This window comes from Aquila chrysaetos, chromosome 3 (assembly GCF_900496995.4).
Source record: "Aquila chrysaetos chrysaetos chromosome 3, bAquChr1.4, whole genome shotgun sequence".
NCBI lineage: Eukaryota > Metazoa > Chordata > Aves > Accipitriformes > Accipitridae > Aquila > Aquila chrysaetos.
This window is the reverse complement of record NC_044006.1, coordinates 6,637,852-6,782,030: the sequence shown is the minus strand read 5'-3', so window position 1 is coordinate 6,782,030 and position 144,179 is coordinate 6,637,852. Positions and strand designations below refer to the sequence as shown.

The 144,179-nt window shown below is 43.7% G+C and overlaps 1 protein-coding gene across 1 annotated transcript; it reads right to left on the bottom strand.

The window, feature by feature from the left end:
* Positions 1-91,744: 91,744 nt before the first annotated feature.
* Positions 91,745-140,352, bottom strand: BMP7 (bone morphogenetic protein 7). Its single transcript, XM_030008266.2, has 7 exons — positions 139,235-140,352; positions 114,794-114,986; positions 103,669-103,817; positions 98,639-98,836; positions 96,696-96,772; positions 95,922-96,032; positions 91,745-94,598 (listed from the first exon to the last, which is right to left on the bottom strand). Exons 1-7 carry the CDS (start codon positions 139,821-139,823, stop codon positions 94,449-94,451), a joined length of 1,467 nt encoding a protein of 488 aa, XP_029864126.1. The 5' UTR covers positions 139,824-140,352; the 3' UTR covers positions 91,745-94,448.
* Positions 140,353-144,179: the final 3,827 nt, after the last annotated feature.

The window sequence follows — 144,179 nt, the reverse complement described above, 5'->3', positions numbered from 1 at the left end:
GGCATCATGAACCTCCCCAGTTATTCCAGGGCCCTGATGAGAACGGTCCCCATCCAAATTTGCCATTGCTCCTCACACCAGCCGTGCATAATTCCATTAGTGCAATGGATGCAAAAAGGGGTGACCCTCTTTTCTGGAGTCTGTTCTCCATCTTGTGTTGGTTTTGCAGCGTGGTCTCCTACCCTCTCCCCACAATGTCTCTCTGCTCTTCGGCAAGAAATTGCTCTCTGCAGATGTTTTCCAAGAGCAGCTCATTTCTATTCCATCCTCTCTCCACCTGATCAGGACAGAAGAAATGTGTGCTCTTTTTTGCCCCTGTTTGTACTTTGATAAATATTTGTTTGGTAGCAAGTGAAGGGTGTCAACCACATGGGTAATCTGCAGTCTTTAAATCTGTAACTGTTTAAATCTGTCTTTAAAATTTTATGGGATGTTGCCTGCAAGAAAAATGGTAATAGCTCTATTTTGTACTTCAGTCACAAGTGGTTTGACTGTGGGGTAAAAAAAAAACCAAAACTAAGAGAAAAATATAGATTTATACAAGAACAGATAACATAAATACAAAGTCATCAAAGTGGTCATAAAAGACTCCCCAAAATACATCTTTCCAAGGATTTCTAGCATGTTTTTAGGGCAGTTTAAGTGGCTGCTGCCAAATTAGGCTAGAGTGCATTCACAAGGCAGAACAATCCCAACTGTAACAAGCTACAACCCCAAATGATTAGAATGTGAAACCTTTATCCAGTGGCAATCCTAAGGATTGACAAAACCCGGGTACTTGTGGTAGGTGACCTCCCAGCAAAGCTGCAAGTAGGCACGTGCTCAGTACAGCTGGGGACACGATGCTGGGGACTTACACAGAGGTGACTAACTCAAGGATGCTAGAAACAAACAGCACTGCCTTGCTGGCAGCAAGAGCTGCCTGTTGTAAGGGGAGGTATAAACCTTGTGCTTGGGATATGCTTTCAGCTGTTGCTCCATTTTACAAATCAATATGCAGCTAGAAAAGTTAGTACTGCAAATACTTTAGCAAAACTTTCAAAATATTTAATCCCTATTTTTTTTTTTTGCGTTCTTTGTCTGTGTTGCATTGGGTGAGGGTATGCATCTGTGTGTCTTCCACCATCGGTATTCACATTTCCATTTCCAAGATTTATTTGTAAAAGATACCTCTTTAACCCATTGGAGGGAATAAGGAGGTGTCGGAGGGTTTCCCCTACCAGGAGGTCGGCAGTCCCTAGTTGCTGTGCAGAAAAAGCCTCTTTGTATCCACGGAGCAGCTCCATTTCTCCCGGGGAGTGGTGAGTGCAAATGCAGGGCAGCTCCCTGCCTGTCAGCTAGCACCTGAGATGCAAAGGGAGAGCAGTAACTCGATAAATCAATTCAACATACAGCAATAAATCAAACATAGTTGGAAATCAATTTTAACAATTAACAATGATTCTTTTGAAGTTGACAGTAGAGGCCCCAAAAGACAGAAGCACAAGAATAGCAAACTGTTCCTCTCAAGACCGTGACTCCTGGGAAATACATTTTCTGTCCAAAATGTGCATGCATTTGTGAAATGAGTTTCATGAAACATGGAAGAAACTTAATATTTTTAAATTTGTTAAGTGCTTGGCTTTACATTAGTCCTAAGTGTAACAAACACCACGGTTTAAATCTGCAGCGACCTACAGATCCTGAAGCGTTGGGTGCACGCAGCAGTTCTCACACACGCAGGGTCTCTGGGCGGTGGGGTATTCTCCCTGTGGATGTACATAGGAGCATCAGGGGTGAGCTGTTTGCAAAGTCTGGAGAGTGCGAATTGGATGTTTCTGAGAAATTTGAAAACATTAGAGAAGTAAATGTAAGTGAAAATGAAACAAGCTCGGTCTAAACTTCCAACGTTTCAGTTTGAAATACACACTGCAGGGTTCGGATGGTACAAGAAGGCTGTACTGTACATGATAATCCTCAGGGCACGGGAATGGATTAGGTGACCTCTGAAGAGTCATTCCAGCCCAGTGATTCTTTGAGAAGACAAATACACTGGAAGATGCAAATCTTATCTGAAAAGTGTAACATGAAGCCCACTTGTGGCATCCCATAAATAATTTGGGTTTTGTACAGTTGTGGAAGAAAGTTCGGTGAATAACTGCCAATTGTTCTGGTATTTAGAAGATGGGTTGGAAAGACAAAGGAATGGTGTGAATGCAAAATGAGGTGGTTACATTTCAATATTTCCTACCTGAGCTGCAAGGCGCTCTATAAAATGGATATTTTTTCAATTGCTGCCATCTCAGAGCAAATAAGACAATGCTTGGATGTCTCTCCTCAAAAAATCCTTCTGGACATGGCTGTGCAAAACATTGTAGGAGATTAAAGCGTAGCATTCCAGTGACTTGTTTAAACATATCTTATTATATCTCTTTGCAGCAATCCTTAAGCCCCAACCACCGAAGACTATGTCCTCACAGCAGTGACAAATTCCAATCCCAAACAAACCACCTGGGGCATGCTGAATCGCTAAACACAAATGTCAGAGGTCTATATTATTTCCAATATTCTTTGACATTGCTTATGATGTGGCCTCTGGCACATTCCCAACAGAAGAAAGTTCAGTTATATTTCTTTCAATTAAAGAATCTGATTTAGCCACTAATCATGTCAAAGAATGTCTGGGGGAGGGAAAGGATGAGGAGGACGTGAGCAAGTAGTGGGGCGTTCAAACGGGATGGCTTGTACGATGGCTCGTGCTATCTGCAGGGAGGCACAGGCCCTACGGGATCTGGCTGGGACAAAGGTTGGCACAAATAGAAAATTGCTACATGTGTCAAAAATATTATTGGGTTGATAAAATCATGCAAATCCTATTAATGCACAGACTCAAACATGCTACCACAGTGAAAATCATGCTCCCGGAACTCAGTTTTCAGTAAGAATGATAGGAAAGTCTTTGGGACGGAGAGAATCAGGGTATCAGTGAATGGGAGTGGTTTAATAAGCTTCATCCAGCATCTGCAGCATCTCACCCAAGCATGTGCTTATCTGTCTGCACTAGAGGGTCCTAGTGCTGGGCATCGGGGTATGGCAGGCAAGTAGCACGCTGCTAGTTCGGAGGCAAGTCGGACACTGCCACACCTGTCTGTATAAACCCACTTTAGGGAAAGGTATAGTTTGAAAAACTAACCACGCTGAGCCATGTATTTTGGTCGCTCAGGACAACTAGGATTGCTTCACCTGTTTGAATGTGTTGCTGATCTTCAGGGAACGGAGGAAAACACAGACAGTTCCTAAACCTCAAAAAGAGTCCGAGGCTGTTGTTAAGAGGATTTGCATTTGGAAAACTTTGCCAGGTTACACAAGCAGATGCAATACTTGGGATATTTCTGCTTAGGTTTTCCAAACCTTCCTTCTCCAACATCCTCGTGGTAAGTAACATTGCTTAAGATGGGAGCAGATGGAACTTGGTACATAACTTTGGGTGAGTCTCAGGGATTTCTGATACTGGGGTCTTTTTAGGCATTGCGGCATCCAGCGAGGCAATAGCCAGATTTCCGTGTGCAGAATAGATGCTGTAAGGCAGAGAACAGCTGTGGCATTTCTTATTTCTTCTCCATAGCAGTGTGGTAACGTGTCTTAAAACCCACTCACAAAACACTTACACAGCCATAAGAGTGACTATATAATTTCTTAATGTTGCCCGCATATTTTTTAATGGTATAAAGTCATAACATTTTTCAGTGGGGTTTCTTTGTGTTTGTTTTTTTTTTTTAAGTAGTTTTACACACAATGCTTTTGCACATTAATATTGATGTTTTCACAGACGTTCAGCCCTGGCCTAGCAGTGTCTCTACTGGCAATTTGAGCACTGACCAACATCAGGGGAGAAGTCTGAGCTGGCACTGGGACTCACCAAAATCTCATCAGAGACGTCCCGATGCACCTTCTTCAGGGCTGCACGGATGCCCTCTGTTGGGTGCACACAGGCAGATGCATAACTGGGCAGCCTGGCTCCTCTCACGCATGACTCCATAGCCTCATACCTAGAAATATTTTCTTTACAAAAGGATTCTGGCACATATTACTCATTAAGTCAAGCAGCGTTGATATGAGGAGTCTGCATGACTATACAGATGTGTGAGATACCAAGATTTTACAATATTTGCATGTTTTTGGAACATCTGTTTTAAAAGCAAGAGCATTGATTTCATTTTTCTCAGTGACAGACATAGTCTCAACTGCTAGGGAGAAGTCCTCGGTGTAAGTACTAAGGTTTCTTTAGTGCTTAGACCTTAAGGTAATATATTGGTCAGGGATCAGTCCTGTTGGTAACATTGCACTTGAAAAGCTGACATCTCTAGGGAATGAAATATTGAGGACAGATGTATAAGCTATCGGACCCTGTCTGTTTGTTGCAAATTCTGTGTTATGCTGCACATCTTACATACATTAAGGAGCAAATGGGCTCATTCCCGTGGCAGCAAACTTCACAAATCAGAACAAAAATTATTTATTGTGACAGGCAGGTGGTACTGCAGACAGAAATGGCTCTTGACCTTGTGGAAATATGGTTGCAATGGTCTCACGAAGGCTGATTTTTTTTCTTTCTGCTGGCTTGAGAGAAATCTTCTGGTTTCAGTCAGGGAAAAATATTTTTTAAATGGTGGTATGTCTCAGGCATGTAGACTTTATAACGTATTTGCTTCTTTGCATCCACTTGAAGCTCTGAACTTGAGGTGTTACACATGTTGTTTAAAACATACTTTTCTTTTTATCAGAAAAACTACATCTGCCTGTGTTTGCACTAAATCTACAACACCAGCTATTATCCCAGTGCAGCACACACCAGTTTGACTAGAACAAGGTGCAATGATCCTGTTCCCAGAACCTCTGTGAAATCGGAGATAATTCTGTGCAGCACAGATTTTCAAAGGCCATGTTTAACATCTCTAAAGATGCAGCTGAGGGACTGGGGAAATTTTCAGCAGTGCCCTGCTGCCTGGCGCCTGTCTGCATTCTTCCCGGGGAAATCCTGTAGCCGGTGGTGTCGAGTTGAGGAGCAGAGGCAGAGGCTGAGCTCTGAGTCCTGGGGTGTGCATGATGGAGAGGTGGAGGTTGTCACCTATTCGGGTCAGTTGTGAGTGCTGTGTACCTTTCTGATGTCCTGGATTTAAGGAAGATTAATTCACATTGGATCAGGGCTACTCGTAGGACATGAGAACCTTTATTTGCAGGACAGAACTGAGAAGCTTGGCGTGTTTGTCTTAGCAATATGAATGCAAAAGGGAGATGGGTTTGTTCTCTCTCAGTTTGAGGGGGAAGATAAAAGGGGGAGGGAACATATTTAAGCTAAATGACAAATGTTGGTGCAAGAACTACTGAGCAGGAACTAGTCAGGACGCTTCTGGGCTGGAAATGAAGAGATTTATAGCCATCAAGGCAGGGAAGTTTACTTCCAAGAGAATTGATTGGAGCGGGAGCAACACCTACCCCAGGGCACTGTTAGGATGCGCTGGATGAATTTGTGGGATGTGTTAGGACATTGAGACAGGGAGGGGCAGACCAGTGGGTCAGGATGTCATTTATATCACAGGACAAAGTCTTAGAAGGAATGCGTATAATACATTCACTGCTATGCACATATAATGGCTTTAACAGATAGAGAAAAGTATCTCTTTCCAAGGAATACATCATTCAGTGCTGCAGTGCCTCTCAGGCACCCTGAGAGCACACACTGATCTTCCAGCAGGCTGATTCAGCTGTAGTCCTTTGCTAGCGACCTGCATACAGGCCCCGACCGATGCGTTACAGCAGCGCAAATCAGAAGCGCGCTGGTTGTCTCTGCTCTTCACTCACATTCCTTCTCTGCTCCTGCAGTCGGAGGAACAGTCTCTAACCCACCTTTTCCAGCATCACCTCGCTCCTCTGAGACACAGTGACTTCACTGCAATTTCTGAAGAGCACATGTTCTGTATAAATACAGGATATCACAGGGGAGGGGGGGGGGGGGGGAAGCAAAAATGAAGATTTAGGCGTGTTGATGTGCAATTCCAGATTTTTTTGCTTGTGGATGACATATTTGCAAACCAGGGGTGCTGCAGGGGAGGAGGGAGGGGTTCGTCAACTCTTCTGTTGTGGAATGAATACACCGCTGAACTAATGAATAGAAACAAGATGTTTTAACCACCACCTAGAGAGGTTGCTGAGTGGCCATAATCAGTGCTCCCTAGGAGGTGGCCAAAATGTCTCCTTGCTATTCATTAGGTCAGAATAGCTTTCGTTTTATAATGTGATCCTTCTTCCTGACCTCCTTTCTGTTCTTAAATGACTTCAGGACTATAAATTCCCTCCTAGAAATGGCATTATTTATTTTACTGTCTTGTGTTTGTTATGGTCAGTTGTGATCTTTGTTTAGGAGATGTCATTTTGAGTCAAAATGGAATTTAGTGGCGACAGAGTTTGGTGCCCCCCAGTTTTTATAATGAAACACGCTTTGTATGCGCTAAGATTAGTTCGTTTGCAAAAAGTTCCTGCTCCTTACAACCTGTCTATGAGAAACGTTTCTGATGTATCAGAGCTAGTCGTACCAACATTTCAGGGCTAGTTTGCTGCTGCTTTAAATATCAAGGAAGCTTTTCAGATGGATCCCTAAGGCCTTGGCTACAAAACTGAGCAATACACAGCTCTGCGGGCACAGGCGTGCTGTAGCACTCTTGGGACTGCTTTCTCCTTTTGGGCACACCAAGTCTCTGTTCCCAGAGATAGAGCAGGTGATTTCTAGTGCAATTCTGCTCCTTGCTGAAATCCCCGGCATTGTAAGGAGCTCAGCCAGCCGCTGGGGAGCAAGGAAAAACCTCCGCGGTTATTACGCTTCATCAGCTTCTCTAAATACTTCAGGCAATTCCTTTTGGGACGTTTAAAATTTGCATAATAGGTATCTTTACATCCTTGTGAAAAGCACTCGCTATTTTAAATTATATTTCATCCTTAGAAAGTGCTGGAGACTTCCAGCTAAACTTCAACAGGCAGCTGGGGATTTTTACCAGGGCATCAAGCTCTGTGTTTCCTGCAAGTCCGTTGTGAATGTGCATGTCCTTGTACTGAGAGTGAATGCCAAACTGCTGTTTGGATTGAGAGCCCTTTTGGGCCTGCCCATGGGAAGAAAGTGTGGGAAGTGCAGAGCCGTTGCCTTGCAGTTTTACATTCCACTTTGTATAGACAGAGAAGAAAAAACGAATTCTCTGTAGAGAGGTAGAGTGGGTTTCTGTGCAAAAACAAACGACATGAATGAATGAAAACTATATACCAGAAGAAACTGCGCGTGTAAAAGTCAGACTTTAAAAGGTTAATGGTAAGGTGAGGGACGGGGAGTTTAGAAAAAAAGGACAAAACATTTGGGGGACGCCTGATCCAGAACGCATTGAAATCATAGCAGAGTGGTTAACACCAAATCTGTACATTTGTAAATTCAGGAGCTTTGGCTCCGTGTGTTGGTTCTGAGCAGCTGGCAACGCTGGGTCATTCGGGGCTGAGTATCTTCCAGAACCAATGGGTATTGACAGAGCTGTACGAAACCTCAGGATCTGGAGACAACAGTTATATCGGCAGAGATAGATTTTAGGAGAAGAAAGTACAGTATCTGCTGCACTTTGAAAGACTTTATTGTAGAAAGGCTTAAAATATTTGTATGTGGACAATTGTTCATATCTGCCTACTAGTGGGGGAGCTGAAGTGGAAGCCATATGTACAGCTTGTCATAGTACGTAGGTACCATTTACAAATACGATAGATATTTGCAGTTGTCTAGAGACCACTATGAGACCCTAAAAATCCATTGTTTTCTCCATGGTACTGAGTTCCGACAGAGAATTTGCCTGCATTATAATTCTAATAATTTACAGGAACCCTGCCAAAGGCAGAGGAAAACCAGCTTTTTGAAAAATACAGGAATCTGGCTTAACTGAGCAATATTGATAACGTCTGCAATGCTGTGTCCTGGATATCAAGAATTAAATGGCAGGTTCAAACCCAAACCAGTGGTTTCCATATTTCTCAGGAAGTTACTGAACTTAAAATCATTTTTGTTGTTTTAATGCAAGGGTAATGAATGAATGAATAAATAAATAAAAGAACCAGGCCAATCTGCAAACCAACAGAGATTTTGTTTTATTTTATTCTTTGTTTATGGGGTTCATAAAAGTTCAGTTTATGTTTTACTGGGTCTGAGCCTCACACACTTCCAGCTTCAGGGCCAGATGTGGAAAGTACCTAAGCGCTGTAAAAAGCAGTTTGAAAGATTGCCTGAGTCAGATGGAGCTTGAAAACCACAGAGATCTCAGAGAGACCCTTGGGAAACCTCCAGCTGAGATTCCCAGATAAACTGGGATTAACTTAGAGATGGTGTGACCCAAAAGTCGGGCACTTGGATTAGTAAGGTCTCCAACAAAATGTCCAAAGCTCTCAGAAGTTCTCCCAAGGTTAAGTGTGGGGGAAGAGGAATTGTGATTGTCAAATAAATTGTATAATACAATGCTTTGTAGCTTTTGAGTTCAACAAGCATGTCCGCTTTGAAGATCAGTGTTGTTCTGTCCAATCACTTAAGACTTGGTTCAGAGCCCATTTATATTAACGGAGTGACTCCCTTTGACTTAGTACTTAGATACTTCCTATCAGTTTTGAGAGACTTGCCAGCCAGCCTTTTCCTGCAGATGGAATAACTGGGAACCAAATCTAGAAAACGCATTTGGTGTTGGTTCCTGCAGATGGGCTTTAAGCTCTACTGCAATCACCGGAGATGTTCTCAGTGCAATGTAGGGAGCTATTCAGCTTGCCCAAGACCAACATTTGCACTTGGTCAGCTGAATGACTTGCTAGACTTCATTGGCTGTATAGGGGTGTGTATGTATATGTACATAACCAAGATTATACTTCCATTTCAGCTAGTGCTTAGCCCTGAAAGCTCCTAGAGTCCTGAGTAGCCTTGCTTTGCTCTGGGTTGCCCAGGTGTCTTAGGTATCCTGCCAGGGTGTGTGAAAATGTCTGTCTCGGGGCTCAGCATCTTTTTTGCACCATGGGTGTGAAACCCACATTCAGGGTTCAGAAATTGTTTTCCTCCCTCTGTTCCCAGAGAGGCATTCAGGAGCATTCTCAGAGCACAAAATACACTCCGACTACAAAACACAGCCATCGTTTTCTTTTCCAGCACAAGCGGAGGAGTCAGTGGTGATGCAACAGCGGGGTGAGGCCAGGCAGATAGGTTAAGGACAGATTTTGAAAGCTAAACCGAGTCAGCCAGCAGATTTTGCAGAAGTATGTAAGTGGTGTGTATGCCAGATTCTGGCTGATTACGACAAACTAGGTGAAACTGTCCTTTAATCCCTCTGAACTCAAATTCAGGAGAGAGTTACCCTCCTCACTCTCACTGCATTGGATTTACGTGTGCAAATACCTTTTCAAACCTGACCTCGCATCTTCTGCCCTCCAAATTAGTGCATTTCTTCCATCTTTTTTTCTAACTTATTTTTATGGTTTTTAAAAACTGAAAATGCAGAAAGGGCAGCAATCAAAATTACTTGGTAGAGCACAACTGTTGATAACCACTTAACAAAAAATGTCCCTGGCAGATATATTTAGTTTACCTAAGAGTTAATGGAAAGCAGTGTCCAATTCCAAGTGTTGACATGATTTGTCAAGTTTGCCATTCTATATGTTTGAAGTTTCCTTTGAGAGGAACTGACCCAAAACTGTAACACTAAATAAACACCCTCTTCAAATAACCAATGGCAGTTTCCTAAATTGCCAATCAAATCCATAAATAAAGACACAAACTCTGAGTGTATTTAAGTCATGTTTAGCAGAACAGAACTAAACAATAACATTCTTGTTAAAATGTATTTTCATTTCAAAGCCATTTTCCCATGAACATTCCAAATGTAAACAGTGCTAAAGATTTCTAAATTATCTTTGCCTTTGCTTCTTGGGTGGGTGGGGGGAAAAAATGAATCCGAAGCTACATTAGAAACACTGAAGTTGGATATGAAAGTCACAGAGACACAATACTGCATATTGTCATAATTATCACTTCTTTCTTAAAGAAAAGAAAGAAAAGACCAGTTGACTTGGGTTATGAAGAGTCTAGAGTCTAAGCAGCATTTGAAGCGGTCTTATGTTGCAATAGAAAAGGAAATGTGTCTCAGTGTTTTGTTCACAGAAAACACTACATCATTGTGGGCAATGTTCACACCCCCCATTTTTAGCATGGACATCCAGGCCTGGCATCTACCTTTCCTAAGTCCTTGGGGTTAAATCAAGGGAAAGAGAAATTCTGCTCCAAATTGCTCTCTGCAGTCAGGGCTAAGCAGGAAACAAAGAGTGTGAAAGCAAGCAGGAGAGGGAACAATTTTAAGTTAAATTTGGATTCAAGGTCTGCCTTTCTGCCATGTCAGCCTGGTTGGGCTTCCCACTCCAGCCAACTTTTCTCTCATGTTGCTCTCAACCCCTTCACTGGTGTGTGAAATTAAGCCTGTCTTTCACTTGCCATGATATTGCACTGTTCTTAATGTCTTTTTGAATTAGGCCACCGAGGAAAATGGAGAAATATCTTAAGGAAGCCAACTGCTTCTGAAATCCCCCTTCTCCTGTTGGATTTGGTATTTTCATGGGGTCCCTGGCTTCAGAGCTCTTTTCACAAGGAGGTGATTCAAGGCCTGATGGAGTTAACAGACTTTAACTAACTTCAGTGAGCTTTGGATTGAGATCTTATCTTTCACAGACATTTAATTCTTACTTCAAATAGTCTTTCTCATTCAGATCATGTTCAGATGGTTGCTGGAAGATCTTGGAAATCCTAGCACATCAGTGTCCCTAAAAAAGGGAGTGATTCTGTGCAAAAGGGTGCCCTGTAACACATGCAACCCCATCTCTGAATTAGCTGCTGGTCCCATTTTCATTACAGCCAGTGGGGTACATTTTGGTAGTTGAAACAAAAGGAGGCTAAAAGCCAACAGAAATCTCTCTTGTATTGCAGTAGTCTTACACAGCTCCCAAAGATTATCTCCATCAGGTGCTTCCAGAGTTGCAGCAAGGGAACTGGAGCAGAAGCACTGGTTTGGAGTGTAGGTTTTGCCCACAACTCTCATTATTATCCTTTCACAATTTTCAATCCACGCAGATTTATTTTTTTTTTCAGAGCTAAACCAAACCTGTGTCAGGAGCCTCTGCAGTAAGGGGGGACTTTCTCCCGGTGCAGCCGAGGGCACAGGGCTGGGAAAAACCTGCCAACTGTGCTTTTTTTCTCAGAATAGCCGCATTCACACCAGCAGTTTTGCCACCACAGCAATGCCTGCCAAAGGCTATGCATTCCTCGGTCTCTAACCGCTGGCCGAGCGCTGAGCCTGCTTGCACCGTGACACCGACAGAGCCCACCTAAATGTAGGACAAGGTCCAGATGCAAATTCAACAGTGTGTCAGGCTCTCTCCCAGATGAGAGTTAAGCACTATCTCCAAAGGTGTGCAAAAGAGGCCCTCTCTCACTTTCCAGACTGCTGGTGGCCAGGAGACGAGCTCGGGAGGCTGTTTGTCCACTCCCTCCATCCATTTCTGTTCCTAAACCCAGGATTAGAGTCACGATGCTCAGGGAGATGTACTTCTGGAGTTTAGAGAGTTAATTTGCCCTTTGCATGAATCAATAGCTATCATCACATGATGTGGAGAGTCTGAAACCTCAAATCCGTGCCAAAGTGCTCTGCATTACGCACACACCTCTGTTTTGCCCTCAGGTGTAATACGCAGTTGTGTGAGAGCAAAGGTGCCAGTTTCTGCGCAGGTATTTCACATTATCACTTAGATTTGCCCCAGGGTAAAAAGGAGGAGGGAATCCTTCATTTCAAAGGATATTTTAGTCTATGGGGCCACTGAGAATGTGTTTTCCTAAGTGCTATCTACAAGCAACAAGTAACAAAAGAGTGGAGAAAGACTCAAACCAGTCTTTGTCACACACAAGGAGCGCCACAAAGAGCACATTTATTTTTAATCTGGTATTAAACCACAAATCCACAATATTCAAACACTTAAGCATTTAAGTCAAATTAAACTCACTTTTTTTTCAGAGTGCCTCACACAAAAAAATAATGGGTGCTAGTGAAAACAGTAGCTGGGAAAAAGCTGCCTTTTGGTCTTCCTTCAGGAGAAATCAGGGGGCTGATAACTTCTGCTGCAGTTTGGTTCGGCTATTAAGAATTCATCAAATTTTAAATTCCCTGAAAAGTATGTTTCTGCCTCTCCCCAGAACCCCTGAAAAGCTCTGAATTTAGTCAGGATGGGAAGACTGTATGACAAGGAATCAGTAGTTGTGAAAAAAGCAGGAAAAAACGTGAGTTTACTGTTTATTTTACTCTTGCTTTCACAATGAGCCTTCCTTTGAGGTTGTAAAGCATTTAAAACCTTTGTGCCTGGGCACACGAGATACTAAAGAAAGCCAAACTAAGTTAGGATGTTCCCGTGTGAAAGGTAGGCAACAGTAAGGGTGGGAGATACAACCACCCCAAGTTGCCCGGTTTTTACCATGGGGCAGGAGCAGGCACACAGGCACTACTACAGAGCAGCTGATGGGTGCTGATGGGTGCTGATGGGTCCCCTTGTGTTCCAGCAGGAAAATCCCAGTGATGGGTAAAATGGCTTCAAGATTGGGATAAAACTAACTTTATACACATATCTTCAAGTTTTAACTAAAATAGTGAATATTTTCAAGGAAAGAGACTTCTTTCAGGATGATCTTTTGCTTAGATCGAAAGGAAAGTTCTGTCAGCTGAGAAGAAAGAGTTGGCAGAAAATTATGTATCACAGCAGTGAATCTTCTAAAATGTATTTTTATAGCACCTTTTATCTGATACGTAAACTCTGTGAGGCAGAAGAACGACATTATTCCACAAAAGCACTCAGAGGTGAAATGATTAGCCACAAATCACATTGTTTCTAATTTTATATTCAGGATTGTAAATCCGGAGTATGGTCTCTGAAGTAGTGAAGACATGCTGAATTTACACCAGGGCAGCATTTGGCCACTGGCCTAAAATGAAACTTGGGCCCTCCTTCCCTATTCAGATAAATATTCTTCATTCAAAAGTAAAATATCCTTATAATGGTGTTTCTAAAAGCAGATTCTTGGGTCTAGTACATAGTACCACTTGGTTTTGTAGTACTTGTGAGGAGTTTAATTCTGGTTGATAATTTGTATGCTGCAAGCCAAGATGAAGAGTCTGGATGTGAGGTTGGGGAGCTGTGTCACAATATAGATTTTCTCCAACATATAGATAAGTTTGACTGTACATTTTGGTCTGAGATGCCCTCTAATACCATAGCCTTATGCTAAGTAGTTTAGCTGTTGTTAAAATGTAGTTTAGCTGGTAGAAGTCTGGGCTCTGACTCAGGCATCCCATTTAGGAAAATGCCTGGATTTCTATTTTTAAAAAAGTACTTTCAGTGGTTTCCTTCCTTCCTTGGAACATAGACTTTGTCCTAAAATCCTTGTGTGATTTAGTCCAGTTTCTATATACCCCATGTCTGTGCTGCTGTGCTTGGAAAATCGCACCAAATTCATTGATGTAACTTCACGGGAAACTGGGAATTACTTCATTTGCATTTTGGTTTGGAAGAGGCAACAGGCATAGTGTGATTTCCAGGCAGGACCAGGGGGACCGTTTGTCAATTATATCATTTTCTAGATAGTTTCACAAAGTGTGTAGTGAATGCTAAAGAGCCAGTGAGAAGCTTGGATACTGCAGAGGTGGTAAATCATCATGTGAAACTCAATAGGAATTGTTTCTTTAGCTGTGTGATATGTGAAAACTGTGCTAGAGGCTACATCTCTCAGAGCTGCCCATTACCTAAATTCCCTTCAGCTCAAATGTAAATCCTTTTAAGAGACTAAAGACGCTTTGAAGTTGAAGAGTAGCTCCTAATGACAAATATATATTTTCTCTAAATGTTGTTAGTCCTTTTCTTCTTCCAACAAATCCCCTCTCCCAGATTCCCTAAGATACAGCCTAACTATAATAAAACAAGCCTGGAGTTATTAATATTTTTGAAACTGTCGCCTCCTGATCTTTCACAAGTTTGATTGCTATTGTTATTCTTACTTTGTTTTTCTTATGTCTTGTCATCTTTAATGTTGTTGGAGTGTGTGAAAAATGAAATTTGGGGAGAACACATAGAGGCTGCTGAGCAGCGCTGGGTGCCAGCGCACTGCCAGGCAATCAGGACCAGATGAGGAGCTCGGCTCCCTCCTACGCTTCTGTCCCCAGAAAGTTTGCAGTAGTAAGAGCTGAGGTGGAAACGTTTTACACACAAAGGCTGTACACTCTGTGGAAGAAAGCCTATTCCAGGTGAAAACAGAAAGTCAGTTGGCTCTTGCAAAGCACCAGAAATTAGGCATATGGAAGACTGGAGCTAGCGCATGCAGGTTATTATAGAAATTTCTTGTTGGCAGAAATCTGTACTTTCAGCTAACAATGAATTCTTCTAAGAATTTTCTTTCACAATTTTTCTTAAGGAAATATGGGGTTTTTTTTCCATGGAGAAATGTACAATTCTTATAAAGGTTTAGCTGCATACTTGGGTGAAAAATGTTGACTTTGTTAAAAAGCAATTTTATGAAGTAGATGGTTTGGGTTGAAAAAATCCAGAGAGGAACAGTTTTGAAACTGCTACTATGTTCCATGGGATTCCTCAAAACACCCATGAACGCAAACACACCCTTGCATTCCCTGTGTGACAAAATGTGGACAAACAGTTCCCACTTGCATTAATAGGAGCTATATGTCTAAAACTTCTGTGTTGCTAGGCCTTTCTTTCTCTGTATAGGGATAAACTTCCTCGAAGGAAAATAATACTTGGACTCTTGAGAAACCCATAGAAGCTGCCTCTGAGCGTGAAGGCAAAATCACAGACTTGGTAGAAAGCAACATGAATGTCGTAGTATTAATCTTTGTAAGTGGAAAACCTTATCTGAATGAGTTTTTGATGAGAGAACACTTTGCTTTCTTTCAATGCAATTACCGCTAGGGTCTCTTTATTTTGGGAATTGAGGGTGAAGCTCTCCGGGAGAGGAGAACACATGAGCTTGGAGAGCCCCAGCCTCAGTAGCAGGGAGTTTGGATGACACTACTTGTGCTCTGCATGGTTTTGCTGTGCAGGGTTAAGGGTGAGACTAGGTGGGTTGCAAACTTCAGATTTGAGCCTACCCAAATTTCAGAACTCTTTGAATTTTGCTAATTATTTTCCTCTGAAAAGCCAGCCTGCTCAGATTCCGTTCTGGGCTTTTTCAGTTTCAATACCTCAGTTCATGTAAGCCATGAAAGTTAGTGCTTGGACACCATTTTGCCTTAAAGGGGTATTTAAAAAATCTCAGGTCATTTTTCCTTTGTGAGATGAGTTGCTAAAGACAGAAATTACAGATTTTAGGATGGTTTTTTTTGTTGTTTTTTTTTTTTTTTTTCTTCACAGGGGTGGAGGTCACCATGACTAACCAAAAAGGTATTCCCAGGTCCTGATACTGTTTTGCAAACTGTTCTATATTAAATATCATCCCTCTAGTGAAAGCTGTCAAAACACTTTCATCTAACCTTCACCAGTAGAAAAATCTTAGTGATGCCACATAACAAACATTATACAAATAACTGTCAGGGATCATTAAATCTCCTTTGAAAAAAACATTTTCTCCTGTGCTTTGAGTATATTAATTTTTTAAGGTGTCATTTCTAAGCACTCTACTCCTGATTTGCTTCTGCTCATTTTCTTTATTTTAATGGAAGCTTTAAAATGCAGAATACTAGAGAGTATTTTCCTATCCCGGTTTGTATTGTCTTTATGCCTTTTCAGTAACACAAAAAGGACTGGCTATTGCTTCAGATGAAGCAGCTGCAGCTGCTTCCTTGCATGTCCGTTTAAAAAAGCATTGTGTCCATGCTTGGGGCAGAAGTGGATGGAAACTGAGTATAGAGGCTTTAGGCAGCCCTAAATTATACCAAGGCTGCTTCAGTGCCAGCAGACTATAACAGCGTCTGAAGCAACTTGCCCATCTGTATCATTCATCAGCAACAGAAAATCAGCCCAGCTCGGGGATGCTCTGCTCATGAAAGGATCTAGATTCCAAATTAATGAATCTGGATCATTTATTTATTGTAGCCCTTAGAAATCCTACTTTGAGAGGGCTGGACAACACATACAACCAAAAGGCTGTCCTATCCCAGAGGCAGGTCCCAGACAGCAGGTGAATAAAGAGAGAAAAGTGCTAGGAAAAGTTGAGACCGTATTGGTCTGCAGCATCAACAAGTAGCAATTTCTTCTTTTCTATTATATTTTCTGTAAGGGTAGGGCAATAAATTGCTATTTCACACACATTTGCACATCTAAGTATTGAAACTATGTAGGGGAAAACCTCCTGCTCTCAACTCAAGTCTTGTCTAGATGCTCAGTGTGCTACTGTAGCAAATGAAGGTGTGATTACAGAACTGCTAAACAGGGTTTCAGGATGGGGAACGCCTGCAACGAAGTTTGGGGTAGAGATTTCGCTGCTGGTTTGCTGGCACATGCCAAGGCTGCAGGTATCCCTTTTCATCCTCACAGAGGCAACTACTTGGCACAGTCCTCCCATCATTGCCTGGGTAGTTACTACCTTTCCCTAAAATTTCTATCGTGCTAGTAAAGCTAGGAACAAAGCCAGCAACACTCCAGATGTAATTAACCCCGGCCCTGCAGGAGCGGGAGCAGTCCTGCACAGCCACCCGCTCCGAGCACTGCGGGCTCTCTTCCACTAACGTGCAGGTCCGGGCTTTCTTTTTGGCGATAAGATAAAGACCTCGCTGGACTTTGAATGCACTGACATTTGCTCTGAGAACAGATTAAAAAAATGACACAGAAAGTTCCCAGAGATCTAAAAGCAGAACCATGTGTTGGAATACGAGTACATTTTTTCTTCTTAACTAAATTGAGCAGTAGGAGATAGGAGTTTGGGTGACCCCTTCCTCACAGTGGGTGTTACGCAGACTCAGGCTTTAAGCACTTCCTTAAGGACTGTCAGGAGACTGGGATATAATTCAGTCAAAGAGGGCAGCACAAGCAACAATGTCAAGGGAAGGATTTTATGTTTCAATTTAAGTGAATCCATTTGTTTTCTTTTTAATGGGAACAGCACTGTGACTCTGCAAGAGTTAGAAATGAGCTCAGCAACTGGAAACTGAAAAGCAGAAACCCTATTGCTCCTCGGGCTGAAGTTTGTGCGTCGCTGTTGTAATGGTTATTTTGGTGATCCGAGGGATGGCTCCGATTAGCCCTGCCTTGCCGTCACTGTACCTGTGCAGGTCACGTTAAATCCATCATCCATAGGTTGCCCATCCCTAAAAAAGGGTATGATACCGCTTGCCTTCACGCTTGAGATTTCCTGAAAAAAATCGGCACATAAAGATCTACGCGTATTGTTAGCCAGAAGGCAATGTAAAGACACTTCTAAGCTATACGCTTTCTACAGTAAACTTCCTAAAGGTGGCAAGTGAAGTATGCTGAGAGGCAAGTGCTGAGAGAGCTGGAGGGAGCCACATCTTTATTTAGTGCTCCTGTCATTGCCTCTGCAGCCAGCCAAAGCTGCGCTGGTTCGTAGCTCTTTCGCCTCTCCTGGCAGGTGTTTACAGGCTTGGTACCAACCGGAGCTTTAACAGCTACTCACTTCCACCTAGAAATTTTACAACTAAACCTCATGGACAAAGGGGTCTCCACTGACAAAGGGATCTCCAAAGCTCCAGGTTTAATCTGGAGTAATTCAAGGAGCCCTGGTTTCACATGATAGTTTATATGCTATTAGATTTTTCTCTTTTCCTCTCTACAAATTTCTGGAGTTTCGCATTTTAGAAAAAGTGATGCTCCTTTTATTCTAAGACATATACAGTTTCATTGTTTTCCTGTTCAGTCTCTGTATCCTGTGGTGGCAAAACTTGGAGAGCCAGCTAACCAAGCTGGGAGAGTTTTCCAGAGTACTGTCGAGTGGATTATTTATGTCCATTACAAAAATAACTGGGTTTCTAAGTATCCATCTTGTGGGGCACTCTTAGCTCAGTGTAACATTTTCATCATGAGTAACCAATTAAAAAACTCATCTTGCAAAGCTGTGTTAAAATGCCCATTTGGGGAAACTGCAGGCACTAGCACTGTAAGGAATCTGCTGGCAAAATAAACCCCAAAAATGAACTTTACAATACGTTTCAGAAGGTCATATATTTTTACACATTCTAAAAGTTATATCATTTATTATCTGGACCTGTTTCAATGTTTGATTTGACTCCAAACTCCTAGCAGCGGTGCCAGTGCAAATGCTATTTCACGTTTGTCCTGGCTGTCTCAAAATAAAGCTGTCTGGAGTTGGGTCTGGGGCCCCAGATCTGTCCGCCCTGCTGCAGCCTTCTGACCACGTGAGGACGGAGCGAATGTGACCTTTCTCAAGTGCTTCGATGTGAATCTGCGGGACAGGAAAGTCCCTCCCTGTAGAAGTGAAGGGATTGGATTCGACAACTGCCCACTGAAGTACAGGCTTTTGTGAACCGGCGGAGAGCATTTCCAGTTTGCTTTGAAGAGGCTAATGTACTTCAGCTGTTCAACGCCTATAAAAGTCAGGCCATTTATTTTGGTGCTTGAATAGATGTAGGTTTTTAAGGTCAAAAACCAGCATGGATTTCAGTAAGGAAGACCTTCCTTAAAAACTATATAGCTGTGAACGTATGATTTAATTCAAAACTCAAAGACTGGAAGTTCAAGACATTGGACCAGTTTCTCTTTTGACAAGATATTTGTCCTTTACTGATCCTTCTGCCAGTCCAACCCACGATGTGAAGGCAAGAGGTGTACCAGCAGGGATTTTGGAAGCGTAGCACTGACTGCCCCATGACAGCACGTGGGCTGGGGCTGGGGGGCAGGTCAGCCCCTTCCCTGGCACCTCACGGGGACTTGCTCACGCGCCTCTCCGCACAGAGTCTGCTGGGCAAAGCCTTGCTTCCAAAAAGCCCTGAAAAGCCTGAGTAAATTTGTAATTCCTGTTATTGAGAGACTCAGGAGTTTAAATCAAGCCCAGAATCACATGGAGTGTTCCAGTCAATGCATTTTTGTTTTTCCTTTTTAAAACATTCTTGAAAACATTCTGCAGTCAGCTGTGCGGCAGCCAACAGCCGTTGCTTCCTTCCACATCAGAACATGTAGGAGCATCTATTTTGGTTGGGAGAAAACAAAAAATCACACTAACTTGATATTCCCTTTGATCCCTCATATTTCCTACATGCTTTCCTCTCTGTTTATAGCATCTGACATAATTCCCTTGGTCAGATTTTATGCCTGAAGTCATTTAGGCCAATTTTAGCTTCTTTTTTTTTCAGGGCTTTGACGTCTCAAGCAACTTAATCTAGGTCAGTAAAGTACCTGCTGTTGAAAGGAATTTTCTTGAGTAATGTTTTGATGTCAGAAGGGCCTTCCTCGGCATGTGCAGATCGGAGGTCACCAAGCGCGTACAGTACGGAAAGGGCAAGCCACTACCTGTTAAATATTGGTCAAAAAGCAGTCTGCAATGATATAGATACATATTTTAAACCCTTTTAAACGTAGGGCTTTGTGATTTTTAAATGGCTGAAGTGATGTAGTATAAAAATTCCAGCAATGATTTCTTTGGGGAAGCATGTGCAGATGAAATGCTTGGGTTCAGGATCACACCGCAGAAGTAGCAATTACACCGGTTTCAAATAATTCTCAGACCAAATCTAATTGCTGAGTTTACAACTGTGCGAGCCCAGTGAGCTTATTCGTGAGAACCACCACGGGATTTGGCCCATCGGTAGCTCATAGCAGGAACAAACCTGATGTAGTTAATATTGACACTGCTGACTTTTGCATCAAGTTCATAGTATCCGGCTTCTGCTTTTTTACTACTTTAAGGTGCATTTTTGAGCACCCTTATCACAGCCCTCAAAAGCTAGACCGTTCCCAGCCAGCGAACGCCACAGAGCAGTTCTCTGTTTCAGCCTTTCACGGCGGTGTCTCTTGCAAATGCCTAACGAAGGCACTGGGGCCAGGTAATTAGCTCTGTAGCCAACGCAGAAATACCGGCTGCTGTGACTGGGAGAAAACTGAAGAAAAATACAAGATGTTGCATGAGCACCAGCACTAACAGAGATTTTTTTTTTTTTTCTGGGTTCATATTTCATGGTTAATTTGATTTTGTATTTGAAAAGGGGAAGCTACAGATGAAGCTTTCCTGTTGTTAAGTTCAGCCGTTTGCAGGGACCTCTCTCCTGTACCTACCCAACTGTTTTCACAAAAAGTGAAGGAATTTAAATGACTATTTATCTGACCTTCTGTCAGATTTGATTAAGAAGGGTTCAAACATAACTGAGGTGGGTCACAGGTATAAAGGCAAAAACTCAGCCAAATGCGTAATTGTTCTTTGTTTCCAAATGACAAAAAAAGGGGGTTGCCCAGTCTTTTCCCTAGATTTTTAGAAAAAATATTATGAATTAGTTTTATCTGTTTCTTCAGTCATTTCAAAAGAAGCAGCACAAGGCAATATTTCAGCACTGGTTTAGAACGTCCCCTGAAAAATCTAATTTGAATGACATTACTGGAAACTAAAGTGATTGTGTATATGCTTATTTAGCTCATCACTGAGTAGTCTATCAGTAATACACTAACAAGTAGTGATATTTTTGCCCTTTTAAATTGACTTGCCTTAATTTGTTACATTTGGTTAGCTGGTTTCTAGTGGATTAAAGTATGACACAATGGTTCTCAAATTATGCTCTGCAGAGCATTTTTTGGTGGGCTTGATCGAACCCATGGTCATGAGATGCTGTTTTCCCTCATTTCCAGTTGAGAAGTTGTATTATGAGACTCTAAAAATATATTCACATGTTTTCATTAAATTGTTTCTCCATGGTAGCAATTGTTATAGTTGCTGTGTTCATGTCTTTGATCGTTATTGGGAGGAGTGGTGGCTTTTGTGATTGGAAATGGATGAAGAACGGAGCCAATCCAAATATGTGTTTGCATGAGGGATGTATTTTTTGTGGGGGAGAGAGAAACCTATTTACATGTGTATTAAGGGGAACATGCCTCACAAATTGTTTTTGCCTTTTCTTCCTTCTGTGAACTTTTAAAGTAGAAAGATTTACTTAATTCATTTATTTTTAAACTTATGAAAATGAAAGGTGTGGGATTTATCTCTGGGAAGGTCTTACATGTCTGCATAAAATGTTTTGGTAGGCAAAGAATAACTTATATTGTAACTGTGGCATTTTAGCAAAGATCTCTCTTATTCAAACATTTCTTCAGGCATCTGAGATATGTAGGAGGTTGCCAAAACAAAGCTTTGAAAACCCAGAGTAAAACACCTTTCCCTCTGCTTGCTCAGCTTTCCTCTTTTAAGAAGTGCGATTATGAGAGGTAACCGTTCAGTGAGTTTCTCAGTTACCATTGTCTTTCAAGCTGGGCAGGATCAAAAAATCTAATAAAAGACACTAAGGAAAATGTACATTAAATAAATATGTACATATGTAAATACAGAAATGTTTTGTATCACAATTTTAATAAATGAAAAAGAATAAAATGGATTATTTTCTTCTTTCCCACTGCCTCCTTCAGAGTTCAATTTTAAGATATAAATCCGATCCTGCAGATGTCTCGGAAGTGCTTTTTTAACTAGGACTGGTCGAAAACTCATTTCCCTACCCTGAAACCTTTCTGAGATATTAAAAAAAAAATCCCACTCCAAATAGCTTGAAAAATTCAAGCTCTATCCCCCAAAGTTATGTATCTGAGAGCAGAACATAAACCTGTAAAATGGAAGTAAATTGAAATATCTTCATACATAAATGTTTTAAATTGAGTAATTTTTAATAGTAAAGTTCAATTAAATACCTAAATAAGAAGAATTTAATTTCAAATTTGAAACAGATTTTTTTTTTTTTCATTTTACACTAAGTGCAAGAACTCCCCACTTATGGCTTCACAGTGGATTTTTAAGGTTAGTTGGTGTTTCCTGGAGATGGTCACCTGAGCTGAAATCTTTGCTAATCAAAGAAGCAGAATTCTCTAGGATTTATTTCTTAGCCTTGCTCTTTTCTGGGGGTTAAAAGTGAACCTTTCTGCTCCTTACAGCTATAAACATTGCAGTCCACACGAAGAGAAATCTATTTGAAAGTGGCTGAATGAAGTCAAGAAGGTAAATTAAAATCATCTGCTTTCCAAAGCCTTTCTTGTCTCCATAAAACAATGCCCTCTCCTGCCTCCCAGGCTGTGACTAATTCTCTAACAGTCCTTTCGTTCCAAATAAAATTCTCATGTAGGCTGACCGTATTTTAATGAACAAACGCAGTGAAGATTGACTTTACAGGATTTTTTTCCCGTCTTTACTTCAGTGGCGGTAAGTGCATAAGGGACAGAAAGTGGAGAATACGAGTCTCAGTGTAGATGTCGAAGGATGGTCAGGGTGTTTTTTTACTGCTGTGTGATTTTGACATAGCTGTGGGTCATGGCATGTGTACAGTTAATTGGGGTTCATAATGAGGAATGTTTAGTACCAGCATGTATGTCGGGGCCTCTGTGAGGAAGCATATGCTGAGGGCTGAGGACTTTCCTTAGAAAACTATCATGTCCCTATTTCAGGGAGAAGCAAGGTGATGGGACTAGCTCCAGAAGGGTGTAAACAGAGGGCTGGGGGTCTGTCACAGCCCTCCCTTTGGAGGCCACGGGACCAGGAGTGTCCCCAGAGGGCTGCAGATCTGCCCTGGGAGGGATGCAGAAAAACAACAGGTTTTTGAGCTGCCTGCAGCTCAAAATCAGATGGATTTCTACCTGGTTGGGATAGCCTGGTCAGAGGAAAGGGTTAAAAGGAGGACAGTGCCATTTAAATCCTTGTCATGAAAAGTTTGATATCCTTGCATAGTTTAACAGTGAGTTCTACCTTGACTTCTGAAAGCGCTAATCTCCCTTTGGAAGTGCACATCAGGCACTGTCAGACCTTCTCTTGGACACTTTTTAGAGGGAAACCAGCTCTTATGACACTCACACTGGTTGGTGAAAGGGAAGTAACGTTTATTTGAAAGAATTGAGGCATGTTGGCCACCTCAAATTCTCACAGATTTGACACCTTTTTAGGTTGATCTAGGCCAAAGTAACTGAACCTGCTTTTCTAGAGACTCTGCTTGTGGCCCCAAGACCTCTTCTTCCAATTTGCCTTTCTGAAAATTAAGGAATCCCTTGAATCATTGGTGGTCATGAAGACTATGTCTTCCATATGACCTCCTTTACCATTAAAAATCCCAAGCCAACTGTAAATTGAGCTACAGGAATAAATCCAGAATAGCTCTTTTGATTTCTGTAGTTACCTAAAATTGTGTCAGAATGAGAAGGACCAAAAAAAAGGCCACCTCCATCTTTTTCTTTTTTTTGTAACCTTTTTTTTTTTGTTGATAGGAGATCTTGCTAATTACAGACCCCTTTGGCCAACCCAAGTGCCAGAGGGTCATGCAGTGGTGGTAGCTTTATTGCCGGGGCACTTTATGGGGAACTAGAAGGAAAACCCTAGTTTTTTCCTTTTTTTCGGACACCAGTGGCTGGTGTGACACTGAGCAGACGTAGTAAGAAATCTGTATTTGGCCAAGGTTTTGGAGGTTTCCTTGCCGCAGGGGGACCTGGCTGGGGATCCACCATCCCAACCACTGCTGCAAGCAACAAACCCATCAGCGTGGCGGTTATCATGGCAAAGGATGGAGCCGGGAGGCTGCGCACCATGCGCCGGGATGACTATGGGCGCCTGTGTCACGCTCGGTGTGTTCACAACGTTTTAGCAATGGCGCGAAACAATGGGAATCTGCTGACCTGATGTGTCAGTAACGCAAAATTTGTGTTGCTAAATGCTGCCTAATAGCTGGGGTAATAAAAACTGAAGCGCGGATCGCATGGGGAGTTCCCTGCCGACAGGCGCCTCTTGAAGCCAGCAGTGCCTCGGAGCGGGCAAAGCGAGCAGCCGGGCTGGGCATTTGGTTGCCTCTCAGAGCTGGTTGTTTTCTGCTGTTTCTTGACCAGCAATCCTCTGACCAACACCTGAAGCTGTGTCCGTGTGCTTGGAGTCACTGCGGCCAGCCCAGTCTTCTTTCTCCCACTCCCTTTAAAAAATCTGTGACTTTCCTTTAACTGGTGGTTCCTGGGCTGTGAGACTCCACGCACTTTTGTAAGGACAAAGAGCTGCTTCTGCAGCCACATCTGGTCTCTGAAACCAGGCTCCTTTGCAGTAACTCTCGCATTGTTTCCCTGTCAGCTGTCGGTGACAGAGCTGGGAACAATGGGTGCGATGGAGCAGCGTTTTAGGAAAACATAGATCCTGTTTATGAGGGCAAAAAGCACAATTTTTCTGCCTGAAAAACTTAGATGGTTGAAGCTGCAACCTGAATTCAAGTGATTTTAAAGGACTATGGAAATTTAAAAGGGATTTCAATCAACTCAGGCTAATTCCTCTGATCTTCTTCAATTGAAAGTGCCTGGTTTAGTTCCTGTGAACAGGATCCAAGATCTCTTGTATGAAGAAAGGGTCTTAGGGGGGATGAAAGGGAAGTAAAATCTGAAATTTTCATATAGTCTTATATCACTAGAAATCCCCATGAAGGCAATTATTCCAGTAGTAATGACATTTGCATGTAAGCAATGATCCTACAGTACTTTTCTCATAGTTCCTTCTTGATTCTGCTTGGGCTGATTCTTGTTTGTTAGCTCAAGAAAGCCAAAGATGAGAGAAGAAACCTGCGTATGTCTTCCACTCTCCCATACACGTGGTTTTCTTGTTCGCAAACCTCTCAAGCTTTGTGTTAATTTGTTTGTTTTTATTAGCTATTTGCTCTTGTATACCTTAGTGCCTTAAAACTATGCAGGCGAAAGGTCTAAACACCCAGAATGGTTTAAGCATCCTTAATTTGCTGGTTCTTTTAGTGCAGCTTCAGTTGTGAGAGCATTAGAGGAATAAACGTGTTGGCAGCCCATCGAACTTGTGAGGCAGTACTTGTAATGTCAGCACAGCTATTGGCTGTGCAAACCCAAATGGCTTCTTCAATAACATTTCTGACAAGAAAAATCACTGACACAAACATAGTTGATATGCTTCGAATTTAACATCTTGTCCCTTGGACATAGTGCCTGAGGCTTAAAACACAAACAAATCAGCCCTTCATAAGGAGATGCTTATGTGCTAAATCCTTCTTTTCCTTGGCTTTGACAAACATCAACAAACATCTTGGCAATAAAGTACAAGAGATTACATGTTATATATGGGCGGCAAGCATCTAATGCAGAGGAGGGAGGGACCATGTCTGTTCCTGACAAAAGCAGAACGCTAAGTACACCATTAGTCCTGTGAAATGCACCCAGTACCAGCCTAATCGTCAAAACCAATGCTGATGCTCAGGGGTGTCTTGTCAGGGCTTGGAAAGCTCAAACCTCAGTGGGAGCGTAAATTGGTGGGCAGATGTCATACCTTGACTAGGCCACCTTCTAAGAGATGATCTGCTTATTTCAGTACTCCTTTGCTCCCCCTTCCCTTGTTCCCAGCCGTTCATGACTCAGACAGATAAAATATTGGTTGAAAAGGGCAAATGCTTAACTGAAAAAAATAGTTAATTGAAAATAACGTCACATTTTTACATTCTGCAATTGTCTCTGTAGGGACAGTAGTTGCTGTTTATTTTAGTGGCTAATGTATATGTTTAGAGTGGTATTTTTTTTTCACAATACAAGTAGGACATCGCTTACACTTAAGTTGCTTGTCTTACTTTTCAGACCAATAAAACTCCCACAGATGAAAGCTTGTCTCACGTAAAAGAACTGTTGAAAAAGTGTTTCTATGGACATAAAATCTGACACGATGATAATCTGAAACTGCTCACTCCCCAAGGATGACAAAACTCCAGCAACATCAAAGCAAAGAAAGAATTGCCAGAGGGGAAATTGTAATTAAAATTAGATAACCTGTATGAAAAGCATCCAATTTGTAGTCTATAAAAGCGTTTTAGAACTACAGTTCTTCAGCCCCAGGACCATAGCTGTAATAATTATCTCAAGACTTTCACAGTGGAATCAAAACATGTTAATTTGTTAATGAGTCAGTATGTAGCAGTAAGGAAAAGACTCTAACAAGGGAATACAAACATAAAGACTGCATTTCTATTTTTAAGCAAATGTACTGTTTAAGTCAAGTCAAAGCTTTGGTTCCTGTGAAAGTTCCCCATCCCTTCCTGAGAAAGTGGTTTTGAACTGAGTGAATTGGCCTCTTCCACACTTGATCTTAGCCAAAAGGCCAAGAAGTGCGTCACTGAGCCTTTCAGATGGTGTGGTTTCATCTCAAGCCCTTTCTGCAGGAATACGGGGCTTCTGTAATACCTGTGCCTGGCTGGGAGCAGTGATCGCCCCACACACCTCCCCTCCCAGCTGGGATCCCTTGAGCCACCTCTGAGCCCCTCCACCACACAATTTTCAAGTGATAAAGTATGTGAAATAAGCAAAGCAACCTCTTTTGGCTGTCCTCCGTGGTGAGTAATGGCCTTGCTTGTCTTTTACTACCTGCCTGGAGCGGGGAGGCAGTTGCTGGACTAAGAATTATATTGAGCAGTTCTGGCCTGAGAATCTGAGATCTTAAAAAGCAAAGACGAACCCGGGACCCAGCTGAGACTGTAGATTTCTTCTTGTTTCCCCACTTCCCAGCAGAGTTTTTCATCCATCTCTGGTGTGCAGCGGCTAATCCATGAATCTGGCGCTTCCCCAAAGTGACTGTACTGCTAGTGGCTGCACTCCCATCAGGGCAGAGATGGAGGCTTACCTATTACTGTGCCAACACAGAGCGGCAAAAATATTATTTCCAGATAATTATTGTACGCCTCAGATTAGAAAGGATTAAGGACTTCTCTGAGAGTTTGGGTGGTTGTGGGGTTGGAGGGCAGAAGTGCAATGGGGAGACATAGGCAATGGAAAGAAAAGCCCAAAGAGAAATATGAAAAGGAAGGAGAAAGGGGGCAAGAGGGATGGGAAGTTGAAGAGGTGAAAGTGAGGAAAGGAAAAACTGCTTATGAAGAGGAAAAGTAAGGTAGTGGAGAAGTCAGAAAACCCATGGTATTAACATGGATTGGGACTTCTTAATACAAAAGAACTTCAGCCTCAGGTCAAATAAATCTTCTTTCTTTCTTCCTCCATTGTGCTACGGCAGTCAATCTTAAAGTAAGAAGAGTTTAAGGCCTGATGATATCAATACTATCAAGTAGTGCAGAACTCAGTGACGTTTTAAGGCCAAAATAGCCCTTTCCATCACCTGGCTGCTGCGTGCACCATCACTAGAGCTGGGAAAACCCTGCTAGAATTTCCATAAGGAGAATGCCTCCTCAGCTGGCATGTTACCTACAGCGTTGGTAGCTCCAAGGAAACCCCGTGGTGTGATGGCAGGGTGGCTTACCTGGAAATTAGGGACTCTGGGAGAACAAACATATCTATCAATGCCCAAAAGCATCTGAGTCCTTTTCGTACTATTTATTGCCAAGCCCTACTTCTTTTCTATGGTCAGTAAAATTTGGGCTGCAATGGTGCATCCAAAGTACCTGCATCTCACTCATCTTTGCTCTTTCCAGGTCCATCTTTTACATCAAATCCTGTTTGCTGCTCTGTCGTCTCTCAGCAGCTTGTAATTTTCATTTCTGAATGAACCACAGAGAACAATATATAGTGTTCACACATAAAAGGGTGTACTACACCATTGCAAGTGAAAGCAGTATAGGTACCCACCATAATCACCTCCTTTCACTAAGGAGCTGACAGACCAGAGAGGATAAGAGATGAAGGGCTGGAGGGAAAAGTAAGAATAGCAAGGGTGTAACTAGTGATCTTCTGGGTCTGAATCTCATAATTAGCCAGGGCAGACTTCTCTTTGACCTAGCATTAAAATAAATTAAAAAAAAAAGGCTAATGTACAAGGTTATTTCCCAAGTGAGCCATTTCATTACCTTTGGTAACTTCACAATATGATAATAATCAGGAGGACTAGATTCAATCTTTGCCAGTTAAGAAAACAGGGAGGAGGTAAGTGCTTATCTCTGCCTTCCTCCACGTGACACGGTAATCCAATGTCTTGTACCTGACAGTGGGGAAAAGCTGCACATCTTCCTAAACGCTCTTACGCATGGCCTATGCTTGCAAGCATTTATAATGATAAAATATTCATTATATCATTTTTGCTTCAGGGAAAAATATTCTGGTGATCTGATTTACATGCATGGAGTTATCTCATGCTGGTCTCTATTTATGGGAGCAATAACTCCAGGTACTGCTATTATTAGCACTGTTACGAATGCTGTTTGTGCTTTGTTGCAACACTTCATTTAATCTAACATCCCAAGGCACTTTATGAAAAAAAGTTATTCCATATCAGTAGTGCCAGATGTAAGTAAATATTCTTCCAGCCAGGCTGGCTACTGCATGGGCCCAGAATTCAGCAGATCTGGATCCCATTTTTAGTTTTTGTAAAGGCTTTCTGTGTTGCAAGAAAGGTTGTCCAAGGGTTAAAACCTCTGGGAGAAGAGAGAGATGGTGAAGCAAAGGAGTCAACTCCCAGGTTCTTTACTTTTCTGAATCTTTTTATATAAGGAAGGTGCTTCGTGCCTTCCATAAGCTTCCCCCACATTGTCTGCTTGTGAGTGATTCAAGCCAGAGTCAGGGGACTCAGGTGGAACAGAAGAGCTTTTTGAACTCACTGCTGGAGACACAGCACCAGCACTGCAACTGTTGGTTATCAGACAGCCCAAAACAGGTCAGTAGAATTGCTGAAGCCCCATGAGTCACGGCCAGGCAAAGGTTGGTGAATTCCTGTTCTCTCTGGTCTAACTGGGACAGGATGGATGGCTGGATCCCAGCTCCACACCAGACCTTCACCTGAACGTCCATGCATCCAAATAAAGGAAATACAGACATGCGCTCTAGATGGGAGGTCAGGGTCAGGGACCTAGCTCATTTTAAATGGAAACAACAGAATCATACCTGTGTGTCTAGTTGTTACGGATTTACTCACACAGTGGGATGGGAGATAGAAATAGGGACTTTTCAAGGATTCTGCCTTCTGGAAGATTTTCATCTATCAAGCCCCCCCTCAATGATGCACACTGGCTGGCATGACCTTGATGCACAAGGAAAAGGCCATGCAGCACCACCGTCAGTGCATAAATTGCTGAGGAGCTATGAGAACAGAGGCCATCAAACGGGCCTCCCACACAGTAAATGCCATGGATAAATATCATCAATTATAACAGTGTGTGCCAGAAGTTTAAATATCCCGGTGAAGACTTTTATTCAGGAAATACGGACAGCAATGCACACCTGCTTCAAAGAGGGTGATTTTAATTATGCCTAACCAGGGACAAATATGTCTCCTTTGTTTGTTATTTGTCATTCTGCTCTGGCCTGGAAAGAGGTATTCCACTGGGCTTTATTATCAGCCTTCCCACTGCTCCACATAAAATGTGGAGGGTCGTACCAATCCCCTGAATCATTCACTCAGCAGCATTATTTGGGTTTGGTTTAGGATGTTTCTCAAATTCAAGTTGAGGCTGGTTTGATGTTTTGCTCTTCAAAGTTATTCACCACCCAGCCCTTTTGTGGCTCCATTGAGTTCAGAAGTTGGCGCTGGAGCCATGTGCTGTATCTGAGCTTTCACAATAACAGCCAAACAGATTAATCTTTTCCAAAGATGCAACGTGGAACACTATTGCGCCTTCTATTTTTATGGCAGTGTTTTTGCTTTATTTCACACTCAGATTCTAGGCTTCATTCTGTGCCATTTCCTTGCCTTGAATACTGAGTAACTCCTTACATGCTGAAGCTATAATACCTCCTAATCATAGTCCTATAAACCAGGGCAATATGCCAGTCTAGGATTTTCTATGAACAAATCTAAACTGACCTGCCACCTTACCAGCATTCTCGTTTCATGGTACCTTTCATTTGAGGGTCAGACTGTAGGTTCCTAACCTTTTAATTAAAACAACAGAAATAGAAACATGGAGCTGTTTCATGTCCCAGACCATCAGCGTCAGCTGATCTGTGTTACATGGCATAAATGATTGGACTGCTGGAATTAGAGAGCAGCGATAAATAGCATTGAGCTCTTTTACGGTGTTGTCCATTTGCGAATAATCATTAACCACACAAACTTTCCCAGACGAACAAAAAGGTAAATGACATTATATCTTCTTTACACCTAGTTATATAGCTGAACTACATGCAAATCCAAGGAATACTTCCTCTGGGCTCTCCCCATCATAATTGTAGCAGACTCTCCCTGTTACATCTAAGAACAAAACACAAGACCCAGAATCCATTCCTACCTGACAGTAACGTTTCCTCCCTCACAAGCTGGAGTTAGCTCTGGCCCCAAACAATTGCTGCACAAGTATTTACACAAGTACCACAAGTAATTACACACGTACTTACATTTGTATTTGCAGTGGGTGTGCAGGAAAGCGCAAGTATTGGGTGAATCTTTCTCATTCCACTAAGCAAGAACAAAAAACTTTCCCCCTTTCCTTAGCCATGATAGGAATCCTAATTTAAAATTAGATGCTAGCCATATTCTGTAACATGCGATAGAGCTCAAGTCCACTGTCAGCTGAAGGCAAGATACTGCTGCAGTGGACTCCAAAGCCTTTTGTGTTGCCGGTGGGCCACAACATTACCTTGGGATGAGCTAAAATAAGAAAGTCACTTTAATAGCGAGTTTGCTCGTGGCCTGCACAATGTGGAGCACCACTGGTGGGAAGTTTGGCTCCCCGCTCCACAGCAGGTCATCCCTGCAACAGGGCTGTGTAATGCCAGAAAAGGTCTAGCAGTACCCAGGGCTGCCCAGTGGGAGGGCTGCAGGCAATCCTCGCAGCTCTCCAGGGGGGCATCCCCCCTAAAACAGCCCCAGAGGTCACCTGAACACTTCCACTCCCGACCCACCGCCTCCCGGCGGTCTCAAGGGGCAGCTGGAATCGCTCTTCCTGATGACTTGAGCAGTACAAAGTGGGGGAATCTCGCCCCTTGTGAATCACCGAAAATGGAAAATAATCGTCTTAAATTAAAGACATAATCTGTCTGCAACTAGCAAAACTTTGTCAGCACAAGAATAAGACATTCTCCTTAATCCTGTCCTTGCTGAAAGAAGTTTATTCAAGTATTTATCTAACCTTGTATTTAACCAGGAAATCCAGCTGAGCTAATCACTTTCTGCCAAAGAAGTATTTGGGCGCTCGTCTGCCATGACATTTTTGAGTGATTCTGTACACTGTGGCCATTCTTTTAATGGTTTAATCACACGCAGAAAGAGCCACACATTTTTCAATGATGTTTCCTTCAGAAAATCAAAGAGTGTTGTCATCAGAGAAGACATAAGAAAATGTTGTGTATTATTTGTAGAGGTGACGCCTCAAGATGAGAGGCCAAGGGGTTCTGCCTCACATGCTTTGTATGGACCTTTTCTTCTCCTGTCCAAGTTCACGCTATTTCATTCTGCACTTTGTATCTTTAACCTGCACTAATGCTCTCTTCTACTAAGATTTCAAACAAGAGGCTCCTTTTTGTGCCATAACACCTAAGAGTTTGATGGCTTGGTTACCTCTAGCAATATCCCGCCCCAGGAATAATACAGCAATGTGCTTTGCTGTGTATCTTCTCATAAATAGCAAGATACTCCCTGTACACAGACACACATGTGCTTCCACACTCAGCTTGTGATGAGCTTACGGGTAGAAAGACATACGAGAAAACGAAGAAGTCATACTTTTCACGGAGAGGAAATTGTATGGATAACAGTGATACTGGGAACGCTAGATTTGTCATTATTCTGGGTAGGGACTCGCACACAAAAAGTCTCAAGGACAGTTGCTTAGGGAACTGCCACCCCCAGGTCTGTAACACCAGAGAGGGCATTGCATGCCTCAGTTTCCCTGCAGGTAAAATGGTGGCGATTGAACCGGCCTCACTCGAGGCCCCTGGAAGAACAGTGCTATGTACATCTGCTCCTAATGCTGGTGCCCTCTCCTACCACTGCAGTTGCAATGGGAGCAAAACCAACCCCAAGTGGCCTTTGGATTTCACCACCTCATCCCACCTCTGCCTGTGCAAGACTCACGCGTTAAGTTCATCAAAAAAGAAGGAAAAAAAAAAAAAAAGAAAAAGAAAAAGGCAGACACTTGAGACTCATCCCCCTCCTTATCCCTTGGAATAATTATTCAACAATAATAATTGTCAAATAATTAGCTGCCACCACCCCCTCCATTGTCCCCTTCAAATCACCGCCATGCTGAGTCACGCTGCGGCGAGGGCCTCGCAAGCTCCGGGTGTCCCCGACGTCCCAAAGCTCTCTGCAAGGCGGCCTCAGAGCGGGTCCGCGTGGACCTCCCCGACCCACCCGCGCGCGGGTACACCCATCCCGAGCGGCACAAAGCTGCCTCGGTTTCCCCTTCGCCATCAGCGGGAACCGAAAGGCTCGCAGCAAGCCCTCTGCGCTCTCAGCACCTTCCAGGATCAGACCTCGAGTTAGAAAGTCATGCGGACGTGGCCACAGTCAAATACAAACCAGCTGAATATGCTGCAGCTGGGCACATTGTCTTCAGATCAGGCCCTGGAAGAATTAAAACCAAGTGTGTGATCTGAGCATGCTGAAATGAACTCCAAATGAAATTAGAGTTAGCTCTCTCCTTAGCAGGGAGCATAGGATCAGATTGTTAGGTTTTAATAAAGTGTGGCTAGTATATTACCCAACATGCTTTTACAATTACTGCAGAAACAAGGACAGGAACTTCATTAACACTTTACAGGGGAAAGAAAGCTGTGCTACAGGCAAATGATATATTGCTATTGTGACTGTAGGTGTCCTGCATTTAAAAAAAACAAGGAAAAATTCTGGGGAAGGGAGTAATTACACTGTCAGCAAATGTGTTTGTGTTAGCAATGAACTATTCCCTTCCAAGTCCCACAGCTGCCGGGAGCCTGCATGGCAACACGGCAAATTTCTAGGACAGAAGGTGACTCCATAAACACAGCAAGAGCTGTAATGTGAGAGACAAAACTCCTGAAGGAAAAAAAAAACCACGTGCACAATCATTTACAAAATGTGTTTTCCAGGCAACTGCAACAACCATTGGCAGGATTACACTTACCGCTTTTAAAGCGGAGGTTAACTGCTTTGATAAAGCACAGGTGAGGTGTATCTTGCAAGTTGCATGTCAGGCAGGATTAGCTCCTTGGCAAATTATCAAAGCCAACTGATAGCAAAACAAGTTTGGACTCTCCTACAGTGGCAGTTTAAAACTAGGTGTAACTTCACCTAAAACAAATGAATACAGCGGGGGTGTGAGGGGACTACCTAACTAATTAACCCCTTCATTAACTCCCCGGCAGATTACAGTGTTCTGTAGAAATCAAGGAGGTCTCAAGAAACTTAAGATGGTGTTGGGTAAGTTAGACTCAAGTTCAATTACTGGGAGACTTCTTTCTGTGTAGTTTGGGGATTCAGTTCAGGCTGTTAGGAGGAAGGGATGAGGAGACCATGAGGTGAAATGCTTCGTTGGGTGTTCTAGTGCCTGTTGCTGCTCAGCTCTGCATGGATTCTCACGTTGCAGGAGCAAGCTCACGCTAAAACATGCACCGTGCTCCTCAGAGTAGGGAAAGGCTGCTCTGCAGTTTGGAAAGAGTAGTTCTAAGTATCTGCTGAGAATGTAAAACCACCCATTGAATCGCTGCACAGGGTTTTGAGACAGACTGTTATACTGTTTTGAATTAGAACAGCTGAGGCACTACAGGAATTATTAGTGCCTCCGAGTAGTCAATACAGTAGATATCTATAATGCCTGTAATAGCACAGATAATCATGCACAGGCTCAGAAATACTGCCCTTTATGTCTTCAAACAATTTTCTAATTTTGCTTTTTTTGTCTCGCTGTAGCAGGAAATACAAACAATTGTATATGCTCACAGTGAGCGCATGTCTTCATCTGGCATCCCAGCTACCCCAACGAGATCATGCAGTTTGTGGAAACTCAGAGAGTAACCAGTTTTGTAGCACTGCATATGGGAAAACCAGGCATGCAAAACTGGATGTTGGGCTGAAAATGCGGCTTGTCAGGGATAATGAAAGAGACGGGAGGCAATTAAAAAGGAGAAAAGTGACAATCTGACAACGTGCTCAATTAATGTAATCAGATTTCACGTTCACTTCATGAGTAGTAAATCAAAGCATAAGTAGGAATGATATGAACTTTTTAATATTAAAAACTATTCCCATAATTTGCAAAGTCAGGGAATACTAGTAAATTTCTATCTGTCTGTTGCTGATCATTAACTGATTTAGGATAGACCTTGTTGAGTAATTACATTTAATAAAAGCTTGTCCATACAAGCTGCTATCAGATGTCATTTTACACAGTTTCAAGCCAGATATAATGGGTTAGATGCACATATTAACTTTCTGTAATACTGTACTAGCTTTTTATGGGAGAGGGGTGGGAAAATTCAAAACTGATTATTGTGTGGCTTCCTTTCAGACAGTTGTATTTGATCTAATTTGATTTGTAGCTGCACATTTTGAATGAGCAGAAATGTCTGGAGGGGAAGAAAGAGACTTGTTACAGTAAATGTTCACATTAATATATTTTCACCTGCTTGCTTGGTGGGCTCCATAGTTGGCTGTATTCATTACTGTTTGGGAGTCTTTTGTATTAAAAAAAAGCTACTCTTTATTCTTTTTGCTGTCTCTCGTAGGGATGTAATGAGCTTCCCACACCCTCCACAAGAGGTGATTGTGTAACTAATCCATGCTGGCATAACAGCATGGTCTTCACCTAGATTACTAATATTGCTAAACATAAATGCAGGACAAAGGCAGATTCTATTTTTGTGAGTAAAGCACAGCTGTAACTCATAGGCAATTTTTTCCAGGTGGTCCTAGAGGAAAAATGTCTTGAACCTTAAAGAGAAGGGAGTACGGAGGTTAGAAGTTCCGCTTCTTTTTAGAGAAGTCTATAAAAGTTTGGGTTCTAATATTACTTGGAGGCACAAAACCACAGTTTTCCTGCTTGCTCAAGGGCTTCTGGGTCCCCAGTGTAACTCATCTTAGTCTTTAACGTACTGCCACTGTTTTTCTTCAGCAGTGAGACATGGGGAGATGAACCAGTGCCTTTTCTATCACGTTCTTTGTAAGAAAGGCATACACACGTAAAAAGTCATAAGAAAATGTATAAATGTCAGTGCATCTGAACTACCTACTCTGCAGGGTGAGGACTCAAGGTTCTTCTGCAGTTTAAGCACAGAATTAGAAAATTAGTATTCTTTGGGCTGACTGTGGTCACTGACTTTCTGTAGGATGGTTGGAAAGGGCCATATCTTTGCAGTGAATTGTTCCATAAATCCTTGCTCCAGGAACAGCAAGGATTTTAGGAATTTATTAGCATCTGCACTTCACAGACTGCTGGATCCTGTGAGCCAGGCCAATATAGAGCAGCACCACAATTTCAGGTGACTTGTCTCTGCATCTGCACCTGTGTGTTATGTGTCTGTAGGGCCACGTACTGTTTCTGATACCAGCTGGACAGCGGGTTGTTTGTACCAGCTCACCAGTGATTCACACTGTTTACTAAGCTGGGTATTGATTGGCTCCTGCTCAATCTCCCCTTTAAACAGCATTGCTGGTGGGCACCAGAGAGTCTCGGCACTGCCTGGGAAACAGGGAACAGAACTCAGCTGAGTTCTCCTGAATGCATGGAGAGGGAGAGGACATAAATCTCTGCACCGAAAAACAATAATCAAAACACCCAGTACAAATCTGTCCCTTTTGTAGGTGGGTTTTAAGTTCAAAATGAGGCTTTCCTGCCTTATCTAGCTTAGGTAAGTCTTATTGACTAGCATTGAAAAATTTGTTATGGTTTTATTTGGCACTGTCTCTTCATGTGTTTCTGTATGTGTACTGTCTCACTGGTGCCATATGATTGCAGTGGTATGTGTTTGCCTTGCGGAGGGAGATCTCAGGCAGGAACGCTTTCCGCTTCATAGTATGACTTTATCTTTGTCTTACAAACATTTTCTGGGCTCATTCTGATGCTGATCTTCATCGGGTCAGCCCTGCTTTTGCTCTGTAGATTATGTGCATGGGAATCCCTCTCTCAAACAATGATGCAGCATCTGTGCCTGCAACACACAAACAGCTCCACTGTGTTTGTTGCTGATGGTGTGAAGAAATACCTCCTAAATTAAGTCTTGACATGTTAGGTTTTGGTCAGGGAGGAAATTTGTTCTGCTGACAGTGGTTTGGATATTTTAGTTGTGCTTGCTATTCACTGTGAAATCTTTATGAGAAAAAAAGCAGAATTTACATAAAACTAGAGGAATAGGCATTTATTTCAACATAAAAGGAGGAGGGGCTGAGAAAAGAAGATAATGTATTCTCACATTCTCTTGACCTGTTTGGTAAGGTTTCTGTTGAAATTTCTCCTGTTACAGCATAAGTTTATGGTGTATTTCAGTACGGCTTGTGTATATCTCCGGAATGGTCTGCACGAGAACGCCTCTAAATCTGTGGGAACTTCAGATTTCAATCTCCATCTAGATGTGAAGTTTAATTTTCTCAACTGTATTTGCATCCTGAGATATACAGAAAACACAAACATTTGGTATTCAGAGAAGTGTATGTTATTTGCATTCGCATCTCCAGCGAGTGCACGTACCGTCTGCCGGTGTGCAGCCGACGTTGCACACGCAGGCTCGGCTGCCCACATCGTTAGGGTGACAGTGCTCCCAAATCAAATATCCTGTGGAGCGACTCTGCCTTTTCTCACATGCATACTCGTCAGGGAATTTCTCTTATTACCTGGGCTATAATCCCTCCCTGGGGGGGGATGCCTTGTGCACAAAATTAATTTCATTTGGCCACAGAAACTCCCTGTGCCTTTGGCATATTAGTCTTTATACATAGAGGAAAAACCATCTAAGGCAAAGCTACTTCATTTATAAGACCCAGTAGAAAATCTCACACCAAGTTTGACTGGAGGTCATTATTGAGCTAAACTCAGTCAATACTTGTTTTAGAGGAAAACTGCTTCCCTCCCCCCCCCCCCCCCCCCCCCCCCCCCCCTTTGAAAAGCTATTTGAGTCTTGATCTGCCTTTATTGTCTGAGTGGAGACGAACTAAAGGCAAGTCTACACGTGGCATCTCCTCTGCTTCATACTTTATAGCTCAAATGGGATGAAAATTTTCCACGTTTCCCATATTTTTTTACTCTTTCCTTCCTTTCTTCTCCCTCTTCCTCTCCTCTCTTTCCCTTCAGACAGGTAATTATATCTGGCATTTTGAGAGATCAATGTCTTTTCAGCAACAAAAGTAATTTTGCAGAAAGTGCCTGCTTTTTTCAGAAAGTATTGTTTTTCATTGGAAAAGTGAAAATTAAAACAATTCAGTAGAAAATAAAAATAAGATTTAGTCCAAAAGCCTCTGAGCTTTCAGTGTAACTGAAAATGTTTGAATGGTTGAAATTCCTGCAGAGGATGGAGGGAAAAAACAAACGTGTTTTCACTATTTCTAGTAATTCCAGTATTTCACCTCAAGGGGGAAGTTGGGTTTATCGAAGTTGGTTTTTCCTCAGCAGTTGCTATTCGAGTCCTCTCATTCCCTCTTTTTCTCTTTTTATTACTTTTCCCACAGTTTAAACCAGCTTCTAGTACTTCTTATCTTCCTCCCCTCTTTCTCAGTTCTAAAACACCCAAGCCTTGCTGTCATTTTGCTATTCATGAAAGGAGGGGGGGGGGAGGGAAGGAGACACACAGCTGAAAATTATCACTTTTAGCAATGATAATAGAAATTAGAAATGTTATATTGATTTTTTTTTTTTTTTTTTTTGGTAACACTTTTAAAAAAAATTTTGTTTCCCCTCTCTTCCAAAACTTAATAGGCTCTACTTGAGCATTTCTTAGATGGCATGTGGATTCAAGGCCTTCACATTTCATCAGCATCCTTAATGAGCTTGAGGTGCCTCTAATAAATCTCAGCCCTTTTAATGAATTCTTTATAGCTCTTAACTGCTTCAGATAGAGATTGACGAGTGTAACCGGTAGCACAAAATCTTGGCATGTAATAAGACGAACAGCCCCATCCTTTCCCTCTGGCATCCCATCTGAATTTCTGCAGCGGAGATAACCAAGAATCTGTCACTGCTATGAAGTTTGTGAAATTTAATTAGGAAACTAATAAAACAGCTCTCATATAGTACTACAGTTACCTAGGAGATATTATGTATTGTTTAAGAGCTTCTACAAATGGAGCAGGATTGCATGTGTTAGAGACCTGTTATTTGAGCAAAGAGAGTTTAAGATTGACCACTTCTCTTTTGTAAGCCATTTTCTAGTAGGGTTAATACTTTACTAGAAAGATATGTTCGCACTCCTTGAATGAGCCATTTATACACCATTGATGAGCAGAGGCTGGCATATGAGATTTAAACACCACTTGCTTTGGAGAGAGGTGTGGAGTTTTTTTTTCTTTTTTCCTAGCGTCCGTTCTTGGTCACATTCTCAAGCTAAAAGGGCCCATTTTCCAGTTCTAACTCCAACGCTCTGGAAATCATCCTAGCACAATTACAGATTTTCTCTTTGGGCTCTTCAGAGGCAAAGACTGGGACAAGTTGTCTCAGCTGTAGTGGAGGACCCATAAATGACCGTAAGAGTAGAATCAGATTAGATTCATCACAGTGGATCTTTCTGCAAGATCTGCTCCTGAGCAGATGCTGGGTGTGATATGTCCAGAGCTACTCTGTTCAACTCGGTGGACGTTTTGGCACTAATTTCAATCAAGGGAGTTTCACTTTTATGTAATTACTTTCAATATAGCTCATAGTTAGTAGATTAGATTTTATTCTGGTGGTATACTCTATAAAACATAGTCCTGTCAACTAAACTGTAAGCATATACAGTATACAGCTAGTCTTAGAACGCACCAGAAAAGGGGTTAATTGTACCTTGAGAACTTTTAAGATTTCAAATATTTTTCCCATACCACATCAGAAAACCACTCATCTTTGTGTTTAGAATTTTTTTGTGATAAGTCAACTTATATTTGAAAATGAAAAGCTGCTTCAAATAAAGAACATTTTTTTTCAGTCCTGAAAATGTCAAAGAAAGCTTCTTTGACCATTTCAAAACCATTGTTTTTAGAAGAATAATTGAAATGAAAAAAATCTACTGAAGCCGTCCCACCCCTCCTAACTATATCTGTTTGGGCAAAGCAGCATATTCCAGCAATAAAAAGAAACCACATTAAAAAGTATTGACCAAGTCTACTTAGTATTTATTGCTCTTTGATAACTGAAGAGAATAGGAAAATCTTCTCAGCAAGGCGCCATGAGAAGGATTTTCTTGGAGAGCAGTTTTACTGAGAAAATCATGGCTCCGTTACGACTTTCTCAGCTGAAGACCTGGCCTTTTGGCCCCTCAGTAAATGAACATCGAGGACTTTTATGCACTTCCTGGAAGCTCATGGTAAGGGGATTTTATTGTTCAAGGCTGTAGATAGCACACTAAGCTGAAAGGGAGGCAGTTGTTTTCCCCAAACGCTTGGATTGCAGTAGGCTGCTGAGAGGGTGGTATATGTGTTTGTGCAATAGCATGATTGTTGGAGCCTTCCAGTGGCAGATGTCGTTAAACTGATTTATTATCAACATAAAGGATGTTCAATAATAATAAAACAATGTTGAATCCTCACTTTCTGCTAAAAGGCAGCAGCCCATGTCCTGTGGCAGGCAGATGACTGAACTTGTAAGATGAATTCTACGGACTTCAGCTCAACAAATTCAAAATGTTTGTCCTTTAAAAATAATAAGAGAGATCTTTAGCATACTTCTAGTCCTCCAGAAGAAAATACTCCAAAATGAATTGTATTTTCACAACAGCTCATAGTATTGTCCTAATGACTGATAATAGGTTTCTCAGCTGTAGTGTGTCGTGCAGAAAGGATCTTTATCTGGTTGCGACAAGGGAGTCGGGACTCAGCTCTATTGTTAGATCTCTTGTTGTCTTGCAGAAGTGTCAAGTGAGTCATTTTACCTTGATGAACAATAGTGACCTCATGAAGGTGCTGTGAGCAGCAACTGACTAATGAACGTGGCACTGAGCTCCTTCTGCAAGGTAACAAGTACCCTTGAGCCAAGAAATGTATGAAATTATATCTGTGAGCATCTCACCTATCAGACAAACCTTGTGCTGAACTGATGACAGCGTTTGACCAACACGTCATGAAGACTTTCTCATGGTTAGGAAGGAATTGCACGGACTTAAATGGATTTCCTGCAGGCTGAAAGGCTCTTGGGAATGTTATTTGATTATGGAGCTTGCTACCTCTCAGTTATGGATTCAAATCCAGCCTTATTAACTCTTACTGAAAAATTACTTCTCTGAGTTATACCTTGTCCCTACTGATGGGACTCTGCTCCAAACGGGATGTCCATAACACGACTTAAACTCATCTTTCTTGTAAGGAGTATTGGGTGCTGCCATAAAGAACCAGGAATGAATATGAATGTGCCACAGGCGTCACCTAGAAGCAGAACATCTCAGAGTAAGGATGCAGTTAAACTTCCGTCTCCATGGTATAATTACTGAGTGAAATGGGCTGTTTGTAATTATGATGATATTAAACCTGATAAAATTTTTGGGCCAGATTCACTTCTCATTTACACTGGTATGAATCAGGAGACTGTGAGAGGAGATCTTGGCCAAAGAGAGTTCTTCAGATAAACCTCAGGCTAAACAAGATTGAAATCTTCCACACCCATGATACCCCTCCAAACATCTCTTTTGTACTTCTGTTAAAGGCCAGGTATATTTATGGTGCACACCATATTAAGATTATTGCTATTAATTAACTATGTTCTGAAGTTTTTAATCTCATCCTCTTCAGGAGCACTGAAATAATTTACATACCAAAACAATAGTGTTGAAAAAGTTTCCATCTGTTTTTCATCTTTTCCAATAAATTTTTAGACATTGGCCTTTTTCCCGGGAGACCATATCCCCGAGGAAGCATATCCTGACCAGCATGCCTTTCAAACTACACTAATTAAGGTGTTTCTATATGAGTCACGGGGACTTTCCTCTTCTTTCATAAGATATGAGTGATGCTCTTTGGGGGGAAAAAAAAAAAAAAAATCCAAACAGTGTTACTAATGGGCAGGAAGCATGATAGCCTATAAATTCACCTGATTTTAGCTGATACAGACAGAACCATATAAGGGCTAGACTGTCAGATGATGTAAATAGCTTAACTACACTGACTTGCTGATGAGCTGTCCTTATACATTCAATGTATAAAGCAAATATATGACATCAGTAAATCTGGTATAGCAATGTGGCTTTGGATATAAACCATTTCAAACACTGAACAGATTCAAAAGCAAAATGAAAAGCTATTTATGAAAAAATTACCAGAAAAAATCTAAATAAACAAAACCTTATTTATTTGCAATGCATAATTTCAGCAGTTTTATTTATAACAAAACTTCAGTTCTCTTAGACATAAAAGCTGTTATACAATGTTATCTCAGTGACTATCTCGCAATCATTCTTAATTTTATTTACTTAAACACTTGCAACTTTTCTTAGCACATACAAAGTGATGAGAAAATCTTGATTGCTAAGTGTAATTTCTCTAAATCATTGCTCTCATAACAGGAGTTCTAAAGAACAAATGAAAACGGGAAGCTCTCCTACAGCAGGCCTCTCCACTCCTAAACTCCCCTCTCAACTAAAAAAATATAATAAATTCCCACTTTTGTACATTCTGTACACTTTGTACATGACCAGCAATGTTGCACAAAGTTAACAGTGAAGTTAGTGGTGTTAAATTCATAACAAAAACACAATGATGAAAAATGGGTCTGTGCCAAATAGAATGAAGTTTCTAAAAGTTGTCTATTACAAAGAAAGGGGAAGAAGCTGTTTGTAAAGAAGAGAGTATACTCTTTTGTGAAGGAGGCAATAGAAGATGACATCATAGCAAGAGATATCAAAACTGCTATACGGACTCCAAGTTTCTGTGGTTTTCCCAAGTTCAGAACTTGTCCGTACAGCTGTGGTTCCAGCTCAGGTCAAAACTGGAAAGGAACTGTCTCCAAAGCCAAACTTTGTGCCTGAGGGCACAGGAATATCACAAGAATAGGTGATGTTGCAAAATGTTTATTATTTGGGACTACGAAAAACCCCAAAAGCAGCTCGTGGGATTTTGCCATTCCTGCTGCAAACTCCACCGGTAGAGTTTTGATGCAGCCTCGAGGTAGAAAGCCCTCACTGTCTCAGAGATACGGGCAGCAACTTTTTAGTCATTAAAATATTTTTTAATAAATACTTCACCTATTCTCCAACTCCGTGGAGAATTACCTTATTGCCCCTTATCCCTCGAGACTGCTGTTTTGAATCCTTTTCTTGTCTCCCAGCGTTCGTTAAGAAGATGATATGAATCATGTTGTTGAGTCAGGGTATCAGACTGATGCACCAAGGTAGTTTGGAAGTCATTTCATAAGTCTCCTTTGGACCCGAGTATGCGGCCATGCCAGGCAAAGACCTCGTGGGGAAGGGAAAGTGTTAGGGGTGATGTGTCCCGTGCCGTGGGATGCAGTTCCCCTGCCCAGACCAGAGCTGCACGTGCTCCTGCTCCCTCCCGGCAGGACTGAGTCCTCCTGAGGCAGCACAGCACAGGTTTGTCCCCGCCGATGCGCAGTTCAGAATTTTCAGCACCGTCACCCCAAACTGCTATCAAATTCTTGGCAATTAGGAAACAATTGCTGCCCGGGAAGCAGCGCTACGTGCAGGAATAGCAGAAACAGGAGGGTCCTGGATGTGCTTCAGACAGATTTCAGCCAAAACAGAATTGGGCGTGACAAGGCAGGAATTGGTTCTGCCAAGTATAAGAATGGTTTGACTTTCCTTATTCTAGTGCCGTTCATGTTTATCTCCAGTCTGTGCTAGACCAGGACGTGATCAGAACTGGCCCTCTGGGTTAAACAGGAAAGGCGTGAGCAAAGCAGCAGCCAAACCTGCAGCTAAACCCCCTTGTCCTCCTTCCCCGTGCCCAGCCTGGAGCCGAGGACGGCAGGTTGAAGAGCAACACCTGCCTCCTGGCCCGAGGGGAGCCCTTGGCCAACAACAAAATCGGAGGCGGCAGGCAGGGATGCCCTGGGAAATGGGTATTTCTCCTTCCTCCACCTGAGGAGTTACGTGACCCAGACATGGATGAGGGCAGCGGCAGGAGGGAAAGGGCTTTGTTCCTCGCCTCCCTTTGAACTGACAATTCGCATCGTCCTTCTATTTTCACACAAAAGGGTATTTGGTAATTTTGTATTCTATAACAATGAGTCTGGTATTTCCGTAGTGATGCATATTGTTATAATCTCTCTCTGCTTTGTTTCCTCGACATATTTTTTTATTAAAAAGTCTTCCCAGCCTTAAATAAGTACAGAATAAGTGTGGTCATTCTGGGAACATGAGAGGCCCGATTATCTGACCATCAAAGCCTATGCTGTAAACAGGATACTAGTAAACAGGAACTGAACCCCATATGGAGAGTTTGTGGTTTTCTTCAGCCTCTGTTTGTTATGTCTTACATCCTGTTAATTATAGAAAAAGAGCTGGAAAGTTGGAAATAATCTTTTCTCCAGATTATTTCCAGCTTCGCTCAGATAGAAGAAAATGCAGTATAGTACTGTCTTACCTTGCTTCCTTCAGATGTAAAGCATTAAGACAGTTCATTCCAAGGGGATCACTTTTCAAGAGGATTATAAGTAGAATTTTTTTTTTTAATTACAAAATGAGAATTAAGACCTTAGCATCTTATTCAGGGAATCCTTTCAATTTTTAGCATAGCTTTTCAGTGTATTCTTTGGAGTTTGTCGAGAACTTTTGATACCTTTTTAAGACCGTTTGTATGGCAGGTATAATTCACATCTGAGTAGGTGGGTTCTTAGAACGAAGATTTTTTTTGCGTAAAAACAAATGACAGAATTTACTTTAAAGTCATAGTTTTCAAGTTATCTGCGTTGTTAGGAGGTCTTGCTAATAATATATCTTTCCTAGCCTGCTGGCATCACTTGCTTAGCTACAGCAGATTGTCCATGCGTCCAGAGAGGTTTCTCCAGAGCTGGCCAAAGCAGTGGGCAGAGTAGACGGCTAAGCCCGTATTCCCACTGCTTGTTCTTTACCTTTGATTTATATGACTGATTGCCTGCCTTTCCAGCATGCTTCAGCCCAAGCTTCCAATGTTAGCAAATTGATTCGGAAGCAAAGTACTGGAAAGTGTTTATCTCTGAAGTTTTGTGTTTTGAGGTACGTTCCCCCTTTTTCTTAAGAACTTGCTTTGGAGTTTTGGTGCCTGACGGAGCCGCATCAGGGGACTGGTGTAAGGTGGTCGTGCTTTGTTCAGACCTGCTCTTGTCAGATCAGGCTTTGGTTTTGCAAAGCAAAAAGCCCAAATCTATTTGGTTCAAGGTTCCACGTTATCTGTGACGAACTGAAAGTACTAACCACTGCTTATGTTTCTTAGACAGCCCTGAACCAGAGACCACAAATAAATCTCCCGTTATGTTATTTTTCAGCTCTCTACTCTCAACGCTGTTTCTTTAAACAGCTCTCTGATGCTAACCATCTGCTCCAAATTGCTACATTACTCTTGAGCTCCGTAAGTCGAAGTCTCGTGCGCCGTACCCCCAGCAGCAAGCTCAGCGCCCGGGCTCAGGCCAAGTCCTCCCTCCGCCACGCAGAGCCTCGGCCGCTGTCGGGTCTCCACCCGCGGGTAGGAAGGTGGGAAGAGCTCTTCTGGCCCGTATCCCCCGGGCTCGAGACCTTGCAGCACCTCCAGTCCTGAGGCTGCCACTGGGACAGGAAAACAACGTCAGGATTATGGGCTCACCAGAAAGAATTAAAGAAATGTCAAGAGAATTGGCTGCTTACGAACAATAAGGTTTAGATGCTATAAAAATGCTCAGTTCTGGCATAACTCCCCTCCCATTAAACTCAAGGAAAAAAATGCCTACCAACTATACCAGGAGCGGAGTGTGGCTAGTGCTGAGAGCTTTTGAAAATCCCACTGTATAGCTGCACCCACTTTATGTATCCATTTTAATGACATGATTAATAAAATACCAATGGAGCTCCAAACAGTTCTGTGTTCATTTTCCAAAGCAGTTTGACTCATCCGTAATCATAACCAGACTTCCAATTACACTGGATTTTAATTGTTCTCCTTTAAGAATAATTACTAGTACTCTGAAAAAAATTACTATGAGTAGCTGGTGATGAGTAGGAATAGGCATCCTAGCTTCTCTCAGTCTGTTCTGTCATTTGAGTTACGAGGAATGTAATTGGATATGTGACACCCAGACAGAGAGTGGTTTCCAGGATCTGAGAGTGCTCTGTTTCAGTTAATGTGTTAATTTGGGTTCCATCTTCTCATTTGTTCTGCTTTGATCTATCATTTCATAAAGCCAAAGCACCAGATTATTAAGTGTGTGTGCTTGATTTATGTGCAAGACTGTATTTGCATACACATTAATATTTTTAAAGTTTTGGTCCAAATTTCTGCAAGCCATGGTATGGAGTAATACAAGCTATAATTTCACACTGCGTGGCAGCAACTGGTGGGAATAAAATTGTCCTGTGATTTGACCATATTCACATACCAGAAGCTATTTTCCATTTGGAAATTTTGAATATTACCATTTGAAATATATCTGTAAGCAAGCTGTAAAGTGAGGTATTACAAGAGCTGAAGGGCATGGAGCAGTAGGCTGAATCTCATGCTCAACATATCTAGACTTTCAAGAACATGACATTAAAATCTCAGCAAGTGAGACTTATTCTTCATTTTGTCTAAGAATAAACAGCCAGGGACTTTATCTCCTGACTAGGAGAACAGTTAGGACTGAATTTTCTGAAGTGCTGCTTGAGAGGTTAGATTTGTGATTGTTCACAGCACAGGGCTGGTTTTTGGCATGATTGTATTTATACTCACCTAGTTCAAATGCCAGTGCCAGGATTCTGCTGCCATTTATCCCTAAGCACAGATTATACAAGTGTAAGGAGGGTGTCATCCTGACAGACCGGGTCTTTAAGCTTTTAGGGCTTTGGAAAGTTGAAGATTCTTTTTTTTTTTTCTCTGACACCCAGCCCAAAGGGGTTAGCAAAGCTGCTAAGATCCAGAAATGATTGTACTTCTGTAGCATTTTCTTTTTATAATTCGTGTAGGATCCTTTGAGACAAAACAATACAATAATGTAGATATAATCATATAATCCCTTAAGTTTTATTATAGTAATTATTTGTATTAGATGAGTATTGTTTTAATAATAGTATTTTTCTTCAAAGTACTCCACAAACTCCATGTTATAACTAATTTTATTTTAAAAAAGGTTTCCAGTGGGAAATGCTGACCCTTAGAAATGTGTAGTTTTGCTTGTAAAATATCTGTTCCAGAGATACTTCTACCTATCATGGTGAAATTTAGGAAATTTCAGAAAAAAAAGTTTGGGATACCAGCCTACAACTCTGCCAAACAGATCTCAGCCAGTGCAGCTGAGGGGTGGAGGTCTCTGGTTCATTCTCTGCACCACAGCCTTCAGATGAGGAACCGGGACTTGGCACTCTGTTAAATAAGTTGCCCCCTGAGCTATCAGATAAGCTGGATCTCCCCTTCTCTGGTTGGAAACGTTTGACTTTGTTCTTTGCTAGAATTAAAAGCTCTGCTTGAGTTACTTTGATTTCTGGTTGACTGGTTGGCTGCAGAGATGCTGGTTTGTATTTTCTCTGAAGCATATCTGCCCCATCACTGCTGTGGCTTTGCATGTTACCGTGGAGAGATATATGGATTTTGAAGATTTTTGCATTTCCAAGAAGCGGTCAGTGACTGGGTTTGCCTTCCAATGTCTAAGATTTTATTCAGTGGAAAGATCATCTTAAATATGAACATCATGTCCCCTGCCCTCTGATGGTTAATGATTTGAATCTCCTGCAGAGAGATATGGTTGTCCTGCTGGTTCATAGCCTGGTTCAGCAGTGAATCCGAAATTGTGAAGGTCTGTGGCTTGCTCAGAGTTACCAAGCCACTATCAGATCTGGATTCAAATCTAGAAGTAGATGGTTTTGAGAGCTACCCCTTCAGTTTGACGACATTGCTTTCCCTCCATTTCACTTCTGCTTCGTAAATGTGTAGCAAAATTTTGCCTCCTTTTAGCTTGTCAGAATAATCTAATCCAGACATTTCTGATTTAAATTACAGCCTTTTCCAACTAACAAACTTTCAGAACTGGCTTTCCTTTTAATCCCTTTTTATTTATTTATTTTTATATATCTTGTCTTAACAAATTATGTTGCTTCATGTCATCTTAAACGATGTGGTGTAAAATTAAAAGAAAAGCCACTTTGTAATGTATCAAAATGTTATTTAAAAAAAAACCAAAATGTTTGTCATTTATTTTGCTCACAAGTAATCCCAAGCGGCAGCGCACTGTGAGGTTTTCTGTGAATGCATTTACAATAGGAGCCAACCACACATTTCACTGAATCAACAGGCTTGTCTCGAGATATTTATGACATGAATGTTCAGACTTCTGTTTAGTCAGCCATCCCCAGGGAAGACAGCATTTTTTGATAGCGCCTAAAGAAATTAGGAACATGTTGTCAAAAGGGTCTTGGAAACACCTGAAAAATCACTGAAAACCCAGCTTTGATGGCTAAGTCATTTAGGGTCTTGCAAATCCTGTGCTGAGTACCTAATTCCCATTGCAAAGAGAATGGAAATGCAACACTCCCAACAGCTGGAGCCAGCAGCAGCACAGCTATCTTCACCATCACCAGCAGAGACAGAACAGCAACAATCCCATTTTGTTGCAGGAACTGAGAAACTACCATTAGCTCTGGATGTGTCACCTATAAAAAAATCATTGTCTGTCTGCACAGCTTAAAGGCTGACTTTCTGTCACTCCCAGCGAGGATGCTGCCCGTCGCTTCACCCAGAGAAAGGCTGGTTGCCTCTGAGCTGCGACTCTCCGGCTCGCTTCTGGTGGAGGACTATGTGCTAGTTAACAAGTTTCTCATTACTCCGCGTAATGTTTGCAGTCCGAGTTAACTCCAGAACAAAGAGGAGTTTTTCCTGTACTGGGGGCTCCGTCCACAAGATCCCTAAGAAGTGTTAGCAGCAGACCCCGTACCCTGGGGAGGAAAGGCGTGTTCTGCAGCGGCTGCATGGGTGCGAGGGCAGAGCCCGCCCAGGGCAAGGCAGAGGAGACCGATCTGCGAGGCTGATGCCAACCTTGGTCCCAGTTCCCCAGCCGCCTCCTCTTACCGCAACCCCTTTGAGTGTCATCTGAACTATTTTTCCAACTAGAGCCAGACTACTTCATCATGTCCTCGGTATGAAAAAACTTGCGAAGGGGGCAACCTTTGATCCCTAAAAGCTTTCAGAAGTGTTAATTCCGTGTCTGGAATATTGTCACGAAGCGGCTGAATTCCAGCGTGTAGAAGAGCACAGGCGGCACCCGGGGGGTGAATGCAGCCTGCTCAAAGCTGTGCCATGTGGAGAAGGGCATTTCTTGCTAGGCTTTGTGTTCAGGCTTTTATGGTGCTTTTAATATGAGAGACTCTTATCATGGTTCATTTGCTTCCATGCTTGTGGTTTTGCCACTTGGGAGCAATTATAGGATCCTCTGATTCATGCTAAGGGAAGAGCTGACGTTTAGATGTTGAATTATGTGGCTATTTTTTGGTGGACTTCTGTTGGTATTGAGGTAGCAGAAGTTAGCGCACTTTGGTCCAATTAAGCTGGCGATTATCTTGTGCATGGCCACACAGCATATTTTGGTAGCTACACTCCTTGACTGTTTGAAAAGGAAATACTGATAGAAGTTTGAACACAAGCTGTTAATGATTTGCCTTTGCTATAATAAAGGCAGGCTCTTAATTAAGATCCACTATGTTTTTTTCCAGTGCATTTTTTATTTATTATTTGCTTTGATTTTCCAGAATGCCTATTCTGTAACCATTTCATTTTGTTTCTTTTTTTGTCCCACTAGTATCGATGTCACTTGGAGATCTGATTGTCAACATCATAAAAACAGTGCTAGGAAAAGCCACAAAGTATTGCATAAAGTCCAGAAGGACTGAAAGTTGAAGAATTTCTTTCAGGAGATATATTTTTTTCACTGATGAGTAGGTGGAGACGTTTTATTTTTCCTGATTACAGTCTAGAACAACTCGAGTTGCTGTGACTGGTATTTTGGTGTCATTGATCATTTTGCTGAAACAATTTGACAGCAGCCGTGTTTTCCCCCAGTGCCCTTGTTGTAAATTATATACGTTTCATACTCCATTATTAATTAAAACCAGTTTTCTTCCATTTAAACAATGTAATTTCTTGAGGTGGGAAGAGGATTTCTTTGACTGATATTCGTTCATTAAATTGGGAGTAGAAATGGTTTGCATCTTCTGAAGTTGAACGTAAATCTGGCAAAACATTTATTGCAAAGTCTGAAATTGGGCAAAACTCTTTGGAGCCCTGAGGCTCAGATGAAGTCTGGAGTGGTGGTCAGAAGTGTCCTAAAATGAGCGGAGGGCAGGAATTTTAAGGAGAAAAAAACCATACGCGAATGTTTGTTCTCCTCTCAAGCATTTGAGGGGATTAAAAATTGCCACCCGAAGTGAAATGTTAAATTCAACCTCAACTATGGAGACTTCAGGCCAGAATTTGTAATCCCTTTGTAGTATTTCAGTGGTGGAAAGAGCGTGGAGAAGTGCTGCAGCTGGCCCCTGTGGGAGCAGATCACCCACTGGGGTAGGTTTGTGTGCAGCTCCACTGCTGCAAAGGCCAGGGCGGCTGCAAAGCACCGCTGGAGCTGCAAATCTGAGCAGTTGTCCTGGCTACAACTAGCTCTGAAGATCAGGGAGTAAGAATACTTACTCTATGCTCCCACCCCTTTCTCACCAATTTTTCCAGATTAAACACTGATCAGATGTAGAACAGCTTCAAAACAAGTTTTCTTTCCTCTATCAATTGTCTTTTTGTGAAAAATAGCCTACAGACAGCCAGTCTCCTCCTCTCCAACATATTTACTGGTTTCAGACATGTAGCACTCCCGGAATCATTAATTCAATTAATTGAAAACCATATTTTCATCTGATATATTCAGATTTCTTACCGGAGCTTTTTGGGTTGTTAACCTTCTGCCATCTTTACCTCTTTAAGACACGAGAGACCTGGACAGGGAGAAATACATGCTCCAAAAGAGGGATATTTGACCTGCTGGACATATGATCGCAAACCATTACACAGGCAACAGCATCCGTCTGTCAGACAGTGATGGGTTTTGGACAGGACAGATTAACCCCAAATAAATTGTCCATTCTGAATGGTGTACATATCATGACTTTACACACTGTGTCTCACTTTGATAGTATTCTTCCCCAAAATTTACATGATCCAGGGAGAAGGGAAAAGGAGGGATGCTTCTCTTTAGGTTTTGGGTTCTCCGGAGCTGAAAAGGAGTTTGTTTCTCTTCCAAGAAATTCAACCTTACCCTTACGTTTACTAGAACTGTATGCCACATAGTCATTGGTTTGAAATACTGTTCCTTGAAAGAGCTCTGAAGTCTTATAAACTGCAGGGAAATCTCTCTCTCACTTGGATTTGTTAATTACTAGAGGGGGAGACTATTTCCAAAGCTGCCCCAGGATCGATGCAGGCTGGGTCGCTGCGGTTTTCCCACAACGTTGACCCAAACCGGGAAGCTGCAGACCACAGGTGAGATTGGCAACCCTATCTCCTCGAGGTGTAGACTCCCTAGAGAACAGTGCGATGTTCTGGGGATGCGAGACAGGTATGACATACAATGCTCTCAAACCTGTTCTTCTGCTGCACTGTCCATGCTTCGTGGGCTATCTAAACAAACAAAAGATTAGAGGGCATGGGATCTGGCTCCAATTTCTATTTAAAATAAATAAATAAATCAAAGGATAAACTGACTACAGCAAAACACATTACAGAAATCTAGACTTTAAGTAACGAAAAGCATGGATAACTAGTTCAAGACTGGGGATGGGAGAGGAGCAGAAGGCAGTACAGTGATATCCCTTGGATGATAAAGGTCATCTTAATACTCTACACTTTCTAAAGGACAAAGTGGAGTCAGTCTTTGCTGCCTGACATCCTACCACCAAAGCAGGGACATCTGAGTTCCACCAAAGGAGCTCAGAAGTGTTAAGAGGATTTCAGTCGCTGTTTAGTGAGAAGTTGGACTCATGCCCTGGCATTTTGTGGGGCAGCAGCAGGGAGGCTGGGCTGCTGGAGGGGACAACGTGAGGTGGACCTTCAGCTCCTCCAGGCTCTCCCACTCTTTACCAGTCTTGGCTTAGTCTTTCCCTGACTTAGCTTCATCCAGATATTTATGTCAGACGAGCTTTAAAAGAGCAAAGCAGAAAGTCTGTCGTTTCCGTTTGATACAGAAGAACTGTTTTACCAGGTATCATCTTTGTGCTTCCCCTAAAACTGTATAAAACATCCCGTCAGTTACAGAATATATACAAATAACATACACTCAGGGGGTTTAAGAGGATGAAATCCAGATGGAAGGTTGTTTTCTCAACAGAAAACATGGGCCAAACCCTAATGTGCTGCAGACTGGCACGGCTGCCCGAGGACAATGCCAGTTTGCTGTAGGAGAGCCCAGACACATTTTCCTACACATTTTCCTACGCAGGCCTTGCTCCTGCTGCCTGAGCTGCATCCACAGCATACATCTCCTTTAAAATTACCTGCCACGGCTGCAGCAAGCTCATAGAGACTGTGATTTTCATTCACCTGAATGTGATTCTGGGGATGTGAGCTGGGGCAGCAGCATGAACACAACTTGTGTTTATCCCCTGGGCTGTGAGGCCAGCAGCTGCTCCTATTAGGATGATTTGCATATGGCCTTGGCACGGTTTTAAGTGAATCAACTGTTCTTCATGGGTGGGGACAGAAAATCTGTCTCCTTTGGACTTGCAGTCATTGCTGTAACATTAAACCTGCATTTGGGGTGCAAGAAAAAGATTGATTAAAGAAATAATGATCTTTTAAAATTAGAGTTTTTAAAGTAATTAAAACCAGAAAATAAGTGGTGTGAGTAGATGAGCAAAGAGTACCTGTGTATATTCATAGTCACCTAAGTATAAACCTCTTCTATTTTTGAATGCTAATCTCTGCCTCTCCCCATCCTTCCATGTCCCCCGCCAACAGGGCAGTGTAAACCTGGAGAAGCAACACATCTAGCAGCTAGCGTCAATCTCATTAATCCACGTCACACAACCCGAATAGCTTGTTGCTTTTCCATACGGTATCTTATTTCTGTGCAGGTATCTGTTGGTCGAGACAAGAAGGGGGAGCTGGGACAAATGCATTGCAGCATTGTGGGTGTTGGATGGCAGACCCTTTTGAGTCAGTCGCGCCAATTTTTTTAGGTTCCTAACTTTGGTTTCAGTGGCAGTTTGGCACCTATATAGCAATCAGGTATTTAAACACTGTCATGTGTCTGGTCTTTCTGTTTTGAGAAGAAAGGATGGGAAAAGGATAGATGTTTGAAAGCCCGGGTGGCATAAAAAAGGCAAGCAGCGAATGTCTCTTCCGAGAAGGCAGGAAGGGTCTATCAAAATGAAATGAGCAGATGGCAGATCCAGAGTAAGGAAAAGGAGATTCTTCTTAACACGGTCTATGTTTAATCTGTGGAACTCTCTGCTAGGAGACATTGTGAATGCTGGAAGTTCGGGTGGGTTCAAAACTCAGCAAAGAAAAATCCATCCAGCCCTATTACACCCAGTAATAGTAGCTGTGAGTGCCCTTGCAGCACACATCACGGGTGGCTGTGTGTCCTCCGGGGAAGCACTGCACCACGCCGGCTGCGCCCCGGCGCTCCCCACCAGGCAGGGCACCCGATACTGCCCGCTGCCGGGGACTGCTTCAGACAGACCTTCGGTCGGGATCGCTACAGCCATTCCTAACGCTTTTAAGGAGCCTAAACAGATATTTCACAAGGTAACTTTGAAACTTGATTAATGTGGACAAATCACTTTGAAATTTTTGGATGAAAGGGGCTGCATAACTGCTAAGTCTAGCCCAAAACTTGCTTTGTGCGATGTGAAAATGATAACTGAGTTGACAAAACTCATTAAATGCAGCACCTTTATCATACGGTATAATCTGTAAAATGTTGCAACACAAAATGTTGGCAAGCTACCAGCACATCATCATCCTATTTCAGTTACAGAACAGTGACCTGGTGATAAGCTCCTACTTGTTCAGCATCAAGCGCTCCTGGGATGATGTATTGGGAAATTCCCCACCGGGTACCTAATGTTTTACTTCTGCCCCGACGGCTTTGTGCTGGACCGGAGAGATGAGGAGCTGCCCCCACCAGTGTCTCTGGCTGCCGTCGGCTCGTGGGGCAAAGGCTCCAGCAGTGCTCCAACAAACAGCAACAGACGTGGGCAGCAGTTACAGAAAGCTGCTTTGAAAAACGCTGTACAGATTTCACAATTAGGACACATGTCAGTCTTTTGAGGATTAAGACGAGCCTGATCGTTCTCATGCAGCTGATCTCCACTTGAAGGACATAAGGGCTGTTTTTCTGTTTTTGTTGTTACAAGCAGAGATAATTAAGGTTTGGATCATGAACATTTTATCGTGGGGGGCGAAGAGATTGAAGAGGCTTTTGGCATGGTGATAGCATTTTGAAAACACTTTGTGAGAATCCAGATTTCTTGCTGCCGTCTGGAATAGAGAAAAACTAGCTAGGTGTCATGGGGATGTTTTCCTAGGTTTTCTTATAGTAAAATAAATTTTAAGTAAAATAAGTCCAGTGTTTTAGCAAAATGGTCTGCATAATCTATTGTTGAGTTCATAGGGGAATGTAACAAACAGTATTTTCAAGTGGTTTTGTATTCCAGCGAGACTATTTCACAAGCTTGTTCTTAGCACTTATGGAACTCTTTATATTTTCAGAGCTCCTGAAAACAACAAGCTTGCTAAAAAAAATACAAGCACTATTTTTAGGGCTATAATGTCTAAAATAATAGCACATTGACAGGAACTTCATCAATTTCAATAGGATGCCACAGTGCTTGGTGGTTTACGGTCCCCCTCGAGTTCCCCACTGGCTCAGCTCAGGCAGACAAGCCCGGCTCACTGCGATGGAGCCTGGGTGGGCACATTGTTTGGGCTGACCAGCCCCTGCTGCCGGGCCGGGCGGGCTGTAGCAATCTCTTTGCCCACTGCTGAAATGCAGCCACTTCTGTGACAAAACCTGGCCTTTTTTGACCACCAGAAAGTCTTCAGCTCCAGCTTTCTAGTGGGAAGCCTGAACTTGGAAAATGGGGGTTTTCAACTGGAGTGCTTCTCCCTTTTACTGATTTTTCACCCTCTCCGTGACTTCCCAGTGAAATCTCTCGGCCATTATTTCTCCCATTCCTGAGCTCCTTTCCCAGCATTTTGTGACAGATAGCAGAGGCTCTCTCCAAGCACTGAGCACCTACTTTGGCATAAAGATATCTGCACCGGGAGTAGGACTGACATGCCATTCCCATCCCGTGGCTCCCTGAGCCAGCCATCCGAGCCGCCTCTGAGCAGCGTATCCATTCTCACCGTTACCCTGTTGCTTCTCCCAAAATGTAATATGAATCCAGGAGCAGCTTTGTTGAACTATAATCTGGGTCAACAGTGCCTCGTAGGTTGAAAGGTCACGCTGAAACCCCATCTGTTTTAGCTCTCCATTGGAACCATGAAAGTACTTTAAACTTGAGATGTTCTGTAGCATTCCTAAATTATCAGTAATGTGTAGTGACACCAAGAACTGTGGTCTAGAAATGCCATGTTTCTCTCTTTTTTTTTTTTTTGAGCTAACTGGGTGAAGCATCAGATTTAGGAAGTAAATTCAAATCAGCTGGACATAGGTCAGTGGCTGTATGTAGAAAGGGATGGTATGGTAGGTGCCTCTGGCCCATAAAAAGCCTGTCCTACTGAGATCTGGCTCCGGGGCTTATTAAATACCAGCCATTTTTGACTAGTACAAGACCAAACAAAATGTCCTTTTTCTCCTTTGATGATTAAATTCAGCCTTGAAGTGAGTGGTATCATTTATATAAACACTTGCTTTTATGTATGTGCTGTCGTAAGAGATTAGCACATTTGCATGCTTACTTTTAATGTTGTTTTTGCTTTCAGGTGACAGCAAATGTAACCTATAGACCGAGGGAAGTGCCAAGGTGTCAGGGAGGGCAGGGCACATCTGCCTTTCTTCTGGTGCTTGGGATCCAGCCAGGTCTCTTCAGAATCTGCCCTAGAAGTCCTCAGCACCGCTGGTTCCCACTGCTCCTCAGTCCCGGTCCAGAGCTCTCCTGAATCATTTCCAATGCCATTAATTTTTGTGTGCACCAGGGACCCCTTTTTCAGCACAGTTAATTCTGGAACGTAAAGGAGCAAATTCACGTGGGAGGAAGGTCAGGAGTACCGACACGTATTTCACTCTGGGGGCGAGTGTAGATTAGGTCTAAGTATCTCTGATCAGCTGATTTGTTTTATCCATTTCACATCACGGTGTTAAAGGGCTGACCGCTGCGGGGCTGTGCTTGGTCAGTCTGTGCTGTGAAATATTAACAGGGGTGTGGCTGAGACTGCAGCTGCAGGAATTGGTTTTGCTGTTAAGACGGGGGAAGTAAAAAGCTTTAACTTCAGCAACGTTTCATAGTTTCCTTAATGTCTCTGTTGGGTTTTGTAAGGCACAATTGAACTGAGGGCAATGGCGAAACGCCCCATGAGATTGACTCTGGCCATGCTCGAGGGAGAAGAGCTTACTCCCTCTCAGAGAGCACATCCTTCTAAGGATGTTATGACTGCCGCAACCATGCCATCCAAAATCAGCCAAGTTACCTTGGAAGTAAGTCTTTGCAAACCCAGCTGGGCAGGGAAGGAGCGATATGTGCCTGGCAGAGGGCTGGGGCAGTAACCTCCCGACTCAGAAGAGGACACTGCAATTGCAAGACGGTCAATAAATGGCTGTGATTTTTCACACAAGGCTTTTTTCCTCCATTAGAGACCAAAAGGCACTGGGACTGCTCAGGGACTTGAAAGCAGGGGCAGCTGCTTCATACCGGAACATTCCTGAGAGATCTTCTGCTACCAACAGCCCCTGCGCGGTTTGGCGCAGGCGCAGACCTGCCTCGATGCAGGTAAGCTTTCTGTACACTTATTCCCAGCACCTCACTGACAGCCCCCAAGACAGCGTGGGTTTAAAGCTGGGCTATAAACCAAAGACCACACTGGTTTCTCTTATTTATGGCTAACACAGAGACGGTGACATCCTTGGCGACCTCCTCCTGCCACCTTTAACCTTTCAGCTCTGTCTGCTGCTTCCCCATCCCCAAGTAACACAAAGATGAGAACAAAACTCCTTGCTCTGGACTACAGTGTGATAATTGAGCGGAGTCACGCTAGCTACAGAGAGACAAATCTGCAACTGATTATGAGGTTTTCTTCTCAATTAATTGTCAGAAGCAAAGGGATGTTTGATGTTTAATGTCTTTTTCTTTTTGTTAAATGCATTCTCTTTGCCACCCGTCCTCAGACACTGGGAATGGATGGAATTGTATAATGCAAAGGCTGCGGAGTTGTCAGTGTATTCATGCATAAACCATCTCAAGTGTTCATCTGCTGTTTTGGTGTTACATACAGGTCTGTAGGGGACCTCGGTTTTAAATCTGTTGACAGTGACATCAACGTCTTATTTGGAAGCACTGAACGAATCCTAAACCCCAGTTCAGGGTGTGAGATTTAGACGCTGTGCGTGTTCTCTGGGCCAGGAGACGGAGGATGCATCTCTTCTGTGCTCCCTGGGCACAGTATCTGATTGTGAATGTTAAAGTGCGCCTGGACCGTCCTCACAGATCTGTCATTGGACAGAGGAAGAAAATTCCTCTGTCTTTGAAAATCTTCTTTGGAGCTGATGTTTCTTCATGTGGTCTGAGTCCAGGAACAGCCCTTTGGCTGTCAGGAGCACTTTCAGGGGAAAAAAAAAAAAAAAAAAGGAGACAGCAATGGGAAGGAGGTTAGTGAGAGTTTTAAAAGGGAGAGGAACCAAGATGTGCCCTGTGTGACTGAACAACAGAGACTTCATTTAAAGTGAAAATCTGGGACCAAAAGGACAATTAGTCTGTGAAACCTTCTGCTTCTGTGCTTAGAAATTTTTATTTTAAAAAATGGTGAAAACACGAACAGTTTGTGGACATTTTGTGTCTGAGGAAATGACAAACTCCTCCAGTATTTTATAAATTCAGAGGCTTTACAAAGGTGCAGGCGACTAGCAGTTCATTTTTGAGACAGGAAGGTGAAGCTCAGCATCCCGGGGTACCTCAGTGCTGCTGAAGTCATTGCAGGAGCTGGCAGAGAACATCCGTGTTGTTCACAAAGCAGAACACCTCCAAACTAGACCTGTGGGTGAAATCCTGATCCCAGTCAGCTCAGTAGCAAAAACTGTGCTTGTTCCTATGGGGCTCAGTCTCAGCCCTACTGTCTTCCATAAGGCTGCTCGATACTGTTGGGACTCAAAATTAAGCACAACTTGAAAGATTTGAACTAACTGTAACTCAGCAAATTACTGGCAGAGCTCTGATTAAGACTTACTTTCCAAATTCCTGGCTCCCAGTCCTCTGCTGCGACCACAGGCAGGATTGAACTGATTACAGAAAATCTTTAGGAGGCTCACTATTTTAGATCTAGTATCTTGAACTTTCAGGAAGATCTAATGTAGATCAGGAAATAATTAATAGCTCTATAAAAAGGTAAAATAAGAGACCAGGCTCTTGTAACTTGGAAATTGCCAGAGAAAACAAGCAAATCATTCTGCGCTACACTGTATTTTAAGTTACCAATTGCACCAATTACTTAAGATAAATCTCTTAATTTGTTCTGTTTTAGAAACAACAGGGATGCCATATTTCACTCAAAAAAAGTAATAAAAACCGTATTTGAGGTAGTATACATCCTTTTTCAGATTTTTATAGTGAATGTCATGTTAAGTTAATGATGGTTTACATTCTGCTTAACCACTTTATTACAGCTAGAGGAGAGGTTTATATATGTATGTTGATACACATATATGTATGTAAAATGAACAATTGGCAAAGATTGGCAATTTTTGATGTGCTGAATGAACTGATGTGCTGAATGGGATGGGGAGCAGGACAGATTCAGAGGAAAACTCAGTCCTGCATATGAATCTGCCTCACTGATTTTTCTAGCGCGGTTAATAATTTCCCTTGAATGCGCTGCAGAAGCCGAGTTGATAATTATTTGTTCAGCCTAGATGCACAAGCCAGTTGTGCACCGTGTACAGTCCAGCTGGCATTCCTCCTGACTGGTCTGTGCTTTTCAGGCATAAAAGTGCAAAGATCCCTGACTACTAGAGGTGAAGGTTTAACTGTCATACAGCTAAACTTCAGCACTCCCTGCTTTGGTCGGAGGTTTTGATTCTCCCTCATGCCTACAGAAAAGATTACAATAACGTGGGCTTTTGTTTTGCTTTTTTTTTTTTTTTCTTATAAATTAACTAAATGTTTAAATGTGCTGTCAGATTTGATTTCAGTTGCAATGAAAGTTCAAGTCACTTCTTGTCTTATCCAAAACAGTGCATCCTATCTTTACCTTATGCACACACAGCCTCTTTCAGATATGTCAGATTGAGCACCCGAGCTCACGAGTGACTTTTGAAAAAACTGGGCAGCATGAACGCCCCGTGCCTTGTTCAGGTAACCTCCTTCTCCTTTGCTGAAACCTCTCCCTATATTTCAAGCAAGGAAGATGCCAGGCAGCAGTAGCAAAAAGCAGGGAAGCTTTTCACATGAAAAAAATACCGCTTCAAGAAGTATGCAGACTGATTCCCCCAAAGATGTTGGACGAAATGATCTGTTCTTCTTTCAGGTTTATCAAACAGACCGTTCCTTTTGTGAATCCCAAGGGATATAAGGACAAGTTCAACTTGCGATGGCCTTCTCAATTTCCTTAGCTGACATGTAACTTACAGTTGGATGCATCATGTAAGTAGACACAATACCTTACAAGGGACTTCATACGAAGTCCTTCCTATGAGTTCCTGTGGGCATTATAATATATATGGTAACATTGCCTTGTGTTTGTATGGCAGCCCAGGCTGCAGCAGGAGCCCTACCCTCCTATGACATGGATCTCACTTCGGAATTTGCTACAAAAATTGGTGCATTTGAGGCAAAGGTCACTGCAGACAAGGGCAGAGGCAGTACGTTGCATGAAGCACACGCCGAAAGGTTGCTTCTGTGATACATCAGCTAGGCTTTGTAACTCATTTTATTCAGGTTATGAGCAGCAATGAAAAACTGTGGGGAAAGGAGGGAGAAAGAAGGACTTTTCAGATAAAACCAGAGTGAATACGTTTATTTTCTCACTGGAACCAGAAAGTTAGTATTTCTATTCCTGCTGAAATTTGTTAGCTGTTTGAGACAAGATTTTTCATGCAGAATCTTCTACGAGAAAACAAATAACAAAGATATAGGCCTGGCATCGGGAAGCAGTAACCCACAGGTGGAGGTGCCGATGTGTTCTTGTCTGCTCCTAAGGTTCAAGGTAAGAGAGATGCAGGAAAGCTGCTTTCAGTTCCTATCTTTGCTGTTCTGTATTGAAAACAAATGAACAAATAAAAAAAATCCCTGGACCTTAGAAATCACCTCTCTCATAAGACTATTTGTGCCTTTTCCAGGAGTCCCAGCAGCTCCTGTTGGAACTGTTCCACTAAATCCCTTCCTTAAATGGTCACTGAATCTGAAAGAGATGATAAAAGATGGATTTCAACATCCCCTCCAGCACTCTGAGGCTGGATCTCCTCCATGCCACGTACCTGCTCTAACCCCTGACCTACAGGGAAGGGGACTCATCTCCCTGGGTGTGGGACACTCACCTTGGAAAGATTTCTTTTGTTGGAAATTGCAGAAATAGCATTTTTAGTGAATAAAAGTGGCTTGCCTGGATCTAGTTCTTAGGACATCAAATCGGCTGCCAGGCTTGCTGTCGGGGTTGAAGTGAGGTCCTGACCATGACTCTCGCATTGCAGACAGACTCCCATGTTGTAAAGCCTCCTGCTACCCCCAGTGACAGTTGATGAGGGTGGGACGTGTTTTGCCCACCTGCCCTGCTCCGGCAGTTCAGATGAATTGCCAGGACGTGGTTCTGGGTTGGGTTTTTTGTCTTTGCCCTTTGTGCTGGTCCAGTGCTGGCTGGGGAAGTACATAGTCTAGCTGTACTCACGCGCACACCCCCATCATTTTGACTTGTGCGGGTGTAAGGGAGGCTGACGTGTGGTTTGTTGGGATCACTGCGTTATCTCACAGGCTGTACAGGGAGGCCTGTAGGCTAGATGCTGAGGGTCTTCCAAAACTAAGCCTCAAATCAAACACAGTAAATTAAGCTACAGCATATGCAACACATCATTTCAGTATTTATGTTTGCAGCCTCCAGCTCCGGTATCAAAAAGCCTCGGAGATGAGTGCAATAAATAGCCAGTTCACAGAGGAGTTGGCAAGATTTATTATGTTTATGATTCTGCACAAATAGTGTTGACAGATTTCTTTTGATACAGAGATAGCTTCTGCACTAAAATCACCGAGGAGAGCTAGACTTGGGAGGATTCATCCCCAGCTGAAGTCTATAGGGTTAGGTGCCTATAATTCCTTGCATGCTGTGTTTTAAACACTGCCATATAAAGGGGCTTTATATAGACGGTGATTTTGTGTTGCCCTTCTGAGATGGTAATCCTAGCATTATCTCTTTGGCTGGTGTTATATCGTTGCAATTAAGTGGTAATCGTTATTGGCTATTCAATAGAGTCCTAAATGTGTGTGATATGCTGCAGTAATTGAAACATGTGGAAAGTATCCCATTAAATTTACAGTCTGAGGCTTTGGTACAAGTGCCATGGAATCAATGGGAAGTTTTTCCTTGATTTCAGTAGGAGCTGGATCTTGCCCAAATAGCGCAAAGCAGCCTCCCACGCTCCAGAACAAATACAGAGAGGCATATGGTTACTGTCAAGGGAACAGGTGGATATTCATATGGTTTGTAAAGGAGCTGGAGACAGCTTGTTGCATTTTGATACGAAGGTTATTCCAGGCAACTGGAATAGTGTGAAAACAGGGACAACTACAGCACGGGCAGCAGAGGCAGCAGGCATGGGTGAGACTGGGATAGGAGGGAGAGGGGAAGCCTGACCCAAAGTTACGCAGAGTTTTGGAAATGAGAAGGAAAAGCTCAGCTAAATATGTGAAAGAAATGGAGGGGAAAGTCAACATGTTTGCGAGCGAAAGGCTTTGCGGTGGTTTTTGCCAGGGCTGGAGGGAACAAGATGGTCCCCGGGTGGGTGCAGTGGGGACAGGGCGGTGTCCTTCTCGGTGCAGAAGGCTGCACCGTGGCTGCTGCTGAGATTTACCCCCCTTTCCCTCCCCTGCCAGGCATGTGGTTACAGGGAAAAGCAGCCAGGATGGCCCCCCTCGCCCAGGGCACGGTGCTGAGCGGTGGCAGGGGTAGCTGGGGTTGTCACACCCACCAGCGGCAGGCTAACACAGCCCGGGCTTCACGTCCTTCACACCTCTGGAGAGCAGTAAATTAGTGGACCAGGGGAACTGCCTTGCTCCTGCTGGGTTTGAAAACAAGAGCCCCTTTCAGCCCCTGCCATTCAGCACAGCAGGAAACGAAAAGCTTCTGATAGCAGAGATGAGATATGGCTTCAGTGGGGCAGAATTGGGCGCAGGGACTCGTTCCTGTGCACTTGTCCCCACCACGAAGCTGGTGTTGCAGTCCTGCGGGCATGGAGCATTCTCAGCGTGGCTCACGCTGAGCGTATTCAGCTCTTTCCTCTGCCCCAAGCTTGGAACAATCTTTCTGTGTGCTGGGACTGGGTGGAGTGGGTTTGGATCAGCTCAGGCTGGGAAACTGAGATAATCTCAAGAAATGAGCAAGTGAAGACATTTTTGTGCAGCAAACCTGAATATGGGTTAGCCCGTTGTGTTGTGGTGAGATACTGCAAATGCTCAAAACAGAGCAAACGTTTATAAAGTGTTGTCATGCAGCAGATCGGAGATCTGCTAGAGATCTCATAAAGGCTATCGCAGACTGTTCCATGTAGTAAACTACAGTGCATAACTTTAATAATGGGAGCCATTGTGTTTTTGCCATTTGCAAAATGAAGGCAATAAAATGTAATTAAAAAAATGAAGAAGAATCCTGTGTGTATGAGAGAATTTTGTAACTGGAACTCCTTGTTTATACTTGCTGAGCAATTAAGCTTCTGTGATGCTAAAATAGGAATGTTAATAATTTGGAAATGCTAAATCAGCACTGTAGCAGTTATTCTTCTAAAGGATGTGTTTGGAAAGGTATTGAGAGATAACTGATCCTTGTTGCTATTTTATTAACTCAGGAGTAGCTTGTAAGAGTCCTCTCGAGTATTTATCTGATATATCTGCCAAACCCAAGGAACTATTTCTGCGTGAACAGGGCCATGTTTCTCCCAGCGAAAGTGCTAACTAGTCACTCTTGTTAAAATAGGTGAAGAGAAAACCTAGCGAAGAATCCTTTCATAATCACGCTGGGATGGCATGGAGGCATGTTAGTGCGAAGATACTCTTCTGTGCTCAAAGAAAGGTTTGAGTTGCTTGTCTTTGAATTTTCATTTTATTCTGAAACTTGAAGCTAAGAGCAAAGTATAAAAGCAGATCATCCGGTGGACTTCCAACTCATAGGAAATCCTTGCCTCCCCCTGTGAGAAAGACAGTCGTAGCAAAGCGAGCTGGCGAGTCCTGCGGCCAAAAGCCCACGTTGCACTGCCAACACGTTCGCGCAGGGTCCCTGTCACCGGGCGCTGCTCGTCACGAGTTTCTGTGGGCACGCCAGAATGGGCCTCAGGCTCAGTGAGGCCGGTCGCTCTTCCCAAAATAATAGTAATTAACAATACGGGGCTTGAGATGGCCTGGCACGTACCTGGGTTAGGCTGATCTGCGCTTGCTTGTCATATTTACTCAGGCTTTTGTAGTTTCTGCGAGCAGCTGGGCAGCGCTACACAATAGATCGCGCTACGTTTATTGCAAAAACATGCAAAATGCCAAGAAGCGAGTGGCTGCGGTTGGAGGGCAGCAGACGTTACCAGTGCAGCGTGAGCTCCCCCTGCACGCAGCCACCGGCAAGGCCGCCCTTTCCCCAGCCCTCCCTTCTCTGCCCTCTTCCCCCTCTTTCGCGTCACACGCTACCTAGAGCCTGTGAAAAAAAATGCTCATCAGTTACTTAAGCCTTTTTAAAGTCCAATAAGCGCGGATCACTCAAGGGAGATGTCAAGTGGGTGAGCACTGTCCTTGCAAAGGGCTGGGGGCCGTGGCTCTGTTACGTCCCCAGCCCACCCTGAGCTCCCCCGGGCTCCGCACAACCATCGATGCTCCAGCGCCGGGGTACAGCAGTGAAGTCCCAAAGCAAGTCCTCCTTGCCCTCCCGCTCTCTCTCCCTTACCAGCAACAACGCAATCGGAAAGTAAAATTGGCATCTGGAGCATCTTGCATAATAAGCATAGCAAAATATTTACCTACGTACTGCATTTCAACGAGGTGAAAGGTTTGCGGGTTCCCATTTGAAGGTGAATGATGCCAGAGAGGCCAAAGCCCCAGGTCAGGAGCGGTTCAGTGATCCTCTCAGCTGGGAGGAGGGAAGACAGCATATTCTCAACAGAAAAATCATATCGATATAAATGAAAACATAAGGTAGCTGGAGTGACAAGCGGCATAAAGGAGAGGACCTGCGGACCAGATTGGTGTCCTGAATGATGTAAGATATTGTGTGAGTTGGATGGCAAAGGAAAAGGATCCATATAAAATGTGATTAGTTAAATATGTATTTTTTTTAAATTAAAGCAGGACCATTTATGGTGTAGCTAGCTAAGTTACTGGTTCCATAACTGGTTCTGGCTATCCTCTGTTAATGCAGGAGACCTGCCATATGCCAAATTCAATGCAGCGTTTTTATGTGATATAATTGGCACATGCAGCTCCCGTCCAGTTTGGTAGCACGGTAATAGTTTCCACTCCAGTGTTGTGCGCAGTATAGAAACGTCACAGAAGTTAACTCAGGCTGCCAAAGTAGAGCAGTCGGGAAACGTTCTTATAAGGAAAGTAACAAACACACTTGGCTAAAAACTGCCAGTCTGGCAGTGCTTATACAGGTTCTTCCCTGGCAGTCTGGGTACATTAGGAGAGAAATTGTCGCTTTGACCTTGTGTGCATCAAACCAGAGAGCAGCTATCCCACGCTCCGGCCTGAGGCAGAGGGCGTGCAAAGGCCGTTGTCGGTGTCTGCACCCTGTACCTTCATGGAGTTTTGCTTTCCAAGAGCAGGGCTGACCCTGGACAGCTTGTTCACGCTCAGCCGCACAGCGCTGCGATGGACACCCGCCTGTCCCTCGTCTCCTACGAGCGGCCTCGCTCCACACCAGACGGCGCATGGTTTGGGGAGGCTTTATACTTGTAGGGTAACTTATAGAAACCTGCTAGCGCAAACAGACCCAGCTCTGATGCCAGCTAAGGAGCTCAGAGAGCACTTTTAAGAAGAATACAGACCGTGTTTGTTTTTTTAAAAGTATTGCTGAGAGCAGCGCGTGTAGGCTGAGTCAGAGGGGCTGGGAGGACAGAGCAGGCGGACTGTGCAGCAGGAGAGGTTGCTATCGCAGGGGGGGACAGAGAGGTGCCTTGATTTGTCGGTATTTCTAAGCTCTGCCACTCTCCTTTTCTCCCCCCTCCTGCTAAGACCTCTTCTTGCTGCCTTTCTTGTTTTCTCTCCGTTTCCCCAAGAGCTCTTGCCTTTCCACCCGCTCCCGCCGAGCAAGAACACCGAGCAAACCCCTCTTGGTCCTGGTCTCTTTCGGAGCCACGGCCCACTCCCCATCAGACCGTATGTCGGGGGTTGTATTTTTGCCCCCAGTGATGTACCGGGGTGCTGCACTTGTTTTCCCCGGCAGAGCCCTCTCTGCCGGCAGAGGTCAGCAGGCTCATCTCCAACGCCGCTGAAGGCAGCGCAGCGCCGGGGCCGAACCGCCGGCCCCCCCCCAGCCCTCCCCGGTAACCCCGGCCGGGGCTGAGCCGCCTTGGGGAGATAATGAGGGGCCCTGTGAAACTGGGTTTGCTTTGTAAAAAACAAAACAAAACAAAAAAAAAAACACCCCCAAAAAAATGTTCGAAGTACGTCCGAGGAAGAAGATTGGTAACTAAATCGGTGTGTCTGGAGCGCAATGAGGATGGGGGGTTGAGGGCAAAGCTCCCCAGGTTTTCTGCTCTTCTCAGGGAAGGAGGAGGGTGTCGGGGTTTTCCTTCAGGGTTGGGAACACTCCTGCTCTGGCACAGGAGCTAATTCACCTGCTGTCTTCTCGCAGGTGCCTGGAGATCTTGGTGATAAGTGACAACTGCTGGCCAGAGGGACCATGTGTGGGGTGGCACAGGGACAGGCAGGCAGCATCCCCCAGGACAAGGCTCGCTGAATTCAAAGAGCCTTAAGGGACTGTTTCTATTGCAGCTACGCTTTTGATGGCAGCGAGTAAAATAACCAAAACTCTTGCAACCTTACTTTGTGAATGGTGTGAAATGTCTCCAGGAGGTAAGAACTGTTTGGATCAATTCGTTAAGACAGTTAGTAAAAAAATACTTCAGCCTAATGGATGAAATGATTTTACCTAAGCAGAACACTATCCATTGATATTACTGACAGTGAGAGGGTACCTGTGAGTTGCAGAAATGGCAGCTTTTTACTTCTTTCATCATTTACTTCTTTCTATTCTTTAGTGAATAGTGAAATGTTCATTCTGATGCCCCAGAAGTGCTGTCTCTAATATTTAGGTCTAGCCCCGGCAATCAGAAGAAGTAGTTTTAGTTTTGAGTAGTTCAAAGGAGCTAAAGACTTGCACCATGGGGAAGATATTTAGATCACAACAACAGGAGATCTAAACATTTATTCCTGCTTGACTTTCTGAAATAAAAGGCAACATAAGGAGGAACAGGAGTGGGAGCTGTGTGAGGCAGTGTGATCCTCCCCTTCTTACTCAGCCCTCTGGGACACTGCTTACCAGTTACTCTGTTGGTAATAACAAATAACAGCATCGCTTGATTCTCCTCCAAGAATTTTGAAGTGATTGCAGTGGGATTAGACATTGTCCCTGGGTTACAAACATCCCCACAGAAAAACAGGATTATGTGATCCTCTCAGTTTAAAACATTGGGAAGGAGCAGCCTATAAGATGAAAGAGACTTTTATTCCTGGAAATTGGGATTTCCTGAGGCCAGGGCTTAGCAGAGCTCTTCCAGTGGCACTGGTATAAACTATCCCCACCCTGCAGCCCTGGCGCAGGGGCTCGCTGTGCAGCACGCAGGCTCTGCTGGGCCATCGCCACGCGCGTGGGGCCACGAGGGCACCCCACGGTGGTGCTCCCCATTCCCAGTCCCAGTGGATGTCCACGCGAGTCCTTCCCTAATATGCAGCGCCAGGGCTTTGCACCAGCCTGCTCAGGTGAATAAAGCTGCAGAAAAAACAGGACCAGGCGATGCATTTTGCTTCTCCTGCCTGTGGTGTTGCCGGGGCCTCCGGCCAGGGCTTCGCAGGGTTTGCGACAGCGCTACGTGCATTTCTGCAGTGCTTTCCCAGCTGCCCCCAGCACCTCCGTGCCCCGGTGTTAGCGCAGATGGGCATGGGGAGATGAGAGGCTGCTCTGGACACCCGCATGTTCCAGACGCCCTGGTGTCAGTGAGCTCCTTTCCTGCTTCGCTTCTAAACACCGCGAAAACCTTCCTCAGCACAATTTTTCCACCAGAGACTCTTCTCTTTTCTTCTCCCACGAAAAGGCATCTGACACCGACTACTCATTCGGGAAGGAGGAAATTCTGCAGAGATACCCCCAGTTATCACTAAGGCCTGCTGTCCCCACAATCTCCCCGATTTGGTTCCCATCATACCCATGACCCACCAGCAGCCAGAGGGGACCCTAATTCCCATCAAGGTGCTCCAGCATTTACTACTTGGGACTCTCCCATTCATCAGCCTACTTCCCTGCTCCTGCATTAACCCACAACAGCTGCAGTCTCCACAGCTGAGGGTGGGGCTTTATTAGGGTTTAATTAGCTGTGATCTGGTCCTCATCAGAGACAGCCTGTGCTGTGAGCTGCTCAGAGCTATGAAAGGCCATCCCATGGTGTTAGAGATGATCTGTGGTCCTTGCGGGTTCTACCTGGACAGGGGCGTGCATAAAACTGTGTATGTTGGCACTTGTACAGAGGTAAGGTTGATCCCTTCAGAGAAGTTAAAGCCACACTTAAAAATTAATGATTTTTCTCTTCTCAAGTCACACGTGCTGCTGCTGCATCTCTCCTGGCCCCAGGGCAGCAGGCAGTGTTGCCCATCTCTAGGCAAAGTCCCACTGAGGAAACACAGTGTGATGGATAAATCACAAAACCGGCATTTAGCATCTTTTCCCGTTTCCTCTATGTCATATAGCATTGGCCAAGTGTTTTAATCAATGCAGATTCTCAGGGGATATAAATGAGCACAGCTCAGCTGACTCCTGGGTAAGGTATTTGTTTCCTGGGAATCTGGTACTGTGTCTTAACTCCTTGTTTTCAGTGCAGGGTTGTTAACCTTTTTTTGTTGAAGGATGTTCAGATGTGCCATTGTAATTATTGATTTAATATTATACAGTTTGCAGATTCTGCCTCAGAGGTTTTAATCTTGGGTTTGCCTATTACTTTGATACATTTAGATAAATGTTGTAACAGAGCACTCATTTCCTCTCTCATCACTAGGTCAATTGGAAGTGCTTTGTATAATGACTGTCGAGAGCTCTATGTTGTGTATTAATCTTTTTAATTCTTCTGTGCTAAAACAGTTGATTATAACTAAAAGCAAGGAATATATTTTTTCATTCATAATTTGGATTCTTTTCATTGCAAGGTACCAATAAGGCACAGCATACCAAAAATAGCACAGGCAAAAACAGTTTGGCTACTTAAAAAATGCCATGAGAGATTAGCAAAGTATACATAGACACAAACCATATGCAGACAAGAAAGAAACAGGACAAATCAAAACAGTTTTAGCAGGTAAGCACCCACACAGCAGCATGTGTCATATATCAAAGAGGCACAGACTGTAAAACAGCGTCCTGCAGCTTGCAGCGAGTAGAAAGGCTCCCAATAAAAGCTTGATCGTCCCTCTTCTTTGGTTTCACAAGCCGTCCTGGATAGTGATTGCAAATTTGAGTCATAAGCATCAAAAGGAGACTGAAGTCATCCTAAACCATGTCTGTAAGTTTCTCTGGGATCCAGGAGGCTGAGGGTATTGAGTGCTTAGCAAATGCGAGATGCCTGCGCTGTTGGAAAGTCTCTCTTTTCTTCGTATTAGAGCTCACATACACACTATGAGGTAAACCCAGACAGCGCAAGGGCAATTCAGCTTTCCTCTTAGCATCTATAATATGGGGGACGTTCCTACTTCCCACTAAAAAATACTAAATAATACTAAAAAATAAGCCAATTACTAACTGATTAAAACCTCGGGAAAAACTATAAACCCCATTTTTGTGTATGTACCCACACTGTGGTAATATAATAGGAGAGAAAAGTGCTATTTATTATTTATGTATTTATCTAACTTCCAACTGTTTTGACTTGGTTTTGGAGTCTTTCACATTTTAATTTCCTGGAGTAGGTGGGCAGCAATGCTGGGAGGCAATTCCATTCAGCCAGGAGGGACATGCAATGTACTCTTTTATGGAGATACTCCTTGTTTGATGGGTTTCCCAAACTGAAATGAAGGTCATCCCGGCTTCATGTGTGCAGGATGCTCTCTGTTTAGGGAGGGCATGACTTTTGTTGCTATATAAAATGCAGAGGTGGTTACAGAATTCTTTTTTAGGGTTAAAATTATCCCTCTACCTCCTGTCTCCCAATACCTGTGGGAATACACTGGCGCCCGAGGGCAGCATTTCTCTGTTTAGCAAAAGCACAGGGGGAAAATAGCAAGTCTTTCAAGATGTTCCAGCACTCAGAGTCACTCAGCTGACCCTGGTGGAAAGACCAGGGTCAAAGGGTGGAAAGACCTGATGTACCTTGGGGCACATCAGTCTGAGAAAGAGTTGGATAAGAGCCTGTATAAATTAAGGTCAACACAGCTGGTAATTCTGCAAAACGTTGAGCAGCTTGGGTTTACATGGCTCCAGCTCTGAGACACCGCTTGGCAGGAGCAGGTCTCCAATCCACGGGGAGATCTGGGACAGTCGGGACTGCTCAGCTTACCAAGGCATATCCAAACCTAGCACCTCCCTGGGTACAACAAGAACTCTTTAAATGCAATTAGAACTGGGCTTACAGGCTGGTTTTGCTGTGTAATTATTAGCATTACTGCAGCATTATCAAACCTGGATTTCACTGCTGATCTGGTGGATAATCCTTACATGTGTGAAACGAAAGCCTGCTGTTCCGCCCTCACCTCAGCCGTCCGCCTCCTACACCTGCGCCGGCAGCGGGTAAAGCACAGGACTTTCCACCCCAGCTTGTGTTTGCAATATCTATTGTTTGCTGAATTATCTGCTTTGGTGAATACAAGGTGTGAGAATGGGCCAGGGCAAAGGAGGAGCCTTTTAGTTCAGCCCTTAACCAGGGTTGAAGAATACTAGCAAAAATTAGCCAAAAATATTTGTGTTTCCTGCCAATCCCTCTCAGTGATTTCTTTCTTTTTCCTTCTTTTTTTCCCTCCAAGTTTCACACAAAGCTCCGTCTTTAGGATTAGCTGTCTACAGGCAGCTCTTTGTATTCAGCTGAATTTAAGATTATGGCTGAGCCATAGTAGGGGAGAAAGCTGACACTGGGGAGTTTCTGCAGCAGTAAATCCTGAAATATTCAGGCCCATGACATTTGTGTAGCTGGCAAATGCTGAGTGAGGAGACATATCTGGTCAACACTGAGGTCCAAACCTGGTTAGCTTTCACAGAAGAACACGCTGTGAGTTTCAGGTTTGGGTGGCGTCATATACATTTTCATTTGCTGCTGTTGCAGTGAAAATGCTGTCTGATGAAAATGCCTCTGTTGTTAAACCTCGCAGGCTGGAAAGCAGCCAAACAGTGGAGGAAACGCGGGAGGGAGCTTTATGCCGATAAGTGCCGGAGGGACAAACATTGCGCCGTCGTGGCATCAGGACCCGCTTATCACACATTTGTAGACTTTTTGAATTCGCTGTGAGGGAGTGGGAAGAGGATGCGCCCACCTGTTCTGCCCTCTGTTCTGGAGGAAGGTAAAGAATAGCCCTCTTTTTTACCCCCGTTGAGGATGAGGAAGTGTTTGCCTAGGTCATCTGATGCTCTGCAGTGGATCCATGGCTCAGTGCAAGGAATTTGCGTTGTGTGGGAATAAGCCGATGCACTTTCTGCTCTGGTCTGCCCCAAGCACTCCCCTCTGAGGAGTGCAGAGGTATAAATGCAGCTTTCCTCTGGTGCAAAACCCAGTCTCCAGTGTCTGGATGTAACTGTCGGCATACGTGTACAAAGACACATTTAATTTAGGCTGACAGTGCTCTCTTTTACGATGCAGCGAACACTACTACTATGTAGAGAGGGAATGGAAATGTTAAGCTACCTAGTGTGCAGTGTGTAGTGGTTATCAAGGGAAACCAGCTATGGTTGCACGGAAGCTCATGGTTTTCCCAGAGCTGTACAGCTGAAGTTGGCATGGGTAAAGGTCCTTTTGGGCAGAAGGTCTGTTACCCAGAAAGCGGGGCTGGAGTGAAGGGTGCTTCTTCCTGCAGGTCTCTGAACCTTTACTTCTAGGGCTTCAATGTCAAGGCCTTTCTGTAGAGGCATCTACACAGAGGACTGCTTGGAGGGGTAAATAACTTGTAGTTTGTTCTCCTACTAAGAGGTTTTACACTGGTCTCCAAACAGTCCTGAGCTGGTGATAGCTGTGGAGTACTGGGATGTGCTTCGACTGAGGTGTAAGTACATGTGCGTGTGCATGGAGGTGTATGTACATCAGTTAACTCTGTCTGAAAAGATTGAGAAACGCTTGAGACTATGCAAGCCCAAGCAGCCTTATTCAAGTTCCAGTTCATCACTGGAATGGTATTAATCAACCACTAGTTACAGACACATGTCTAAGTCACCGAGTTTGGGTTCACAGACCTTGAGACAAATGGGATCTTGGGGATTATTAACCTAACGTGCTTACCGCAGGCTTCCCTGCTGGAATTCTTGTGCTAGAAATCATACTTATGCAAGTGAAGCTCATACAGGCAATTAATTTTAACTCCAAAATTCATGTCTTTAGTGTTCAGAGACAGGAAGGCAGATTGAGATGTGGTTTCTCCCCTTATCTAATGAGTTTTATTATGAGGAAATCTTCTACTTGATCAGATGCGTCCAATGATTCTTTAAAAGGCTTTGGATGTATTTAAGAGGGTACCAGCGCTCACCACAAATGGAAGGAGGAAAAAATTTATGAAATCCGAGGCTTTGTCACCATGGTGACATCTATTTGAGTTTGGAAGTTGCATTAGTTTGAGCTCACAAATTTTTCTTTTCCTGTCATTAAAGTCACGCCTCTTATCCTCTCAGTTACCTCCTCCTTCTCTTCCTACCCCACAATGACTGCATTTAAAAACTAAATTTCCCTTCAGGGAACAAATACACAGAATAAATTACCTCCATCTATTACTGCTTCCAGCAAGCTGCCACTGGTGCAGTCCATATCTAAGTAGACCTTATGTATAAATGCAAAGAGAAAAAATAGGCTCTTCTCCTGTGCCAAACAATTTAACAGCTATGATATGTCCAAATGTGAGAGGTCTTTATCCATCCTGTAATAATCACAGTGCTGACCACATTCACCCCTCCAATGACTCCACTGGATTAGGTGGAGTTCACAGCAGAGATGAATTTGACCTAGTAAGTACATCAGTGGTCTTTGGGGTTGCTTTACATAGCACGCAAAGAAGCTCTTCAAAGATTTGTGGTACAACATAACCTTGACTTCAACTCTAGTTTTAATGGCTACTTGGAAGATGACAAAGACCACACTCTTTGGGAGACTGCTGTAGGGTGAGAAGCCTCAAAACCACATGGCCAAATCTAAGGATAAGTGAAGTCTATACAGCCCACACAACTGCAGTGGCAGCTGTCAGAAGTATGCCAGAGAAAGCCATGCTCCTCCTGGCTGACAACTGGAGGGTAGAGACTCTGAAGCACAACTTAAAGCAAAAATGTTCCTTTGATGGATATCCAAAATTGGTGACTGCTTCCTTTCAGGATGAGCATGCTGTGCCCAGGGAGATGCTGATCATCTCTTGAAACAACGCTGCAATCAGCATGGATTGATGGCGTGACAGAAACAGTGATCCATAAGCAACAGCACTTAAAGCACTTGGTTTTGATGAATTTGGGTGTTTGTTTAACTTGTCAGAGGAAGAAGCCAAGCTGTGGTTGATGAGTAGAGCTGGGACCAGATTTATCCATTCACTAATGGTTTTCTGGCCACTGAGAAGCTTGCTCTTAAACAGCAGAGATTCTGTCCTAGCACCTGATTTTTAGATGGAATTTTCTCCCCTGCACTGACCAGCATCACACATCATCCCTCGCTGCCTCAGTCTGTGCTCACAATCAAGTTCACTCTCAGTAGCACGTATTTTATTAAATTTGGCTGTGAGAATGTCACCAATTATGACGGGAAAAGCAAGAGTGGAGGTTAGGGGGGAAAGGTGAAGGTTAAATTCAGACATTCATGAGTTTATGGGGCAGTTTGTCCTCAAATCAAAGCCAGGCATTCATCTCGAGCTACGTAAACAGGAATAAACGCTCATGTGAAACTCGCTTAAGAAGCAAAACCCCATAAGAATGTTTGCCACAAAATATGTGTTTTCTTCTCCCTTCTCCTTCTTTCGGCCCCAGGAAAGGAGATTGCTCAGAACACGTTGCTATCCTGGACAATGTGATAACTCTAAAGATAAAGACAAAAAAATCCCTGCCAACAGACACGCAATCATGCTCAGAAGGCTGCTGTGTGCTGCAGCCACTGCTGGGAGCACAGCCTGCAAACTGGCTAGCATAGGATCCCAGAGCAGAGGTGCGTGCCCAGTCCTGGGGTGAGGAGGACACATCCAGGTCCTTATTGAAGTGTCCAGTGATGTTTTTCCTCACTATCACACTCGGTAAAAAGTTTAACTCAAGGTAAAATTTTGGGAAGGAATGGGAAAACTGGTGAGAACATTTTTTAAAAAGCAAATTAACCTCAGATCCCCAGCTACCTTTTATTTACCAAACAGAAGAAGTTTCCCTGTGTGATACATTTCTTAAATTATAGGTTTCCCATTTCCTGGCATCCTAATAAAGTCTAGATGAATGATGAGAGAGTCTGCTGGGAGAATGAGTAAACATCTCCTACTGTCTGGAATGTAAGACGACTACTGTCTTATCCTTTGTTACAGGTTGTTAAGATAAAATTACCCTATATATCAACAGCACTGTCAATGAAATTAGAAAGGGCATTCTACCTCCAAGCTGCCCGGAGGGTTTGAGGAGGGAGGAGGGAAGGCAGTTGCTTCTCTGTTTATTTTGGGTTTCCATTTGCTATGAAAGGAGGAAAGGGGTTTTGTTTGGGGTTTTTTTGGCTTTGTTTTGGTTTTTAATGCAAATGAAAAAGAGGAGAAACGCCAAGGAGGATGTGCGAGGCAGGTTCTGGATATTTCACCAGCTGTGCAAGCAAAAGAGGAAAGAAATTGTAGCTTGGTCAAAATCCCGGGATAGTTCATGCCTGAACTGCAGCGGCAGCAAAGTTTGGGTGCAAAGACACCCTGCAGCTGTAGATGTGGCCCCCATGTAGGGCAGGGGCTGTGAATCCCTGAGCTAAGGGCACTTCATCTCTCCCGGCCTTTTGTCCCCCAGCAAGCGTGGGCGCTGAGCAACGCCTGCCTGGCATGCAGTGTCCTTAAGGGCGCTCTCCCGCAAGGGATCCTGGGGGCCAGCAAGCAAGGAGCACCCCAGGGTGTTTCACCAACAGCACCTCTCTCATTCAGCCCTTGAAAATCCCTGCTGTCGAATGTGGTTAAACATAACCGGCGAGTTGAAAAGTTAAGAGGTCTTGGGAAGACAGGCGTACGTGCGTGACATATTCCCCAGAGCCTCGTTCACATAGGAAGGGAAGCTGACAAGGAACACTTTCCAGACAAGTGTCTTCTTTTCAATTATTTTCAGTTCCCTTTAAATAGCAAAGGCTCCTGGGGTAACGTGTGCAGGCTCTGCTCGCTCTAATGAGTATTAGCTCACGCAGGAGTAGGTCCTGCTGGTAGCGAGCCAAGGGTGAGCAGCTCTGTCCTTCCCGTTGTCTGTGTGTGACTGCTCGGGAAGGAAAGGCAAATCCTGGCAGCCCCGTTCACACAGCGGCCACCCTCACTCCAGCAATGACCACCCTGGTCCCAGGGAGACTGGCTAGAGAGCAGGGAAGGGTGCAGGTCAGCATCGAGCTGAAATGATGGGAGGTGGGGGTTGGCAGCCCGAGAAAATCATTTGCATTTTTGAGAAGACCCAGTCTAATCTGATTTCTAATTCAGCTCTGCGAAGTGCCTACATTTAGTGTTTTCTCTAGATTTCCTCAAGACACCTCTCGACCTCAAATTTGCTCCTGTGGTTTGCCCCATTTCTGTTTCCACCACGCTATCCGCTGCTGCAAATTTGTCAGCTACAGTTTTAGGAGCACCCTCATGCACATCCCTATAATCCAGTAGTGTCTCTCCGGTGTCTTTTTTATCAAATCTTGATGCTGTTGCAGTTTTAGTGGTCTCTAGAGAGAAACCACTGGAGAAGATCTACTTCTCCCAGAAAGTATTTTCTCAAAATGGGAGTCTCATGAGCGTGCACTTGATTGCCATAATACTAGAAAACAGTCTATATTATCTGCCTGTACTCAGGAAGAATCCAGTGTTGACCTGTTTTCCTTGTAATTAGGCTTTATTGCCAAGTAATTACCTGGTTTAGACTTGTTATATTAATTGTGTCTTCAGCTGTCACTACTCTTGAATCCTATAGCCGTGAGAATGGGATCCAAAACTTAACTCCCACTGCCTCTATTCTGCACAAAATGAATTCTCTGCTCCAGACACCTGCCCCAGAGGATCCCTGTGCTCCAGGAGGTCATGGGCTGTGGTGGAGCTCAAGGGTTTCTTATGGAGGGATGGGACTCTGGTGCAAGTCAAAGATAGCCTCATCACTTACATGTCCTCTCTTGTATCTACGTCAGCTTCTGCTACAATCTCACTCCTTTGCCCTTTCTTTTTCTGTTTTTGCCAAGCACTTTGTTTTTCTTCTTTTTTTTTTTTTTAAAGTTGTTTTTCCATTTTTGAAACTCAGACATTTCATACTATTTCAAACATATTTTTGTTTTGAAATCAGAAAAAAATGTAACTGAAAACAACACCGGAGAAAAGCTGGAAATAAAAAGCTGAACTTGGGTGAGAAATGCTCTTGGATTCACAAAGCATTCCTCAGTTTCCGCCATCTCATCTCGTAGTGTGTCGGAAACTTTACATGTCACTCTCATGCACTTACGTGTGTGTGTGCATACATATACATACGAGAATTTTCTCTGACAAGCTGTAGGGCTTTGCTACAAATTTTCCATCCCTAACCACGTCAGGAAGAAAATATCTTAATGCTCTATTCACAGAATACTTTTGGCCTGTTTCCATTTGAATGTTATGCTTGTTTGCATAGGCAATTCATAGGGGAGTTCATAAAACCTCTTTTTGCCTGAATTTGTGAATGCCTGCCCACTGCATGGGCTTAAAATGAAATTACATTGGAAAAGGGACTGTTTTGGGATGCATACATTTTGCACATATCCTTTAAATAACTCAGATATGTTTTCAAAGGAGGATATTTTTCCTATGGACTGAAGGACACGTTTGTACCACCTACTATTTCTTCAGCTCCAGAACAGCACTAAGTAAATAGTTGAGGTTTTTGCCAGCTCAGTGTTTCCAGCACTTGTATCTTCCCCTTAGAGAGATCCCTCACTAAAGGACAACGTCTTTCTTTAATTCTCGCTGCTTAGTTCCAGCAGGAAACCCTTCTGCTACCTCCATTCCCAGCCTAATACTGTGATAATGCGGACAAAACTGCTTTTCGCAGTCCTGCTGCCCAGCCCTGCGCCGCGGTGCCAATAGCGGCTGGCACAAAACGGATGTTTGTCTTTATTAATCATACACACACAATCTGCAACCTGAACTGTGTACAGAAATGAATGGAAAAAGTGCAACCTGACCGCAAAAGTATTATTTTATAAATAAGGTCCTTTAGTAGTAGTTAATTGGATACACATTTTGCTAGATTCATGATACATTAGAAACTATCATATCTGAATTGACTGACTGAGTTCATGTTACATCTCCAAATTACCAATGACCATTCTGCCTTGCAACATCAGACCTTGGGTTCAGAAATCTAGCTCGAGGGCCTTTTTTAAGCACATGGCGCTTTTTTTTTTCTAATAGAGATTGATTTAGTGTATGTTTAATGGCCCCATAAATCACTCAACATGCCCAACTCACATACAAATTCTGCCAAAAAAAAAGTTTTCAAGGAAGCAGATGCCTTGTTCTTGGAACCAATTTGCCTTGCTCTCTGCGTGTGCGTGAAACCACCGTTTCAAGATCCTCCTTATAAAAATGTTCTGCTCTCCCAGGTCTGAACATTGGTCATTTTCTCTGGGACTGCTTTCTTTCTATGCCAAGTTAAACTCGGGCTATTCTCCTGCTGTGCCTGTTCTGTTCTAGTGCCTTTTAGATCAGCAATAAATAAATTCATTGTGCGTTTCAACAAGAAGAAAAAGAAAAAGCCGGAGTTGCATTGTGCTTGCTCTTGTGAAGATCTATTGTGTGCAAAGTAGTGTGCTATCAAATGGCGTAGGTCATTTTTCATTACCCCACTGAGGATGCAGCTCAAAGCAGAGGATTATAGAAACTCATTTCCTTTGGTTAAGGAAAAAAAAAGAGTTAACATTCAATAAACTCAAGGGCTATGACGCAATGTGGCCCTCAGAACCTTCCGAGCGGAGCTGTTAATAGCTTCCTTTCCCAGGACGCGGGTTTGCCCCATTCACTTATCGACTTTGATGCATTAGTAAAAGAAAATATCAACCCCTCATAACTCTCAGAAATGATACAATACATCACTTGAAAGTAAGCTAGGATCAACACATTGTTAACTGTTTGATCTCTCGAGTCAAAATTAATGATAGGTGTTTTGCACACAAAAAAATGAATGTTAAAAGCCTATTTAAGCTAACTAAAGACATCCATACAACATCAGGGTTGAATTGGAGGTGATTTCCTGCAATGCAGCTGTTATAAGTTTATCAGTCTGCGGGTGGCAGTAACCAGTAATCATAACCAGATTGCAGAAGGGTGGGATGGAACTTATCTTTAAATAGAAGATCTAACTAACTAACTAACTAAAGCAAGCTGGTTGAGAACTAAGTTCACAGTATTATTCACTAGAACACCCAAGGGTCTGGGAGAAGCCACTTTTCTGTATATTTTAAAGAAATGAAACGATTCTGAAGGTTTAACTGCTAGGCAGGGAGAAACCAAGGTTCATAATGATTAACAGCAGACCTCCTGCGCTCTTGTACTCGCAACATTTACACAATAATGATAGCTAATAAGAAATGGCATTAAGAAATGACTTCAACTTTCTCTGCTGAGATGTTGCCATAGGCTGTTGATGAACTTTTAGCTCATTCTCTTGTGACATGGAAAGGAAAGATCTGAAATGTAGCATATATTTCAAGCAGAAGAGCAATTGAAAAAATTCCAAGAAATCTCTCTGAAGAGCCAAAGAGAAGTGTTGCACTGCGAGACAATGCCTCTGGACAATTACAGCCTGTTAGTTTTAATGCATCTCGAATTGCTTCCGTCTGCAGCTAATCTGACCACTGGAAACAGTCACTTTTGCAATGCCCTTTAATTTTTCTGATTTGCGTGTGGGCGGTATCTGTTGGTATTAATATGAATGTTTTCCGGATTGAATTAGAGAAAACAAGACAAGCTTTCAAAGTAGCGTCAACTTTCTTTGAGAAATGTGAACTCAGGAGCATGTCGAGGCGGTGGCAAACCGTGCGGATGATTTAGGTCTGTCCCAGATCGCTGTCGTGCAAACACGAAAAGGAGTGACAGAGAAGTCCCACTGGCTCCTCAGATCTCGCCAGCACCACTCGACAGTCTCTTTAGCCCTCTTTGTTCTTAATTCTGCCGAATCCTCTGCCTTTTCTGTGTGCTGCTTCAGGTGCGCTTGCAGCCGGCCTCGCTGCCCGCAGCCGGCAGGGATACCCCTATTTCCTAACTCGCTGACCCGTGCAGACCCCCTGTTTTCTGTGACTGAATGAATCCCTTAAACAGTTAGGGAGTGAGCCAAAAATCTTCTTCCACTCCCAAAGTCAGCGGAACACACGCTTTGTTTTTAAACTCACGCAAGTTTAAAATAGCTGCTGTGTTAGCCTTTCCCATCAACGGATCCAGCTCCTGCCATCTCTCAACGCTCCCTCCTGCAAACAGCCACCTTGCCATTGGCTTGTAGGAGCTGTCTAATGCCTGCTTAAACCCGGTTTCTGGAAACTGCAGGTCTGGGGAAGCTCAAATTTGCCTTTTTATGGAGAACAGACTGAAGAATGGCAACTACTTTCTAACACAAAATTCTGATAAAAATGACTATGTTTTTAAAAATTCTTCACACAGCTTTCCTTCAAATTTTGATGGTTTAAAGCTAAAATAATCCTTCCCCATGTCTGACATCTGTACTTTATTTATGCAACACCTTTTTTCATAGAATTTTTTTTCATTTCAGAGGTGTTTTTCAGTGGAGTAAAAGAAAACTCTTGATAAAAAGGAAACTTTGAAATCTATTTCAATTAAGACACTCAGCCATTTCCAGTTTTTTGATTTCTGAATCTTACTCAACAAAACCTCCTCATTATTTATCCATAGCCATGGGATCAGCTCACTCCCTTCTTCTCCCTAATGGGACTATAAAATCCTCAGCTGGCAAATCTGCCTGTACGCCATGCTGTGAGTTATGACACATCACAAATATCTGGAGAGGGTAAATTTTCCATTCAATGAAGTAGCAGAGAGAGAACAATTTCATTGCCTATGTGACGACAGGTGGATGGTGGCCAAACACTTTCTAGTTTCTGACTTGCTATGTGTTTTCCCAGTTGTTATTGCTTTGGAAGTGACCCATCCCGGGCAGTCCGGTTACCGGTCTGGGAGAGCTGGACTGGGCAGGACCTATGGCCACTTGGTGCTTGCCCTCGTGCCTGTCTGCTCACTGGGTGTGATTACTCCTCACCAGGCTCCTTGGCATAAACTCTGTCCTCCTGCATGCAGTGCCAGGGCTTTGCATGCTTTACAGCCCCCCTCATCATATCAGTTCCTTTAAAAATCCTGCCACATCTGCAAAATAAAAATTTTACGGACAGGGAAACTGAGGCACTGATGGGTGATGCCTCCTGCCCAAAGTTATGCAGTGGACGATGAGAAACGGAGATCGAGACTCCAGATCCAATTCCTTCCATATCATACCGAGTTACCTCTTGTTTAAAGTACAGCGGTGAGTGTAGCAATTATCAAAATTCAATATAGGAACTTTTTCTGTAGTAGGCTCTGAAATACTGTTGTGTTAATCGTTTAAGATATAGTAAGGGCTGCGTTAAGACATTGTGTGGTTTAACGCAATCCTTAGACTCACAAATTCACTGTTAAAACACAGCCTTGTGAGAGCGTAGGGAGCACTGCCTATCAATTTACACTGGAGGAAAATCTATACACAGAAAACAGGGGAATTGGTAAACAACCAGTTAAGCGGTTCAGCCCGCTGTCACTCTATCCCCACTGCATCGCAAAGTGCTGAATTCCTAAATGTGGAACCCAGATGCAAAAATAACAAAGACCACATTAAAGTGATGTTAATCATACAAGCTATGGCTCTAGAGGAAGATGCGGAAGTGCTTGGGAGGCTGATATAGGACTGGGGGAAAGATAGCGCAGCCTACAATCGCTTTTTCAAATAACGCGTGAAGGGAAAAAGGTTTCTGTGCCTCTACCAAACCTCCTTGCGTGCAGCCTTGGGCATCTGAGACCGTGCACACACGCCCACACGCGCGGGCAGGGCTCCCAACCCCTCTGCAGATGTGGGACCCCCAACCTTCCAGACAACCTTGGGAGAGGACTACCTCGGGAGCGATCCTTATTACAAACCAGCCATGGGATGTGGAAAATCTACCTTTTTTACACCAGGCTTTCCAGGGAACTGGTGATTTCCCTAGAAACACCCCAGCTGCCCAAGCAGCCATGTGAAAGAAGCCCAAGCCCCCGCTCAGAGGCGTGCTCAGCCCTCCTGCCTCTCCTTACTGGTGACAGGACAGAAGGTCCCTCCACAGTGGGGCCAGGCATGTGGGTGGCTTCTCGCGGCTGGCAAAGGAGTCTGTGAAAGGCCATGTAGCGACACAATGCAATCAGGTGAAGGTGACCACCAGCATGCACTTAGTAAACGGATGATTGCTTCGTTAGTGAGCTCTTTGGGGCTGGAGCCTGTGAGAAGGGCAGATATAGGCTCCTCTGTACTTAAGCTATACCACCTGGGGGAGAGGAAATGATGCCTTGTGATTGAGAAAACCTGATGGGTAAATTATCACCAAATGAGGTGAAAATCGGAAGCTCCCAGAAGGGGTTGAGTTACAGGACTTTGAACCAGTCCCTGAGAAGCTGAGCCAGACCTTGGTGCTGGAGGCCTGGTTAGAGAGGGTAGAGTTTGTCCTGAGGAGGTGAAAAGTCTTATGGCCTCTGGTGCTTCAGCGACTTTGGGAAGGTGTGAACTCTCCTTTCCCTGGAAGGACAAAGTGCTGGTGCTACCTTGGTGTTGCTGCCTGCTTCTCTTCAGAAGACTTTGTGTGGGGGAAATGAAGAAGGTGACATCTGGTAGTGGAGAGGTAAGCTTTATCTTTTGTAGTCCTAAATAATATGATATAGTAGTTTGGAATGACTGAGAAATAGGGTAGTGTGGTTGTTGTGGGGGTATAGCTGGAGGGCCAGAAGTAGGGTCTGGAGGGGCCCACTCTCGGGCAGAGCTGCCACGCTGCGTGGGACACAGCGAATGAAGAGCTTTTATCTGTTGGTCTTCAGCTGGCCTGGTTATGAGTATGGAAGCAGAGGCATTGGGATGTTGGGGTTGAACAGTGGACAGACGGCAACTTAAAAATGCTATGTGAATCCCGTGAGAGGAGTTTCTGTGCAGTGTTTTTAGAGTAATGTTATTATAATTATTATTCAAGTGCTTAATTTGCTCTGGCTTCACCTTCTTGGTCATGACTGGGTTTGGGGCTGGTTATGTACACAGGCAAGACAGGCAGTTGCCTCTCTTGCTGTGGCTAGCAAAATCTGTCTGCTGGCTGTGTGCTTTGTGCCTTGTTCTGCTGCTACACTCTCTGCTCTACTTACTGCCGGGGTTGAGTACAACACAGAGTAGGGGGAAGGTTCCTGCAACCTCTTCCCACCCTGCAGACAAGAGAATCCTGAACTTCTGAATTTTGCTTCTGTAGTATGAGCTTGTCCTCTAAGGAGGAGCGGGTGTTGCTTTATCCACGTAGGGGACCAAAAGTGTTGCTTGGAACAAGGGGTGCAGAAACAAGAGAAGGAAGTGATGTTCTGCCTTTGAAAGCTGGTTTGCTCTTGTCCTTGGGACAGCAGAGTTCAGCCTGCAGTACTGGCTGGAGTGATACTGCTGGTCTGCGCCCCAACCCTGGGCGGGACGTGGTGAGCTTTATCCCAGAGTGAGCTGATTCCAGCTTTCTGAGTAATGCAGGCTTATTGGAATAAGCTTTCCTTTGATCTTGTAGACAGAAGTCCACAACAGCTGCTCTGCAATAGATAAGGACAGTCACTCTCCAGGCTGATCGTGTTTGGAGTTTAGTCCTCAGGACGTTGCGCAATGAGGGAGCGCAGCCCGTAAAGGCGAGATAGTCCTGCGGGTGTGCACACCTGTAAATGGGACAGCGGTGTCCGGGAAGAAAGCTGTCCGCTTGTGTATCGTGGCTCTAGCGTGCTAGGTGTGATGTAAATGGATGAACTTCTGCTTTGCCTCTCTCTGCTGTATGCCCACAACTGTTTCTTCTTACGGAAACTGGGGAGAAATGCTATTCTTGCCTGTTAAACCTGGGGCATGTATGCTGAATCTGGAAGTTGCTGTAAAGGGGAAAAAACCAAAAAAATCTTTTTAATGGAAATTACTTGGTTATAAAGTCTTCCCTTAAAGTTTTTAGTAAGAAGTTCTTAAAATCTGTTATTCCAAATAGATTCACTAAAATGCCTCTTGGTGCATTACTTGACTTAAATGTTGCTTTGGTCTTGCAAGAGAGAATGACAGCATTCACTTGAGATGGGTGTGTTTGGCAACGTTGATTTTGGGCTTCCTGCAGTGATCACAAAAACCTGTTGGATGTATGTATTTTCAGTAGGAAAAAAGCTCCACATTCTCCTCAAAGCTTTTGCAGGGGATGAAAAATATTCCGTATGGATGATCTCTGTTGAGTCCAAGCATTGGTCCTTACCAGGAATCCACTACATCTCCAGGCAAGCTGTCTAACAGAGCAAAGGGCACCTACTTAATGTCTGGAGCAGGGATGATGTGGCTTGTGTCACCCCTTGGCCTTTGTATGTCACACCTTTCTTGGCACTTGAGGATGTTGTGAGCTGAGATTCCCCTGGCAGCGATGCCAGCTCTCCCTGTGAGGAGCAGGGCTTGGATTTGGAGGCTGCCAGAAGTGTGGGTGAGACTGTGGAAATAACCTTTGCCTGTAGTCAAAGGTAGTCAGGAGTGGTGGTGGACATGACTTCACCGTGCCCACTGCTCAGCATGAGTAACCAGTTCCATGCATTTCCATGCCAACCATTAATTTCCAGATGCAGTGACTAGCACGGTATTTTCCATTTCCAGATCTTGTTTGTACTGGCGTGATTTAAAATACTTTGTAATTACAGTGGTTCCTGTAGTCAAACTGCTAGAGCGATGCATGGTGCTTAGAAGTTTCTTCTTTAGCTAGCAATTTTGGTAATGACAGTAATTCAGATAATCTATCTTTGTGGCCTTGTGGCTTTCAGAAGTATAGGGCTTTTTTTTTTTTTCTTTTTTAGAGATGTAGGCCTATCTCTATATATAGCTTGGTGAATATCTAGTATTCTAGATGTGTTAAAATAAACTCAACTGAGAAATTCCGGTCCCATTGCCACAAACTTTCTGATGTTGCTGTTCATGCTAATGCGATCAATGGGGGAAGAAAATGAAGGGGGCAGAGGGGCGAGCTTGGCAGGCTGCGGTGGGCACTGGTTGGTTACGTTGCCAGGCAGCTTTGGGGGTTTGGTTGTGTGCCAGCAGCCTTTCCTCCTTGAATTGTTGAGCGATTGTGAATGTGCTGGACTTTTCCCCTGAGCTAAGCAGACTGGATAGAGATGAAAGAGGCCAGGGGACAGTGAGAAACCCATGGTGTTGGCACCAAGGTGTGCAGCCCTGGGTGTGTGGGGTGGGTTGTCCTGTCCCCAGAGGAACATGGTGGTGATGCCTGACCCAGCTCTGGGTTGTTTGTGTCTGCTCCCCGCAAGTTAACAGTTGAGGTGGGATATGGCGGTTTCCTCTCAAAGATGAGGTGGCCTCAGTTGAGCTTCATTTTGGCCAACAACTCAAAGCACAATAAACGGTTTTGGCAGCTAAATGTGACAACAGCCTATTGAACCAGGAAAATCCTTCGGTTTTGGGAAGATGGCCGAATCCCAAAGCTGCTCTTGTTTGCTGGTTGTCCTGGTTTCGGCTGGGATTTTATTTTGGTTATTAAACTGTTCTTATGTCAACCCATGAGTTTTAGGGGTTTGTTTTTTTTTTTTCCCCAATTCTCCTCCCCATCCCACTGGGAGCGGGGAGGAGTGAGCAAGCGGCTGCATGGTGCTTAGTTGCTGGCTGGGGTTAAACCGCGACACTGGTTAAGTCTACCACCAACAGAGACGCTCCTAAATTACTTCTGGGAGAAACTGGTCAGACAGATCAGAGGCAGACATCTCCCTCAGTGTGCAATTATATGTGCTGCTTGCTTTGAGAAGAGGCCAAAGCAAACGGGAAGCTGCAATTAAGGTAGGCACCAGCAATGAAGACCTAAAGTATAGGGCACGGTGTTTATCAGTCGTCACTGCACAGAAAAGGTCTCTTCTTAATTTGGCTGAAGAGGGAAGAGCTGTAGCTCAATATTTTTGTGTATTGATTGAGTAACTGTTATTTTTCCCAGAAGGTTCTCATATGTAGAGAAGGGTGGGAGGGGCAGATGTTGATTAAATGTAAGCTCTTCTGCAAATGTGTGTGTGACCTCTGGCAAGTTGCTTATTCTTACCCTCCCTTCAGAGGCAAGGAACAGAGGTGGAATGGTTTGCCATACCTCTGTCCAATTAATCTGTATATTTTTCAACTAGAGGCTGACAAAACTGGGGGATCCTAAGCCTAGAACAAGCCCTTGAGGTCACTGCTGTCATACCAACAATAAATCAACCAAAATCACAGTTTTTCTGAAGTCTTTAGCAGTAGGAGCAGTAAATGCAGTCTCTCTGATATTCTGTGACCACGTAGCACGTTGAAGATTGCAGGAAACAGCTGTTGAACACACAGCGTGTCATGTCCAGGGTGTGTTTGTGTCCATAGTGTGTATGGGAAGTCATGTTGTTCCTATAAAGCAATAAAACCTCCCCGAAATCTAGCTGAATTTGGAATCTGTATGTAAGTAGAGATTCAGGTATCAACAGTTTTCTTTGTGGTAACCTGTGTATAAGGTTGCTTCTGCCACTTTCCAGAGATCTGAAAGCTAAAGCTAAATCAAATGAAATAGTGTTGTCACCTAGCTCTAGAACCAGGGAGTCTTAACAGATGCCCAGGTGGCAGCAAGACCAGTGAGGGCCAAATTGGTTCTGTTTGTGACACTTGTACATGTATGCAAGGAAGTGCTTCCATAAGTATGTAACTTGAAGCTAGCCCCATCAGCAGAAATACTCAATTTGATCCACAGAAATCTGTTGTCTGGCAAAAGGACAATGTCCTTATTCCTCCCCCCCCCCCCCCCCGCTACTTTCTAGGCTTTGCTTGAAGCTACTGTTGGTTTTGAAGCCCTCTTCCAAACCTAGATGGGTGTTCAACTCCCCAGGTCTTAGGGCAGCAGTCAAATTACCTTCCTTTTCTTAATTGTATGTATACACACATGTATGAGAAATATGTAAACATATATACATCTATGGTTGCAAGGGTATCCAAAGCACAGCAGTAGTGAGGACTTGCCAAAGCAGGCTAAGAGCTGGAAAAAAAATCAGGCAGTTCAGGAAGATGGCTTGAAATTAGTGCTGGAAAATAAACATCAGAAGGGTTGGAGCTAGCTCATTTCAAGTGCTAAAGGAACTGTCTGTGCCTGCCTCTCCAGTGTTTGGTGGTCCTCTCTGCAACCAACCAGTACAATCAGTGGCTTCCCATCAACCTGTCTTGGATGTCTTCTTCCTTGCTTGTATCCAGTGGACCTCCATGCCATCTGAAATCCCTTCTCTTCTAAACAACATTGCAAGACTCATTCTCTAACAGTGTGATCCTTGATGCTGTCACAGCTTTATTACAGGCCTTAGAGGCTTGGTAGCCTGTGGTCAAGTTTACGGCATTCCCCACCAATGACAGAACTATACCCTGCTGCCATCAAGAAGCAGTGGGAACAGCAAAGCTCACTAATGCTTGCTTTGTTAGTGAGAAATAGGAAGTATTACCTTCAGCCTCAGAGCCCTACTTGAAAAACAGTTGCCCTCATAATAAAGGGGGGCCGCTCTGCCACCAGATGCAGGGTGCTATGCTCATGTCCTTGTCTAGTAAGTGCTCCTGCTGTAGGGACATCATTGTCCCAGGTCTCTTCTTGAAAGCCTGTAGCTTACACAGTTCTTTGGTAGTTTGCTAACTAAAGGTTTTTAATTTGTCCCAGTGTATCTGCAGAAGAGGGATGTTGTCTTGCTTGCAGTGTGGTAAGGGGCCACAGAATATCTATGCCACGCTCTTACAAACTGAGTATTGATCCAGTGTTTGATTGATCAGCCAGGGACTGACCTAGATGATCTCTTCCAGCTCTCCATTTGCTGAGCATCTTTCAAGAGGAAGCAGGTGAATCATGGACTTGATACTTCCCTGGTCTTCTACCTCTTTTCATAAAGGGAAGGAGGACATGTCTGAGGAGACACCAGAGTATGTCTGACACATGGTCTGGAAATGAAGCAAAGGCAACTCCAGTATCCTGCAGTGTTGGCGGAGATGTTTTTCTTTTCATTTTCTGAGAGGTGCTGCAGCAGAAAACCAGATCTGCTTCCTCAAAGACTGTCACTCCCATCTGGAGAACATAATATCTGACCTGCAGGCTTAATTTGCTGTCAGTCTCCCACATCTCCCAGGAAGGAGTCTCCATCTCTTTTAACTTGAGGCTGTTACCTCTTGCCCAAACAACAGGTTTCCCAAGGGTTGTTCTTGAGACAGATGAGAAACATGAAATAAATGAATGCAAAACACGATCTTCTTCCTTTTTAACTAATACCAATAAGAACACTTTGAAGAGAGAGTGCTTTGCAAGTGCTAATTAATAGGATTGTCACTGCGACTGCATTGCCACTGCAGAGGAATCGGGCTGCAAAGTGCAATGTGTCACTGAAGACGTGTCTCTCTTTGGTTGTGATATTTTTTTTATTGAGCATCTTGTTCTCAGCTGCTACTAGAAGCAGGAAATCACTCAAAGCTGGGAAGAGCTGATACAGTTTGTGCCTTGAATTGGTTATGCTTTTCCACCTACTCCTGTGAAGCTGGAGCTATTCTTCTGAGCAGAAATCCCTCCAGCAGCTCTTGGAGGGAGCTGGCTACCATTCCTGACTAAAGACTGAAATGGTTGCAAGATCACGACTGAGGTGGTGGAGGTTGGGGTGGGGGCTACCTCAGCCTAGAGCCTAGACTTTGTTCCCAGGCACACCAACCTCATGAAAGTCCTTTACTACCTTGTCTCATTCTTTTCTGTGGACCTACTGGAAGAAACTGCAGGACATTGGGACCCCACTGTACTGTCTCTATCAAGTGTGCTCTAAGCACATCCCCACTAGTATGGACTATTAAGAGCTTTGTTTTTTCCTGCAAACCAAAAATACCAACTTTTTAAAATATCTGGAAATAAACAGTTACATGAGCCACTGAAATTCATAACAAAGGACAAATTGAATCCTTCATGCTGTGTAACAGCCATAAATAAAGGCTTTATGGCTGAGAAGTTGTAGGCAATGTTCCAGCAAAATCGGATTTATTCCCTCCCCACCCCCTGCAATATAAATCTCTGGAAATGGGGGTTCCAAGGGCTGTTCTGACACACTGTTCACTACAGCTTCTTAAACCAGACTCTCTGCCAGCATTTATAGTTCAGGTTCTGTGCGTGGTGTGTGTGTGTGTGTATATAACTGCACCAGCTTTTACAGTTGATTCCTCGGTAGTCATGTGAAACTAAAACAACTGATGGGCTGAACTTAGAATCACTTGTGCATTTCTCTAATTTAAAAAAAGGAAAAAAAAAAAAGTGTGCCTTGCTGTTAGGAAAAAGATCTCTTGATTAAAGTTGCTCCAAGTCAATGGTGGCCAAACCTCTGCGAGTTTGTTCCTTCTCCCCCAAACCACTGGCTGGGTTTCCAGGGGAACCCTGCAAGATGGATTTCGACACCTGGTTGTACAGTTGCAAAGTGAGTACCTGCACACTTTCTTCTCGCAAATGTCTGGCCCTATCTCTACTTGCTGTCTTACTCCAAAATTTAGCCCTGAGGTTTCATGAAATACATCCTTGGAGTAATTAACCAAGTCCTACAACTGCTGTCCAGCCAGGTCATTCCCTGTTAAGTAAGAACAACTCAACTCGGTGGATTTAAGAGCTGGATTCTAGCTTCAGAAGCCAAATATAGGTCAGTAGTGGCAGTAGATCACCAAGAAATGAATAAACAAATCAGAAGCAAAACTCTTCATAGGTCAGTTTGGGATCAGCTGAGTGTGTTGGTTTGTACTCCTTTCCTGTACACCGAGTATATAGTCAAAGATAGAAGCTAAAATGAGGAATTTGTTCTCATTAAGCAATTGCCCAAATAACTTTTTTTTTTTTAAAAGAGGCTGACTAGTACTTCTGTCCAAGGCAGACAGATGTAGAACCATCGACCTCTCTGCTCTTGTCTACAGCTTGTTATAAACGCTGAACAAAATGGCTTAAATTGTTGGGACCTGAGAAATGATATCTTTGAGCTCTGACCCTTCATAACTGAATCCAGACATTGAATGTCTCTGCTTCCACATATTTTATATGAAGCACCTGACACAGCAGCAACAAATAACAGAGGAATAAATCCAGCAGCCTGCAACAGTTTGCCTTCATTAGCCAAGCCAAAGGTCACCTTGCTGGTGTCACCATTAGTGTCTGGCCACTACCAGGGCCATTGCCTGCTCTAGACCTTAGCAGAGAGATCATGCATTAGAGGGGAAGGTGGGGAGCCAGGTCAAAAGGCTCCCAATGCCTCTGTGGGGCTTTTTGTACCCCACAACCACAGCGACATCCCAAACCTGTATGTGCCGCTTTGGAAATTTAGCATAAACCTTAAGTCCTGGGCTTGAGCTACAGGTGCTGACACGCTAAAGCACAACAGATCTGCTGAGATCCTGGCATCCCCCCTTTTTCTTAAGAGCCGCTTAAAATAAGACCATTAGGCCAAAGTTATCAGCAGCACAGAGCTGCTAACTCAGGAGTCACTTCAGCTTCCCATTCAGAAAGGGTAAGTGCATGGTTTTAATTACAGGCAAGCCCATGGACATTGCAGTGAATACAGCCACTCGCCCCCTCCCAATTCCAGACACAAATGCTCCATTCCCCAAATTACTGCTGACTGGCCTGGGATTGGGTTTTATTGCAGACAAGCAAGCCAATTCTTTTGAGGGTGAGGTTAATTCAAGCAGCCCCATGTAGAGCTTTATTCTGCAAATGGTTAAATGCTTAACCATGCCTGCAGAAATTAGTCAAGTGCAGAGCAACCTCTCTAAGGGTTTGTGGGACTGAGGCTGTAGCCCCCTTTTCTCCCCTAGTTTCCCCAGTACTTTTCTCTGATGGGGGGAAAAAAAGTGAAGCTGTCTAAAGATTGTGCTGTCTTCATTTATGGAATTATTTCAAACATCAGGATTCTATTAATTGGAGAAAACAGCGGATTCGTCCCAAAGTGGCAAACCTCACAATATCAAAATAACTCTCAAAACATTAAAATTAAAAAGTCTGCTCCTACTGCCTGGTCAGCAAACAGACGCTAGGAAAACCAGCGTGCATGCTAGGAAACAAATCAGTGCATTAAACATGTGTTATCCAAAACTTCTGATCTTTCTTAGCTGCTGGTTTAGGAATACAAATTCTACTGCATTAAGCAGAAAAAGGGAATAGATATTTTTATTTAAAACAGAGTAACCCAAAGTGGCCATAATAACCCATTTGTGTTGCTTTTGTACTTGGGTAATGAATGACTGTAGTATAAAGTGCTCCTATTTTTTGCCTCAAGGTCTTGTCAATCATTACCTGATAAATAAAAACTTCAAACAGGCTCCTTTTAGCTTAATTGGGCAGAGTTTCTCTCCAAAGGAACGGCTGAATAGAGAGAATAATGTGTTTGTGGCAGCAATGGAAGTCAGCAAGCAGGGTATTTGGATGGAAACATACAGAGGATGCAAATTCTGAACTCAAAAGATGAGTCTTTTTGGTTTTACTTATCCAGAAAGTGTCTGTTCCCATTGCAGACAGAGCTGAAAGGATTGAATAGAGCAGCAGAGGAAATCCCGCGATCCTTGGCAATGCCACTGAGCTGCGCTTGTGCGAGCTCTGCTCTCCCTCTCTGGTTTTAGGCTTTACAGCTGACACTTCCATAAAAATCAGAAATCTTAAAATTACACTAAGGCTTACTTAAATCATTATCTTTTATTATATGAACGTTGGCAGCAACGGAGGCAGTTTCCTGCGCAGGGACAAAAGGATCCTATTGTCAGTACTGGAACAGATCTAAACCAGCTCAATTAAGCAAACATAACATCCTCAAAGTTTGGCCTGAAAGGAAGTTAAAATAACTGATCTATAAAATGTTTTAAATGTGCTTTAAAATGTCATTACTCAGATAAATCTAGCTGTTTTGAAGCTGGTTCACTAGAGTTTTATGGCCCTGCCAGTTTATGGCAGCATACGTATTCATGTCAAGAATGCCTCTTCCAGAACAGTAGATGAGGAGACAAAGCCACAGTAGCGCTGCGGACTGAGGGGAGGCTGCAACCGGCTCGGGAATGGAGTTTTGGCTCCCAGGCTGGGAAAGCTGCTCCGAAGCATATCCAGCAAGTCGAGTGTGTTTGTGGCAGAGCTGGAAACCAACCGATATTTCATGATATAAGGCTGGACGTGTTGAAGTTAGTGGTAAAGCTTCTGTTGGCTGCAAGACTGGCACTGTAAAGCAGGATCGTTTTTCTTTTTTTATGTGTTTCTTCCCTTCCCCTTGCTGGAAGCACCTCTGACTTACACTGGGTCTAAATGCAGAGAATTGGGACCTTACTGAGAAATACCAGAGGATCCTCCTTCTAAAATTAGTCTAGGCATACGAAAGCATAGTAGGCATCAGTTTAGGTCAATAAAGGTCTTTCCACCGATGCTTTGCTGGACTTCGGATCGGTGCGTGAAGCGAATATACTTATGAATTTGTAATCGCTTGTGAAAGATGGTAGTTTAACTCCGAATTGCTGATGATTTAAGCCTCTGGATCAGCAAATACATCTACATAAACTGGCACAACTCTGCTCACAGTTCAAAGTAAACAAGATCCAAAAATTGCTGGTGTGCCCCGAAGATATAATGTTTAGTTAATACAGGGATTTAGACCGTTATTTTTTTCAGCTGCCTCCATAGCAATGCGGTGTGGTATCCACAGTAGGAAACCTCATGCCAGCAGCATCTCTGAAATATGCTAAAACAATCTAAATTAGAAAATGTCAGCTTCTTGGCTGATGTTCCTTTGGAGTTTCTTTCTTCCTTTCTTGTGCCTCTATAATTTTATTGGGATGACTAAATCTCTGAACTATGTTAGCAGTAAACAGAACTAATTTACCCCCTGCTTCTTTGAAACAGCTGCTGACAGCTGCACTATAATTCAATCATGGATCTTTGCAGTGCAGACTGCAAAACATATTCATATTTTTTGTATTCTTCCCTCTCTGTTGTATTTGGACTGAGGGAGTCGCACCAAATAGCGACATGTGCCGGTTTTGCCTGTACGTAGAGATTGATCTACGTGAAAACAGAGGCTCAGGATGAAATATCGCCCAGCCAAAAAGGTTCTTTGAATATAGGGAGAATAACCACGCAGATACACAATGTTTGTTGGGATATCTTTTGCAAAGTTGCAATGATTTATTTTACTAGTTTGTACAAAAGGCTTCTGACAACTCCTGTGTGAAAAGAACCAGAAACGTGTATGCATTTTTGCCAACTGTTAATAAATATCTTCTTAAATAAGGAAACAAATGTGTTTAGGAACCGAGAATCATTTTTCCTGGATGTGACTGAAAAGGAATTCCGAGGTGGAAATAAATAATTCTTCTTCCGCTTGTGACAACTATTTACATAAAAATGTACAAACAGTGAAGCTGATGTTGAGCCTAGCAACAGAAATCCTGTTGTTACGTTTCAAAAAACCAAAACAAAACAGAAACAATCCCCACATAATATTTAATATATGAATCCTATACAGCAAGATACCGTGGTCCGAGTTAAAAATGCAATACACCAACGCAGTGACCACCAACACTGAAACACCCGCAAGAAAAACTAATCCTTGACTACTAAATAGTGGAAGTTTAGGCACGATTAGCTTTTAACTTTCTAGGCAGCACCTTAACCTCCTTTAGGAGGTTTACAGAAGCACTGGTGTATATACGTATACAATGTCAAAAGACACTTCCAATCTGTGTGATTTCAGTACCTCGCTCTAAAGAAGAGACGCGCCGAGGGCAGTTTGGGCTGTTTATCGTAGATGGTCTCGTCTGCAGGCTCCAGGGAGAAGACGGTCTTTGGGCCGCAGGTGTTGTCGTGCCGTTTGGCTGCGCGTGGTCCAAGTCTCACCTTGGGGCAGCTAGGAAGTTTGCTGGAGTTGCACTTGCAGAGCCCGTGTGCTGCGGCCAGGCTGGTCCTGCAGAAGTTTGAGTTGCCTGGGCTGGAAGCTGGTCACATCTGGCAATGTGGCAACCGCTCACCGAGGCCCCGGTCCAAAACCTACCGATGTCGTGGAGAGAATTCCACTTTCCCATGAGCCTAATCCTGCTACTTAGAAAACTGCTGGGAAAACACCAATTGACTTAAATGAGATTAGTATTAGACCATCAGAAACAAGCTTCCAATTTATTTCATAGACAGTAATTTTTTTTCTTCCTTTGCTTATTCTTTTTAAAGTGAGGCATCTGGTCTGGATTTGATCTGTGACTTAAAGGAAGAAGAGCAGTGAGTGATTTCCAGAATCGGGCGGTTGCGTTCATTTATCTTCTTTCTCTAACTCTCCTCTAAGGCAAGATACGGAGCCAAGTTCCCACTGCGGCTGCATCGCCCTGTCCACTCACTGAGCAGAGGGAACCATCTCCATGGATTTATTATGTTCTGGACCCATCTGTTGGAGGTTTAGGTTTTTGAAGTTTGGAGATTTAGAGCTGGATGTGCTGTGGACCTGGTGTTTTATTGGACAGAATTTTCTTTTTTATCTCCCTGGTGAAATTTATGCCAATCCTACTTTTGTAACCACAGCGTATGCCAAAGTGTTGAATTGGTTTGTGATTGGTTAGTGCTACTTTGTATTCTTCTTCACAACAACTTTAATTGAGTTTTAATTACATAAGTGTGATGTTTGTGTAACCTGTGACTTTAAAAAAAGGAAAAAGAAAAGCCTTGAGGGGACGTTTTCTTGCTCCTGGTTCCAGTTTGTTGGTGTGGCTCTTGAGAAGGATTTTTTTTTTTTTTTTTTTTTTTTTAAAGGTGAAGCCAATAGTAGAGCAGGGGTTTTATCGTAAACACTGACCCTGGGCAGTAACGTTTCCTAGCTTGTTTCTAGCTGGGTCTGTGTGGTGCTGGGTGTATGTCCCAGCTTACAGCACCTTCTGCACTTGAGCCTCCATGTTGTCAAAAAAGCATTGGAACTTGTTCTGTCAGTGAAGTCAATGGACATTTTCCAAACAGAAGCAGGATCTTTAGCTGGCTTTCACAACTCTGTAACTGCTTAGGATACCCCAGCTAAACGTTAGGTTTAATCCCTGTTTCTTAACATTTTGCTGCTTTCCTGTTTCAAGTTCATAGCAAATTCAAATTCTTTCTGGTTGCTAGAGGAAGTTTCCTTCCCTGTTGACAGAAAAAAGTATACCCAAAAAGTCTTGCTCTTTGGAATTATTTTCTTCAGTTCTTTTGCTTGCCAATTAGAATTTTTTTTTTTTCTTAGACTGATCTGTCCTTTGAATTTGCATCGATCCAGATATAGGTTTTGCTACTATAGTTTAAAACTAGAAGTTGCAGGTAATTAATCTTTGGTTTTGCTTATGAAATTGAAGCAAACAGAGGGATGGAAGTAATAATTCTCTAACAAAATACCTGTTCACTCCAGGTATATTTTGTTCACTTATTTTATTGCAAACTGTGTTACAGGAACTACACATGCTTATTAGTCACAGCACATTCTCACCTTGGATAGATTATTATTTTTTAACTCACAATCAACACTGAGTTTGCAATCTTCAGAAAGACTCATTTGCAAAAGTATGTATTGTAGGAGCCAATTTTGTAGGCAGATTTGGTTTTAAATGGTTTCTCTGGCTTGTTTCAGTTTACAAGCTCATTGTCTGTAATAAACTAAAACAAAATGTGTTCAAATACCACTTAGATCCAGAAACTGTTCCATTGTCTGAACTTTCAGAAGCCCGGTCCTAAAAACTGTTTGGGATTTTTTTAAACCCATTGCTGGAGTGCTAACCTTTTCCCTTCCCCCATATAGCCATACAAAACCACTCTTTACAAATAACTTTTTTTTTTTTCTTTCCTACAAATCTAATGACAGCCACATGCTCGTACCACCATGTTCCTGTATTTTTTTAAGATAACATTGGAGCTGTCATCAAAATAGAGCACTGAGATGGCATTGAGTTGTGTAGGAGCGCAGCAGGGTTTCGGCACAGTCTCTGGGTTTATAAAGTGAACCTGGGGAATGAAAGTAGAGGTGTGTTAAGATTTACTTTTCCCCTCTCCTCCCCCATATTTTTCTTTCCCAGGCAACCTTCTTCTGTCTGTCCCATACACTCACTCTGACATGTTTCGAACACCTGGCTTTGTGTACAAACGTTTTGAGATGTCCCCTGCCTGTACAGAGGCTGACGCAAGCACCCAAGTCAGATCTAGTTGGAAATCTTTCAGTGAGGCAGGTTTTCATTAGAAAATTCCCATTTGTCAGAGCAGTCAGCATTCTGCAGAAGTGTACCAGTTACGATAAACTCTGTGGGACGTGCGGGCGAGGTTTTGTGAGAAATCCCATCAGCCCTGGGCGGGGGGCCCCTGTCCCTGCGGCTGGCAGCACTGAGACCCAGCTGGGGCCAAGGGCTCCGCGTCCCCTGGGCTCCCTGCTGTGGGACCTCCGAGGAGAGGGGGGGGAAAAAGCAAATAAAAAGCAATCTACCAGGAGAAAAACACGCAGATTATTTCTTCCCTCGGGAATGTAGATGCTTCTAGCTTCCTTAACGCTTTTTGCAATGTTGTCCTTAGATGTGCACGGGACGTAGATGAAAAGGTGCAGCGAGCCTCCTCGTGCCCTGCAGATGTGTGCAGGGGGCCTGGGCTGTTAAGCTGGACCCGAATTGGGTAGGGGTGGGCATCCAGGCAGGTCAGCTGGGGGTCCTGCCTGGCCGGGTTACTCGGAACCAACGCGTCTTCTGGCCCGTGCCAAGAGCTGCGGTGCGTTGGTTTTGGTGACACAGCTGGGGCTGGGTGGCCCCCAGCCAACGGTCCCCCTGAGCACGGGCGCCGTGTCGTGAGGACACGCCAGCTCGGGGCTCCCATCTGGACATCTTTGCACAATTTCATAAAACAAATACACCCACAGAGCAGCTGGGCTGTGTAATTTTGGGATTCGCTGACCCCTTTCTCAGTCTGCCTCCAAATCCGCTTTTGGCGGCAGCGTACAGTGGATCCTCACAGAGTTTTTCCAAGAGGTGCTGGTAGTGGGTCTCGCGTCCTGCTCTTTCCTTCCCATGCAGTGGGACTATACCACCATTGAGATGCCTATCGTTGGGCCCTTTTAAACTAGAGAGAGCATGTCAATGCTCGCAGCAAAGACAGGGTAATTCCTAGCCAACTATTAATTCAGGCCACTTGGCTAGACATGTTGAGCCAGATGCTGCAGGCATCTTAATGAGCTAATGCAGACCTTCCTTCTCTTGTTAGCTTAGAGATTTTTTTTTTGTGTACAAACTTATTTCTGAGTAGCACCTATCAGATATAATACTGTAGTAGGAGCTACAGTGCACCTACCAGTGTCTGTACAATGGCATGATTTGTAGCATTCATGTACGAATTCAACGGGAAAGCACATTCTCCTTCACAGTAATACGCAGCGTAGCCCTCCGGAGCAATGATCCAGTCCTTGATTAAATTGAGTACGTTAGATTGTGGAGAAAGACAGAAATATTGTGCGGTGAAACAAAGAGTAAAAGAACACATAAAACTATCAATTCATACATTCGCATGCAATTACAGTGGCCTGCAAAATAAAATCTGGTACGCTGGCCTTTCTAATGCTATCTTGTACACCTCTAAAGCAGCTGCTTTTCCTGGAGGGATGTATCCCACTTTGCAAATGTGCCCATAGAGTAGGTGAACTTCAGGGTTTAGTTGTTTATCCATTCAGCAGTGTCCTCCTGGCTGTCCACAAGGATCACTTCACCCATCACTGAAATGCAGGTACAAGCTTTCAGAAATGAAAATGTCTTTAACCAGATCTAAAAGAATTTATAGATGAAAATGGAGAGAGCCGTATGTGCGTTCAGCACTGCCAGAGGAAATTCAGGGCCACAGTTTCTCAAAAGGACCTAAGTGTTTTGAGTTTCTAGACAGTCTCACACTAAATATTTATATACCCTAACTTTGCAGAAGCACTTCTTAAGCATGCTAAAGGCAATATACAATTTTTTTTTCCCCTCGGGGATAAAAAAAAATATCCAGTTATTGGCTTGATCTCACTATTGCAGCTCGATAAGCGATCTGCAAAGGCACCCCAGCTCACACCCCGGTCACGCGCAGCCTTACCTGCCACCCTAGGTCCCTGAAGCTGACGTAGAGCTCGTGCTTCTTGCAGGCTTGTCGCTGGTCGCTGCTGCTGTTCTCTGCATGGGGAGGATGGGTGGCCATAAGGCTGGGCTGCCCCTGCGCTCGCTGCATGCCCCGGCACCCGCAGCAATGCCCCAACAGGGAGTGAGGCATCACCGCTCGTCTGTTGCACTTAAGGCTTTCTTTTTTTTTTTTTTTTTTTAAAACGTTTTCAGTTTTAGTCATAAAATAATGGCTGGGTTCAATACGTATGAAATGCCCCTCTGGCACTTTGTGCAAAGCCAAAAAAGGCCTGAGAAAATAGTTTGGGTTTTTTTTTTTCTTTTTTCCCTGGACTTCCTCTGACCTCATATTAGCAAAAAGCAGATTTCTCTGATTATTGCCTACTATATAAAAGGAGAACCTATGAAACGAGTGACAGGGAAAGGCACCCTTTACCTGTTTGCTAAATTCCTGTCTTTGAATCACCTGCATTACTGGTGATAGCTGCAACTTCAGGCCTACAAAAGCAACACACGACATTAAGATAATGTGGAATCTGTTGTTCTGTCCAGTGAGGCTGGATCCAGATTACAGACTTCTTGCAACAGGTGACAATGCTGAAGCCAAAGAATAAAGCATGGACCTGAATTGTGGATCTGAACAACCATGACTAGCAGTGCAGTTTTAAAGTTGTGTCCATCCTGGACATACAGCCTGAGCTGGAGACCCAAGTAGAAGTACCAGAAAAATATTTTTTCAACACTTGCTGTTGGAAGCTAACTCAATACAGGGTCCCCAAGCTGGAATCAGGACGCTGGTTACATGGACTTTTCTAACCTACTCGCAGAAGTAAGAAATTCTTTTGTCCACTACCCATCCTTTAAAAATTGAATTGATATAGCAAATAGATGATAAAAATGCACACTTAAAACTGCAGACCGTCTATGCTTGTGAAACTGCAAAACCCAGAGCTCAGAAACATAAGCTATGGAAAACCTTTTTAAGAGACTTGGATTTTTGGGTGAGAGGTACAGAAATACATACACGTGGGCAGGTCAGAGAAGCCACACCTATCACCAGGGCTGCAGAAAAACATCACTAGTTCTAGGACAGGAATGACCTGATTAAATATAGGGAAGCTGCAACAAGACTGATGGGAGAGAGTTCTCCCATAACCTTGCAGGTAACCCCAAGCGATCCAAGGCAAAGGTGAGTCGCATAAGATGATATTGTGCCCTACGTTGTCATTTTCCTTCCACCTCTTGCAAGCTTGCCTTCCATTCAGTGAAGTGCTGGCAGAAATAGAGGTGGAATTTGCCCCTGCCCTCAGCAGAGATGGCCCTGTGCTGTGGTTCCTGCTGGGAAGGTCACCAAGGGCCCCGTTATTCTGAGGTGTCTCATAAGAAAGCCACGTTTCTATTTCAAATGCCTGATGGAGTTTTCTTCCATATTAGGAAGCACAGCTCCCCCCAAAATAGTTGTGGTTATCCTGAGCAACGAACGGGTTTTCCTCTTCTGTGTAATATTTTTGGGACTACTTTTGGGGGGCTAGACTTAAAATCACAAACTCTGAAAATCTACAGCATTTTGATTCAGATCCACTGAAATATATTGTCATTTTGATCATTCATTGCTTTAATGTAATTATCTTGCATTTCAAAATGAGAGTTTATTTTATGTGGGAGAAAAGAAGATATTCTGGTTAGGTGCCTTTTTTTTTTTTTTTAAATTGGATTAAGAAATCCCTCAGTTTAGCGTTGTTTCGAAGAAACGCTATTTTTCCAACTTCTTTTGAATAATCCCTAATCCCAAGTAGTTTCAAACCAGCAACTGAACACTAGTGGTAGACCAAAGAGACAACAAACAGACTGAATGTGGGAGAAACCATTCCCACATTATCCCACGCCCAGAAACATGGACCCCGGCAGCCCGCACTGTACCTGCGATGTTGGACACCCGGAAAGCTTCCTGGTTCTTTGGCGTTTTTGATCGATTCTGGCTCCTTTGCTTCCCTCCCGTGGAGCGAATACTGCGGAGGTGGACCTCGGTGGCTTTGAAGAAGGCTACTGTGAATGGCTGCTTGTTCTGCGGGCCGTGCCTTCCAATAAGACCCGCCAGTTTGGGATTGATGCTTTGCCCTTAATAACAGAATGGACTGATAAGAGAGCCTGCAGTAACTTTTCATCTTCAGCAGACGTAGTAAGGATAACAAGGAGGAGAGCTGCTGTCTGGCGGGTAAGGGTGATTCCTAGGTACGTCTGTACGCGTCGATCCACCAAGGGCCTGGACTTAATTGGCAAAGCTGCTTCTGACAAGAGCAGCTCAGCACAGCTAACTTCATCTTATATCTGCGTGTAAAAGTTACATAAAATAGTCCTACATATAATTATTTTACCCTAAATCCGCTTAGCATTAACTTTTCCTGCATTCTTTAGAGGGGTTTCTTTAAGTTCACCAACCTATAATTTGAAGCGATCCTATAAAAGGAACCATAAAACTCAGCCCATAGGAACACTAAATTCCCACTGGAAGGTTATTAACTTAAAATAAAAATGCCTTGTATGAAATGTTGACAGAGTTCCAGATACACTGTAGCTGAGAGAAACAAATAGTTCAGATCTTTAGAGACATTTTGCTTATTGCTGCATCTCAGCACTACTGTACCTGATAACTTTGTTGCAAAATTGTTGATTACTGTTCATGCTTTCTTCATCCTGGGCTTTTAAAATAATTTGATTTTTGGTAAAAGATGATTAGGTGGTTTTTCTGTAGAACTAAATCAATTATTTACAAAAAACACAAGGAGGGGGTGGCAGTGGGAAATTTAATATTTTTTCCCTGTTGTCTCCAAAGGATGTCTGGGTGCTGTTGTGAAATGCAGGGGTGATATCCAGAATTATCCTGTTCCAAGCTACTGAGTACTGCTGCTAAGTCAAAGCTATGTTAATGGTTTTTGTGATCCTTTTGCTAAGGACAGAGCTGGCCTTGTCAGCCACAAATCAAATATGCCAAAGGACAGCTGACACTTTCCTAGAGAAGCCCTGAAAGGCAGCCTGGCCAGGGAGAGCAGGCGAGGGGCTCTACAGTCTACTGACAAAAATGTCCTTATCTTACTAGTTTCTGACTACTGTGTCAAAAGCAGCTGGTAACCTGAAACATTTCTACGTAATATTCTATAACTGCTGTTTTTAAGATGAGTAAAGTAAATGCTAAGGCTTATAAATTATTGTCTTTATGGAATTGTTTCCATCTTTGCTCTTGCATGTGGCCAAAAGATTGGTAAATGTGACAGACGCAGAAAAAGGGGGCTGTGGTCAAAGCTTGAGGCCAAGAAATGGACCAGCTTCAGGCTGGAGTCCATTTTCTGTTTTTCTAAAAGTTTGCAGCCCAGTGAGTAAGTCCCAAGCTGCAATACATGGGATTTGTGGAGAGGACTGGCTCAAGAGGTGTTTTAACGGAAGCTTGGCAGCAGGACAACTGCCCAGCATGGCCAGGCCTTGCAAACTAGATAAAGCAAAACGAATTTTGGGACAGGGCACCAGGAACGCTTGGGTAAAAATAGCAAACGCAAAAACTCATGTACGTAGATTTATACGTGGACACACATCAACAACTTCTTCATCTTCTGCTTAAGCTACTTTCTGGAAACTTGTCCAAACAGTTTTCATTTTAAACATTTGAGGCTGAGCCCACAAAGTGCTTAAGCAAGTAGCTAATGCTAAATATATAAGTAGTTCCACTTGTGCCCAGGCTTTGCTGGATTGAAGCCTTATTTCCTGAAAACAAGCTCAGCTGCAGGAGTTAGAGCTCACTGAATACTGCTCCTATGGCTTTTCCTGCCCCTTTAAAGAAGTCTTTCTGCTTCCCAAAGCTGTTTAAACTAGCAAGTACCTCTACAGCTGTGGTTTTTCCAGTGTAAATTATTTTACCTTTACCATGTCTCTAGAGAGTAGGTCAGCAGTGTGCAGTGAGGGGACCCAACTTCACACTGATATGTTTAATGGATTTGCATTAGTGCAGCAATAAGTAGCATTTGACCAATGAATTCCTCGTCTAACACCAAGATGTCACGTTCAAGACCAGCATGGTGGCAGTGTTCCCTTGGCAGGGGGGGAAAGGCATGTAACACTCTGTATGCAAAGTAGCATATTTCTTTTTAATAAAGATGAGAAAAAAATCCCTTTCTAACTTTCCTATACATCTGGAAAGCAAGGTTAAACACAAGGACGCATCTGTAGTCACCACTAGACGATGATAAACTTCTCCCAAAAGAACTAGAACTGTGCTCTTGAACCAGAGGGCATGGCTTTATCTGCTTTTATGAAGCTACTTTTTTTAATACTGTCAAAAATGGGATCATAAGTAATAAACTAAGTAAACTTAAGTGGGCAGCTGCTGTTCCCATGTGCTGTTGCCAAGCAAGGCGTATTGGGTGCTGGGCTGAGAGCTTGCTGAAGGCTACTGAGTCACTTGAACATTTTTTTTGCTTGCTGCTTGAGTTGATCTCCATTTTCTAAGAGTAAACAAATACCCTTTGATTCCACCCTAGTTATACATGTTGATAGACTTATTTGGCAAGATTATAAAGAAATACAAAGATCAGTTAATTAATTTCTTTTGTATAATTTCATCTGAACAGTGCTTGCGATGTCAGAATTTTTTTAAATAGACTTCATGATTACAGATCTCTATGTAACAACAGATACAAAGGAAAGGGTTTTTCTTCTAATTCACTTAAAGCTTTGGGGGTTGCCCAAGCATATAGTGTTGCATCAAAATTCTGCTGTTTGCAGCACACGATTTTCATAAGAAGTCCAGGTGTAAAAGCAGGTTTCTTGTTAGTGCACACCGTTGGTCTAAATCCAAAGTGAAACTTGGGGAGCAAGGAAGGACATGTCCTCGCCATTCAAAACAGAAACAAAAATTCACGTGTGCGGTGGAGAAATGTGAGTGCAAAGGTGCGCTGCCAGGGGACTTGGTTACAGAAGACAAGCAGACAACTGGTTCCTGTATCTCTATATTTACTTCTTAAACAGTGCAGTTGGCTTTTCTAGCTTTAATGACAGGATGATTAAAGTATTTTGTTAATCTATTTTGAGAAAGCAGCAAGTTACTTAGCAAAGGGTGGAAATCATACACAAACTCAATTAGATTTCTCAGGAGCGCAAAAAGAAATCAGATTCCTAGTTTTCATTGAGTCGAATAACAGATGAGAACGCACTTATCACTGAACCTGGGAATTTCTGTCTTTGAAAGCTCTCTCTGTGACAGATCTGGCTGTATGCATTTAAGGGTCCACTTCTAATTGCTCCAGCAGAGCAGACGGGGTTACTGTAAGTGTGTGCAAAGTTGCAGCGTTTCCTTGGATGCAGGACCCTGACAAGTCTCCACTGAAATCTGTAACATTCATAAATCAGCTGCCTTCCTCCTTAATGCTGAAAAATGGGATTTGCTGTAAAATCACTGGGTGAGGATGGGGGAGGACAGAGCGATAAGAAGACTTTAACGGTAGAAAAGCATGAGTGTAATACTGTGGTATTCATAGCATTTAGATATATTAAGCCTACTTCTAAGCTATCACTTTTCTGGGGACTCTGGGCTGGGTCTTGATGGTTTTCCTATATGTGAACCACAATTGAACAAATGTGCCATGATCATGGACACAACTTCTGTACTTCCAAGTATTTCATTTAGGAGGCAAACTGGAAATTAAAAACAAGGACAAGTGTTTGAAAACAGGTTAAGCTTGTCTTAGCTGTTAATTCACCTTACTGTTTTAACTTTAAGAGTTAATCTTAACTTGTAAATCGGGTTGAATTTGAATCTTCATACAAAGATGGCAAAAGGCATCTATCATTGGGGTGGGGACTAGTAACTTCCATGGTGAAGCTCCTGCTTTGTATCTGTGTTTGGGTTTCTGTATTCACTGATCACTCAGGGCAGGCTAAAACAAACCCTGTGCACCTCTCTGTGCGCAGGTCTCTCATGAATAAAATCACCCTTTCATGTAAATGATTCTCTGTAGGTTGCCTGTTTCAAAACTGCTTTGCACAGTCTTTATGCAAAATACTACTTACTGGAAACGTTCAGAGTGTTGCATAAAAACCAATAGCAAGTGATATCATAGATGCATATCTGGAGAATGAAAGTATGTTCTTAGAAAACTACATTCAGAGTATTTATAGTAGTTTTGAGCTGGGTTTTTCTTAACCTCTCTTGTGGGGCAGCCAGGCTGTTTCAGATGGTCCCAGGTCCTGGGAACCCTCCAGAAGATCCAGAATACTTTGGTTTCCTTGCACAAGTCTCCAAGTGAGCATCAGGAATCTTAACTTTAAGATAAAGCAGCATGACTTTTTAGTTAAGACCAGGTTAGGAAAATTCCCTGCCTGATTCTAAACACATCCTTTCTGGAGATATTTCAGAGCCAGGTCTTCCCACCCATTCCCAAACCTCACAGGTTTGTACCATAAGCACACTGTAGACCTTGGACTCCAGACTGGGCATGACTTTACTAGTAATTTCTGCTGCCACAAAGGATACTAAAATGGTTCCTAGCTGTCTTCTGAATCTGAAAGGACTTTTGTGCCAATTAACACCAGTCTTCTACATCACTCAGTTGTGTCTTTTCGCACATAGCAAAGTTTCTTCCTCTCTCCTCGACTGGATTGTACTACCTGCAAATTAGCCAGCAGCGTATGCATACCTTGATGACAACGTGTACATAGCTAATACTGAAATGACTGCAGACAGGTTCCCAATCTGTTAAAGCATTTGAGTACATCCTTAACCTGAAATATGTCTACAGATGATTTTTTTTATTATTGTTATTTCCATCTTAGGCAAATGCAGGAAAAACATGCTTAAGAAATCCTGTTCAAAGGAAAGAGTACTGAATGCCAAAGGCTTCCCCTGGCTGGGAATCGTGTACCTGAAACAGACTCACTGATTGATGTTGGTGTCTGACACTCACCGTCGATGCCTTCCACGGATAGCTGCAGGCCAAGATTGTGTTGGGGATTCACCACCCAGTGATTACTGGTTGCGGTAATGTCAAACACCAGCCACCCTTCTTCTGCAGCCCAGATTGTTCGAGAGTCAAGCAGGAACAAATCTGAATCCCTGAAATAAAGAAGCGTAATTCCCAGTTACCCAGGCTTTCCGCTGGAGTCTCTATAGGCATCCACATACATGCTTTAAGCAACACCACTTGGTCAGCCTTTCAAGCGATAGGCAGATTATGCCGGAGCTGGGCTGGCATGCTTTCCCATCTAATCACCTTCAGATGAAACGCTTTTCTTCCCTTCAAAAAAGGGAGGATGGGTTGAAGCAGAGTTGAGGTGGTTTGGGGTTACTTTGCTGTTACAGTTAACCTTAGAGCTGCTGATGCAACTTCAGAAAAAACACTTGCCAGGCACAGATTTGCAAAATTATTGTTTGCATATGCAAACTTGGTAATTGGGCAGACAATGCTGCTCATTATCCTTTCCACACATAATTTCCTGACGTTTATGCATAATTGTAGCACTGGTGCAAGCCAGCTGGAACACGGGTGTGCATACATTAACATATGTAATGGTTTTCTAAATTTGTTCGTCTGAGGTTACAGATGATTGATTGAGGCAATATCCCTCTGCACAGTCACAGGTCTGCATTACTTTGGGTGGCAATTTTCTTCCAGTTCATTGCTTAATTTTTTTAAAGGCCACTGCTGAGTTATTCTAGTTGAAGAACTAATACCAGAAAATGAGAAAGATCCGAAATAGAGAGGATTTTGTGCATGTGAAAAGGGTGAAATCATTCTGGATTTACAAAACATTTCCTGGCAAATTTCTGTAAAATGAAAATTTGAGAAAACACAGATTCTGTAAAGGAAGGAATCTTCTCTTATCAGAAATCAAGAAAGAGATAAAACTTGGATGAAAAAATTGGATAGTGGTGCAGTGCCTTTATAAAAAACGACTTTACGAGAAGAACAAAGAAACACGGTGGAAGTGTCTAGACAAGTCCCGTAAGAGCTGCTTTTGTACTTGCAGTGCACAAACATGATAACTTGTTTAAGTGTAATTATATCCTTTTGAATGCAGAAATATCCTTGGAAAACCCTTTAATCATGTCCTCAAAGCTTTAAGAAGGCCTTATTAATTTTGTCACTATTGATTTGTCAGTGCAAATATATATATTTAATATAGTTTAAACAGTGCCTCTGGTTTGCATGAAATATCAAGTGATCAAAAGTGAATCTGAGAAGTGCTGTCGGCATAGAGGCTTTTGTCTCGTAGCTTTTAGCGATTCTTTTCCCTGTGAGATACCAAGAAATTAGAGGCTTTTGTCCCACACAGCTGACTCAAAACAGAAATGCAGTTTTATTGCAATGTTTTTACTATCTAGCTTTCCTTTCAACCTTTGTGGGCCAGAGTGCGTAAGAGAGAATGGCTTTCCTCCATGAGCTAAGAGATGTCACTGCCTCTGGCTCTGTGCTGGCTTACACGAAATTAAACTTCTGAAATTAGTTCCTGCAGAGCATGCGAGCACATCGCCCAGCATGCGTAAGAGGAGGAACCTGCCCTTTCCTCACCAATGCACGATACCTGGCTGAATATGTAGATGCAGCCAATGCTGCTGAGGGTGCAATTAGTGCTGCATGGGGCAGCCTGAGGGAAAGCAGTGCCCTTCTGTGTCAGCTCGATTCAGAAAGAGGAGGCAAGGTCTGGTGCTTGCAAGAGATGTTTTGCAGGTGCGGGATTACGACGATTGTAATTCCTCCCCTCGCCCGGCACGTCCCTGCCATGGAGGAAGGCACGGGAGAGGGAGTTTTGCTTTCTTTTAAACAAAGTTTCGGGTTGTGGAAGTCAGCCTTGCATCAGAACTGAACTTGCTGCAACGCTTCCTCGCTGAGGCACCGGGGATCCTACGGGGAGTATCTCGGCTGGTGTTTGGGCAGCCGAAGCGAGCGGCTCAGCAAGGAGCCGCGGTGCAGCGTTGGAGAGGCTCAACCCAGGTGTTAGGAGCTGCTCTCTGGAGCTCAGTCAGCTTTGCTGAGTGCACCTAGGACAGCTGAAGATAAACAGTACGGATAACCCCCTCCCTCCACATACGCATTAGTTACAGGAATGTAAGATGCTTGAACTCTAACCGGGGGACAAATTTCCTGGGGTTTCATCCCCACCCAGAAGCAATGGCCCTGTTCCCACAGTGCATGACACAGCCGCGTGGACACCTCCCGCCCTTCCCTGTTTACAACACACTGAACAAAACGCATCCCAGAGGAGCCAGGGACGAGGGAGTAGTACAGATTGGCCCGTTCCAATGGCTGAGTCCAAGTTTCCAGAAGTAAAGGGTTTTTATATTCACATACTGCATCATTTAAGCATGGCCCCTGACTGGAACTCATGATTCACACAAGGTTTAGTTAACAGGGACTTGGCTTGCTTGGTTTTTCTCCCTTGTAGTTTGCAGGTTGAAGATAATAGCAATAATGATAACTTTTTTTGGTTTTAGCTACTGCTCAACTCAAGTATTATTACTCAGAAAAACCAGCCTTTAAGCTTCCCATGCTGACATGATGCAATCAGGGTAACCAGACAACATGAGGCATCAAGTACCAGGGTGAGTCAGTCTGGGAAATTGTATAATGCGTTTGTTTTCCTGTAGTTACAGCAATGTGCAAACAATAGGCCTGGAGGGGAAGCCCGAAGTGAGAGAGATCAAAGGGACCCACTAAAGGGAAACGTCCTTCCCACACACGCTTGGAACGTTTGGACCCAAAAAGGCCCGGTTTCAGATGCTCTCTGGTGAAGTTCAAGCACTCCTGGATTAGCACTTTCCACTCTGGCCCACCAGCAGCTGCCAGGGATGGGATGCAAAACCTGACTCGTGTTGCAAGCAGAGGCTCCTGAGATTGTGGCGCCTGCTCCGATGTAAAGAAACCTCTTGTTCTTTTTAAAAGAACAACCTCTCGTTAAATGAAATGCCTTGCTCTCCAAAGACTTATAGCAAACAGCGTTAAATCACTAGCTAATAGACAGCAGGCCCTTTAGACATCATTGTTGGACAAGACATAATAAACATGGCAAAGAAATGTTATTCTGCTTAGACTTAAACAAAATTTGCTCTGAGGGCTCCCATCTAATGACTTGTCATATGAGATAGTGCTAGTTAAGTCTAACTAATGTGGCTGGTTTGAGTTTTAGCTTTGAGATAAAGATCTAAGCACAAAGGGAAAAGGTTTCTAGTGCACATCTTACTCTCTGCTACCTTACCTACCAACTGTATGCATATTTAGAGCGTTCTTGGAACAATGTGAATAATGGCTCTCCAATCAGGAGGCAGAAATCACTTTGGTTCTACGGCCCTGCATTCAATCCCTTCATTTGAGAACTTCAGAGCATGTGAGAAACTATACGGAACCTCTTACCAGACCAAGAGATAAGAAAAGGCACATGATGCTCATTTTACAGAAAATTAAGCTCGGATGTGGAAATGTTAATGTCTAGATTAGAGTTACATAAATTATGAAGGCTGGATCCAGACCACAAGTATGTTTTGTTGAGACCACATCAAAATGGTTCAGCGTTCAAAGTACTGACATCAGCAGGAGTGTCAAAGCTTTTAGCAATGATAAAACTCAGGGCTTTCAGCTTAGTTTTCTCAAGTATCAGGCTGTCAGGGGAGCTTAAGATGAGGACAGGAGGTTGGCACTTGTCTACTGATCACTTTGGTAGTGTCTGGCACTGGATTCCAGAAAGGAGAGTCACCTCCCGTTAGAAAGCACTCCCAAAAATTTATCTACAGGTCATATAACTGCTGTGTGGTCTATGAAATTTCCTTAGTGAACATATTTTCTGGACTCAAGGGTGAGTAACAAGCATTGCAAAGTGAGGGTGGCTGGGGAGGATGCATGTGAGATCGTGTCTGGAAAGCAGCTGGAGTTATGGAGGTGGAAGGGCTGAAGCTGCCAAAGGGCTGTGGAGGGCTGGTGGCATGAGTGGGGTAAGAAAAGGAATCACAGGCGATTAGTGGGAGAGAAAAGGACTGGAAGAAGTGAGGTATGTGGGGATGAGTGGAGAAATAAGGGGAGACAAAATACAGAAAAGGCAAGTAAGAGTATCCTGAAAGGAAGCGGTGAGGAAGAGAGTTAACATGTTCCAATGCGGTAATTCTAAGAGAAGATAAAGGATTAACAACCACGAAGCTTCATGAAAATAGTATGTATGGGCTCTTTGCCTTTTGCTGGGGTATTTTTTCCAGCCTCTAGGATGCACTTTGATTTGAAGCCATAAACATTAGAAACATATCCAAAAATCAGAAGTGCAGCATCTCCCCTAATCGCCCGCCTTGATAAGTCAGGGCACAAGGAAGAACATGGACCAGCGAGAGAGACTCAGTGAAAATAGGAGAGTTAGCAATTCTGCAATAGCAAGAGAGAACAGGAGATGAAACTCTGCATTTATAAACTATAATGCTACAAGGTCTACACTGCTTGAGGGTAGCCCTCTCACCAAACAGCCCCTGCTTTTGCGTCTGTTTTCTTCACTCACTTTCCCCATCCCCCTCATCGGCTCTGTTATTTCAAGCTGCTGGTTGACAAGTGGTAGTAAACACTAACGAGCACTTCCAAGTGGGATAAAAATAAATGGGAAGGACAGGCAGCAGCAGCAGCAAAGGTGACTCTTGGCAACTTTCATTACATTGCAAGACAAGCTGATTTCTGTGATGTGCTGGCACTCTGGGTCGGGAGCAGACTCGGAGCCCCGGCTCACCTGGCCGCGTCCTGGCAGCAGCCGGCCCAGGGCCACTGCCACCAGGTCCTGCGGTCCCCTGCCTGCGTTCAGGTAATCTGCCAGCCCAAAGAGCACGCTGAGGCTGCCCGACAGCCGCACTGCTCTAATCCCTACCTGCTAGTTTGAGGAATTACAGATCTAACAGCGTTTTAAACAATAACCGTACTGTGACACCTAGCAGCAGACTTCGAATAGTTTTACAAATACAGGTCAACCCTCCTGCTTCTGTTTTAAAGCGGGAAACACTTGAGGCATGGATATGTTAAATGTCCTATTGACTTGGCATGTAAACCACAGCCACTAAGCCAGGAGCACAATCCTGTCCTCTTGACTGGTATTCTAATCCTAGAGGGGCTGTTTGGGTCACAGGCATAGTGCAAGATAGCAAGTTTGCCAACAGGCAGCCCGAGGACAGAGCTGGCATGGGGAGATAGGGGCAATTCACATCCAGGTTTGAGCGGCTGGAGGGAGGAGAAGGCATAAAGGGCATCCTGGGAGGGAGAGAGGAGATCTGGGGTTAGAAGACATCTGTTTGGATTAAAAAACTGCAGTATCCAGATTCCAGTTTGCTTGGTGTCATTGCTTAAAGTCGGCTGCAGCTGTCCAAAGACAAGCTTAGGAAAATATTTTTCAGACTTTCCTACTTTGAGAGGGCCCCAGGATCTCCCTGGGCCTCTCCCTGGCACGTTTGCAACACCCTCCGTACACAGACCTGATGCAGCCCTCCTCCCACACCTTCCCTTCCCTGCGTGCCTGGGATCCCCTGGTTATCCTTCCCTTTCCCTCCCCGTGCCCCTGGGGAGGAGCCGCCAGCCAAACAAGGCTGGGGGTCTCCTCCAGGTGAAGGGATGGCCACAGCAGGAATACAGTTTGCTGGAGGTGGTTTCCAAGGACTGGTCTGAAAACCGGCTGTACTGGTAGTGAAACGGATCGATGTAACTTTTGTTGAATCTTGGGAGAAATTAAATTCACTTTAAAATTTCAGCAGATTCTTGATTCTGTTTTGTGTGTTTCTAGTAGTCGTGCTCCCTTTCCTATGTAGTGTTTGAGAAGGATAAGATCTAGGTTTCAAAGACTGATTAAAAGTGGCAATGGGAGTCTGTTACAGAGAGATGCAACATGTTTCCCAAATACGAAGCCTCTTGTAAAAGCAGTGCTGAGAGAAATGAGGTTATATACATATCTCTGACACTTTATATACAGCTGTTTCTATTCAGCATTGAATCGCTGTTTATTAGTGCATCACTTAGCTGAGCAAGAGCCCACTGGGGTATGCAAAATGCCTCCTGCGGCTACTCAAGTGCCTGTGAAGAGTTGTGCCTTGCTAAGTGCGTTCAAGATTTTTCAGAGGTTTTGCAGGCTGCAGTGGCTTTTAGGAATGGTCTGAAAAAGATAACTAGATACAGCTCTGTTCTTGGAGAGCTACAGGGTTTCCATGCTGAAGTTCCCTTGCTACTTGCTAAGAGATGAGTACAATTATCAACCGACTTGCAGATAAGTCACCAAAAAAAAAATCAAAGCTATTGTCAGTACCTTTCTAGATGCTGTTAGTACTTGCAGATACCATCATGGTGCTGGGGAACAACATTAAAACAAACTATGCCCTTTGCTGCACCATCTCTAGAACGATCGCACTGGTACTTAAAAAAAGCTCCGAAAGGAAGGCACATCTGCTTCACGGGTTGGGTGGGCCTAAGCCTTTCTTAGTTACTAGAATTACATGTTTCAACCCACAACATGGAAACAGACTCCAATGAATGGGAGAAAGGGGTCTGGAGAGGGGCTCAGGTTTGATCTGGGTGCAGAAGTGGTGTAGTTTGAAGCACAAACTAAAGCGTTCCAGCTGCAAGTCAAACCCAGGAATGCATCGTGCAAGATCTTATTTTTCTGTAGGGCTGGTAACATGAGCATTCAAATCATTCACTGCCTTTGAAGCCTGTGAAATCCATAATGGCCACAAAGTGAACATGTAGCAACTACATTTCAATTACCAAAGGCTGGTCAAGTACCTGGCTTTATTCTTTCCAGTAACAAAACTCCCATCGACTTCAAAGGGGTTGGGATTTACTCCACAGTGCAAGTGCTGGGTCCAATGAAATTGGAGATGTAACTCTGGGACAAGGTATTTTAGCTTCTGAAGGTGCAGACAGATGGGCAGGATCGAGCTCTGATGTTGACGGAAGCTATACAGTCTGCATTTTTTCTGCAGCTTCAGGTTAATAAGCTGAGGATGATGCCCCGACTGATAATCTGCCCCAGAACTGCATGGGTACTTTTTGAAAATACACAAGTTGCTATCAATTGCAATAGGAGTTAGGTATCCAACCTGCTTGGCCGCTGTTAGAAATCCCACTACATACCTGTGTGTCTCCTCAGCACTTAAGTCCCTTTGAAATTCTTGCTTTGGCCATTGCTTACAATAGTGGAGAGTCTAAGGGTAATGGCTATTTCTTTTGCAAAGTAATTCACAAGCTATTTTATGATTCCAGTGTAAAAGTATCAAAGTTCATTTTTCTCAGGCTCATATCCATAAGCTTTATTTTGACATGTTCCCTGTGTAGATGCCCCAGATAAACGACCTTCAACACCTCGTAGCAAGCCTTGTGCCCTGTGATGTGTGCTCCCTAGCACTGGAATCTGCTTTGCTTTTCCGCAGCACCCAGGAAAGAGGAGACAGAGGCTTGAGCAGCACCCAGCTCCCTGATGGCAACCTTTAGTTCCCACTAGCAGGGTTTGTGACCACAAACAGGGACTTGATGTCCTGCTGCTCCGCACCCTTCTCAAGCCAGTCACTGGCTTTATAAAACTCCTTCCCAGGCTTTTGGGTGAGTGAACCATGAAGACCAAACAGAAGTTGGACATGAGTCACTGGACTTTAAGTTATGTATGCGAAAGCTTTGAGACATGTTATATTAGTCAAAACATCAACTGTTTTTGCAGTGTTTATGATATTAGGAACATTTTTTTCATGAATGTACTTGTTTGCTTAAAGTGAATAACTGATGCTTTGTGCCTAAAGAATGCTGTACATGCCTTTTTATAAAGGAGATGTTGCCAGTTTGAAAAGCTTGCCTTGCAATTAATTCTTAGATTTGGAAAGGCCAGAAAGAATATTTGATCATTCAGTCCAGTTTCCTATAAACACCTGTAATAATATCTTCAGTCTGACAGAGATATAATTTCTGTAAGTCGAAGTCCAGAGCGGCATCCCGTCTGCTACAAAGGACAGGGCTGGGCTCTCATTTTTACTGCCAGGTTTGTTAGGTGTCTATCTGTCCATGACTGAGCAGGTGGATGGCAGAGAGCTTCCACCCTGTGTTCAAATGTTGGTACTATTCAGGGGCAGGATTTCAGAAATAGTCTGCTGTGGGTGCAGCTGTTTGTCTGGAAAGACCTATGCTTGTATTTTTCACCGACAATAAATTGCAGACAAGAGATGTTGCTGGTTAGATACCTGCCAGCCTGTCTGAACTCGTAAAGCAAGTCATTAATTGTTGAACTGCTCATACTTATGGTTTATTTGAACTGAGGGCACACCATCACACCCTCCAAACTGGAGGCTCATCTGAGGTTTAACTGAAAACCAAGCCTTCAGCGTATCTGACGATCTCTTCACCCTCAAAGGAAAAAATCTCCAGTCAGCCTCAGCTCGGGCTTTCCAGCTGCATCCCGTGCTGGTTTTGTGGCCCTAGAAGCTGTCCTGGTCTCTGCTGTGTGTTGCCGTGTTACAAAGGAGAGACGATGCTGCAGCTGCCCCTGGGGAGCCTGGCGCTGAGCTGCTGCGCGTTGGCGCACTTAAACAGCGCGCACGTAGCGGGGGGGGCACAGGCCTGGAGAATACCGGCTCTTTCGGATCCTGAAAGGCAATTCCAGCGATCTCCTGGGAGATCCCGCTGCTCTTGTGTCATCGTAAGAGCGCAGGGAGCAGGAAAACCATTTGGGGTTTTGTTGGCCGTTGTACCTGCCGTGCTCTGGGGAGAGGAATCTACAAAGTCAAACGCGAGCAAAGGTTTTCTTGCCTGCGTGGGGGGGAGGGTTTGGCTTTGTTTTGCTCTTGTTGCTAACAACGTCAGATGGGTCTGACTTTCCAGCCTGCTCAGGATGAGACAAACAGCCAAGGAAGCATCAAAGTGAATGGGTGTTTTTTGATCAACATTGGAGAGAGTTTGTTTTCTTTCTCCACTTGCCCAATGACACACTGACTTGGATGACTGGTCTGTGACAGAGCCGGTTGGAAAATGTCAGTGGAAAAATGCAGAAAAAGAGCAAATATTTTTACAAATGTTAGTGACAATATTTTTACCTTTGGTCAATCCAAACCAACAGGAATATTTTTTCAGGACAAACTGTTCAAAATTCACCATTGCCTGTGCCAAAATGTATGCAAAGGGTGAATATGCAGGAACGCTCGTTAAAAATAGTGTTCCTGTGGTGACTACGATGCAGTAAAACTGCATCTAATCTTGTAGCTGGAACATCTGTATAATTAGCAAGATTCCTCACCTCTTCCAGCCAGCGGTTCATGTATATACCTGCCCTTTGCGTACATTTTTTCCTTTAGGAATAAGACTTTGTGAAGGAGACGGTTTGCAGAAACACTTGCTGCTCCACACATAACTATTCTCAGTAGGTACCTTACAGCCCTCTCTCAACATAGTTTTAACAAACCTGTGGATGTATCATCATAAAATGAAGGTAATAAATGTCATCCTAACTCTGTCAGTAAGATTCCTAGTGGGCACCTACCTCACTCATCAGGATCTGAAGAACTTCCCTGGCATCTGATGAGGAAGGACATTGACTTCAAGAACAGGTTTCTGGCAATTCCCTAATGCCCTGGCACACGGGTTAGGGCCCCTTCATCTGCCAACACATCTCTTGTTTCTGCTCTTCCCAAGAATGAAAAGTCATCCCTGCAGGCTTGTACCTAAATAACCTACTCAAGAAATACAGCAAAGGGAGGCTTCTATCTCTGGAAGGGCCTAAGATCTAATAAACGCTTATGGCAACTGGGACGTCTAATGGGTCCTATGCACATTTGTGGTTTGTTGCCTTCTCCTTTAAGAAAGCCTGGTTAAAATGTATAGTTTGACTTATCACTCTTTGATAATAGATTAATATTAGCATAGTCCCCAAATCCTGCAAATTATTCTGTCATTAGAAATGCCAAGAGAACCATAAGTTTTAAGCCATAAACTCAGAATTTCAGATGTCAGAGAAAACACACCAGTGGTTAAATACTTTCACCATACAGCAAAGCCGGTAGAAATTGTCACCATTTAAAAATGTTGATAAGGTTTCCTGTCATATTTCAATTTTTTTTTTTTTCTGCATTTTTATTAGCTCTTATAAAAATATAAAGCCAGAATCCTGATTACACTAATTTTTTTTTCTTACCTTTTTGGACTTTCCCCTTTTTAAATCCCTAGCATTTCTCTTTTCATAAACCTAAATTAGGGCTGTGGTATTATTACCCCACATTTAGTAGTCCTAAAGAATAACTTCTGACTTGCATATATGACTGTAAATATTTTTCATGTAAATAAATGCAGTCTCACTTTTGGTAGGATTTGTATGTAAAAGAAATATGCGCAAATGAAACTAAGTGCCTTTGATAAATGGTTTGGGATTGCTGATTAATTGGAACTAAAAACAGATGAGAAAATTGAACATATGTTCTTATTCAAGTTCCCTGGAGGATTTGTCAGGGAGCTTTGCATACATTAATAATTGCTTGGAATGGATTTAATAGCTCATCTTGTAGTTTTGCACATGCAAAACAATCAGTCAATATAAAAAGCATGGTGTCATCTGTCTCTGTTAATTAGGGATCTCGAATGCCTTTGGTAATAAAGGCTAGTAATTAAGCTACAATTAGGAAGGAAGCATTCGGATGTGGTTTTGCCACCTCAGGATCCATAAGCGGCAGGAGGAAGAGAGTAGGTCTCCCAGAAACCTGGAAATACTCTCAGTTCACGATCTTTCCCTGCACTAGCACGTGGCCAGGCTTGTTGGCTCCTCAGCTACCGAGTGCTCCCAGGGACAAGGGCGACAGCACTGGGGATGCTCCCTGGGGCATGCGGAGGCTCACAGGGCACCTTCTCCCCATGCCCTCGGTGGCTGACCACACGTGGCAGCTACGTGCCCACTGTATTAGCGTTGACTGAGATTTCGGTGGACGACCCTGATGCCCAAACCCAGCTCTTCAGCCACTTTTGCTGATGGCACCAATAATTCTAAAAGTATTAGACATGGTTCTCTGAAGAAACGTACTCTGCTTGTGCTTTCGCTGGGATTTCCCTGTGGGTCACTCACCTTCCCGGGTGCTCCTGGAGTACCTGGTAGACGCTAATCTGGAACGTTTCATTATCGAAGCGTTCGCGGATGTAATCCTTATATATCCTGAACTCGGCAGCCGTCACCGCTTCCCCCTCCGGGATTCTGGAGAGATCAAACCTGAACTCTCGGTAGTGGCAGCGCTGATGGTGAAACTCTCTGTCATGCTCCACTGAAACAGAAAAACAGCCCATTAGCCACCTGCTTTGTTCCCTTTCGCCTCACCGTCAAACAAGCTTGTGAGTTGCCACAACAGAAAAGGGCAAGAATATCTGATTGCAGCATCTCATGCTGTCGTTCGGTTCATTAAAGCACGTAGGAAATACATGACTCTATCTGGGCTATTATAAGCATATACGTGTTTATCAGACTCTCTTTGAAACAGTTTTACAGCTGGCTGGTACAGGGTGTGGGTGACCGTTGTGTTTTAATGATTTTTGGCAGCTTCATGCTTGACAAGCGACTCTGGACATTTGCCACTGATAACGACCAAGCTGCTGTGGGAAGGAGCTGAAAGAAACAGATGGGGCTTTTCAGGAGTGCTGGTTCTTGGCCTGACTCTGCTTCTGAAAATTATGCACGCACACGCATACCCGCACACACATATACACAAATTCCAGTCCTTGAGGCTTTTCATGCCAGTGACCCACATTTGGTGCCAGCTGAATTCATCACAAGCTCACAAACCCACTCCGAAGGGTCAAAGCTTTCATTTTAAAGCATCTTTAGTGATCAGGGCTGCGAAGCAAATGTTCAAAGCAAGGACCTTCTTCCACCTCCCAACCCTGACCGTGAAATAACAAGTGCCAGAGTCCTCCCAAGACAGTGTTAGGACAGCACGTTATCCCACCAAGTGACAGGTCTGCCTGTCTTCTGATGGACAACTGATGGTCTCGTGTAACGCTGCTTGTGGATATTGAAGCTGAGGGTCAGCGTTGTGGGGAAACAAAGACTTCGAGACTGTCCTCCAGCAAGGGGAAGGCGAGGTGTCCGTGCTCCATCCCAACACATGAAGTGAAGCACCCTTCTTGGAACGAATTCCAAATTAAATAGACAAGTTGGACAAAGGAAAATGGGGAAACAGAGGTATAAGGGGATGAACTGACTCGACAGAGGTCACACCGCGTGACATTTTAAGAGCTGAGGTTTGAATCAGGGACTTCCCGTATGTCCCAGTCCCGTCGTCTGTCCACTTGACCTCCCTGCAGCTTGACTGCACAATTCAAGTAGTTAGCTCTGAGATTTTCTTGGCAAAGAATGTGTGTCTTTCTACAGGCCTGATTCTCTTCTGGCAGCGGTAAATCCATTGTGTAAATCCATTGACTTAAATGGAATTACTCCTGAAAAAGAGGAGTTTCAAGCCCGAGTCTGGAAAGTGCTATTTAAATTTATAGTACTGCACTGTACAAATGTATATCAGCGCTCACGAGGGCCTCCCCTGTGGCAGGGACAGAGCGTGGGGAGCCTCCGGCAACCGGGCTGTGTCCAAGCGCTTCCACAGAGCAGGTTCAGCGCTGCTTTGCTGGCCGAGATTCAGCAGCTGGCCACGGGCTCTTCCTCCTCTCGCACATTACTTCTGCGAGGAGTCCAGGGCTCGCAGTTTGCCACTGTGTGATTGCTGTTCAGGGAAATACTTCAGAGCTCCTCCTAATAGCTGGGATTCATCTTAGAGGAGTTGTTGAGGTATGAAACCCCTAAACTTTCCAAGACAAAGGCGATTAAGTTCAGCAAATGGTTTTACACTTTGAGCAGTCTTAGCGTGCACTGAATGAACAAAGTTATTTTTGCACCTCTAGCTATAACATCTCATACGGCCGCAGGAAGATCACTCAATCTCTCATACCCTGAAGTGGGGGAATATTGCGAATATTCACCAGTGTTTGCAAAACAATTGGCAGGCTAAAACTGCCCTATAAATGCTAGCAACTCTATTAAATGTGCCTCAATCCCCTTCCGCCAAAGTATTCTCAGCAGGATAAGATATAAAGAGCGTGATTTCAGTCTCAAAGGAATTTGTCTGCACCTAAATTATAGAGGGGAGGAAAAAATATTTTAATATGGAATAGCTCCTTTAACCACAACTATAGAAGAATGAATATAATGTTGTGTGGTTTTAGTTATGTTATGGATAACATCACCAGCAGGGTGTATTACAGAGAGGTCTAGCAGTTGGGTGTCCCAGTATGATTTGCTCCCAAAGACATGGGAAGGCTGAGTTTTCAAAGGAAGGTGGGTGCACCTTTTCAGTGTACATTTGTGATGACAACTATACCGGCCAACACCGGTCTTTAGCTGCACTTTATACACAAAGTCTGACAACAAACACATGAAGATGAAACTTTTTCAGGTGCTGCTAGAGTAGTTCACAGTGATTCCCACTGCAGAGCCCTAGAAAAAAATGTGTCATATTAGTATGAAAAATTAACGGCCAGGGTCATAAAATAAAGAGCCCCAAAGTTTGAACTTTCCCATGCTTTGCAGATGTTTGGATATAGGGTTTTGGGCTGAGCCATCTTTAGTGTTAAAGCAAACATTCCTGTGGCTATAGTCATTAAGATCATGAAAATATGTGGATATGTAACTCAAGAAAGAATCCCAAGAAACCCTTCAACTCTGTGTTTATTGTTTTTCCCCTTTTTCTTTGCACTCTGGACCTATCTGCTGACCCAGAAGTAACAAATCCTTTCAGAACTAATTTATGAGAAACACTGACCCTGAATCAACATCTGTTAGATGACTGCAGTAAATCTTATTACATAATTAAACACCAAAATCTATGTTAAAATAACGTTAAGGGTCTGACTTGAACTCATAAAAGCAAGACTCTTCATTATGAAGGCTGAAATCCTATCCTTAATTCATGCTGCTGTGTGTTGGTATTTGTGAACATATGGTACAGTATATATGACCGTGCACTTTTTGTAGACCCCAGTAATACCTTAAGCACAACAGCACGAGGTAAGCAGGGGAGTGCTCAAGGAGTCCGAGTTTCCTGGGTTTGATGGGTGTTAGTCAGACCTTTGACAATACTGCAACCGGGTTGTTTCCAATTAATCACCTGAGGAGTTTGAACGGGGCGGGGGGGGTGGAGGAGTGGGTGGTATTTTAAGTGTTCGCTGAAACAGTCAAGCGAATTGCTACAGCTCTTTGAATGTGACTGTAGTTACTCCGCTAGATCTATAAAATCCATGATCCCTGTTGACACAACATACAGCAATGAGAATCTTTTGGTCGTTCTTGAAGGACTTGTAATGGCTGACAAATAGCTGAGATCGTGTTAAACGCTCCCTTAAAAATCATCAAGCAATATGAATATTTGTTGGGTATACTTAATAGCGCTTCTGCCCCAAGAACTTGAACTCACGTTTGTCCCAGGTTTGTGGTTCTTACAAATCACGACTACACAAAGGCTTTTGGTGAATGGTTTTAGCCCAGTTCCTTATTTCAAACATTGGAAACTCCAGCTCAGAAACTGTCACAATTCAAATGCCTTGGCAAGGCAGCTGCTTGGAGAGGAAGCCAAAGCTCTGGATGTGCAATCAAAGGTTGTAAAATATGAGAAGGAAGAACACCCTTGAAAAATAATTCTGCTATGAAACAGACTGCGTGCCTTAGCTGTGTGAAAACAGTGGATTTCCTCTCCTAAAGAAACAATCCAAAGTCACTTACAGGTGATGCATGTGTAAATGCACCTCTCTTCTCATTTCTAGAAGTGGTCTCCCATTTTGGAGGCACAACCACTGTAGAGAAATTATGACCTAGTTTAACACATGGCTCAAAATCTGCTGGTGCAAAATAACTCGTGGGCACGGCGAGTGTGGCAGTAAATCACAGCTACAGTAGGTGGGGATCACCAGGCACTCCCTTTGCCAGAGTCCTTTGGGAAAGGAAAGGTCAAGACGATGGGACTTGAGAGCCGTAGGGTGGAGGCAGACAACAGATTCATGAGAAAATAAGCAAGACACCAAAAAGTGTGCAGGACTATTAAGGTGATCCAAAGAAAACAAGCACTTAGGTTAGCGGTTATCAGTAAATTTGCCACACCTCTGTTGCAAATATGCAAGTAAGCTCAGCATCTTTGAAAGCCTGGCCTTGACTATCTGTCTACAATCTGAATGCTGCACAGACTGCGCTCATCTAGCTGATACAGATAGGGCTCTGATCTCTCTGAAGTCTTTTGTCTCTCAAAACCGACTCTGTTGTGGCATTGTGGTGATGCAAGAGGAGGCAGGACAGCATAGTTGTGCAACAGCAGGGATGGTTAAAAGAAAACATGATGGATACATGTGCTCAGGTGTGAAGTAGCCGGGTATCAGATGCAAAACTATGGGAAAGCTGGAGATAAAATGTCAACAAATCCCTGGTACTTGTGACATGCCCTAAAGTGTACTCTTCTCAGCTACAAAACTTGAAAACATTATGATGCAGGGATGAAAAAGTGTAGTTGCAGCTAGAACTCGTAGCAATAACAGTTGAAACCAGTACCAAAAAAGTAACGTTGGACAGAAAGTCTTGTGATCCTGGTTTAACACCCCAGGGTACCCAAACTTTGAAAGCAAATGACACATCAGCATAAAGCTGGGAAACTTGAACTGATCCCACATTTGGTTGTTTTCACAACAAAATATGTTGAGACTAGAAATAAGAGCCCCAACTATTTTCAGCTACTTTGTAAATTCCTACCGGTAAGTGAAAAGCTGGCCTGAGCTAATTCTGTAAACATTGGTTGGACCACTGGTTTTGTAAATATGGATTGATGGTGGGCAAGGCATGTCACATGACAGCAAAGATTATGTTGAGGCATAGCTTGCAGTAGTTATTATTTCTCTCTACACATACCAAAGAAACCATACTGTTTTAACCTTAGTGCCAAGTGCAGTAGCACAATGTCAATCAGTAACTCCATGTGCCAAGCAAAGAACCAGTGAATCACAGCAATAACTTTCCAAGAATGACTGTGTTAAAAAATAATTAATACTGGAGCGTTAAAGAGCTAATCCAAACCCCAGGGAAGTCAATAGAAATATTTCCACTAATTTCAATGGATTTCATGGGAGGCCTTACTCTTGCTAATCTACCTACCTAAGTATTTTTATGCTCTTGTTTTCCGAAGACGTAAAAAAATCTCTTTTTCACAAGCAAACACTAGATGAATAGATTCTGTGCTCAGGCTGCCAAACTGGAAAAGCTTCGGTAATTCCGTACCTCGTCCTCCCTGGCACATTTGGGTGATGCACTTGGAATATATTTTGAATATTTAAACAAGTAAAAACTTAAGTTTTCCTATTAACACTTTCACCTGATAATATGTTAATTGTTTTTATAAGGCACTTTAAGAGTAGTTGTCTAATTTGTTGTAGCGCTCACAACAATTAGAGTGCTACTTGTTTCTCATTTACAATGAAAAAAAGCACCAAGAGGAATGTGCAGTAGGGTGTCTGTAACTTCTTTACTCCCAAAAAAGGCCAGAAGGGATTTGTAAAGGACTTTAATCTCAAATAGATTAAAGGTCCTGAATTCCTGAGACTGAAAGATAAGTCGAAGGAAAATAGATTCCAAAAGACAACACCCCCTCACCTCAGCCTCTCAGCCATCAGCAGTTGCCTAAGAAAGCCGTCAGAGATTTGGATGCCAAAAGAAATCTGCCACGCTCTGGCATCAAGGTCTAACAGGTTTTCAGAGTCTACCTGTGTCTGCCTGGCCCCAGGGACTGAAGAAGTTGTGTAGGTGAGTTTAGCAGGTAGGAAAATCTTTACCTGCTTTCCCTCTGATAGCTGCAGAGCTACAGAAAACGAGTGCTGTTTCTTCAGAGATGGCTGAGGGCCGGCTGGCTTGTCCCGTGAGCCAGTGGATTGATTTTAGCCTTAGTGTTTTCATGAAAGGGCAAAAACCTACGCTTTGAGTTACACGGTTTTCATCCAGCAGTGCAAAATCTTGTTTGAATTTTCCAAGAAAATTTACCTTTAATTCCCTCTATCACCACCGCTTAAAATAGAAGCCAAAACTTCAGAATCTCTCTTGGATCATTTCAGCGTAGAGCACGCGATTCCTAGAAACCAGCTGCCCTGGGACCACCAGCTCTGCCTGGGGTCCGCGAGCGTTTTCAGCCTACGTCCGCTACTGCTTCCGAAGGGAAGGTCCAACTCCTATCTATTCCTTCACTCTGCTGTCTCCCTTGGGAAATGGATTCAACTGGAAAAGAATTTTCCCTTCCCCAGATGAGTTCTCGGGTGGATCCCGTCCTCACCCAGCCCGCCGCGCTGCCCCAAGAGCAGCAGCGGCAGGAGGAGGAGCGGGGACGTCCCCGCGCGTCGGGAGGGAGGACAGGGCCACCCCGTGGACTCCGGGCTTGCAGCGGTTGTGAAACTGCGCTGTAGATCTTCAGGATGCCAAATCTGAGACCTCTTGATGGGATCCTAATTAACAGGCATTAAATGTTCCCTCTATAAATTGCACTTCTTTGTCTCTAAATTGGTGGATAAACCCATGTCACTTATGAAATATAGGCCTTTTCTCCTTATGTTAGTGAGGTTCAAGAAGGACGAAACCAATTAGGGGAAGGATCCAGCGGTCTCTGCAGCTGAAACAGCCTACTGGGCTCAGCGGGATTCCCGATTGAGCAAGAAGTGCAAGGTCAGTCCTTATATTTTTCTGAGGAAAAGGGGGAGTATAATAAAGATTGCAATAATGTCATGCCAGGCCACAGTCTGCTAAGGCACATGTTTCCCTCCTCATTGTGCTTGACAGCAAGAGTTACAGGAGCAGTGGCAGTAAATTTATAATGGTAAGAATCTGGGAATGCAAAGTTCTGTGATTGGTTTTCATTTGCTTCATCCTCTCGGCTACAAGATTTACATGCTGACATTAGGCAGCTAAAGCAGTAGTTAAAGAAATATTTGAAGAAATAGTTAAAGAATATAAATTGAGAGTCCTATAAATGGAGTAGAGCAAATGTCCTGGGTTGTGTGATGGGATTTTTTTTTTTTTTTTTTAAGAGTGATAAAAAACAGTATTTGGAGGGCTTTTTTACATTGGATAGTTGCAGCTCTCAAACTCATCTAAAAGCTACTGCAGGTTTTTGGAGAAACCTAAGGAAAAACAAATGCACCCTTGATTTTGGTCTATGAGATAAGCTTACTGGAAAAATAGTCGGTGGTTTTTCTATAACTCATTAATGCATCACATCACCAGGAACCGTCATCATCCTGCCACTTCTAAAAACACAGTCTGTCCTTCAGCCACAGGCCCAGGACCCCCAGGCATCTGGGGGGGGGTCTGGGCTCATCTGCCAAAGCCCTGGCCTGATGGTCTTGCCCCTGTCTGCCCTTTGCAGAAGGGGCTGCTCCGAGCCAAGGCAGCGCTCAGCAGAAGGGAACCTCCACCCAGACGCTCAGTGCTCATGTACCCATTTCACAGCCCGGTAAAGGGAGGTGAAGGTGATAAGCTATTTCTTGCATGGTAAATTCAGTGTGTGGCAGGGCAAAGTCCTGCCCTGTCCACGGGTGGAAAGCAGGACTAATGCATTAATTTCAAATGAGATGAAAACCAGGCTCCATAAATCCCGATTCCCAACCCCAGAGGTTAGAAACAGAGGGGGTCGAAATTCTTTAGTGCTCACTCTGCAAAGTGATCTGGGGTAAGCATTTTTGCTTCGAAAGGGGGGAAAAAAAAAAAAGCCCTCTGGAGTTAATATTCTTCCTTTAGCCATCAGTTCATTTTTTCAGCTTTCAGCATGAAGGTGGTGTTGCCAGCAAGACCACCTAGCCACAAACCCAGCAGGGAGCTTCCAAAATTCTTCTAAACACTGACTCCTTGTTATAAATTGAAAAGTGGTAATAGCAACAGTGCATATCACATCTGTGCCAGGCTTCGGGCCTGGGAAGGAGCACTCTCCCTACTGCTCAACACAACTTGGAAAGATCCTTTCAGTCCACACATGTATCAGCATTAGCCATTTCTTTGTCAACAAATCCCTTAATACGTACCCTTTCTATCATGTACAGATGTCCAAAAAATAATGGAATACTGTACTACAAGATTAAACACTTTAATGTCAGCATATGTGTTGCATGACTCTGAACAATGGTATCATTGTGCGTGTACAAACAGCGGGTTGAAGGAAGATGGGTTTAATTATCTCCGAAGCAGCAGCAAGTTCTTCCTGACCAAGTTAAACTTCAGCTAGCAAGGACTGCTCAGGGCCGAAATTGGTATTTCTCTAACAAAACGCCTGGGCCCTTCCCGATGTTTTTCCAGGGTTAGGGTTAGTGCCGTACCCACTTCAGGCAGGGTTTCGGAGAGCGATGCGGAGCCACCTGCTTCCCCGGGAGCCGTGCTGCCAAGGAACGCAGTGGGGGGATGAGAGGATGCTGCGAGTCACCACATCCTCTCACCCCATGTGTCACCCAGGCGACTTTGAAGTTAAAATTCCTTAGGACGGTAGACGGCAAAGGGGAAACATGGTAACTGGGAGGGAAAGGACAGAGAGAAGCGTGCACGCTGCCTTCTGCGTTTGGAGACGTTCCCCTGCCGGAATTTCTTTGCAGGCGCTTTAAGGCAATGCTGGATGGTAAAACTATTTCTCCTTAAAGAACATCCATTAACTATCCGGGCAGGTTATGCACAGGTAATCCATTTTCTTTTCCACGTGTGCCCTGATTGGTACCCATTTACGCTGTGGTTTCTCTGCTGAAATCAGAGCCAGACTAGATGAAAGGTATTGTGAAAAATTTACACGTGGGACTGCTCTGTGAACACGAAACTCTCCTAATAGTAAACAGACTGATCGTGGTGCGAATCCTGATGCTGAGTTTGCAGTGTCTGTGTGCGTATCTGGGGAAAGCAAAGTTAAATAAGCAGGGAAGAGTTGTGTTTCTTCAGAATACCTTATTCACAGCCTTAGCACGTGAAACACGGCAGCACATAGTGCTGCCATCCATCTGCAGCTGCTGTAACGCACTTAGGATCGCTGCGGGATTTGGGGGGTGTGAGGGAACGGAGAAACAGGGGGATGACAGGGGAAAGAAATAAATGGGAGTTCATGAAGTTGTTCCTTTAGACAGACTCCCTCTATTTCTTCCATCATCTTCCAGGAATCCAGTATAAGGACATCTCCTGCAGGGCCTCCCTCATCTGCCTCTCAAATCTTGTTTCTCTTCCCCCCTTCACTGGGAAGGGGGGACCCAGGACAGTGCTGACCTGGGGATTTGCCCCCGCCAGCTCTCCCTTTCCCAGCACCTTGGGGATGGCATTTTTCCAGAGAGACAGAGGCAAGCTGGGGACTGTGGTGATGCTGCAAAATGTGGCTCCTTCTGTGTCCTCCCAACTGGCCAGCGTTGTGGCCATCACGAAATGTCTCCAGCTCTCACGCTGTCACCGGGAGCAGGTTAACTGAGGCTGGTATTTACCCTCGACAGACTGCACTACCAACAGATTCGGGCTGTTGTGTGTCTCTGGGTATCTGAAAGATGGGGATGCACCTGGACAGCAGCTCCGAGCCAAGGACTCGTGCAGCTCGCTGCAGGGACCGTGGGCTGCCCAGGGCAGGCTAAGGCAGCTGCAAAGCTTCCTGCCCACCAAAGGCAATCTTAGCTCTTCTCTACACCCTCGTCTAGAAATGTCCCTGTAGTCAAACTGAGCAAAATGACGGCCAGAAGGTCATCATTACTCCTGCTTTCTTTTCTCTGTCTGCACCGTGATGTATAGCGTGGAATAACACAGCCTAAGAGCAGAGGCGTGCTGCTGTCTAATACATCCCCTAAACCCTCCGCATGCAGCTGTGGGAGGTATGTGAAGATGCAGGAATACATTTTTCTTTTCCCTCTTTGAACAGAGATGACTGCTACGTTACACGGCTCGCTCTCTCTTTTTGTAATTCAGGGGACGGCGAGGCTGCTTTCCTGGTGCTGTGAAATCAGTGAGTTGTATCTGGTGAGGCCAACTTGCCGGGGAAGCTGTGCCAGCGTTAGGTGTGAACTCCGAGTCACACGTTTTGCCAGTGCGTCCAAGGGTCAAGGAGATAGTGGCAGCCTGGGGAGGAGGGGGAGGAATCATGGATGAGGGTCAGGACGGTGGAGACCGAGGTGAGAGCTGCAGCACAGAAAAGGGTAGTACGGGTCTACAGGAGAAAGCAGGGCGATGGGTGTCTCAATGGGGAGGAGTGTGCAGAGCACAGAGGGAGAAAAGTTAGTTACAATATGGTTCATTGAGAAAAATAATCCCCCAGTCCAACCAGCAGACAAATGGGGCCCAAGGTGCTTCCTGCAACCTGCTCTGAGGCTGGAGGCCTCTCAAAAGATCACTGATGCAAAAACCAGCAGTCTGCCCTGTCTGCTAGTACACACGGCGTTGAGCAAATGGAAACACATCCCCAGGCCCAAGGAAGGAGAGACAAGTGGCTGAACAGATCTGGTCAGAAATAACATGTATTCAGCCAGGGAAGGTAAGAGGCAGCGAGAGAGACTACTACAGGGAAACCTCAAATGGGCTATTTGGGATGAACTGCAAATTTTAGAATAAAAAGATCCAGGTCATTCTCGAAAGCTTCCAAGCGTGAAAGAGTTCTTCTTCAGCTTGGACCAAACTTCAGATCGGGGGAAGGCAAGAAAGTTTACCCATAGTGGTTTTAGGCAGCTCTAACCTAACCTCAGGTAAAGGAAGACAGCCCACTCGTGACTGGTAGTCTGGAAGGGTGCTCATCCTCGGAGGGTGAGGGCAGCAGCACTGCAAGCTTCCCTGCTCTTCTGAGGGCGTCTGCTCACCCCCCGAAGTCTGTCCAAGGGAAGGATTAAGCATCTCTGCAGGAAGCTACGAGCCTGCAGCACAGGCACCCTAATCTGCAAGAAGGCATGTGCAGAGGACATGCAGAGAAAAAACCAAATCATGTTATAGTAACTCTTTGATGCAAGGATTTGATGATGCAGAGATGCGGCAGCATCAAATTGTGCTCTTGCGTTCCAGTTACTACACTGGGGCAAACTAAGAAGGCTTCAAATGTATTCGATAAATTAGATACTGTTCATAATAAACAGCCTGAGTCAGTAATCTTGGGAAAGTCGCTGCCCAAGCGTCTCTGATGTGTTTATACAAAACAGACAGAAATGGCTAAACGTACCACTAATGCCCTGGAGAGCATGTTCATCCACAACTGCAAGGTCAGACTCCTCTGCCTTACACTGGGCCAGTGAGAGAGGATATTGCCTACCAACTTAGTTTCAATTTTTTCCAAATCTTACTTCCAGAGCATGAAGAACTTTATGAAAGTTGTGCTCATAAACTGATGCCTTTCAAGCTTATATGCTGCTAATTATCTTCCACTACATGATTTTTTCAAGTTGCCTTCTGTTCCTTATTACTATTGGTGTATTACTATATAGCATAAAGTTACTTAATACAGCAAAAGACTCAACAACATTTGCAAAACTGATATAGAAAGAAGGACTGGATTCTGGACTGGTACAGCTGGTTTAAGGTATTTTAGAAGTAAATGAAATCAAATGAGAATTTATAATCCTTCCTGAGGTCTGGATTCCATCAGACTAAACTCATTAGGCATTAAGGTGCAGGTGCAGCTAAATAAAGGATTGTTCTGCTTTCCTTAATACCATAGATTCACATCTTGAGTTCAAAATAAAAGTCTTTTAAAAGCACATGTATATATTGTGCATCTACTGGCAACACTTGAAAGAGAAAGTTCAGCTGATGGAATCTTCAGATGCCTCATTTTTGTCCAAGGAATGCGCCCGTTTCTGTCCCAGCCGCGCTAAGGGACATGAGTGGAGAAGTGACTGCACATTGGCCTCTTAAGACTTACTCATTTCATTTGCATTAGACTTCCTTTCATCTACTGAACAGCTGCCCAAATAAATAACATATATCTAATTAATCGTCCTTTAATATTGTATTGCCACAACAATACCAGCATCCCCCAGATATTCCAGAGTGTGGGTCTACACCTGCACAGGCTCCCTGGGAGGAACACGGCGGGAGTCGCAGGCACAGGGAATCAAGCCTTTTTTGTGGTTTGCTGTGATAAAAGGAAAATAATTCAAAAACCAGTTTTCCAGGTTGGAGACCATATGACTTGCTGGATTTCTCAGCTGAAATCCCAGATTCTGCTTTTGTTGAGAAAGTAGTTTGTGGGATATTACAAAATAACCAGTCGATATCAGACATGCGGCCATCAGATAAGAATCTCAGCCTTCGATTGTAATCAGCGAAATTTCAACTTGGAATGTATACACTCCGAGCCGTGCCGTAAGACTGCAATCGGCTGGACCTTTTGAGCTTGTCTATGCAATAACAAACATCTGTGCCTTTCTCGGTCAGGCAAGCGCTGGGAGATTAGGGGGCAACAAACTATTCAGGGGAAAGGTCCATCTGCCCTGGAGGGGAAATCCCTGCAAGAGCAGAGCTCCTCTTGCAGCCATGTTGTTACATCTATTGCATATTTTTCAGGTGTTCTGTTCGTGGGAGGTCCAGGGATATTAACACAGTTTATAAGCCAGGATTATTAGATAGAAATACAGTGTTTGGAGGGGTGGGAGGAAACATTTTGGAAAATAATGATTAGAGACTTCAATTACTGCTTAAAAAGATACTCCGGAGTGCCCTTCCTCAAGATAGTAGGACTTTGTGACCTATTTCACATTTTTCTTTGAGATCATCGTGTTTCCTCTGTGCTGCCAAGATAGTTGAGATCAGGTGGGGCGCTGAGCACAGCCTCCGGGGTTTGAGACGCGGGAGCGGGAGAGGAGGTCATTGCCCGGGAATGATGCTCGCTGCCAGCCGCTCCACATCCACTCGCTGTCCTTTTGCCTGTGATGGGACTCGTAGCTTCTGGGTACAATCTTTTTGCTTTCTAGGAATGTTTGCTGTGCAACGCATTTATTTTTATTGAGAAACAGGCAGGGGCCTGTTTATTCTTTTAATAACTTGGTATATGGGCCTGAGATCTATGAATATTAAAGATCTGTAAGTCGATGACATCCACATATATTTCCATTGGTAGATGTAAAATGCTAGTGTCTTAGAGTGATGGCAAGTTTAAACTGTTATTTCAGAAATGTCCTCAGGAAACTTCTATATACATATATATGTGCAGGTATAGAGTGCGAGGATGTGTCTGGCCCGTTTACACTTGAAACGTTGGTGGCCAACACCCCAGGCGTAACAGCATCTGAAGGTTAGGAGAAGATTTATCTCCAGTTTAATTCCCACCCACGATCCCTATTATACAAGAGGAATTTTTTTTTTTTTTTTTTTTTGGTACAAGATAAGCCCATCGGTGACATCAGCAGCACCTAGCCCTGCATACCACACTGCGGATCGCAGGGCTGGATTCCTGACACGGAGCCTCTCACTAGGGTTGGGCCATCCAGGCCTCCTGAGTCAGCCCCTAACAACAGCATTTTCTGTTTTGTTTTGGGTTTGTGTGTCTTCAAACACAATTTTGCAATTGCAGTTCTGGGGTAAAAGATCAGCTGTTGTAATACACCCTCGCGTCCTCACATCGGTTTGGTATGAATGAAGGGAACGCAGTTCACGTCCTGTTGCGTGCAACTGTTAAAAATAGCACAGAAATGGGAGTATGGCGTTTATGAAAGCGTCGCTCAAGGAGCTGGAACACAGATCATTCTTCTGCAGCTCGGTCTCTCGCCTACCAGTCGCTACTCTCTTGTTGGGCTACAACTGCCAGTGTGGGGAGGAAAGACTCTCAGCATATTAGACACACTGACTGAGATTTTTCAGTGCAACAGTCCTCATCTCACAGTTGTGGACTAATGAGCAAAATGACAGTTACTGTTTTCTAAAAAAACACTTGGCATTTGCTTGAACGTGTTTCTGCATCATTCTGGATTCTTTTATGTATTTCTGTATTCCCTGTGTCAGGTTTTAATGTAGCGTAACGGTCAGAGATTTCTGTGGATATGGAGTCTAATATTCTTGTAATTTGATTATAATGCATGCCACTGAGTTGCAGGAACTATTGTATTCAGAGGTCAAAGTTCTGTTCACACCAATGAGAGAAGTTTTACACCACATGTCTGATTTGCTTCTCCTTTTCACCTGTCTCGGGAGACAAATGATTCATCACATAGTGCTGAAATATCTTCATCTTCTGATTTGGGCCAAGATTTAAGAGTGGTTACTCAAACCCTTCTTTTCGAGTTGAAGAGAAAGATCTGTGCTGAATGATTCTTTTTCAGCTCTTCTCTTCTGCACTTTATTACAAGTATATTTGTGTAATTAGGGGGCCCAGTAGTAATGTTGTTAAAATACAAGTGGGCACATTTATTGTTTCCTCCAAAAGGAAACAACCAATCTCCAGCAGTTCTGGCTTTTCCCTGTCTCAACTGAACATTTACTGCTTTATGTAGCTAGCAGATTGTGAGGCTAAAGTTACTTCTTTTTTTTTTTTCTTTCTATTTCTTTTTGTTAAAAAGAAAAAAAAAATCCCCTTCTTTCTCTTAAATAAATGCTGGATGTTTTAAGGATATGGTCAGAAAGGGGAACTTAAACTCAGCATGATGTTTATAGTGCCACACAAGCTTCAGCAAAAGTGATGTGCAGTGCTCTTTATTAACATCTAAAAAGTCCCTGTGGGATTATAATTACTTCACAGTAATAAACAAAAGTAGCAAGATTAAAATGTTCAGAATATTTTTAGTGATAGAAGCAATTAATTTTTAACCTTGAGAACCAAGGGAGGAGCAGCATCGAGCACGTGGGTAGAACAGATACAATTAGGAATTGATTCCTGTTAGTGGTGAATGATTATCATTTGTGTGGCATTATAGATACTTGCCTGATGTAAATAAATTGTTGTTAAAATATCGATACAAAAGTATTTGAACACTACTAAATTGTAAGCACCAGAATTCAGAGTTTCTAAATTACAGTAATTTTTAATCTTCCATTTCAATGATAAAGCTGAACTTGCTTTCCCTCGGGGTGCTGAAGGACTCATGAAAGTCAATGGGCGTTTCAGGTACACAAGCAGTGAAATACTACCAGCCCTGTTCCTAATCCTTGCTCAGCAAGAAACCTGTCTCTCCATCAGAATTATAACTCCCAACTACTGATGCTGTATTATTTTATGAGCATTTTTTAGTAGTTCTCCCAGGGTTCTTCTGGTCTCTCTTAAAAAGTTTTACTGCCACTGTGCTGTGGGAAGAACAATTGGTAAAATCAGAGGACCGAGGCACTCCCACCGGTGCCAGCGAAGGCAGGATTTGGCCCAGTGGCTCCAGCAACAGAGTCAAAGCTCGACCTGATTTACAGCCCCCCAAAACTTGGTACAGACACTGTGCCGGCTCCTCAGATGGTGTCAACTGTGGTGACTTCAGTGCTGGGCTGGCCTTGGGCCAGGTTGCTCCAGCTGAGGATATTGCCCGGTGACATCAGTGGCGTTGCGTGGAGGTGTAATTCAGACCAGCATCGCGCGTTGGGAGGTTGCAGCCTAACGAGAGGAAACTTTTTGCTCATTTGAAAGGCAGTTGCGCACAACAGGCAAAACTCTAAAAAGGGATGCGCTGCAAGATTATCGGCCCGATCAGCCTGATAGCGTTCCCTCATCCTAAAGAGCCTAAGAAGGCACTTGCTCGTTTTAATTATTATGTAGAGGGAAGCAGCGCCTTCCCTCTCCCCCTCCCTTCTTTTTTTTTTTTTTTTTTTTAAAGGAAGGTAGCTTTTAAGAGCTTGCCATGAAGATCTAAGTTAAAGGATTTTCTCTACTACAAAGCCTGCATAGTTTCCCAGGCCAGGTGGACCCGATAGCACTGACTGCATGCTGAAAAATCTCATCCCCACCCTTCAGGCACTTTAATTGTAAGCCTTTCCAGATACACTGGATAAACACTGTCAAAATGAACCTGAAAGGGTTGTTGTTGGTTTAGCCCTTAAATAATTATGAGTTTGTCTGTCTAATTACAACATAATCTTGTTTAAACTTGGATGGCTATTTGCACTACCTTTTTAATGAGTTGGAATCAGAAACAGTGAAAAACTGAAAATTTACAAGTCTTCTACTTTAAGGCAAGGAAAAAGGAATTCTTACTCCTGTAAAATTTAACTCAACCTGACAAGAAAAAAGTCTAACTTCGAATCTACTGTGGTAGGATAAAGATGATAAAGAATAGCACGGGACCTCTGAGATGCAACAGAAACTTAATACTCTATGGATAAAATTTTTCAAACAGTTTAGAAATAGTTTAAGGTAATTTACGGGAAGACTTGAGTGACAAAGCACATTACTTGAAGTGCCTTTCCTTCACTAGGCACTTTCTAAATTCTTTCTCTTTCATTTCTTTACTCTCAGGAGACTTTTAAAGCCAGTGAACCAAAACAACACTTTGTTTGTTGGTATAGCGCGGAGCTGGCACAGATGGCAGACGTTGCACCTGTTCCAATAAAATGGGAAAATTGAGAGATAAACCATAGCACTCATTAAGAGGAATCTACTAAAACACGAACAATTTGTATTTTGAATATCCTCCAGGAATAAAAGGAGAAATACATAAACAGACCTTGTTTTCACCATCATCATTTTAAAATAAATCTGTTTAAAGGGAACTTCATGTTTGTTTCATGTACAAAGACGGTACATACCACTAAAGAAACTATGTTCATGCTTGAATTTCTTTAAGAAAGCAAATGATTTTATCTAGCTACTCCTATTCTTTTAAAGAAAAATTATCTGTTGGCAGTTTTCATGAAAATCGGTTAATCCCCCTATTCCTGAGTTGTGGCAGCTTTTTCTCCTTTCACATTTTCTCATGCTGAGTAATATCACATTCTTACAATCTAGTTCATAATGATCAGAATAGCAACACAAACAAAAGTCCTGCTCATCTATTAATAAATAACTAAAATTGTGGGAGGTGGGGGGAACCACAGAACTGTTTGGATAGTTAGCAACAAAATTCACTGCAAAATAGTTTTTTCTAGGCAGAAGGCATATGCTGTGTAATATCTGATAGATTATTAAACAGTCTTAAATGAGAAGAAACATTAAGTAACAGCTACTCAAAGGATAAATTTCTTCCAACATCTGCCTTGATCATCAGTGGCTGTGCTGTTCAACATCCCATATATCTCTCTCTATTTCTCTCACACATACACACACAAGCATTAAATACAAAATGTCATGAAAATTCCTAAGTATCATTTAATGTTGGCAGCCCTGCACTGTAAAGCCATTTATATAAAACTGTGGTTGGCAGCTCTCACTCTTCCATGGGAACAAATTAACATTGGCATTCCAAACACAGGAAAGTAAGGAAATTAGAAACACAGTTTATATTTGGCCAGCGCTTTGAAATACTGTACCATGCTACTGATGTCAATTAATGAAAAGCAGAATTTTGCGGAGAGGGTCTGGTTTTGAAACACATTAACACACGTTAAACATGTTTGCACAGGAACTGGATTGTAAGCATCTTGGTTCCAAAACAATAAAGCAATTACACTAAAACTTGTAGTCTCAAAGTTGCCATTAATTCAATCCACTCAATCTGGATCACTAAAGGATTTTCACTGACTTCAAGATGTAGTCAACACAACTGTTTAAAAGAGTGTGCATGGCACAGTACCGTGGGGCTTGCACATATGAGCTCACACCCAAGATCCTCTTACGTTACCTGTTGTAACGGATCAGATAAATTTATGTATAAATAATGGAATTGTACAACGTATACCCAAATAAAGGGGCTCTTGGCGAACTTTGTATTTTTCATCAACAAAATAAGGATTTCTGAAAGAGGTATTTGAATTTGAATCGATTCAAGCTTTGCTACCTGCAACGTTTTTCTTAGCAAAGATGTTTACCGACAAAATCTTAAAACGCTTCTGTTTTTTTCACATGTACACCAAAAAAATCTAGATGGCAGTTCATCTCCTGGCACAACTCCACTGACTTCAGTGGAATTACTCCAGCACGGAATTTGGCCCCGCAGTCTTTACAACACACTGTTTATTTGTACTGTGATTCAGATATTTTGATACCAGGAATCTTTCATCACTGAAGTTTCTCCATATGAAATATGTCTTTTATTAAGAAATATCAGTTTCACATTTTTGTCAAACATTATTTGTTAAATTCTGTTTGTTGCAAAGATGGGAATTCAGCTGTAGTTCAACAACATGGATTGGGCTAATAATGATAGGCAGTGACTAATAGGAGCTAGTTCATGTTTTGATTATTTGCAGTAAAGTAAACCTCCCTCAAAAACAATTTCAAGACTAGGAGAGAAAACTGTTTGAAGCTCTAGCAGAAACTACTGCATGCTCATTATTTCAACACAGGGGCATTTCTTTGGCCCAATTCTGTTCTCAACTGTGATAGTGCAAATCAAGAGGGAGTTTATGGGAATTACTCTGGACGTACAGTTGTATAAATGAGACCATAGGGCCAGCTTCAGTAGAAATTTGACAATTTACACCAATGAAGACCTAGCCAAGAACTTTCTCTTGGGTTTCCATTTTCCAAACACATCTGTGTGCAGAACTTTATCCATGTGATTAGTCCCATTTACTTCAAACAGTTGTAGAATGAAAATCTTCATCCTGAAACTAATTTAAACAGCTCGCTCATTTCTTTAGAAGTTCCTTCCCTTTAGAGAAAAAATGTATACATATAATAGCATATTTTATTTTTATATATATAATATATTTATAGTTAATTCACATGAATATTTTGATGCAGGCCCCAGAGAGGAGGACCGTACCACCGGAAAGCGCTTAAAATACCGTGGTGTCTTAATGCTGTGTATCAACAGGTAGTCTCTTTATCGGGCGTGCTATCAAAATTTTCTTACTTGTGTTCTTGCTCAGATAATGTCATCCGTCCTTGCGACTTCTCGCTGGTATTCATTGAGTTAGAACAATTTAGATGCGTAAAACTAAATGTGTTATCATTTTAACCACAAATTAACAGTTTCCGTATAAATATTAGCATTTCCTCACTTGGTCCAAGGATAGAAGCCATAATGGCACTAACAGTATATTTGATTTAAACTAATTAAAAACAGAGGCTCTTGCAATTTAATATATTGATTTTACCAGTGGGACTTAAATCTTTTATAATAAGTGTACACAGCTGCACCGCTCACCCACCGCCACTTTTAAACCTAATCCCTGCATTCCTCCTGACAATAACATGACAGGATCCACACATCCCAGTATTAGCCTTAACCCCGGTGACACTGCCAGAATGTATTAAACTAAAACATTGCAGTGTCCTATTTAAAAGGAGCCTGTCAACAGCCCTGACTAGGCTTTAATAGTTATAATCTTTTTTTTAATTAATGTTTCCAACCACTTGTGTAACCTTCTCTCGCACATCTCTCCTCCCCTACCCGAAAATGTGTTTCAAGCTTATTTACAGCCGAAAACGTAATGCCTGGTTTCATGCTGCCTGCCCAGAGGCCATTAAACCTCCTTCGCAAAAGGAGCAACGGGGGGATGCACACACACACACGCACCCGAGCAAAACGGCCGGCAAGCAGAGCTCGGGCGGGAGCGGGTCCTGTACGCTTCACTTGTGCCTAACTCCTGTTACAAGCATCACAAGATCTGGCCATCAAGGCTTGGCTCCTTCAAAGCACTTTACGTGCCGCTGTGTTTTGGCTTTTAAACTACAGTTCCCGGAGGGGACTTCACCTCCCCGGGACAGCCTGTGTGGGAGCGGAGGAAAGACCCTGCTTCTGGGATAAATCCGCCGCAGAAGCGTGTGAGCGGCTGGGGACAATTTCCACGTGCTTTTGCCTTGCATGAGGACATCTGTCCTCGGCTGCTCCATTCTCTGCTACCACCGCACCCCTACGGCGGAGGTAAATAGCTCCTGTTCTGCTCTGCCGGTTTGCACCTGAAAATTAGAAAATGAATTAATTTCTCTCTAGAACAGGTCTGTACGTTCAAAGAATACCGGCCGGTTACTTGCTGCGCGGTCGCTGTACTTCCTACCTTTAGTACGCTGCAAGCTTTCTACCTTAGCTAATCTTATACCACCAAGTGTTGCATATATCCATACTGTCGAAAACAATTACAGGATGTACCTGTTCAGGCTTGAGAGCTTATAGCAGCGCTAGGTGGAGGAGGAAAAAAAAAAAAAAAAAAGCTGAGGGCTTGGCCTAATGTATGGACAAACCATGTGATCATGACCAGGCATCCAGGGCTAGCATTTAATCTGCTTTGTTTCAAGTGAGAAATATGTGAAGATCAAATAAGTTCAAATCCAGGTCAAATATCCTTGAAAATCTTTGATTTATATAAGCAGGAAAATGAGGTTTAAAAGAAGTGATTATGAAAGGGTTACTAAAAACACAGCTGTACGCGTACTCTTATATCTGAGGCTCTCCAAAGAAAAACTGTGTGACATCTATATTAACCTTTGGCTGTACACCAATGAAGGCCTGTAGTGAGCTGGAATGCAAGGCAGCCCCTTCCAAATTTTAACACAAGCCAGGTTACAGCTGCAAATGCCTGCAGCCCGTGCTCACTTTATAAAGTATTCCCCGAAGGAAATTTTTTAACTGTTATAGAATCTTTTTCTAATACCCTACAGTGTTAAAGCCTGTTATTAAAGGGCAAAGAGATGGTTCTCTATGCCAAACACTTGTCAACAAAAAGGATAGCCAGATGGTATGAAATAAAAGGAAACTTGGGGGCTCTTCAGCTTCTTGATTTACATTAACAAAAGCCACTTTCATGTGCTCCTTCCAAGAATGACTAATTCCACCCCCCCCCCCCCCCATTTTTTGCCAGGATTAAACAATGTTGTTCATTTTATAATCAACCACGAGACAAATTAACAAGTTGCGTATCACTTGTGCCGACTCTTTTGAAAAATATTCTAAGCAAGTCTGTTTACCAAGGCAAGATTACCCACATAAGGACAACTCAATTATTTTTAGAAGAGAAGGTCTAAGTAATCTGGAGGATGTTTACTCCTTAGTTGCTGTTTATAAACTTGAAATTAAACTTGTGCAAAAAATGCTTTGCATTTTTTCAGTTCCTAAAATGGATCAGTTTGTAAACTGTACTTGGACAGGATCTGAAATGAAATTCCAAATACTGAAATTATAGTAATAAATTTTATAAAATTAGCCAGTAATTAACTGACTAACTTAGTCAGACCACTGTGGCTAAATTCTCTTTTAATTTACATGTAACTTCATTCTTGACACAAATCCATTCCCCATCCATCTTAGCACAGGTGTAAGCTAAGACAAAACGTAGCCTGTGAATTAACTGGTTATAAATCTAAATCTAATTAATTGTCAAGATTTTACAGTAACATTACATGCTCAGTACAAAGCTCCCTGCAACATAACCCTGAAATGGAGCACCTGTATTCTGGTTCCTCCCTACCAATACCCAGTATAAATTCTCTGGAATAAATATACACAGTATCTCCATAGAAATCAATGTGTGGGAGTTTTGTTGTTGGGTTTTTTTACTATGTAGCCCAGTAAAGCTAGCAACGTAATTTTTTGAATAAAGCAAAAAAGTGGGTTTGTAGATTAGCATTTGGAAGCCTGGAATAACATGTTTTATTTCTTGAAATTTAAAAGTATTATTTCTTTACTCACTTTTACTCCCTCCATTCTAAGGTGAAACTTTATTATGCTGTGACACTTCCACATTGTGATGGCTCTAGTATAGTAATAAAAGCCTACCTGTGAAATGCAATGCTCACAGAGTATCTCTTACAAAACTAGGACACAGTTTACTACAGTCTGCATTTAGCAATTCAGCTCTACTTTAAAAGGGATCATTGTAGAAAGTCTCCAAAAAAATATCAGTTCTACAATAGATCTTCTAATTTCACCTTCATATCAAAGCAGGTGTTGTACTTGACTATATACGGGAGCGAGTGGCTGGTCTAATTCATTAAAACGTCCATAAACAAGCCTGTCTTTGTCCTATAAAGATGAAAGACCGATGACTATAATGGGATGAAAGGTGTGCACAGTGATGAAGAAAGCTATTATAGATCTATGTCCTTTTTAAACTCGTCCTGGCATGCACTGTTGACAAGGGAACAAAACAGTACAGATAAACCTCCGAAATGTGCCTTGCTGGTAATAATTCCACCTGTCCTTCTTAAAACCTATTGGATTTTGCCTGCGCTCTTACTGCTCGCTGACCATGCTGACAGCAATTAAATAAAACGGTAATTAAGTATTTTGCACAAAGAACACTTCTGGATTTCTAAGCCGACTACAGAACCCAGCAGGTTGAAATGAATGAATACATTCACTGTAATCATCACATCACATCGCGATATCGATTATTGATTATGTACAGTTTATACAGGTAAAACCTGCTCTATAAAAAGTTCTCACATAGAAACAGACATATCCAAAACGTAATTTTTATTTCACAGTTTATGGATCCATGCCACTCCTTTGTATTCAAAATAATCAGGGACCTGATTACCGGGGATATTAATTCCTTTCATGTAAAACTGCCATGGGCCGCAAAGGTGACTTTTCCTGACGTAGGAAGCATAGGGCGGGAGCGCCGCAGTTTCACTGGTGAAAGTTACGCAGTAAATAACTACACCCGAGGAGCAGAGCTGCTTCCCCAGAGCTCAACTCCCTTCCATTAGGTACTTACACGTTTCATAAAGGTTCTCTCCTCTCTACCGAAACGGAAACAGAAGTGTGAATTTCGCTATCGTTATTTCAACATCCTTTGTCTTCTGTTCAGGACTCTCCCTGCGCTGTGGTTGTACATGGCGTATGACCCAAGAACCACAGAGAACAATGTTAGCAAGATCGCTCTTATCTCTAAAGTCAAGTATTTGACCGCCATTGGTATTTTTGGCTGCTCAAATATTTGATTTTAAACGTATCACTGCTGATCGGCTTAAGCATCTAGCAGCAATTAGACAAACACTGTAACTCCAAATGGAAAGCACCAGCGCTCTGAAAGAGCGCAGCCCCCAGGCCAGATGTAATTCAGAGCTTCCCGCTGTGAAGCTTATGGTAGTTAATAAGGAGGTGCAGCTCATGCAAACTAGAGATCTCCCACAGCGTCCCACGTCTCCCTGTCGCGCAAGAATTGTGCCGGGATGGCTACCGTGTCTAATAATTATTAACGTGTGTCACAGAGCCTTCACAGCTACTGATCTTTTTCAGTTAGTTAAAGCGCTGGGATTAGAGAGGTGGTGATTTAGGTGGTGATTTAATCTTTGTTGCCTCTGAAGTTCCAGACAGTGGAAGTGTCCAGAACAGTGACATCCGTAAAGGTGTTAATGGATTTATTGGCGAAGGGGGTGTCTGTAATCCCTAGCGGGTTACGTGCCAGAGGTGGGCTCCTCTTGCTCTTTGAGTGTCCCTTTGTTTGGGACAAAGTTTGAGTTGATCTTGTTTTGGAAATACCATTCAGATTCTGTCTCGAACTTGCAGGCACCCAATCTGTACGTGTGGTGGTTTCCGAGCTGCACATGACGAGGTCTAAAAATGGATAGAGTGAACCAGGTCTATAATTATATATTTAAAATAGAATGCTCATCCCGACAACATTTTACTCAAATCCGGCCAAGTCAGTCCACACGGGTGTGCAATCTACAGCAAGCAAATAGAAATCAGACTGGGCCGTGGCATCCAATTAGAGAGGCCTAGCGAGCCGCATACAAAGCATGCCAACTTTCTATCATTTGCATAAACCCATCCACATGTGCTTGTGAAAAGAGGCGAGTTAGCTGCATAAACCGGGGTCAACAGAAAAAGCTGCAGGAGTAAATAAGGATTTACTGTGGAATCCCTCTCAAGCCATTAGGAAAACATGTGCGAGCAGCTCGGCCCCTTTGGCCGAGGGAGCGCGGCGCTGGGATGCCGCAGGGAACTATCCCTCTAGGCAGCCCTGGTGGCTCTGCATCCCGCACGAGCGCCAGCCCGCTGCCGGGAGCCGTGCCGGGACCCGTGGTCCTGCCCCGGTTTCGCGTCTTCCTTGGCGGTGCGGGATGCGGAACGGACCCGCTAATCGTCCTGTCCGACTCCTACCTGCACATCCAATTTCTGAAGCGCGGCAAGCGACTATCAAAGGGAGAAGACGACAAAGAACGTAGCGTGTCGGCGCGCGGGGTGGAGCGTGGCGAGAGCTTGCGGCTGTCCAAACGCCGTGACGGGAAGTCGGAGCCCTTCTCCACGTTGCTGCCATTTAATCGCCGCCTCGCAGAGCGGCCGCCTTCCCAAGGGCCGCTACCTGCCCTTCCTCGCCCCGGCGGGCTGCCGCCCATCCGACCCGCCGCGGACGGAGGTCCCCGCCGCGGCCACCTGCGCCACCAGCCCCTGCCCTCCCGTCGGTGGCCGGGGCCCCGCTCCGGCCTTCCCCCCCGCCGCCCCCGGCACGGTTCCCTCGCCCGGTCATCCCGGCTCCGGCCCCGGGGCCTCGCCGAGGGCAGGCACTCACCCAAGTTGACGAAGCTCATGACCATGTCGGCCTCGGTGAGGAAGTTGCTGTCCTGCAGGCTGGCCAGGGGCGGCCCCTGGGTGCTGAAGATGGGCTTGTAGGGGTAGGAGAAGCCCTCGCCCTCCTCGGCGGCGGCCCCCGCCGCCCCCTCCTCCACGGACATGGCATTGTAGAGGTCCAGCATGAACATGGGGGCCGAGTTGTGCTTGCCGTGGAGGTGGGGCCGCGGGCGGTGCGGCAGGCCGAGGATGGAGAGGATCTCCCGCTGCATCTCGCGGCGCTCGGGGCCGCGCAGCCGCCGGTGGATGAAGCTGGAGTGCACCTCGTTGTCCACCGTGAAGTCGGCGAGGACGCAGCGCAACCAGAGGGCGGGGGCGGCGGCGCCCAGCACCAGGAGCCAGGAGGCGGGCTGCCCGCGCCCCGCCGCCGGCATCGCGGCGCGGCGGCGGCTGGTGCTGCTGCTGCTGGTGCTGGTGCTGCTGCTGCTCCTGCTGCTGCTGCTGCTGCTCCTGCTCCTGCTCCTGCTGCTGCTGCTGCTGCGGAGGGGCGGCGCGGGGCTGCCCCGCCGCGGGACGCGCCCCAGCAGCATGCGCGGCGCGGAGCGGCGCGGAGGGACGGCGCGGCCCCGCGCTCACTGCGGCGGCCGGCAGCCCCCGCGGAGGCGCCGCAGCCCGCTCACGGCCCGCCGGCGGCGGCGGCGGCGGCGGCGGGGGCTGCCTAGCGGCCCCGGCCCATGGACGGAGCGGCGGCGGCGGCGGCGGCGGCGGCCCGAGGCGCTTCCCCCGGCGGCGGCGGCGGGAGCGGGAGCGGCGCGGTCTGCCCGCGTCCCGCACGCCGCGGCGGAGCCGTGTGTGCAGTGGTGCTCGGCGGAGAGGCAGCGGGAGGTTGTCTCTGGTGGGAGGAGCAGGCTGGAAAACCCAAGCGCTCTCGCTCGCCCGCTCCAAACCGCTTGGGAGAGAAAAATCCCTGTAACTGCCTAGAGGAGGAACATCTGATCAGGTTGCTTTTCAGGATGTTTGTGGAGGCTGCTGGCTTGGGGGAGAGGGTGAGCCGGTCCCAAGCGCCTAAATTAACGTGAACGTAATTAAGGAGAAGACACCCCAGGAGGGACGGCGGCTTATGTATAAGGGGCCCAAACTCCCACAGAGTTTAAAGATGCAAGTGTACCGTCTGTCTGCACAAACACGCGTACGCGCTTTTTGCCTCCCTTCCACCCCCCTTTTTTTTTTTTTTTTTAAAAGAAGTACACATGATAGGGAGAGACTGTCCGCGACAAAACAGACAGCACTAAATTACTTAAAATGTGATGATTGTATATTCACGCACGTAGGCATGTACGGCCGTGTGCGCAGAGCCCCAGGTCACCTTTTCCAACTGGCGGCGGGGAGAGTTAATGGAGAAGCATTAGAAATCCGAGGGGGGAGTTATCATTCGAGAGTCGTAAAACCAGCAGCCCCTACTTGGACTGGACCCATCAACCTGTGCACATGGGTGGTTTATGCCATTACATTATCCTGCTCCCTCGCCTTCCCCTTTCCTCCTGCTCTCTGGTACACGCCTTTGTGGAATACTGTCGTGGGATGGATTGTCAACTTTTTAAAGCAGTGACTTTTTTTTTTTTTTTTTACTCGGTGGGTCTACCATCTACAGTAATGGAGCCCCAGTCCTCATTAGTCCGGGTAGATGTCTACTGCAACAGTAAATAATAATAATCTCGGATAACAGATGTAGACTACTGCTTCCCAAGTTTTACTTGGAAAGCAAGGGGAAGGCGGGATGGAAGGGTTTATCTGAGTCACTGAATCCAGCCCGAGGTAATTTCAGACACCATATATATATATATATATACAGTAAGTTTACGCTGACATTAAGATTCGTTCCTTAGGCAAAGGAGGAAGAAGAGGGGCAGGGGATAAAGGAGGTCAGCGCTGGTTTTTTGATAGATTGTTCACCTGATGTTTTCAGAGGAGCAACATCTAGTAGTATCCAGCACCAGATCCTGCATCTGTTCTGGAAACTAATATTGAGCACTTCTTTTAGCTCTTTACGTTTAAGATCCTTGCGTGAACGGCAGGTAACTAGTCAGAAAAGCTGCATGGGAAACATGTTGAGTGATTTAGAGTGTTTGTATGCATGCATGTGCACCTCTTAATAACAGGGAAACTGAGGCATGACATTGAAATGAATCACAGAGGTATTGAAGTAGTGGTGGAACCAGCATTAAACTCCTAGCTCAGTCCTAACACATATTTGGGAATGGCTCAAGCTCTGGGAGGGTGGTGGCGGGGAGAGAAGTTGTGAAGCCACATCCACCTTAGGTATCATGAGAGCACTTGCTAAACTCACTGCTGCTGATGGGGGTGCTCAACTGCCACCCCTGTAGCTGCCTTTCCATTGCTCCCCGCTAATGAAAGCACCAATACCTAAGCAGTTGCATTTTGGATTCCCAGTTAAGATCAAACTCTCTACCATCTTTTGTACTTCCTGAGGAGCAGCTCTAACCTGCTCTTAACCAGGCAGGTATTTGCCTAAATTTCTCTCTTGCCGAGGGTGTGGTTTCTAGATCAATTTAAGCTGTTCTAAAGCCAGGCTCCTCCTGAGAAAGATGTTTTTTTTCTCATCCCACCCCAGCCTGGATCTTCAGATGTGCAACCCCACCCCTCTCCAATGCTGGTACTAACGCTTACATCCACACACAGGTCAGATTCTGGTTTTAAAAGTAATCTCTTTTTAACCATTTATATATTTGGTTTTGCTGAATTAATTTTCTGCTGGATCAGCTCCTTGTTCGGACTGACTACATATTGTGCTGGAATTAGGGAGGCCACAGGAATGTGCAGCTGGGGGGCAAGGAGAGGGTGTCTGGGCTGGGCTGCCTTAGGTTGGCTTAAACTGGTGGTGGAAGGGCAGACAGATGATTCAGTATCCCTCCGCTCTCCCTTGTAGCTGCGGATAACTTGATTTCACTTTCTTTTTTCTTCCTTGTAGGCAGTTTGTCTTTCCCGAGTTTTGAGTGTTGGCCTTTCATCAAGCAGCAGCAGGGCAAGGAGACTTGCCTGTGTCGTGGACAATGAGATTAAAAAATCTGTAAGGATGGAACAGTGGACTGGAGAGCAGGTGTCTCTGCTGCCTGAATTACTTCCACCTGGATTGTTTGTAGCTCACATTTAAAAACTGGCTAAATTTCAGGTCAGTGTTGTGCTTTGGAATGACATTACTCTTTGAGAGAAAGAAAAAAAAAAAAAAAGATAGTTGGGAGGTTTGGATCCTGACTCGTTGACACCTCAGGTAACCACCATGGAAGCTGTATGTGTCACTGAAGAAACAGCAGAGGAAGAAAAGTAAACCTTGAAACCTCTTGATTTGACAAATCTCTTGAAAAAGTTGTGTTTGAATCCATTTCCTTCTTGTTTTGCCTAAGTGGTCTGGGTTTGGCCAAGTTTAGATACATCCCGATTTAATGCAGGATGTGTTCTTTAAAGAGGGGGCAATGCTGCAACTGTATCCTATGCTTTCATAGGAATAGTTGCAAGAGTTTAATCTTTTATAGCAGTATTTTCTATGATCCTATTGCACCAGGTACAGCATTAAATAAATGCATGATAGTTTGCAATGGGGGTACTGCTTGCATGTATTCTTAAAACAGCATAACAAAAACACTCTAGGCGTGTGCGATGAGAAAGGGAATCTGTTAAAGAATAATTTTTTTGAGTGTGAGGTCCTCGGCTCTTGACTTCAGCTTGCTTTGGGACACAACAAAGAGCAGCATTTATTCTGCTGCATACAATAAAGGATGATGCAGCTCAAACTGCACCGGTTCAGTCCTCAGATCAGAGCTTGAATTTCAAATACCTTTCAAACAGAAAAGGTACAGACTGGGTTGCCTTTCTCATGGACAACGTCTTTCTCTTCCCTCCTTTCTCACCTGCTGCATAAACCCCATCCTGCTTCCTGCAGGATCAGTTCCACACAGGTTGCTGAAATATTGGCACCCTCATGTCATTGTCTTTTTCCTCCTCCTTCCTGGATCAATTAAGAAACCAGTTTTTCCTCTTACTCTTCTCTGCTTCTCTTGTCTGTCCTCCTCTCCTTGAGAAGGAAAACTAAATGCTTATGATGAAGTAATCCCTGTTTGTTGGCACTTGCCGCTTCAGATAATTTCTATAAAAACAAACTCCCAATGTTTCTGAGGTTCTGCGCAAGCCGCATTACCAATTGTGTAACTTTTGATCTCTTTGAGCTTTGTGTGTAAGCTCTTATCTGATTTTTGTACCAACTACTGCCATTGTTTTTGTTTGTGCGGAAGTCAGTATAGTTGGAAGCATGTATTTAGGAGATAAAGGGTCTGATTTTAAAACACAAAATGGACAAAAATATGCAGGTTTTTGCTTGATGAATTTGTATGTGCTGCTATCATCATCGTGGACCCATATTAGGCATATGACACTGGCAGAATTTGGCCATTTGCATTCAGTTTTACCAAATAGGCAGTAAAAAGCATGGGTTCTGCCCAAAAGCTCATTTCATGACTTTTTTAAAAATCAGACACAAAGCATTTTTTTCCTCTTTCCTGCTGAATCAGTTTCAAGCCCCTTGCCTTCCTACTTTGATGTTCTCTTTTTAACTTTAACCATGTTTCTTTTCCTTTCTGTTTTGCATCTTCTCTCATTTGTCTTGAACAAAGTGCAAGTCCTAAATTGTAGCAAACTTTTTTCTTCTTCCAAATATTCCCACTAAAATAGAAAGCGTTGGGGGAATTTTGAACTGTTCCTCTGGGCCCTGTGCACGCAAAACACTTAAATAACAAAAATAATAGTGTTATTATTTGTGTAAGAATGCGTAATTAGCTTGCATATTTAATTACACTATATCGGATCATTCTTATCAAAAGTTTCTATTCATCTCTTCAGCATTATTACTGAGAACATACTCACCAACACGAAAG

Bases quoted from the DNA above. Each gene is read 5' to 3' on its own strand.
- BMP7 (XM_030008266.2), bottom strand. From the start codon at position 139,823: ATGCTGCTGGGGCGCGTCCCGCGGCGGGGCAGCCCCGCGCCGCCCCTC. The intron at 98,837-103,668 runs GTGAGTGTCAGA...TCTGTTATTAAG, and splicing joins ATCCGTGGAAGGCATCGACG to GGCAAAGCATCAATCCCAAA. The intron at 94,599-95,921 runs GTAGGTGCACTG...TTCATTCCCCAG, and splicing joins ATGCCATTGTACAGACACTG to GTTCACTTTATAAACCCAGA.